Source organism: Ahaetulla prasina, chromosome 1 (genome assembly GCF_028640845.1).
Source record: "Ahaetulla prasina isolate Xishuangbanna chromosome 1, ASM2864084v1, whole genome shotgun sequence".
NCBI lineage: Eukaryota > Metazoa > Chordata > Lepidosauria > Squamata > Colubridae > Ahaetulla > Ahaetulla prasina.
The window spans coordinates 5,336,083-5,478,880 of record NC_080539.1 but is presented as its reverse complement, the minus strand read 5'-3'; the positions used below and the strand labels follow the sequence as shown (position 1 = coordinate 5,478,880).

Here is a 142,798-nt window from a genome sequence, read left to right as displayed (position 1 = left end):
GGCCTACTGCATCACTCTCCGGGCTGAAAATGGCCCGCGCAGAGGCCCCGCGTCAGGGGTGAAATGCTCCCGGTTCGGACCAGATTGCCTGATACCGTAGCGATAGCGGCGGGTAGTTCAGAGAACCGGTAGCAAAAATCCCTGCCCCCCCCACACACACCCAGCTGAGCCGCGCGATCATCAGAGGGGTTTTTTTTAATTATTATTTTTAAAAGCAGTTTTTCTTCGGCTGAAAAAATGCTTTTAAAAGTTAAGGGGAAAAAGCCTCCGATAATCGCCCGGCTCAGCAGAGATTGTCCGAACCCTTTAAAAGCTTTTAAAAGGCTCCTCTGGCGATCCTAGCTGAGTTGCCTGATCGCCAGAACCTTTTAAAAGCATTTTTTTTACATTTTTTTTAAAAAAAATGTTTTTAAAAGGTTCTGGCGATCAGGCAACTCAGCTGGGATCGTCAGAACTCTTTAAAAGCTTTTTTTCCCTCTGGCGATCCCAGCTGAGTTGCCCGATTGTCACAGGCTCTTAAAAGCATTTTTTTACAACCTCTTTAGCCGAAGAGGTTGTAGAAAAAAATGCTTTTAAAAGTTAAAAAAAAAACAGTTGGCCACGCCCACCCAGTCACATTACCCCCACCCCCACCAAGCCACGCCCACAGAACTGGTAGTAACAAATTTTACATTTCACCACTGCCCCGCGTGGCCGGTTTTTGGATGGGAGGATGCTGCAGTAGACCATGGAGGCTGAAAACGGGCTGATGGCGTGGGGGCCATATTTAAGCCCCCAACAGATTGGATTCGGCCCGCGGGTCTTGACTTTGACACCCCTGCGTTAAAGCAGGGGACTCCAACCTTGGCGACTTTTAAGACTCGCGGACTTCAACTCCCAGAATTCCTCAGCCAGCCATGAGCCACCTGGGAGTTGTAGTCCGCCAGTCTTAACGTCCCCTAAGGTCAGAGAGCCTTACACAGCGAATGCAATTCTTTTTTGCTTTTTTAAAATGAAGCAACGTTAAAGCACGGCCAAGTTGCTAAGTGGAAAGCCATAAGTCGAGGAGTTCCCCCCGTGTGGCATCGGTTCCTTCGTCTGGTCTACCTTAAAAGGGCTGACGTCGTCATGCTAACAGGCTTTGGGATCACAGTGTGACTTTGTGCTTATGGGCTAGACTAGAGTGAAAGCAGACAAGAGCATTCATTCATTCATTTGTGCATTTATTCATGCATTTATTTAATTATACATTCATTCATTCATTCATGCATTTATTTATGCATTTAATAACAACAACAACAACAGAGTTGGAAGGGACCTTGGAGGCCTTCTAATCCAACCCCCTGCCCAAGGCAGGAAACCCTACACCATTTCAGACAGATGGTTATCCAACATTTTCTTAAAAATTTCCAGTGTTGGAGCATTCACAACTTCTGCAGGCAAGTTGTTCTACTTATTAATTGTTCTGTCAGGAAACTTCTTAGTTCTAAGTTGCTTCTCTCCTTGATTAGTTTCCACCCATTGCTTCTTGTTCTACCCTCAGGTGCTTTGGAGAATAGCTTGACTCCCTCTTCTTTGGGGCAGCCACTGAGATATTGGAAGACTGCTATCATGTCTCCCCTAGTCCTTCTTTTCATTAAACTAGACATACCCAGTTTCTGCAACCGTTCTTCATATGTTTTAGCCTCCAGTCCCCTAATCATCTTTGTTGCTCTTCTCTGCACTCTTTCTAGAGTCTCAACATCTTTTTTACATCACGGCGACCAAAACTGAATGCAATATTCCAGGTGTGGCCTTACCAAGGCCTTATAAAGTGGTATTAACACTTCACGTGATCTTGAATTCATTTATTTATGCATTTATTTATTCATGCATTTATTTATTTATGCATTTATTAAGATTCAACCAGCAGCTGTGACCACGAGTCACGGATGTCCCAGGATATGCAGCCTTGTGTAGGGAGTTCTGGATTTACAACCATTCCTTTCAGTGACTGTTTGAAGTGTTGAACAGCCTGGAAAAAAAGCGACTTACTGTAGGATGGTTTTTCGTCACTAAACGAACCGTTGAAAGTCACAAATCGCCAGTAGGTGCCAGATTTGAAGGCCAGCCCAATCTCCTGCATATCCTTGGGGCAGTTGTGGGTGTGGCTTGGTGGGTGTGGCAAGGCTTGGTGGGTGTGGCTTGGTGGGCGTGGCAGGGGAAGGATACTATAAAATCCCCATTCCCTCCCCACTCCAAGGGAAGGTTACTGCAAAATCCCCATTTCCTCCTGATCAGCTGGGACTCGGGAGGCAGAGAATAGATGGGGGCGGGGCCAGCAAGAGGCGGTATTTGCCGGTTCTCCGAACTACTCAAAATTTCCGCTACGGGTTCTCCAGAACTGGTCCGAACCTGCTGAATACCACCTCTGCCTTGACGGCATATCCCCTTGTTGGCATAATTTCAAAATTCCCCTGCATTTTCCTCCCAAATCCTAGCCCAGCCCTACTCCCAAGTCTTTAGCAATAGAGGAGGAGCTAAGCCGATTCAGGTAGTCCTCAACTTACAATGGTTCACTTAGTGACCGTTCGAAGTCACAACGGCACGGACAAAAGTGACTTCTGACCGTTTTTCACATGACCATGGCAAGATTCCCAAGGTCATGTGACTTACATTTCGATGGTTGATGACTGACTCACATTTATGACGGTTGCAGTGTCCCGGGGTCACGTGATCCCCCCCCCATTTTGCGACCTTCTGACAAGGAAAGTCAATGAGGTAGCCAGATTTCCTTAACAACCGTGTTACTAATTTAACAACTGCAGTGATTCACTTAACCACTGTGGCGGGAAAGGTCGTAAAATGGGGGGGGGAATCTCCCTTAACACGTTTCTCAGTAAACAACATAAATTTTAGGCTCCATCACGGTCGTAAGTTGAGGTCTACCTACCGTATATAATCACAGGCTGCATCCCAGTCCTTGGTGACATATTTCAAAATTCTTCTGCATTTTCCTCCCCAATCTAATCCTAGAGCTTGGCTGATAATCACAAGCCGCTTTTTAAAAACAGATAAAAAGCGGCTAAGAGTTATGTGATGTAAGTGCCCTTCAGGCTCTTTTTATCTTTTCTGGTAGACAAAGTTTTGTCTATTGGTAGTGTGAGCTACAATTGTGTCAAGGGCAGATTGTGAAGGCACCAAGTGGGAAATACGGAAAAGTCAGTTAAGCCATGCAAATCGGACAACCAAAGGAGGGCAAAAGTATTTTGCTCTGTTTTGTTTTATTGTTTATTTTATTATTTTATTTTATTAAATAATTTTTATTCAACATTTTTCACATTTAAAATCACAGTTACACTTTTACAGCTTTCCGTTATCGGAATTTTTTTCTTAAATTCATCATAACCTTCGGCTTATTGCTTACATATACATTCATATTTCTTAAGTATTTATTTATTTATCTAATATATACAATATATACATAACTACTACACTCTATTAAGTGTTAAATTTGTACCCTATGACTATCATTAAGTGTTGTAAGTGTTGATGAAGATATCTTTTCTTTTATGTACACTGAGAGTATATGCACCAAGACAAATTCCTTGTGTGTCCAATCACACTTGGCCAATAAAAAATTCTATTCTATTCTATTCTATTCTATTCTATTCTATTCTATTCTATTCTATTCTATTCTATTCTATTCTGAACATACCTTTTCTTTTATGTACACTGAGAGCATATGCACCAAGACAAATTCCTTGTGTGCCCAATCACACTTGGCCAATAAAAAATTCTATTCTATTCTATTCTATTCTATTCTATTCTATTCTATTCTATTCTATTCTATTCTGAACATACCTTTTCTTTTATGTACACTGAGAGCATATGCACCAAGACAAATTCCTTGTGTGTCCAATCACACTTGGCCAATAAAAAATTCTATTCTATTCTATTCTATTCTATTCTATTCTATTCTATTCTGAACATACCTTTTCTTTTATGTACACTGAGAGCATATGCACCAAGACAAATTCCTTGTGTGTCAAATCACACTTGGCCAATAAAATATTCTATTCTATTCTATTCTAAATATATATATTTTCCTTCTATTATCTTCTCTTAGCAATCACTATACATTGATTTTAGATTTCTTTTCCAGCCAGTTATACCACCTATTCCATGTCTCATAATATACCGTTTCCTCTCTGCCCTTTAATTCCATTATTAATTTGTTCATTTCTGCACATTCTAGCACTTTTATAATCATAACATAATAACAGAGTGGGAAGGGACCTTGGAGGCCTTCTAGTCCAACCCCTGCCCAGGCAGGAAACCCTACACCATCTCAGACAGATGGTTATCCAACATTTTCTTAAAAATTTCCAGTGCTGGAGCATTCACAACTTCTGCAGGCAAGTTGTTCCACTGATTAATTGTTCTAACTGTCAGGAAATTTCTCCTTAGTTCTAAGTTGCTTTTCTCCTTGATGAGTTTCCACCCATTGCTTCTTGTCCTGCCTTCAGGTACTTTGGAGAATAGCTTGACTCCCTCTTCTTTGGGGCAGCCCCTGAGATATTGGAGCACTGCTATCATGTCTCCCCTAGTCCTTCTTTTCATTAAAATAGACATACTGAGTTCCTGCATCCTTTGTGTTTGATGGAGCGTGTTGTTGTTTCCAATTTTGGGCAAATGATATTCCGGCTGCTATAATTATATGTAGCATAAGGTATGGAATTTCTTTACTCATCTTTCCTTTTATAATACCCAGAAGAAATAACTCTAGTTTCATGTCAATTTTTAATTCAATAATTTCCTCCAACCACTTTTTAATTTTTAACCAATAAATCCTTGGCTTTGGGACAAGTGGTAGTATGTCCCTTGTTCAGTGGTGAAACCCAATTTTTTTTTACTACAGGTTCTGTGGACGTGGCTCGGTGGGCGTGGTGTGGCTCGGTGGGCGTGGCTCAGTGGGTGTGGCAGGGGCAGGATACTGCAAAATCTCCATTCCCACCCCGCTCCAGGGGAAGGATACTGCAAAATCCCCATTCCCACCACACTCTGGGGCCAGCCAGAGGTGGCATTTGCCAACTACTCAAAATTTCCGCTACCGGTTCTCCAAACTGCTCAAAATTTCCGCTCCTGGTTCTTCAGAACTTGTCAGAACCTGCTGGATTTTCACCCCTGTCCTTGTTGATGATTAAATTTCCAACAGTTTGGTGGGTTATTTGGAGACATCTTGGCCAATCTCGCCAGGGGTGGTGGTAAATGCCATCTATAGAACATTTTGTAAATATTTTCTTTGTAGGTGGCCGACATTGTCATTTTATAATTCCCCCCCCACTTAATTTTTCCCAACGTTCCAATTCTATGTTGTACCCAAAATTTTTCACCCAAATTATCATTGTTTCTTTCACAGTTTCCTCCTCCTTTTTGAATTTGAGGAGGCAGTTATAAATGGGAAATATGGAAAAGTCAGTTAAGCCATGCAAATCAAACAACCAGAGGAGGGTAAAAGTATTGTGTTATGTTTTCTTTTATTGTTTATTTCATTTTATTTTATTTTATTTTATTTATTTTTATTTTACTTTATTCTTATTTATTTATTTTTATTTGTTTTACTATATTCTTATTTATTTATTTTTATTTATTTTACTTTATTCTTATTTATGTATTTGTATTTATTTTACTTTATACTTATTTATTTATTTGTATTTATTTTACTTTATTCTTATTTATTTATTTTATTTATTTTACTTTATTCTTTATTTATTTTACTTTATTCTTTAATTTATTTTACTTTATTATTTATTTGTATTTATTTTACTTTATTCTTATTTATTTATTTTTATTTATTTTATTTTTATTTTATTTATTTATTTTTATTTTATTTTTATTTATTTTACTTTATTCTTTATTTACTTTATTCTTATTTAATTATTTTTATTTATTTTACTTTATTCTTATTTATTTATTTTTATTTATTTTACTTTATTCTTTAATTTATTTATTTTACTTTATTCTTATTTATTTATTTTTATTTATTTTGCTTTATTCTTATTTATTTATTTTTATTTATTTTACTTTATTCTTTATTTATTTTTATTTATTTTATTTTTTATTTATTTATTTATTTATTACTTTACAGAAGTTACAACAGCAGTGGAAAAAGTGACTTAGGATCGGTTTTCACACTTACGACCGCCGTAGCATCCCCCGTGGTCATGTGATCAAAATTCAGATGCTTGGCAACTGACTCACATTTATGACGGTCGCAGTGTCCTGGGGGGAGGGGCACGTGATCCCCTTTTGTGACCTTCGGACAAGCAAAGGCGATGTGGAAGCCACTTAATGGCCGTGTGTCTAACTTAAGAACTGTGCTGATTTGCTTAACAACGGTGGCAGGAAAGGCCGTAAAAAGGGGCAAAGCTCACTTATCTCACTTAGCAACAGAAATTTTGGGTTCAGTTGTGGTCATAAGTCAAGGATTACCTGTATTTGTTTTTCATACTTAACCAGCATCTCCTGGTCACATGATCAAAATTTGAAGGCTTGGCAACTGACATGTACTTATGACTGTTGCAGTGCCTTTGGGGGGAGGGGTCACGTGATTCCTTTTTGTGACTTTTTGAGGAGCAAAGTCATGGGGGAAGCTGGATTCATTTAACAACCGTGCGACTAGCTTAACAACTAAAAGGATTCACTTAACAACGGTGGCAAGAAAGGTTATAAAATTGGGGCAAAGCTGACCCTAATGGCAGTCTCGCTTAGTAGCGGAAACATCGGACCCAATTGCGGTCACAAGTCAAGGACTACCTTTACTTATCTTGCCTGGGCCACGTGGCTATTACAAAACATAATTAATGCTTGTGGGATTTTCTTGTCATCTAAAACAGGAGTCTCCAACCTTGGCCACTTTAAGACTTGTGGACTTCAACTCCCAGAATTCCTCAGCCAGCTTTGCTGGCTGAGGGATTCTGGGAGTTGAAATCCACAAGTCTTAAAGTGGCCAAGGTTGAGACCCCTGCTTGCTGGCTGAGGGATTCTGGGAGTTGAAGTCCACAAGTCTTAAAGTGGCCAAGGTTGGAGACCCCTGCTTTGCTGGCTGAGGGATTCTGGGAGTTGAAGTCCACAAGTCTTAAAAGTGGCCAAGGTTGGAGACCCCTGCTTTGCTGGCTGAGGGATTCTGGGAGTTGAAGTCCACAAGTCTTAAAAGTGGCCAAGGTTGGAGACCCCTGCTTTGCTGGCTGAGGGATTCTGGGAGTTGAAGTCCACAAGTCTTAAAGTGGCCAAGGTTGGAGACCCCTGCTTTGCTGGCTGAGGGATTCTGGGAGTTGAAGTCCACAAGTCTTAAAGTGGCCAAGGTTGGAGACCCCTGCTTTGCTGGCTGAGGGATTCTGGGAGTTAAGTCCACAAGTCTTAAAGTGGCCAAGGTTGGAGACCCCTGCTTTGCTGGCTGAGGATTCTGGGAGTTGAAGTCCACAAGTCTTAAAGTGGCCAAGGTTGGAGACCCCTGCTTTGCTGGCTGAGGATTCTGGAGTTGAAGTCCACAAGTCTTAAAGTGGCCAAGGTTGGAGACCCCTGCTTTGCTGGCTGAGGATTCTGGGAGTTGAAGTCCACAAGTCTTAAAGTGGCCAGGTTGGAGACCCCTGCTTTGCTGGCTGAGGATTCTGGGAGTTGAAGTCCACAAGTCTTAAAGTGGCCAAGGTTGGAGACCCCCTGCTTTGCTGGCTGAAGGATTCTGGGAGTTGAAGTCCACAAGTCTTAAAGTGGCCAAGGTTGGAGACCCCTGCTTTGCTGGCTGAGGGATTCTGGGAGTTGAAGTCCACAAGTCTTGAAAGTGACCAAGGTTGGAGACCCCTGCTTTGCTGGCTGAGGATTCTGGGAGTTGAAGTCCACAAGTCTTAAAGTGGCCAAGGTTGGAGACCCTGCTTTGCTGGCTGAGGATTCTGGGAGTTGAAGTCCACAAGTCTTAAAGTGGCCAAGGTTGGAGACCCTGCTTTGCTGGCTGAGGATTCTGGGAGTTGAAGTCCACAAGTCTTAAAGTGGCCAAGGTTGGAGACCCCTGCTTTGCTGGCTGAGGATTCTGGGAGTTGAAGTCCACAAGTCTTAAAGTGGCCAAGGTTGGAGACCCCTGCTTTGCTGGCTGAGGATTCTGGGAGTTGAAGTCCACAAGTCTTAAAGTGGCCAAGGTTGGAGACCCCTGCTTTGCTGGCTGAGGATTCTGGGAGTTGAAGTCCACAAGTCTTCAAAGTGGCCAAGGTTCGAGACCCCTGCTTTGCTGGCTGAGGGATTCTGGGAGTTGAAGTCCACAAGTCTTAAAGTGGCCAAGGTTGGAGACCCCTGCTTTGCTGGCTGAGGGATTCTGGGAGTTGAAGTCCACAAGTCTTAAAGTGGCCAAGGTTGGAGACCCCTGCTTTGCTGGCTGAGGGATTCTGGGAGTTGAAGTCCACAAGTCTTAAAAGTGGCCAAGGTTGGAGACCCCTGCTTTGCTGGCTGAGGGATTCTGGGAGTTGAAGTCCACAAGTCTTAAAGTTGCCAAGGTTGGAGACCCCTGCTTTGCTGGCTGAGGGATTCTGGGAGTTGAAGTCCACAAGTCTTAAAATGGCCAAGGTTGGAGACCCTTGATCTAAAACAGTGATGGCTAACCTTTTTTTCCTCAGGTGCCTTTTTTTCCTTGTGCACATGACCACACCCATAATGCAATGCTCCCCCACCCTCCCCACCCGCCTGCACATGTGCGCATGACCCCCTCTGCACTCCGTTTTGGGGCTAGCAGTCCTCCTTGAAGCCTCAGCTACCATTTTTCTTCCTGCATGTGCCCACACCCATAAAGCAATACGCACCCTACCCCCCTGTGCATGCGCGTGCAACCCCCCTGTGCTCTGCCCCGTGCATGCACATGCAACTTCCTTCCCGCGCCCCTTTTTGGGCTTAGCAGGCAACCCTGAAGTCTCCTGGGACCAAAAATAGTCTGCGGGGGGCGCCCCCACCCTACACATGCATGCGCATCTCCCACATGTGCGGCAGAGACCTGAAAATCAGCTGGCAGACGTGAGGTGTGCACGCATGTGCAGTGGGCCTGACCTGGGTGAGATGTCCGCAGAGGTGGCTCCGCGTGTCACCTGCGTGGCACGCATCCCATAGGTTCACCATCACGGTATCTGTTGTGGTTCGTCAGCAGCCTACGGAGCTGGCAACAGAGTTGGACAGCGATGAGGCTGAAGTGAGGCCAGGGCCATCGGGAAGTGAGGTGCGGACTCCCAGAGCCTTCAGAGACAGATAGTAGTGAGGCAGAGGAACAGGAGGAGCCTGTTCCTAATGCACGCATGAGAAGAGCTGCCAGAAGGCAAGAGCAGCTCAAGCAAAGAGGACAACTCGGGAGTAAGGCCAGGAGATGATTGGTCCCTCCCATAAGGCTTAAAGAAGACCAGCAATGGGGTTTGGGCTTTGCCGGAAAACAACGTTGGTAGCTTCATCTTCTGCTTCATCTTCTGCTTCGTGTAGGTCTTTGTTTTTGTGGCTTCTGGACGTTTGCCAGGAAGGGCCTTTGGCAGTTTGCCTAATTGGACTAAGGTTTGTGAGATAACGGAGGAATTTGCATTTGGGAGGCATTTGTTTCACTTTTGAGTTGAACGATGCTGGGAATGAAGTAATTCCCAGCTGTTCGAATAAAGTTTGTTTTTCCCCGGACTGAGTTTATTACTACCTACTTGGGCCTGGGTCACAACAGTATCTAAAATAAACCGGATACCCGATCAGGCAGCTAGAAAAACAAGGAACAGATGCAGAGAGTGTCTCCCGACCCCGGGGAGACTAGCGCCCCTGGCTCTTTGCGTAAAGCAGGTAGGAGAAAGGAGACGCGAAGAATTTGAACGCAGATGGTTATCAAGAGGCCTGGCGTTTCGCGCTCAGCAGCAGTTCCCCTGGGAGGCTCTGGCAGTGACTTCATAGCTTTGCTGCAATAAGCCTACTCATGTCCTGGGAAATAATTCAGCAGTGGATTGGCCTCTTAGCCCACGGAGACTGAAACAAAAGGGTGATAATTGACTTTAGTCACCAAAGGGTTGCATGTGGGGAGTGATTATAACAATTAGCACAGCTGGAAAACAGGTCTATGGACCCAGGTGACCAATTGTTCATCTATGTTTCTATATACCTGTACCTATAACATCTATATCTATAATGTTTCTATAAGTGGAACAACTTGCCTGCAGAAGTTGTGAATGCTCCAACACTGGAAATTTTTAAGAAAATGTTGGATAGCCATTTGTCTGAAATGGTGTAGAGTTTCCTGCCTGGGCAGGGGGTTGGACTAGAAGGCCTCCAAGGTCCCTTCCAACTCTGTTGTTATATTATATTATATTATATTATATTATATTATATTATATTATATTATATTATATTATATTATATTATATTATATTATATTATATTATATTATATTATATTATATTATATTATATTTCTATATATTCTATCTACCAGTATATTGTATCTATATTGTATCTATCTATCTATCTATCTATCTATCTATCTATCTATCTATCTATCTATCTATCTATCTATTCTACTCTATTCTATATCTATATCTATATCTATATTGTATTTATATTATACATATATCTATATATGATTTGTTGTTGTTGTTAGTTGCGAAGTCGTGTCCGACCCATCGCGACCCCATGGACAACTTTCCTCCAGGCCTTCCTGTCCTCCACCATTCTCTGGAGTCCATTTAAACTCATGCCTACTGCTTCAGTGACTCCATCTAGCCACCTCGTTCTCTGCCGTCCCTTTCTTCTTTTGCCCTCCATCGTTCCCAGCATTCGGCTCTTCTCCAGGGAATCCTTCCTTCTCATTTGGTGGCCAAAGTATTTGAGTTTCCTCTTCAGGATCTGGCCTTCTAAAAAGCAGTCAGGGTTGATCTCCTCTAGGACTGACCGGTTGGATGGCCTTGCAGTCCAAGGGACTTGCAGGAGTCTTCTCCAGCACCAGAGTTCAAAGGCCTCCATTCTTTGGCCCTCAGCCTTCTTTATGGTCCAACTTTCACAGCCATCCATTGCAACTGGGAAAACCAGAGCCTTGACTATACGCACTTTTGTTGGCAGGGTGATGTCTCTGCTTTTTAGTACAGTCTAGATTTGCCATAGCTTTCCTCCCCAGGAGGAAGCGTCTTTTAATTTCTTGGCTGCAGTCCCCATCTGCGGTGATCTTGGAGCCGAGGAAAATAAAATCAGTCACTACCTCCATTTCTTCCCCTTCTATCTGCTAGGAATTGAGAGGGCTGGATGCCATGATCTTAGTTTTCTTAATGTTGAGTTTTAAGCCAACTTTTGCACTCTCCTCCTTCACCCGCATCAGAAAGTTCTTTAGTTCCTCTTCACTTTTTGCCATTAGAGTGGTATCATCTGCATATCTGAGGTTGTTGATATTTCTCCTGGCAATCTTAATTCCAATTTTTAATTCATCCAGCCCCGCCTTTCTCATGATGGCTCTGCATATAAGTTAAATAGGCAGGGCGATAGTATACAGCCTTGCCGGACTCCTTTCCCAATTTTGAACCAATCAGTGGTTCTGTGTCCAGTTCTCACTGTTGCTTCTTGACCCGCATACAGGTTTCTCAAGAGACAGATAAGATGGTCTGGTACGCCCATCTCTTTAAGAACTTGCCACAATTTGTGAACCACACAATCAAAGGCTTTAGCATAGTCAATGAAGCAGAAGTAGATGTTTTTCCGGAACTCCCTAGCTTTCTCCATGATCCAGCGTACGTTGGCAATTTGATCTCTAGTTCCTCTGCCTCTTCGAAATCCTGCCTGTACTTCTGGTAGTTCTCGATCCACATACTGCTGGAGCCTAGCTTGTAGGATTTTAAGCATAACCTTACTAGCATGTGAAATGAGTGCAATGGTGCAATAGCTTGAACATTCTTTGGCATTGCCTTTCTTTGGAATTGGAATGCAAACTGACCTTTTCCAATCCTGTGGCCGCTGCTGAGTTTTCCAGATTTGCTGACAAATTGAGTGTAGCACTTTCACTGCATCGTCTTTTAAGATTTTGAATAGCTCAGCTGGAATACTGTCTCCTCCAATAGCTTTGTTGTTGCTCAGATTTCCTAAGGCCCATTTTACATGCTAGGATGTCTGGCTCAAGGTCAGTGACCACCCCATCGGGGTTATCAGGCACGTTAAGATTGTTCTTGTATAGTTCTTCTGTGTAATTTTGCCACCTCTTCTTAATCTCTTCTGCCTCTGTTAAGTCCCTACCATTTTCCTTTCCTTTTCTGTTCTATTCTTCTTATTCTTATTCTTATTTTATTCTAGACAGACAGACAGGCAGACAGATAAGATACCGGTAGATGGACATATGGATATGGATATAAGGATTATATGTATTATATCAGTGGTGGGATTCAAATAATTTAACAACCGGTTCTCTGCCCTAATGACCAGCTGAGTAGGCGTGGCTCGGTGGTCATGTGATCATGTGGGCATGGCCAACTTAACATTGCTCACGCTGATGAGCGCTTCGTCGTAGCTATTACAATGTACTAAGGGTTAGCCAGAGAGGCAGTTTCTGTAAGCAGGGCAATAAAGATGAGGCTAGAAATACCACCAGAATGTTTCCTTCCGGCCTTCCTTACAGGATTAGCCCTGGAAAGTGGGAAAAAAACAAAATAAGATTTCTTCCAACAAACCGGTTCTCTGAACTGCTTAGAAAGTTAACAACCGGTTCTCCCGAATAGGTGCGAACCGGCTGAATCCCACCACTGTATTATATGTATATAATGTACTTATATGTACCGGGTATATATAATTTTGATGGTACACACATACAAATGCCCCTTGCCCCTTTTTCCATTTACAGGCAGTCCTCGATTGGAGAATTCTGGGAATTGAAGTCCACTCCTCTTAAAGCGGCCAAGTTTGAAAAGCCTGGGTTTCGATCTAGGTCTAAGGCAGAGCTGAGTAAATTTACTCACCGCTTTTTAAAGCGACAATGGAAAACCTTTTGTGTGTGGGGTGACGTGTAGGAGGAACATACTTTTGTCGAGATGTAAACCGGAGATCTGTAATCTCGATCTACACACCTAAACAATTAAAGTGTTTTCAATCATGAGGGTTTCACATGGTAGCCAAAGGTGTCATTTTAATACACATTATGCAACAAGTTGCAATTAAAATAATGACTTGAGTCCTCCTTTTCCTTCTGGTATTTGATTTAACATATGTACCATTCTCTCTTTTATTTGTCCTCACAACCACAACGTGTGATGTTGGCGGGCATGAGAGAGTGATGGGCCCAATTGATTTGGCGAGTTTTCACAAGATCATTTCAACTTGGTTATGAAGATCATCTAGCTGACATTGGTCAATCTGAAAAGTTGGACCTGATTACTATTTGGATAGGAGACCACCCGGAAATCAACAGGCTGCATTTTCTTATACAGGTAGTTCTGGACTTACAACCACAAATGAGCCCACAACAAAACAAAACAAAACACACCACAATTGGGTGACCGAGCCAATCACCAAGGAGGCTGTGAGTTCTAGTCTTGCTAAAGGCATGAAAGACAGCTGGGTGACTTTGGGCCAATCATTCCCTCTCAGCCCAACCTACCTCACAGGGTTGTTGTTGTTGTTGTTGTTGCGGGCGACAATAGGAGGAGGAAGATGTGTTGGATATGTTATTTGCGAAAATAGTAAAGGTGTGATGGCAAATTAGTAAAAATAAAAATAAATAATTAAATGGATGCCACCTTGAGCTATTTATAAGGTAATCAAGGTGGGGTAAAAATCAAGGAAGGAAGGAAGGAAGGAAGGAAGGAAGGAAGGAAGGAAGGAAGGAAGGAAGGAAGGAAGGAAGGAAGGAAGGAAAGAAAGAAAGAAAGAAAGAAGGAAAGAAAGAAAAAAAAAAAGAAAGAGTGGGAGGGAGGGAGGGAGGGAGAGAGAGGAAGTAAGGAAGGAAAGAAGAAGAAGGAAGGAAAGAAAAAAGAGGAAGCAAAGGAAGGAAAGAAGAAGAAGAGGAAGAAAAGGAAGGAAGAATAAGGAAGGAAGGAAGGAAGGAAGGAAGGAAGGAAGGAAGGAAGGAAGGAAAGAAAGAAAGAAGAGAGGAAAGGAAGGAAAGAAGGGGGAGAGACAGTGGTAGGATTCAAGCAATTTAACAACTGGTTCTCTGCCCTAATTCCTTCCAATAACCAGTTCACCAAATTGCTCAGTAAGTTAACCACCGGTTCTCCCAAAGTGGTGCGAACTGGCTGAATCCACCACTGGGGAGGGAGGGAGGGAAGGGGAAGGGAGGAAGGAAGGAAGGAAAAAATTTTCGTCTCAATATACGTCCATACTTAAATCGTCATAACAACAGAACTCCCAACTACAACTTCAAGAAAGCCAATTACGACCTTATAAACAACGATCTTTCATTTCTGAACTGGCAAAATCTGTTTGCAACCTGCATAACCGCTGATGACCTCTATAGAGTCTTCCTACTTGAAATCAATAGAGTCATTAAATTATATGTACCACGAACGACTACCATGTCCAAGAAAAACAAACTACCCATATCAATAAAAAAGCTTCAATCAAAAAAAAAATCCCTCTGGAAAAGAAACAAAAAAGGCTATGTTACAAACTTCAGAAACCGCTACAGAAACATATGCAACCAAATAAAAACTGAATGCACAAATTACCACACCAAGCAAGAAGAGAACCTTCTACGCACAAATTCTAATCGTGCCTTTTATAATTTTGTCAACAATAAACTTAAAGACTCAAGATCCATCCCACCACTAAAAGATTCTAACAACAAAGAATGCAATGGAAACAGTCAAAGCAAACCTCTTCAACATTTTCTTTGGCTCAGTTTTTGTTAACTCCGATAACACATATCCAACATTCCACAAACGAACCAGCAATGACTATGATGATTTAACTCATATAGATTTCACAGAAGACAATGTTGGTAAAGCTCTTCACAACTTAAAACCATCGCTTTCTATTGGACCTGATGGACTATGTGCATATTTCTTAAAAAAACTTTCCATTAATATAGCTGAACCCTAAGTATTATCTTTGATAAAGCTTTCACTACCAGTTCTCTTCCCAAACTTTGGTCACTAGCCACAGTCATCCCCATCTTCAAAAAAGGAGACCCCAGCTTAGTCGAAAACTACAGACCGATCTCCCTTTGCTGCGTCACCTGCAAAGTCATGGAATCTATCATCAACCAATCCATTACCTCACACTTAGAAACTAACAACCTACTCTCCAACAAACAATTTGGTTTCAGGAAACAGTTATCATGTAACTTACAACTTCTCCACTGCAAAAACATATGGACTTCAAATCTAGATCAAGGCAAATCAATAGATGCAATCTACATAGACTTCTGCAAAGCTTTTGACTCAGTAGTACACGATAAACTTCTCCTTAAACTAACATCCTATGGCATCTCAGGACCCCTCCACAAATGGATATCTGCTTTTCTGTCTAACAGACAACAAGTGGTCAAAATTGGCAATGCTTTATCAAATCCTGTTCCTGTCAAGAGTGGCGTTCCTCAAGGCAGCGTCCTTGGACCAACACTCTTTATTCTATACATTAATGATCTTTGTGACCATATCTCAAGTAATTGTGTTCTCTTTGCTGACGATGTCAAACTATTTAACACCACAGATAACACTTCTATAATTCAAAACGACCTTGACCATCTAACTGCTTGGTCTAAAAATTGGCAGCTCAAATTTCAACCAGCAAATGCTCAGTCTTACATATAGGAAAAAGAACCCTAAAACTAAGTACATACTAGATGGACATTACCTTACAGACGACCCCATCCCGTTAAAGACCTTGGAGTTTTCATGTCAAATGATCTAAGTGCCAAAGCCCACTGCAACTACATAGCAAAAAGCTCTAAGAGTTGTAAACCTAACTGCGTAGCTTCTTTTCCAAAACACCACACTACTAACCAGAGCATATAAAACATTTGCTAGACCAATTCTAGAATACAGCTCACCTGTTTGGAACCCTCACCACATCTCTGACATCAATACAATTGAACGTGTCCAGAAATATTTTACAAGAAGAGTTCTCCATTCCTCTGAAAACAACAAAATACCTTATCCCACCAGACTTGAAATCCTAGGCTTAGAAAACTTGGAACTCCGTCGCCTTCGACAAGACCTAAGTTTAACTCACAGAATCATCTATTGTAATGTCCTTCCTGTCAAAGACTACTTCAGCTTTAATTGCAATAATACAAGGGCAACCAATAGATTTAAACTTAATGTAAACCGCTTTAATCTAGATTGCAGAAAATATGACTTCTGCAACAGAATCATCAGTGCTTGGAATACTTTACCTGACTCTGTGGTCTCTTCCCATAATCCTAAAAGCTTTAACCAAAAACTTTCTACTATTGACCTCACCCCATTCCTAAGAGGACCATAAGGGGCGTGCATAAGCGCACAAACGTGCCTACCGTTCCTGTCCTATTGTTTTTCTTTTCTTCTTCCTATATATGTTTATATGTGTATATACTATATAATCTTTTTGTATGATGTTGTGACAAAATAAATAAAATAAAATAAAATAAAAAGAAGAGGAAGGAAGGAAGGAAGGAAGAGAAAAAAAGAAAAAGTGGGAGGAAGGAAGGAAGGAAGGAAGGAAGGAAGGAAGGAAGGAAGGAAGGAAGGAAGGAAGTGGGAGGCAGGCAGGCAGACCTATCTCTCTCCCTTGCACTGTATACAATACATTTTATTAATTAATTAATTAATTAATTTTGTCACACAGTATATATAAGCATAAACATGAAATAACTATACGATATAAGCATATATATAAGCATAAGTATGTAATAACTATATTAATTGGATATAATAGAGGGAAACAATAGGACAGGAACGGTAGGCATGCTTGTGCTCTTATGCACGCCCCTTACAGACCTCTTAGGAATGGGGTGAGGTCGATGGTAGACAGTTTTTGGTTGATGTTTCGGGGATTTTGGGAAGAGACCACAGAGTCAGGTAGTGCATTCCAAGCATTAACAACTCTGTTACTGAAGTCATATTTTACATTATTTTATTTTATTATTTATATTTATTTTATTATTTATTATTTATTTATAATATTATTTATATTATACATTATTTTGCGGCAGTTTATACTGCTTCTCTACGCTGCCTAGACTCATAAATTAGGAGTTGGGTGGTGTTACACGTTCTAGTTTAAACAAATAAACCATTAAAAAATATGGCTTGTTGAATACAGCCAGTAGCGTGATTATTACACCACAAAGCCCGGCTTGTCATTCACAGCATGCACAAGGCACAAAACGCAGGTTGCTTAACTGAGAATTGGCTTGACTAATTGTGATTAATTGGTTGGGTTTGTTTTTTTTTTAAACTGTGCAACATTAAAAGTGGTACCCTAACAAAATGCAGATAGTCCTTGACGTACGACCACAGTTTTTGTTGTTAAATAAAACATTTGGTTAATTGAGTTTTGTCCCATTTTACGACCTTTCGTGCCACCGTTGTTAAGCGAATCACTGCAGTTCAGTTAGTAACCCTGTTGTTAAAGTGAATCGGGCTTCCCCATAGACTTTGCTTGTCCGAAGGCTCGCAAAAGGAGATCGCACGAAACGGTCGTAAGTCTGAATCAGGTGCCAGGCATCTGAATTTTGATCACCTGATCACGGGGATGCTACAAAGGTCATAAGTGTGATAAACGGTCGTATAAGTCACTTTTTCTGGCGCCGTTGTAACTTTGAACAGTCTACGGTCAGAAGTCAAGGACTACCTGTGCAAAACGGGGGGTGGGGTGGGAACTTGATTCATGGCAACTCTTCTTTCATCATTTATACCTGGACATTTATACTTTGGCTGATACTTAAAAACTGAAGATAATTAATATTTGGTGGATGGGAGACCACCAGTTGATTCCAGAATCATAATCACATCAGGTAAAGACCTAACAAGGACATGCTAATACGTGAGCATGTTTTAGCATGTGGTACAATCCAGTTTGGTTAGTTGATAGTTTAATCTATGCAATGAACCCACAAGGGGTTTATTTAGTATCTAGGTTACGCATACTAAATGCCCAATCATAAGCATTTAAAATATTTAATTTGCATTCAATACATTAGCCCGATAGTGTTCCAGTTTCCTTTCAATTCCTGCTTTTACAAGTGCGTAATTTGAGACAGCCTGTAACTAAAGGCAGTTCAATACAGGCAGTCCTCAACCTACGAACACAATGGTTGCTCAGTGAGACCGTCGTTCAGTGAGTTTTGCCCCATTTTATGACCTTCCTCGCCACCGTTGTTAAGCGAACTGCGGCAGTTGTTAAGTGAGGAACACGGTCGTTAAGTGAATCTAGCTTCTCCTTCGACTTTTGTGACAAGGTTACAAAAGGTGATCGCACGATCCCAGGACATTGCAATTTGTCATACTTACACCTCGGTCATTAAGTACCTGAATTTGGATCACGTGACCAATGGGGATGCTGCAACGGTCGTAAGTGTGAAACCCTGGCACGAACCACTTTTTTCAGTGCAGTGGTAACTTTGAAAGGTCACTCAGTGAATGGTTTACTTATCTCGGGTTTCTATTTCTGTAGTGTCCCTGGTATGTCTGAACTTGTTTGCTTGCAATGTTGCATAACCCAACTAGGTAGCATCATCAGTTTCAGGGAGTATGGGGTTTGCTCCCTCTTTTTATACAGCAGCTTGACCTGCCAACATGTGGTTTTCTCCTGATTAGTTCCTTAATTAGGGTATTATTTTTTGCTTGGTTGTTTGTCTGGGGCTACTCCCTGCTTATCTGGGTGTTGGCTATGGAATATGAATAGAATAGAATAGAAAAACTTCATTGTCACTTTGAATGTACACTAATCAGCATACATTAAAGTGAAATTTGTTGCAGACAAACTCTCAAACGGTCACCACCTCCAAATATACACTACACCAGGGGTCTCCAAGCTTGGCAACTTTAAACCTGGCGGACTTCAACTCCCAGAATTCGGGAAATCCTGGGATTAGAAAACCTAGAACTACACCAACTCCGACAAGACCTGAGTTTAAAACACAGAATCATCTGTTGCAATGTCCTTCCTGTTAAAGACTACTTCAGCTTCAATCGCAATAATACAAGAGCAAACAATAGAGTCAAAATTAATGTTAACCGCTTCCATCTTGATTGCAGAAAATATGACTTTTGTAACAGAGTTGTTAATGCTTGGAATACACTACCTGACTCTGTGGTCTCTTCTCAAACTCCCAAAAGCTTTAACCAAAAACTGTCCTACTGACCTCACCCCATTCCTAAGAGGACTATAAGGGGCGTGCATAAGTGCACAAAAAGGTGCCTATCGTTCTGTTCTATTGTTTTTCTATCATTATATGTGCTTGTATATAATGTTGTGACAAAAATAAATTTAAAAAAAGTTGCCAAGTTTGGAGACCTCTGCACTACATATAGTAGTGGCCAAAATTGTGGAAACCTTTTGGGAAAAGTGTATTTTCTAAAACTAGCTAATAACACCAGTTTTTTGGGGGGAATACTACCATAAAATTACATATCAATGGAAAGATAATTGAATCAAGAATGTAATGCAATAACTTTTATGAAGGATTTGCCATTAGAATAGCAGTTACAGTATAAAGAAGAAAAGTGAAACACATAGAAAAAACAAGTTATACAAAAATTATCACCATGTCAGTTAATACTTAGTTGGGTAACCTTTATCATGAATTATGGCCTTACAACGTCTTCCCATGGAGTGAACCAAGCCTTTGAGTTCTGCAGCTGTTCTAATGTGAAACCAAGATTGAATGATTTCTTCTATTAACTGGGTTTTATTGCTGGATCGCTTCTGACTAACAAGTTTCTTTAGTCAGCTCCGTAGATTTTCAATTGAGTGAAGGTCTGGGCTATTCCCAGGCATTCCAGCAGTGGAATAAGATTATCTTGAAAGTCCAAAAAAAAAGTGGTGTTATTAGCCATCAAACCTCAGAAATACATTTTTCCCAAAAGGTTTCCACAATTTTGGCCACTACTGTAAAGATAGATAGATAGATAGATAGATAGATAGATAGATAGATAGATAGATAGATAGATAGATAGATAGATAGATAGATATGCATATACCCACATATATTATATTGGACAGAGAAACAACACAGTCATATCAGGAAAGATATGTTCTGGTCCATTTCTTTCTTAGATTTTTTATTGTCTCTTTTGAAATGTGGTTTCTCCCTATGTATCTATTAGAATAGAATATAATAGAATTTTTTTATTGGCCAAGTGTGATTGGACACACAAGGAATTTGTCTTGGTGCATATGCTCTCAGTGTACATAAAAGAAAAGATACGTTCATCAAGAATCATAAGATACAACACTTAATGATAGTCATAGGGTACAAATAAGCAATCGGGAAGCAAAATGAATATGGATGAATTCCATGGATGAGAATCCTCAAAGGGAAAACAACTCAAGAAGCTTGGGAAATTTTGAAAAGTGAGATTATGAAAGCCCAGTCTAGCACAATGCCAATGAGGGAGAAAAATAATAGATCTCAAAAGAAACCAGCATGGATGCATAAAGAACTATCTGACAAATTGAAAGACAAAAAGGACAAGTATAAAAAGTGGAAAGCGGGGCAAATAACTAAGGCAGAATATCAGCAAATAGCCCGAGCCTGTAAAGATGAAGTGAGGAAAGCTAAGGCTCACAATGAACAAAGGCTAGCGACAAAAGTGAAAAATAACAAAAAAAGCTTCTTCCAACATGTTAAAAACAAGAAAAAAGTCAAGGAAACAATTGGCCCATTACTGGGAGAAAGTGGCAAGAAGGTGACAAGCAACAGGGAGAAAGCAGATCTACTTAACTCATTTTTTGCATCTGTCTTTACACAAAAGGAAAAAACAATCCAACCTATCAAAAACAGCACTGCAAAAAACAGATTAGGAACACAAGTTAAAATAGGGGGAAAAATGGTAAGAGAACATCTGTCTACCCTAGAGGAGTTCAAATCACCAGGACCGGATGGATTACACCCCAAGGTTCTGAAGGAACTGGCAGACGAAATCTCAGAACCACTGAACTATATCTTTCAAAGATCCTGGAGCGCAGGGAAACTGCCAGAGGACTGGAAAAGAGCTGATGTAGTTCCCATCTTCAAAAAAGGGGGAAAAAAACAGATCCAGGAAACTACAGACCTATCAGCCTAACCTCAATACCAGGGAAGATTCTGGAAAAGATAATCAAACAATGAATCACCGAACACCTAGAAGCAAACAAAGTAATAACCAAAAGCCAACATGGGTTTGTCAAAAACAGATCATGCCAGACTAATCTTATTGCATTCTTTGACAAAGTGACAGAATTAGTGGACCAGAGGAATGCTGTTGATATAATTTACTTGGACTTCAGTAAAGCATTTGATAAAGTAGACCATAACCTACTACTAGATAAAGTAGAAAAATGTGGGTTAGACAGCACCACCACCAGATGGATTCGTAACTGGCTGACCAACCGCACTCAACGTGTAGTCCTCAACAAAACTACATCCACATGGAGGGAAGTATGCAGTGGAGTACCCCAAGGCTATGTTTTAGGTCCAGGACTCTTCAACATCTTCATCAATGAGTTGGACGAAGGGATAGATGGGGAACTCATCAAATTTGCAGATGACACTAAGCTGGCAGGAATAGCCAACACTCCAGAAGATAGGCTCAAGATACAGAAATATCTTGACAGACTAGAACATTGGGCGCTATCTAACAAAATGAAATTCAACGGTGAAAAAAGTAAGGTTCTACATTTAGGCCAAAAAAACAAAATGCACAGGTACCGTATATGTGGTATCTTGCTCAATAGTAGTAATTGTGAGAGGGATCTTGGAGTCCTAGTGGACAACCATTTAGATATGAGCCAGCAGTGTGCAGCAGCTGCCAAAAAAGCCAACACAGTTCTGGGCTGCATAAACAGGGATAGAATCAAGATCACGTGAAGTGTTAATACCACTTTATAATGTCTTGGTAAGGCCACACTTGGAATATCGCATTCAGTTTTGGTCGCCACTATGTAAAAAAGATGTTGAGACTCTAGAAAGAGAAGAGCAACAAAGATGATTAGGGGACTGGAGGCTAAAACATGAAGAACAGTTGCAGGAACTGGGTATGCCTAGTTTAATGAAAAGAAGGACTAGGGGAGACATGATAGCAGTCTTCCAGTATCTCAGGGGTTGCCACAAAGAAAAGGGAGTCGGGCTGTTCTCCAAAGCACCTGAGGGTAGAACAAGAAGCAATGGGTGGAAACTAATCAAGGAGAGAAGCAACTTAGAACTAAGGAGAAATTTCCTGACAGTTAGAACAATTAATCAGTGGAACAACTTGCCTGCAGAAGTTGTAAATGCTCCAACACTGGAAATTTTTAAGAAAATGTTGGATAACCATTTATCTGAAATGGTGTAGAGTTTCCTGCCTGGGCAGGGGGTTGGACTAGAAGACCTCCAAGGTCCCTTCCAACTCTGTTATTATTATTATTATAAATCGTAAGGATACAAGCAACAAAGTTACAGTCATAAGTGGGAGGAGATGGGTGATGGGAACGATGAGAAGATTAATAGTAGTGCAGACTTAGTAAATAGTTTGACAGTGTTGAGGGAATTATTTGTTTAGCAGAGTGATGGCGTTCAGGGAAGAAACTGTTCTTGTGTCTCGTTGTTCTGTTGTGCAGTGCTCTATAGCGTCGTTTTGAGGTTAGGAGTTGAAAATTGATATCTGCAAGCAAAGAAGGAAATTCAGAAAGGAGCAAGCTTTTCCCAGTTCAATCCACAGCTGCAAAAATTATCTTACTGAAGTGACATGATCCAGTTCTACAGAGGAATTATTGAGTCTGTCATCTGCCCCTCTGTAACTGTCTGGTTCGGTTCTGCAACCCAGCAAGAAAGACACAGACTTCAAAGGATAATTAGAACTGCAGAAAAAATAATTGCTACCAACCTGCCTTCCATTGAGGACCTGTATACTGCACGAATCAAGAAGAGGGCCGTGAAAATATTTACAGACCCCTCACATCCTGGACATAAACTGTTTCAACTCCTACCCTCAAAACGACGCTACAGAGCACTGCACACTAGACACAAGAACAGTTTTTCCCCCGAACGCCATCACTCTGCTAAACAAATAATTCCCTCAACACTGTCAAACTATTCACTAAGTCTGCATTACTATTACTATTAGTCTTCTCATCGTTCCTATCACCCATCTCCTTCCACTTATGACTGCATGACTGTAACTTTGTTGCTTGTATCCTTACAATTTATATTGATATTGTTTCCTAGTATGATTTGATGGCTTATTTGTACCCTATGACTATCATTAAGTGTTGTATCTTATGATTCTTGACAAATGTGTCTTTTCTTTTATGTACACTGAGAGCATATGCCCCAAAGACAAATTCCTTCTGTGTCCAATCACACTTGGCCAAGAAAGAATTCTATCATCTATCTATCTATCTATCTATCTATCTATCTATCTATCTATCTATCTATCTATCTATCTATCTATCTATCTATCTATCTATCTATCTATCTATCTATCTATCTACCTACCTACCTACCTACCTACCAACCTACCTACCTATCTATCTATCTATCTATCTATGAATGATAAGGTGGCTGCCATTAGGGCAGTCTTCCAATATTTGAGGGGCTGCCACGGAAAAGAGCCCCTCAAGGTAGGACGAGTAGCAACAGATGGAAACTCATCAAAAAGAGAAGCACCTAGAACTAAGGAGAAATTCACTGAAAGAGAAAATGAGACCACCTGACCAACAACGTCGATGGGGAAGCCGAATTCCCTTAACAACCCTTAGTAATTTATCAACTGCAGTGTTTCACTTAACAGCTGTGGCAAGAAAAGTCATAAAATGCGGCAAAGCTCACTTAACGAAAGTCTCACATAACAACAGAGGTTTTGTGACCTCAATTGTGGTCGTAAGTCGAGGATTACCTGATTTATGAAACGCATAGGCCACCTGACCAGCAGAGCCAAAGGTGACTTAGAGGGCGCTGTCTATTCAAAGTTACAGATCGGGAAGGGATACTATTACGACTTGCGGACTTCAATTCCCAGAATTTCTCAGCCTAGACATATTCAGGAATTCTGGGAGTTGAAGTCCACTGGTCATAAAGGGGCCAGACAGGTAGTCCTTGACTTACCACCAGGCGTGGGTTTCACTTACCTGCTCACTTTGTGCACGTGTGCGCTGTCCGAGCACGTGTCCAGCCTTCTGCGCATGTGTCCAGCCTTCCGTGCATGCATTTTGCTCGCTTATCCGCCTTCTGCGCATGGACCCAGCCTTGAAAATGTGCCACTCCTCAGGGTGCCGTCGGCCAGGCAGTGCCGACTGGCGACACCCAGGGGAAGGGCCTTTTCTGTGGGGGCTCCCACCCTCTGGAACGAACTTCCCCCAGGACTTCGCCAACTTCCCGACCTTCGAACCTTCCGCCGCGAGCTTAAGACACATCTATTTATTTGTGCAGGACTGGATTAGAATTTTTAAATTTTGAATTTGGTTTTTAATGGGGTTTTAGTATTTGTATTTCTATTTTAAATATTCGGTCTTATCTAATAAGTTTTTTAATTGTGGTTTTATTCTGTATTTATATGTATTTTTATTTGGCTGTAAACCGCCCTGAGTCCCTTGGGAGATAGGGCGGTATAAAAATGCGAAAAATAAATAAAAATAAAATAAAATAAAATAAATAGCACGACTTGGAGCCATGGCGTTGCAATCGCCGCTACCGGTTCGCCTGAACCGGTACGAACTGCCTGAATACCACATCTGCTTACCAGAGTTCATTTACTGACCGTTTGAGAGTACAGCAGAACTGAAAAAAACTGAACTATGACCGTTAATCACACTTATGACCATTGCTGTGTCCCTATGGTTACACGATCAAAATTCAGACGCTTGGCAACTGACTCGTATTTATGACAGTTGCAGCATCCCGGGGTCAGGAGGGATACCCTTTTGTGACCTTCTGACAAGCAGAACCAATGGGGGGAGCCAGATTCGCATAACAACCACATTACTAACTTAACAACTGCGGTGATTCGCTTAACAAATAGGGCAGAGGAAAGTTTGTAACAGGGGGTTAATCTCACGCAACGAGTGTCTTGCTTAGCAACAGAAATTCGGGGCTGTTATGGCTGTTATGGCAGGGGAAGGATACTGCAAAATCTCCATTCCCACCCCACTCTGGGACCAGCCAGAGGTGGTATTTGCTGGTTCTCCGGAACTACTCAAAATTTCCGCTACCGGTTCTCCAGAACCTGCTGGATTTCACTCCGATCTTAAAGCAAGCGTTCCCTGCTTTTTTCACCTGGAGGGGCCACTTTGAGTGGGGGGGGGCCTTCCGAGCCATGAAGACCCTTGGTGGGGTTGGGGGGGGGAACCCATCTCCCGCAGTCTCGGGGGCTGCGGCTGAATGGCCGGTGACATGGAACGCTCAGGTCTCCGCGTTCGGTTGCATGGAACGTTCGGAGCCCCACCGTTCCACGGGATAGAACGTTCGGAGCTCCCGCGTTCGACCGGATGGAACGCTCAGGGTCTCGGGGTTCGGCTGCATGGAACGTTCAAAATTCTAGCGTTCGACGACCGGATGGAACGTTCAGGATCTCAGCGTTCGGTTTAGAATTCAAGGGTTCTCCAATGCTTGTATGGAACGTCTGGCGTTTCGACCGGCTGGAACGCTCGCCTCTCCAACGTTCCAATATAGAACGTTGACTTTCCATAGTCGCTCCGAAAGAACTTTCACCGCTCGCAGGGCAGACCGCGTTCTAGTCGAACCACGCCCCCGTCCATCACCACCATCCCGCTCCACTCCAGAACCGGGCCGTTGCTTGCAGCGGATCTTGCGTGGAGTGGGGAGAGAGGTGGGGGTGGGGGTGGGGGCTCGGTGAAGGGGAAAGCAAGGAGGCGGAAAGGGAGAGAGAGAGAGAAAGAAAGAAAGAGGGAGGGAGGGAGAGAAAGGAAAGAAAGAAAGAGGGAGGGAGGGAGAGAAAGAAAGGAAAGGAAGAAAGAGGCAGAGAGAGAGAGAAAGAAAGGAAAGGAAGAAAGAGACAGGGAGGGAGAGAGAGAAAGAAAGGAAAGAAAGATGAAAGAGGGAGGGAGAGAGAAAGAAAGGAACGAAAGAAAGAGGGAGGGAGGGAGAGAAAGAACGAAAGAGGGGAGAGAGAGAAAGAAAGGAAAGAAGATGAAAGAAAGAGGGAAGGTGTGGGAGAGAGAGAGAGAGAAAGAAAAAGAAAGAAAAAGGGAGAGAGGGAGGGAGAGAGAGAGAAAGGAAAGAAAGAAAGGGAGGGAGAGTGAGAGAAAAAAGAAAAAGGAAAGAACGAAAGAGGGAGGGAGGGAGGGAGAAAAAGAACGGAAGGAAGAGGGAGGAGAGAAAGGAAGGAAGAAAGAAAGATGAAAGAAAGAGAGAGAGGAGAGAAAAAGAAAGAAAGGAAAGAAAGAAAGAGGGAGGGAGGAGAAAAAGAACGAAAGAGGGGAGAGAGAGAAAGAAAGGAAAGAAAGATGAAAGAAAGAGGGAGGGAGGGAGGGAGAGAGAGAGAAAGGAAAGAAAGAAAGGGAGGGAGAGTGAGAGAAAAAAAGAAAGAAAGGAAAGAACGAAAGAGGGAGGGAGGGAGGGAGAAAAAGAACGAAAGGGGGGAGAGAAAGAAAGGAACGAAAGAAAGATGAAAGAAAGAGAGAGAGAGAGAGAGAAAGGAAGGAAGAGGGAGGGAGAGAGAGAAAGAAAGAAAGAAAGAGGGAGGGAAAAAAAGAACGAAAGAAGGGAGAGAGAGAAAGAAAGGAACGAAAGAACGAAAGGAAGGAAGGAAGAAAGAAAGGAGAGAGGGAGGGAGGGAGGGCTTCTCCTTTGAAACCGGGCCTGCCAAGGAAGCGCCCCGGTCGCCTTCGAGCCCCCCACGCCCGTCCCTTCCACCGGCCATCTCTCTGAGCCGACGGTCGCAGCGGCGGCGGCGGTGGCGGCGGCCGGGGCTCCTCCCTCCCCTCCCCTCCCCTCCGCCCTTCTCCGCCTTCTCCTCGGCCGCCCGGCCTGCTGTTGACAAACAGCCGGCCAGGGCGGGGCGGGGCGGACGTTGGGCTGCGGGGAGCGGCTGGCTCCGGAGGGCGTCCCTGCCTCTTGCCCCGCCGGGGTGGAGGAGAGCCGAGCGAGAGGCTCCGGGAGCTCCTGGAGGCCGGGCGGAGCAGAGCCGAGCCAAGCCGGCGGCCCGTGGGGATGTGGCAGACTCTGGCCCTGGGCTTGGTCTTCTTCCCGGTTCTCTTCGCCGCTTCCATCCGCAGCCTGCGGTGGCTGGCGCCGGCATGGAGCCTCAAAGACCGGATCCTTCTCAGCGGCAGGTACCGGCTGGCACCGGCCCCCGAGGGGAGGGAAGGAGGGAGGAAGGCGGGCAGCATCCCGGAGGAAGGCGGCGGGAGACCCCCCCCCCACCTCCAGCCCACCTCTCCCTCCCCCGAGCCGGATCTGCTCAGGAAACCGGGGAAGGGAGCTGTGCAAAAGGAGCCAGCGGGGGCGGCGGGCGCAGCCGAGAGCGCTTTCGCGGGGATCGAACCTGTTGCTTGCGCAAGAAAAGCTGAGTTGCGGAAGGGTTTGGGGGCAGGGATGAGGGGCTGGGAAGAGCAGAGCCCTCCCGCTCCTTCCAGAGGGAGGGAGGATCTTGGGGAGGGGGCTTTCTTTCCCGCCCCGCCCATGGGGGGTGCCAGGTTGGGGAAGGTACTGCTCACCCCAAGCTCCCGATGTGCCAAAGCACTGCAGGCTTTTGGGGTGGGGTGGCCAAGGTTCTGTCCTTCTGCACGGAGAGAGGGAGGGAGAAAGAGAGGGAGAAAGAGGGAGGGAGGGAGAGAAATAAAGAAAGAAGGGAGGGAGGGTGAGAAAGAGAGAGAAAGAAAGGAGGCAGGGAGAGAGAAAGAGGAAAAGAAAGAAGGAAGGAAGGAAGGAAGGAGAGAGGAAAGAGGAGAGAGAGAGGAAAGAGAGGAGGAGAGAAATAAAGAAAGAAGGGAGGGAGAGTGAGAAAGAGAGAGAAAGAAAGGCAGGGGGAGAGAAAGAGGAAAAGAAAGAAAGAAGGAAGGAAGGAAGGAGAGAGGGAAAGAGGGAGGGAGAGAGAGGGAAGGAAGGAGGGAGAGAAAGAGGGAGGGAGAGAAAGAAAGAAGGGAGGGAGGGTGAGAAAGAGAGAGAAAGAAAGGAGGCAGGGAGAGAGAAAGAGGAAAAGAAAAGGAAGGAAGGAAGGAAGGAGAGAGGGAAAGAGGGAGGGAGAGAGGGAAGGAAGGAGGGAGAGAGAGAGGGAAAGAGAGAGGGAGGGAGAGAAATAAAGAAAGAAGGGAGGGAGAGTGAGAAAGAGAGAGAAAGAAAGGAGGCAGGGAGAGAGAAAGAGGAAAAGAAAAGGAAGGAAGGAAGGAAGGAAGGAGAGAGAGAGGGAAAGAGGGAGGGAGGGAAAGAAAGAGGGAGAGAGAGGGAAGGAGGGAGGGAGAGAGAGGGGGAAAGAAAGAAGGGAGGGAGAGAGAAAGGGGGAAAGAAAGAAAGGGAGGGAGAGAGAGAAAGAAAGAGGGAGATAGAGGAGGAAGGAGGGAAAGAGAAAAAGAAAGGAGGGAGGGAGAGAGAGAGAGAGAAATAAAGAAGGGAGAGAGGCACACAGAGAAAGAGAGGAGGGAGAGAGAAAGAGGGAAAGAAAGAAAGAGAAAGAAAGAGGGAGAGAGAGAGGGAAGGAAGGTGGAAGAGAGAAAAAGAAGAAGGGAGGGAAAGAGAGAAAAAAAGGAGGGAGGGAGAGAGAGAGAAGAAGAAAAAGAGGGAAAGAAAGAAAGAAAGCGAAAGAAAGGAAGGAAGGAAGGGAAAAAAAGAAACCAGGTTGAGTTAAGCAAGGATGGAACCTACTGTGTGAAGAAGATGCCAACTTTGGCATAAAAGTTCTCGACTTATGACTGCAAAGGAGCCCAAAGTTTCCATTGCTGAGTCTGGCCCAGTGTTATGACCTTTCTTTGCCATGGTGGTTAAGTGAGGAATGCAGAGGTTCATTGAATCTGGGCTTCCACATTGACTTTGCTTGTCGGGATATCGCCAGACCCCGGGACACTGCAATCGTCATAAATACGAGTCAGTCACTGAGCGACTGAATTTTGATCACGTGACCAAGGGGATGTTGCAACGGTCGTAAGTGTGAGCAAATGGTCACTGTTTCGGGTGTTTTCAGTGCTGTTGTAATTTCAACGGTCACTAAACGAATGGTTGTAAAATCGAGGACTACCTGTATGGCCCCTTTATGGCCGGTGGACGTCAACTCCCAGAATTCCTGAACGTGGCTGGCTAGGGAATTCTGGGAGTTGAAGTCCGCAAGTCGTAAAGTGTGAAAAATGGTCGCAAGTCGCCTTTTTTCGGTACCATAGTCGTTTGGAACGGTCACTAACCGAATGGTTGTAAATTGAGGATTACCTATAATTCTCTGGGAGCCCCTTATGACATTACAGACTCTTCCACAGTATCCTGTTTTTCCTTCTGACCAGGAAATTGAGGAAGATGCGGTGATCTGGGTTCTAATCCACATCAAAGGAGGAAGCATTAATTCAAAATTTACCTGATGGTTCAGCTAGCAAACTTTATACGTAACAAATACCAGTAGTTAGGGCTCCGTTTTGCGCTGTGATAGAATTAGTGGCTCCATCCTAAAAACGGCACACCCAAGTGACCCTCAATTTACAAAGATTCATTTAGTGACCGTTACCACAACAGTGAAAACGCGACTTGTGGACCGGTCCTTGCACTCAAGACCCACACAACGGTCATGAATTGGGACGCTTAGCAATTGGCATGTAACAGGTATGTCGTCTTATGGCCACCTTGGAGCCCAAGATTTCTGTGGTTGAGCGACGCGTTTGTTAAGTGAGCTTTGCCCCATTTTACGACCTTTCTTGCCACCGTTGTTAAGGGAATCACGGCGGTTGTTAAGTGAGTCACACGGTTGTTACGGGAATCTGGCATCCCCGTTGGGTTTGCTTGTGAGAAGGTCGGCAAAAGAGGGTCGCGCGACCTGGGGACACAGCAACGGTCGTAAGTACGAACCAGTTTGCCAAGCGTCTGAATTTTGATCACGTGACCAAGGGGATGTTGCAACGGTCGTAAGTGTGAGCAAATGGTCACTGTTTCGGGTGTTTTCACTGCTGTTGTAATTTCAACGGTCACTAAACGAATGGTTGTAAAATCGAGGACTACCTGTATGGCCCCTTTATGGCCGGTGGACGTCAACTCCCAGAATTCCTGAACGTGGCTGGCTAGGGAATTCTGGGAGTTGAAGTCCGCAAGTCGTAAAGTGTGAAAAATGGTCGTAAGTCGCCTTTTTTCGGTACCATGGTCGTTTGGAACGGTCACTAACCAAATGGTTGTAAATTGAGGATTACCTATAATTCTCTGGGAGCCCCTTATGACATTACAGACTCTTCCACAGTATCCTGTTTTTCCTTCTGACCAGGAAATTGAGGAAGATGCGGTGATCTGGGTTCTAATCCACATCAAAGGAGGAAGCCTTAATTCAAAATTTACCTGATGGTTCATCTAGCAAACTTTATACGTAACAAATACCAGTAGTTAAGGCTCCGTTTTGCTCTGTGATAGAATTAGTGGCTCCATCCTAAAAACGGCACACCCAAGTGACCCTCAATTTACAAAGATTCATTTAGTGACCGTTACACAACAGTGAAAACGCGACTTGTGACCGGTCCTTGCACTCAAGACCCACACAACGGTCATGAATTGGGACGCTTAGCAACTGGCATGTAACAGGTATGTCGTCTTATGGCCACCTTGGAGCCCAAGATTTCTGTGGTTGAGCGACGCGTTTGTTAAGTGAGCTTTGCCCCATTTTACAACCTTTCTTGCCACCGTTGTTAAGGGAATCACGGCGGTTGTTAAGTGAGTCACACGGTTGTTACGGGAATCTGCCATCCCCGTTGGGTTTGCTTGTGAGAAGGTCGGCAAAAGAGGGTCGCGCGACCTGGGGACACAGCAACGGTCGTAAGTACGAACCAGTTTGCCAAGCGTCTGAATTTTGATCCCGTGACCGTGGGGATGCCGCAAAGGTCGTAACTCTGAAAAATGGTCCTAAGTCACATTTTTCAGTGCCTTTGTAACTTGGAAGAGTCACTAAATGGACTGTCGTAAGTTGAGGACTATTTATGGCAGTTTCAGCATGCAGGATCATGTGATCGCCACAAGCAAGGTCAATGGAGGGGGGGGGGAAGCTGGATCCACTTAACAACCAGGTGATTCACTTAACAACCAGAGGGATTGTGCTCAACAATAGCGGCAAAAAAGGTTGTCACATCACTTAAGAACAATTTTGCTTAGCAACGGGAATGAAAGACCACCTATGATTACATTTTAGGAACAAAACATTAAATATTACTGGCTTTTCCAATTTAATGACCATTCACTTAGTGACCATTCAAAATGACAGCAGCACTTTTCTACACTTAATGACCGTTGCAGCATCCGTGACAAAAATTCGAACCAACTCATACTTACGACGGTTGCAATATCTTGGGATCATTTGATTCCATTTTGTGACCTTCTAACAAGCCAAGTCAGTGGGGAAGACGGATTCACTGAACAACCCTGTTACTCACTTAACAACCGCAACGATTCGCTTAATAACTGGTGGCAAGAAAGGTCGTAAACTGGGGGCAAAGCTCACTTAGCAAATGTTTCACTGAACAACAGAAATTTTGGGCTCAGTTGTGGTTGTAAGTCAAGGGTTACGCTTTGCTCGTTCGCGTGCCTTCTGCGCATGCGCCCGGCCTCAAAAACGTCGGGGTAAGTGGGCGGGGCCAGCTGCGATCTCCGCTACCAGTTCAGCCGAATTGATACAAACTGGCTGAATTCCCACCTCCGGTATGTTTCCCAATCACCCGTTCACATCGTCCCATTTCAGCAAGTTGCTAGATCTCATGAGGTAAGAATTTCCTCTCCTCATTTACTTGGGTGTGATGACAGGCATGGATTGATGGTCGAAAAACTGCCACTGTTGTTGCAAGATTTGTGAATAAGATCCTTGCAAGTGAATAAGATCCTTGCACCTGAAGGAACTTGTCTCAGGTCAGAAGTGAAGCGACCATCGATCGGATTAACACTTACTTGTGTTTGCTTAACGACAAAAGTTCAGTCACATGACTGAGTCAGTTTATGACCGACTTGCCCAGCAGTGAGTTTCCAATATTCTTACCGCTGGTTTGCTGCGCACACCATCTACACATGCGCCCAGCCTCGAAAACGTGGCTAAATAGGACGGCATTATACTACCCTCAGTCGCCCGCAAGCGGTTCAGCTAAACCGGTACGAATCGGCTAATTACCACCTCTGGACTTGCTTTATGGGCGGGCTCCATTCTGATCGTAACACATAGGATATGAGTATTGTGATTTAGGTGTTGGTGTAAAAGCGTGCCACTCGCCCTTGTGCAGTGTCATTAGTCAGTTAGTCCTCAACTTATGACCGCAACGAAGCTCCAAATGCCTGTTGCTAAGCGAGACAGTGTTTTTTTTTTTAAATTTATTTACATTTATATCCCGCCCTTCTCCGAAGACTCAGGGCGGCTTACAGTGTGTAAGGCAATAGTCTCATTCTATTTGTATATTTACAAAGTCAACTTATTGCCCCCCCAACAATCTGGGTCCTCATTTTACCTACCTTATAAAGGATGGAAGGCTGAGTCAACCTCGGGCCGGGCTTGAACCTGCAGTAATTGCAGGCTGCTGTGTTCTAATAACAGGCTTCTTACCAGCCTGAGCTACCACGGCCCCTCACGGTTAAGTGAGTTCTGTCCCATTTTACGAACACCGTTGTTAAGTGAATTTGGCTTCCCCACTGACTTTGCTCGTCGGAAGGTCGCAAAAGGGAGAACACGGCAACTGTCTTAAGTAACATGCCAGTTGCCAAGTGTGCGACTTTTGATCATGTTGCTGCGAGGGTTGCAAGTGTGGGGGGAAAAGGTCGTAGGTCGCTTTTTTCAGCGCTGCCGTAACTTGGAATGGTCGCTAAACGAAAGTTTGTAAGTCAAGGACTACCTGGCCTAGGAATAGAAGACCCGAGTTCAACTCCTCCTCGCTTTTGGGGCGCTTTACTGCCTTGGGAGCCAGCTGTTGTCTTTCAGTGCAACCTCGCAGGAACGTTGTAAGAAATACAACGAGAAGAGTATGCTGGGGGGCCCTGATAGTTGCTCGTGGAAGTAAAGCTTTGGGGCCAAGGAATTTGAAACCCGTGGTTTCTTTTTTGCCCTTGGGGTGAGGTGTGCTCTGGATTAATGCAAGGAAATAAGTTGTGTAGTTGTGCACCCGCAGGGAGGGAGGGGCCCCTTGACAATTAGTGTGACTACATCCATCATTGCTATCTACCAACTCCCCCCCAAAAAATGTGGCAACTTCAGTCCGTGACTAACGACAATCTAATTGAGTAACACCTTGATTGGGACAGACCAAACCACCAAGAAGAAGGGACAACGCCAAGGAATCGCCCCCCTGTTCAGATCTATCACCTTGCCGTTATTGCTCCTCACTGAGATCTAGCTGCTTGACACGTCGGGCTGTTTGGCCGCAAATGAGCCACCCACTTAGAGAGGCTTGGAAGAACATTAGGGATAGAATGATGGCGCACATCGGAAAATCTACACGAGCGGGTAGTGGAAATTGCGTGGGCCCACCCGTCCCACCGGCTCTATGCCGGAAGGCACGAGCACCAGCAAAGCGCTTGCGCGGAAGGCTGAGCACGTATTTGCGGCTGGGCACGTGCGTGGCCGGGGCGCGCTCAGATTTGCGAACCGGTAGGGAAAGTTAAGTAAATACCACCCCTGGCCAAAAGTCGCTTTTTTCAGCGCCGTTGTCACTTCGAGCGGTCGCTAAATGAACAGTTGTAAGTCGCGGACTACCTGCATTCTCAAATATTGGAGGAGGTTCGCGGGAGAACTTTCGTTGTTTTAGAAAACAGAACGAAAAACCTTGTTAAGGGAAGAATTATCTTGCCTTTTGGGGCAAAGGTTTCTGAGACCGCTTTGCAAAAGTCAGTGGCATAAGAGAGTGCGATTGTCGGGTTTTGCCGACGGGAAAAAATACGACACACGAGGTAAAACACACGGGGAGGGAGAAGGAAAAAAGCAGGCTTAACCTTCCCTTCCCAGAAGTGGGATCAGCCGGTTTGGGAAAACCGGTAGTAGTGACCTTTAGGTAGGGATTGGCCCGCCCACCCATCCGGGCACAATCCCGTCCTATATCGCTGTGTTTTTAATGCCGCGTGGATGCGTGGATGGCACGCGGGAGCGAATTGCCGTGTTTTGTGATGCCGCGTGCCTGCGCGGATGGTACACGGGCACATTTCCGGTGCTGGGCGAACCGGTAGGGAAAGTTAAGTAAATACCACCCCTGGCCAAAAGTCGCTTTTTTCAGCGCCGTTGTCACTTCGAACGGTCGCTAAATGAACAGTTGTAAGTCGCGGACTACCTGCATTCTCGAATATTGGAGGAGGTTCGCGGGAGAACTTTCGTTGTTTTAGAAAACAGAACAAAAAACCTGGTTAAGGGAAGAATTATCTTGCCTTTTGGGGCAAAGGTTTCTGAGACCGCTTTGCAAAAGTCAGTGGCATAAGAGAGTGCGATTGTCGGGTTTTGCCGACGGGAAAAAATACGACACACGAGGTAAAACACACGGGGAGGGAGAAGGAAAAAAGCAGGCTTAACCTTCCCTTCCCAGAAGTGGGATCAGCCGGTTTGGGAAAACCGGTAGTAGTGACCTTTAGGTAGGGATTGGCCCGCCCACCCATCCGGGCACAATCCCGTCCTATATCGCTGTGTTTTTAATGCCGCGTGCATGCGTGGATGGCACGCGGGAGCGAATTGCCGTGTTTTGTGATGCCGCGTGCCTGCGCGGATGGTACACGGGCACATTTCCGGTGCTGGGCGAACCGGTAGCTACAGTATGTGAAGCCCCCCCACACCCCTTAGTGAATTTCTGAAAAAGAAAAACCAAGTATTTGAAAAACCAATGCTCTCTACATGGGGCTACCCCTGAAGTGCACTCGGAGGCTTCAGTTAGTCCAGAATGCAGCTGCGCGGGTGATTGAGGGAGCCACACGTTGCTCCTGGGTAACACCGCTCCTGCGCAGTCTGCACTGGCTACCTGTGGTCTTTTGGGTGCGCTTCAAGGTGTTGGTTACCACCTTTAAAGCGCTCCATGGCTTAGGGCCCGGGTACTTACGGGACCGCCTGCTGTTACCTTATGCCTCCCACCGACCCGTACGCTCACACAGAGAGGGTCTTCTCAGGGTGCCGTCCGCCAAACAATGTCAGCTGGCGGCCCCCAGGGGAAGGGCCTTCTCTGTGGGGGCTCCCACACTCTGGAACGAGCTTCCCCCAGGTTTACGCCAATTACCTGACCTTCGGACCTTTTGCCGTGAATTGAAAACATACCTGTTCATCCAAGCGGGACTGGCTTGATTTTTAAATTTTCAAATTTCTGGTTTTTTAATAATTTTAGATTGGGGTATTTTAGTATAGGTCAATTTGACGGTTTTAATTTTCGACCATCTTTGAATATGTATTTTAATTGTTATTTTAATTTTGTATATTATTGTTTTAATCTGGCTGTACACCGCCCTGAGTCCTTCGGGAGAAGGACGGTATAAAAATCTAAATAAACTAAACTAAACTAAACAAGTGGGATTCCCAAATGGAGTTCGGTTTAAAAACAGAGGGGAAATTTAGTAACCGTCCGACCTCAAAAAAAATATTCATAGAATTGCTTCACTTCCTTCCCCCCCCCCCCTGACTTTGGGGTGGATTCTGTTCACCAGGACGTAACAAAACAGCACAAACATATATACACACAAAAAAACCCCCACAACCCAATTAAATTCTACTCCTTATGTGAGGTCTGGAGACAAACGACCTTCCCGTAATCCTTGCTCTGCACTGCCGTCGATATTTGGAGGTAGACTGCTCTTGAGGCTGGAGGCTCTACGGTCCAGCCGACAAGGGTTTTTTCTCTCTCTCTCTCTCTCTCTCTCTCTGCTTGCTGTGAGGAGCAAATACAGGTGAATCCTGGAAACGGCATTTTTAAGACGAAAACAAAACCATTTTTTTTTGTCCCTCTCTGCTTACATTTTGGGGTGTCTTTCTTTGACAACCCACCCACCCGACCGAGAACTCTTGCCGGAAAAGAGAGGAGTAAGCCTGGAGGAAGGAATGTCTCAAAAACGCCGGACGCCCTTGGGGGAATTTGGACCCAGACTGGATTAGGATGAAAGGAAAGCCGAAGTTATTGATTTAAGGATATTTACACAGCAATCCGGACATGGCGACCTTGCCGGATTGCACTGGGAGTTATTTCCTTTGGTGTTTATTCTCCAAGACCTGCCTTCCTTTTTCCAAGTTTAAACAGCTACACCTGAGATACACCTGACTTCATCTCCAAAAATAAAAGCTTTTGGCTTACGAGTGGCTGACAATTTCGATCGCAAGTCGCGGCAGTCATTAAGTGGGTCATCACCATTACGATTATTTTTATTTTTTTTGCGGTGGTTGTCGGGTGAACGGTGCAGTTGTTAAGCGAGCCCATTGTTTGCTATGGGGCCTTATTTTAATAAAGGAGAATATTTCTGTCCTTGGCGCTCTTTAAAGTGGGTGTTTTTTCTTGCAGACGTTTCGCGACCCAACTAGGTAACATCATCAGTGCAAGAAGGGAGGTGGGGATTGCAGAGTGGAAGAGAAGGAGAAAGTGGGAGGAGGAAGAGGAGGAGGGCGGGGTCCTTGATGCTCTCTGAATTTGATTGTTTTCTTGCAGACGTTTCATGACCCAACTAGCGAACATTATCAGTGCCAGAAGTGAGAAGGAGGAAGAGGAGGAGGAGGAGGAGGAGGAGGAGGAGGAGGAGGAGGAGGAAAACGACTATGGGGTCCTTGGTGCTCTCTGAATTTGATTGTTTTCTTGCAGACGTTTCATGACCCAACTAGATATTTATTTATTTATTTATTTATTTATTTATTTTGTCACAACAATATATGCAGGTATCATACAAAAAGATTATATAGTAAATAAACACATATATGAGTAAATATAAGGAGGTATAAGCATATATATAGGAAGAAGAAAAGAAAAACAATAGGACAGGAACGGTAGGCACGTTTGTGCGCTTATGCACAAACAAAAAAGATAATTATGCACAAAATAATTATTAATAATAATTAATAATTATTATAATTATTATATATATATATAATTATAAAATTATGTATATATAATTATAATAATTATAATAATAATTAATAATTATTAATTAATAATAATATTAATAATAATTATGCACACACAAAAGATAACCTCATCCTTGCCAGAATATCCTTAGGATATAGGAAGAAGAAAAGAAAAACAATAGGACAGGAACGGTAGGCACGTTTGTGCGCTTATGCACAAACAAAAAAGATAATTATGCACAAAATAATTATTAATAATAATTAATAATTATTATAATTATTATATATATATAATTATAAAAATTATGTATATATAATTATAATAATTATAATAATAATTATATTAATAATTATTAATTAATAATAATATTAATAATAATTATGCACACACAAAAAGATAACCTCATCCTTGCCAGAATATCCTTAGGATATAGGAAGAAGAAAAGAAAAACAATGGGACAGGAACGGTAGGCACGTTTGTGCGCTTATGCACAAACAAAAAAGATAATTATGCACAAAATAATAATAATTATTAATAATTATTATTATTTATTATTATTTTATTAGATTTATAAACCGCCCTTCTCCCGAAGGACTCAGGGTGGTGTACAGCCAATTATTATTATATTATTATATTAATTAATAATAATATTATTAATAATTATGCACAAAAAAAAGATAACTTCATCAATGCCAGAATATCCTTTGTCGTACTGATGATGTTACCTAGTTGGGTCATGAAACGTCTGCAAGAAAACAACCAACAACACAGGGCCCCTTATTTCCCAGAAACTAAATGTAAACGTTGGTTTCCGGCAAAGAGGTCATAAATTGCAATCAGGTCACGGCACAATGCCACCAACGGCCGTAAATGCTGGTTTAGGTTGGTTCGGGATCGTAGGTAGCTTTTTCGGGGTCCATCATAACTTCCAAACGGTTGTAACTCGAGGCAGACCTGTACTTTTGAGAGTTCTTGTTCGAAACAAACAACAGAAGGACACTGGCCGTTCTTGACTTACAAATATTCGTTTAGCGACCGTTCGAAGTTACAACGGCGCTGAAAAAAAACAGACTTGTGACCATTTTTCGCACTTATAGCAGTCCCGTGGTCCCGTGACCAAAATTCAGTTGCTTGGCGACCGACTCATATTTATGACGGTTGCAGTATCCCGGGGTGGGGGGTGGAGGGCTCATGCGATCCCCTTTTACGACCTTCCTTCCAACAAGCAAAGTCAACCGGGGGTGGGAGCCAGATGTGCTTAAGAATAGTGTGATTCACTTTACAACCACGGTGATTTGTTTAACACCTGTGGCGAGAGAAGGTCGTAAAACAGGACAAGACTCAATAATTGTCTTGCTTAGCCAATGGAAATTCGGGGTGGGGTGGGGGGCTCGGCTGTAGTCGTAAGTCGAGGACTGCCTCTTCCATGTGAATTTTAGACGTGATTTGCAATTTAAAAGCTGTTGTTTTTTTTGTCTTTTTTGTCGTCGTTCTTTTTATATTTGGGGCACGGGAAGGGAAGGAACGGGATTTGGGGATTTAAGGCCTTTGAAACTCAGCGGTGGGAAGTTGAAAGTGGGTCGCCTGACAAAGAGAGGCTGTGTTGGCTTTCCTTGGAGAAAGGGCCCCAGCCAACTGCAGATTGAGGAGGGTGGGGAGTTGGAAGGGTTTCCTTGAGGTCATCTAGCCCATCCCCGCTCCTAGGGAGGACCTGCCTTGTTCCTCTCTGGGTTTTTTAAAAAATTTTTTTCCTCTGTCGCCTTCATTTTTCTATATATAACAACAGAGTTGGAAGGGACCTTGGAGGCCTTCTAGTCCAACCCCCTGCCCAGGCAGGAAACCCTACACCATCTCAGACAGATGGTTATCCAACATTTTCCTAAAAATTTCCAGTGTTGGAGCATTCACAACTTCTGCAGGCAAGTTGTTCCACTGATTAATTGTTCTCACTGTCAGGAAATTTCTCCTTAGTTCTAAGTTGCTTCTCTCCTTGATTAGTTTCCACCCATTGCTTCTTGCTCTACCCCCAGGTGCTTTGGAGAACAGCTTGACTCCCTCTTCTTTGGGGCAACCCCTGAGATATTGGAACACCGCTATCATGTCTCCCCAGTCCTTCTTTTTATTAAACTAGACATACCCAGTTCCTGCAACCGTTCTTCATATGTTTTAACCTCCAGTCCCCTAATTATCTTTGTTGCTCTTCTCTGCACTCTTTCCAGAGTCTCAACATCTTTTTTACATCGTGGCGACCAAAACTGGATACAATATTCCAAGTGTGGCCTTACCAAGGCCTTATAAATTGGTATCAACACTTCACGTGATCTTGATTCTATCCCTCTGTTTATGCAGCCCAGAACTGTGTTGGCTTTTTTAGCAGCTGCTGCACACGGCTGGCTCATATCTAAATGGTTGTCCACTAGGACTCCAAGATCCCTCTCACAGGTACTACTATTGAGCAAGGTGCCACATATACGGTACCGGTGCCTTCATTTTTGCGTTTCTTGTACGGTGGCTTGTTCTGGAAATATGTTTAACCGTTTGTAATTAAATGGCTGGGGGATTCCTCCCCTCTTAAAGCATGCTGGCTGGGGAATTCTGGGAGTGGAAATCCACCCCTCTTAAACCTGCCAAGATTTAGAAAGAGTGTCCTAAAATATTGCAACAGATCTGTATCTATCCCCATCCTCAAATGTGATTTGTGAGAAACAAAGTCCATTTCTTGTCTGGGTCATTGGTTCCCCTGTCAATTTGCCTCAAATTGACCTTGATCTTGTGAATTTGTTTTTCCTCCTAATTTTCCCCCCGAATCTGCCTCAAATATTCCATTGGGACAGAAACCAAATTATACTCAAGCCCAGGAAAACACGATTCTGTCCTTACTGGTTCTTGCAGAAAAATAAATGGAGCTTGTTTTCTGTTTTTTTTCTGGTTATGTTAATTTTGTTTTCTATTTTGTGAATAGAGGGTTTGGTGATTTATTCATTCGTCCATTTGGTAGATTATTTTGTGGTTACCCATCCAGGTGGTGCATAAAGGATGGTGAGCCACGTGCATTCTTTGGTTATATCAATAAAACATGGTAGTGTTTCCTGTTAATTATGGAGAGGTAGAGTGTCCATGCATATGGAAGCTCTGTGGATGTTTTTTCTAACCTTTGCCAGTCACCCAATCGTCTTTCATGCCTGAGGTAGAATTAGATCTCACTACCTCCTTGTGATTAGGACAAAGTCACCCAGCTGGCTTTTACACCTAAGGCGGCACTAGAACTCACAGTCTCCTGGTGATTGGCTCAAAATCACCCAGTTTTCATGCCTAAGGCGGGACTAGAACTCACCGTCTCCTGGTGATTGGCTCAAAATCACCCAGACAGATTTCATGCCTAAAGCAGAACTAGAACTCACCATCTCCTGGTGATTGGCCAGTCACCCAGACAGATTTCCTGCCTAAGACAGAATTAGAATTCATAGTCTCCTGGTCATTGGGCCAAAGTCACCCAGTTTTCATGCCTAAGGCGGGACTAGAACTCACCGTCTCCTGGTGATTGGCTCAAAGTCACCCAGACAGATTTCATGCCTAAAGCAGAACTAGAACTCACCATCTCCTGGTGATTGGCCAGTCACCCAGACAGATTTCCTGCCTAAGACAGAATTAGAATTCATGGTTTCCTGGTCATTGGGCCAAAGTCACCCAGTTTTCATGCCTAAGGCGGGACTAGAACTCACCGTCTCCTGGTGATTGGCTCAAAGTCACCCAGTTTTCATGCCTAAGGCGGGACTAGAACTCACCATCTCCTGGTGATTGCCCAGTCACCCAGACAGATTTCCTGCCTAAGGTAGAACTAGAATTCACGGTCTCCTGGTCATTGGGCCAAAGTCACCCAGTTTTCATGCCTAAGGCGGGACTAGAACTCACCATCTCCTGGTGATTGGCCCAGTCACCCAGACAGATATCCTGCCTAAGGCAGAACTAGAATTCACGGTCTCCTGGTCATTGGGCCAAAGTCATTCAGCCAGCTTTCATGCCTAAGGCGTGAATTCGGGGTGAGTTACCATCTGTACGCTGTACGCTGATGACACTCAGCTGTACTTCTCCACCCCGGACCACCCCAACGAAGCTGTCGAAGTGCTGTCCCGGTGCTTGGAAGCCGTACGGGTCTGGATGGGGAGAAACAGACTCAAGCTCAATCCCTCCAAGATGGAGTGGCTGTGGATGCCGGCACCCCGGTACAGTCAGCTGCAACCGCGGCTGACTGTTGGGGGCGAGTTATTGGCCCCAATGGAAAGGGTGCGCAACTTGGGTGTCCTCCTGGATGGACGGCTGTCGTTCGATGATCATCTGGCGGCCGTCTCCAGGAGGGCCTTTTACCAAGTACGCTTGGTCCGCCAGTTGCGCCCCTTTCTTGACCGGGATGCCTTATGCACGGTCACTCACGCTCTGGTTACATCTCGTTTGGACTATTGCAATGCTCTCTACATGGGGCTGCCCTTGAAGTGCACCCGGAGGCTGCAGCTAGTCCAGAATGCAGCTGCGCGAGTAGTAACGGGAGCCACTCGTTGCTCCCATGTAACACCACTACTACGCAGTCTGCACTGGCTTCCTGTGGTCTTTCGGGTGCGGTTTAAGATTTTGGTTACCACCTTTAAAGCGCTCCATGGCTTAGGGCCCGGGTACTTACGGGACCGCCTGCTGTTACCTCATGCCTCCCACCGACCCGTACGCTCACACAGAGAGGGTCTTCTCAGGGTGCCGTCCGCCAAACAATGTCGGTTTACGGCCCCCAGGGGAAGGGCCTTCTCTGTGGGAGCTCCTACGCTTTGGAACGAACTTCCCCCTGGTTTACACCAAGTGCCTGATCTTCGGACTTTTCGCCGTGAGCTGAAAACGCATTTATTTATCCAAGCGGGACTGGACTAAAAGTTTTACTTAATTTTTACCGGGGTTAATTATTAATTTTTAGATAATGGGGTTTTATCATTTTAACTATAATTTTAATTCTGGCCTATTTAAATAAGTTTTTTAATTAGTTTTTATTGTGTATGATTTCTGTATTTTTATCTGGCTGTGAACCGCCCTGAGTCCTTCGGGAGATAGGGCGGTATAAAAATTTGATTAAATAAATAAATAAATAAATAAATAGAACTCACCATTTCCTGGTCATTGTGCCAAAGTCACCCAACTGGCTTTCATGGCTATGGCAGAACTTGAACTCACTCTCCCACTTTCTAGTCTGATGCCTTAGCCACTAGATCAGACTGGCTCTCTTCAGCAAAATTGAAGGGATCTTAGAGGTCATCTAGATCAACTCCCAGGAAGGATCCACCATGCTATAAAATGCCTGTTTTTATCTGTGCATTGTTGGGTTGTTGTTTTTTTATTATTATTATTGTACATCCCCCAGAGTCCCTTTCTGTGAGGTGGGCTGCTCTATACATTTGAATACGAGCGATCCTTGACTTACGACTGCAATGGAGACCAGCATTTCAGTAGGTTAAGGGAGGCGGTTGTTATGTGAGTCGCCTCGGATTTTACAACCAGTTTTTGATAACGTCGTTGCGGCCGTTTTTATTTTTTTTTATTTTTTACTTTTTGTTTACATTTATATCCCGCCCTTCTCCGAAGACTCAGGGTGGCTTATGATCTCTTTTGCCATGGTTGTTAGGCAAATCATCTGCCGTCATTAAGTGAGTCATGGGGTTGCTAAATCCACATATCTTAAAGTCTGCTGTCAACGTTCCGACTGAACCCAACCAAGGGTTCGAGACGGTCCAATCTCTAATGCAAAACTTTATTGAGTACATCATATCGGCACAGATGTGGGCAAAACCAGGTCTAGCTAATTCCCACGCAGACCAGGGGTGAAATGCTCCCAGTTCGGACTGGATCAGCCGATCCGGTAGCGATGGTGGCGGGTGGTTTGGAGAACCAGTAGCAAAAATCCCTGCCCCCCACGCCCCCATGCCCAGCTGAGCCACGCGATGGTCAGAGCCTTTTTTTTTTAACTTTTAAAAGCATTTTTTGAACAACCTCTTTGGCCAAAGAAGTTGTAAAAAAATGCTTTTGAAGGGTTAAAACAAGGCTCTGATGATCCCGGCTCCTGATCATCAGAGGCTTTTTTTAAAATTATTTTTAAAAGCATTTTTTAAAAGGTAAAAAAGCTGAAGCCTGCTAGGCAAAAAATGGGGGTGGGGGGTTCGTTTGAGAGAGAGAGAGAGAGAGAAAGAGGGAAAGAAAGAAAAAAAAGGAAGGAAGGAAAGAAGGAAGGAAGGAAAGAAGGAAGGAAGGAAGGAAAGAGAGAGAGAGAGGGAAAGAAAGAAAAAAAGGAAGGAAGGAAAGAAGGAAGGAAGGAAGGAAAGAGAGAGAGAGAGAAAGAAAGGAAGGAAGGAAGGAAGGAAGGAAAGAGAAAGAAAGAAAGAAAGAAAGAAAGAAAGAAAGAAAGAGGGAGGGAGGGAGGGAGGGAGGGAGGGAGGAAAAAGGAGAGGAAGGAAGGACTACAAACCTGGCACTAGACACAGCTTCAGAGGATAATCCAGGGTTGGAAGGAACCTGGAGGTCATCTAGTCCAACCCCGCTCCAGCAGGACATTATTAGTGAGTTTCTGTCTTTTGATCCCCCAGTCACCTAGCCACACCCACCCAGTCACATGACCCCGGCCACCAAGCCACGCCCACAGAACAAAGAAATTTAGATTTCACCACTGACGCAGACCCACATAGTTAAAAGTTAAAAATTCAGGTTGTCCTTCCCCCTGTTAGACCAGGTCACATTGTCCAATGGATTCTCTCGGTATTGTTGTGAGAAAGTCTGGTAAAGTCCTGGTAAACCCCTGCTGAAGTGTCCTTGGTCCCCACGGCTGGCGTCTTGATGTCTGGAACCAATTTTCTATCTAACCCTCCCCCTTCCCTCCCCCTCATAGTTCGTTGGTAAGCTGAGAAGTGATAATAGTTGCAACACCAAAAGCATCTTTAGAAGCTTGACATCTGCTGGCTGGGGAATTCTGGGAGTTGAAGTCCTCCTAACTTAAAGGATGCTGGCTGGGGGATTCTGGGAGTTGTAGTTCACACATTCCAACACATGCTGGCTGGGAGATTCTGGGAGTTGGGAGTCCACCCATCTTAAAGCATACTGGCTGGGGGATTTTGGGAGTTGGAGTCCACCCATCTTAAAGCAGGCTGGCTGGGGGATTCTGGGAGTGCAAGTCCACCCCTCTTAAAGCAGGCTGGCTGGGGGATTCTGAGAGTGCAAGTCCACCCCTCTTAAAGCAGGCTGGCTGGGGGATTCTGGGAGTGGAAGTCCACTCATCTTAAAGCAGGCTGGCTGGGGGATTCTGGGAGTGGAAGTCCACCCCTCTTAAAGCAGGCTGGCTGGGGGATTCTGGGAGTGCAAGTCCACTCCTCTTAAAGCAGGCTGGCTGGGGGATTCTGGGAGTGGAAGTCCACTCATCTTAAAGCAGGCTGGCTGGGGGATTCTGGGAGTTGTAGTTCACACATTCCAACGCATGCTGGCTGGGGGATTCTGGGAGTGCAAGTCCACCCCTCTTAAAGCAGGCTGGCTGGGGGATTCTGGGAGTGGAAGTCCACTCATCTTAAAGCAGGGTGGCTGGGGGATTCTGGAAGTTGAAGTCCACCCCTCAGTTGCCAAGTTTGAAAAATACTGCTCCAGATAACTTTAGCCTGCTCTCCTATCTTCTCTTATCTTCCTTTCTTCTGTGAACTAAGCGGACTTAACCCCCGCACCGTTATCTTGATCCTCCTGTGTCCCTTGCAAGCATTTCTTTCCTTTGCCTCCAGAAATAAATTCAGATTTGTGCCTCGTCTGTTTTACCTCTTGTCTCTTAGTTCACGTCCCTTATTCTGACTTTATTTTATTTTTTTTCCTCCTCCAGGCTGGTCTCTTCCATCCAAGCCATCATGGCTACCCTCTCAGGCCTGGTTGTCATTTTCAGCTGCAGAGACGTGGTGCACGACAGGTAATGGAAAAACGGGGCCTTTTCGGAAAGAGACCAAAAACCAAAACCAAAAAACCCAGGCATCTGAAATCCTGCTTGGACTTTGGACAGGATACTCACCTGCCAAGATAGCACATTCCGGAATCGGATGGGATGTCAGGCAGGGTGAGACCAGGTGCGCTCAAGGCCATAAATAGATAATCATTAGCCATTGACGGCTAAAGCTGGAGCCCCAATTTCAAACGATCTTTACTCGCAGGAAGTCCCCGGTTTTCAACCCCGCAGGGTGCGTGTCGCTTAGCGAGACAATCGCCAAGGGACTTTTGCCTCGTTTTACGACCTTTCCCACCACGGTTGTTGGGCGAGTCACTGCAGTTTGTTGATTTGAGCCGCACGGTGGTGAATCCGGCTTCCCCGTTGTGAGAAGGCCGCCAAAGGGGATCACATGACCGTGGGAAACCGCAACCGTCATAAATACGAGTCAGTGGGCAAGCGCCCATGGGAACTCTGCAATGGCCATAAGGGAAAAACGGTCATAGGTTAGGTTTTGCAATACTGTTGTGACTTTGAATGGTCACTAAAGCAGGGGTCTTCAACCTTGGTAACTTTAAGCCTGGAGGACTTCAACTCCCAGAATCCCCCAGCCAGCAAAGCTGGCTAGGGAATTCTGGGAGTTTTAAGTCCTCCAGGCTTAAACTTGCCTAGGTTGGAGATCCCTGCGCTAAAGGAATGATTGTAAATTAAGGACCACCTGTATTTATTTATTTGTTGGTTGGTTGGTTGGTTAATCAAACTTGTAAAGACATTGAATAAATTGCAGAAGAAAACATTGAAACGATAGAGTTATTAAATTTAAAAATTCAGTTCAGTTCAGTTTATTTATTTATTTATTTATTTATTTATTTATTTATTTATTTATTTATTTAGATTTTTATACCGCCCTTCTCCTGAAGCCAAATAAAAACAATTAATACATAAATAAGCTTAAAAACATATTAAAAACTAATTATAAACTGGTCAAATTTAAAATTAACAATAAAATTGTTAAAATGCGCTTGTTACCTCTCGCTTGGATTATTGTAATGCTCTCTACATGGGGCTCCCCTTGAGGTGCACTCGGAGGCTTCAGTTAGTCCAGAATGCAGCTGCGCGGGTGATAGAGGGAGCTTCGCGTAGCTCCCGCGTAACACCGCTCCTGGGCAGACTGCACTGGCTACCTGTGGCCTTTCGGGTCCACTTTAAGGTTTTGGTTACGACCTTTAAAGCGCTCCATGGCTTAGGGCCAGGGTACTTACGGGACCGCCTGCTGTTACCGCATGCCTCCCACCGACCCGTACGCTCTCGCAGAGAGGGACTTCTCAGGGTGCCGTCCGCCAAGCAATGTCGGCTGGCGGCCCCCAGGGGAAGGTCCTTCTCTGTGGGGGCTCCCACACTCTGGAACGAACTTCCCCCGGGTTTACGCCAAATACCTGACCTTCGGACCTTCCGCCGCGAACTGAAGACACATCTTTTTATTCGCGCGGGGCTGGCTTAAATTTTATTGATTTTTAAATTTTCTATTATTAATTTTAAGGGTTTTTAGTTTTTTATATATTTTAAAGTTTTTTAGGCCAATTATAAAATAAGTTTTTTAATTTGTATTTTAAATTGTATATTGTATTGTCTGTTTTTACTTTGGCTGTACACCGCCCTGAGTCCTTCGGGAGAAGGGCGGTATAGAAATCGAATAAATAATAATAATAATAATAAATAAACAATCCTAAAACTTGCCCTTCCTTCCCCTGCCAAAATTCCCCTCAAGCTAGCCCTACACGGTGGAATAGAAAAGTCTTGAGCTCGCCTTTAAAAGACTTTAAGGTCGGGGAGTTGACGCAGCCCCGGAGGCAGCTCGTTCCATAGGGCTGGAGCCCCCACAGAAAAGGCCCTCCCCCTGGGGGCCGCCAGTCGACATTGTTTGACTGACGGCACCCTGAGGAGGCCCTCCCTATGGGAGCGCACAGGTCGATGGGAGGCTATAGGCGGCAGTAGGCGGTCCCGAAGGTAACCCGGTCCTGTGCTATGGAGCGCTTTAAAGGTGATGACCGGTACCTTGAATTGCACCCGGAAAGAGTGCAGAGAAGAGCAACCAGGATGATGAGGGTACCGGAGGCTAAAACACATGAAGAACGGTTGCAGGAACTGGGCCTGGTTAATCTAGTGAAGAGAAGGACCAGGGGAGACATGAGAGCATCTTCCAATATTTGAGGGGCTGCCACAAAGAAGAGGAAGTCAAGCAGGGATATCCAGCGGGTTCTGATAGTTTGAGCAGTTCGGAGAACTGGCAAATACCATTCCCGGCTGGCCCCAGAGTGGGCTGGGAATGGAGATTTTGCAGTATCCTTCCCCTGCCAAGCTCACCAAGCCACACCCACCAAGTCATACCATGCCCACCAAGCCAAGATACAGAAGGATCTTAACAGACTTGAACATTGGGCACTATCTTAACAAAATGAAATTCAACTGTGAAAAAAGTGAGGTTCTACATTTAGGCAAGGAAAACAAAATGCACAGGTACCGGATATGTGGTACCTTGCTCGATAGTTTCAACTCCTACCCTCAAAACGACGCTATAGAGCACTGCACACCAGAACAACTAGACACAAGAACAGTTTTTTCCCGAAGGCCATCACTTTGCTAAACAAATAATTCCATCAACACTGTCAGACTATTTACTGAATCTGCACTACTATTAATCGTCTCATAGTTCCCATCACCAATCTCTTTCCACTTATGACTGTATGACTATAACTTGTTGCTGGCAATCCTTATGATTTATATTGATATACTGACCATCAATTGTGTTGTAAATGTTGTACCTTGATGAACGTATCTTTTCTTTTATGTACACTGAGAACATATGCACCAAGACAAATTCCTTGTGTGTCCAATCACACTTGGCCAATAAAATTCTATTCTATTCTATTCTATTCTATTCTATTCTATTCTATTCTATTCTATTCTATTCTATTCTATTCTATTCTATTCTATTCTATTCTATTCTAGTAGTACCTGTGAGAGGGATCTTGGAGTCCTAGTGGACAACCATTTAGATATGAGCCAGCCGTGTGCAGCAGCTGCCAAAAAAGCCAACACAGTTCTGGGCTGCATAAACAGAGGGATAGAATCAAGATCACGTGAAGTGTTAATACCACTTTATAAGGCCTTGGTAAGGCCACACTTGGAATATTGCATTCAGTTTTGGTCGCCACGATGTAAAAAAGATGTTGAGACTCTAGAAAGAGTGCAGAGAATAGCAACAAAAGATGATTAGGGGACTGGAGGCTAAAACATATGAAGAACAGTTGCAGGAACTGGGTATGTCTAATTTAATGAAAAGAAGGACTGGGGGAGACATGATAGCAGTGTTCCAATATCTCAGGGGCTGCCCCAAAGAAGAGGGAGTCAAGCTATTCTCCAAAGCACCTAAGGGTAGAACAAGAAGCAATGGGTGGAAACTAATCAAGGAGAGAAGCAACTTAGAACTAAGGAGAAATTTCCTGACAGTTAAAACAATCAATCAGTGGAACAACTTGCCTCCAGAAGTTGTGAATGCTCCAACACTGGAAGTTTTTAAGAAGAGGCTGGACAGCCATTTGTCTGAACTGGTATAGGGTTTCCTGCCTGAGCAGGGGGTTGGACTAGAAGACCTCCAAGGTCCCTCCAACTCTGTTATTCTGACCCACATGCAGCTGGCTTTGTTTTGCAAAGAAATGCAAACCTTCCCCTTTTTCATCTCAAGCCAACAATGCCCACCTTTTGTGCATCGCTCACAAAAAAGCAACTGTTGCATGTGCAGAGTTCGCGAGAGGCTTCTGGTAGGGCCATTTGAGGGCAGATGATAGCATCAAGGAAAAAGTGCGCGATGACCACAGGCGAGGCATTTTGCAGCTGAGAGGAGAATTATGCCGGGGTCCAAGCTCACCACAAAAACAAATCGGTCTTTTGGATGCAATTCGGATCACCAGCCCGATCAGTGTTTTTATATATATTTGTGTGACACTGTAACCGTCATAAATATGAACCTATTGTCAAGCACTCACATGTAAATCAGGTGACCATGTGATTTATATGGGTGTGTATGTATGTATATGTATTTATACGTGTGTGTGTGTGTGTGTGTGTATGCAGGTTTTGGTATGTTCAGGTCTTTTCCCGTGTAAGATTGGAAGTATTTAGGCAACGTTTCGATGAGATCTCACTTATGTGAGCAAATGTGAACAAAGCCAAAGCCTGAAGATGATGAGTGAGATTCCTATTTATGACGGTTCCAGGATCCGGAGATCACGTGTTCCCCTTTTTGCGACCTCCTGACAAGCAAAGACAAGGCGGAAAGCCGTTTCACTTAACAATTGTGTGACCAATTTAACGTCTGCGTTGATTCACTTAACAAGCGTGGCGAGACACATCGTGAACCTGGGGTAAAACTCACCTTAAGAAACGTCTCGCTTAGCGATGGAAATTTGGGGCTCCGTTGCGGCCGTAAGGGGAGGACTCCCTGTACTTAAATCTACCTGCAGCCGATGCATGTCAGGACAGTCATGAATTTGGCATGTGAAACGCTTGCCAAGAAAATATCGTTTTGGAACATCGCCCACCGCAGTTATGTAGACACTTCACGTTCCGAAAAAGTATTTTGTGTGCCTGATTAAATATTTCGATTACATTTCCGTCTACCCCACCTTGTTGCTTCTATTAATAGGAGAGATTGCTTAGAAAAGGAAAACCGGTGAAGCGTGTATCCGGCTGGGTCTAATTCAGACAAAAAAACTGGAATATCGAGATATATCCTGATCTGTGGTTTAAAAATTGGGCAGCTCTTAACGCCGAGCATGTTAATAATATTTGCCTTAATGGGAGGTGTAGGAGATCTTAATATATTGGAACCTGATACCGTTTGGATTTTGAATTCGGCTCATTCCTCCTTGACTACAGGTAGTCCTCGACTTATGACGACAATGGAGCCCAACATTTCTGTTGCTAAGTGAGACACTTGTTGCTAAGCGAAACAACTCCTGCCCCATTTTATGACCTTTCAAAGTTACAAGGACGCTGAAAAAAGTGACTTGTTGTGACCTTTTTTTCGCACTTACGACCGTTGCAATATGATCAAAATTCAGAGGCTTGGCAGCCGGCTCATACTTATGACGGTTGCAGTGTCTGGGAGTTCTGGGAGTTGAAGTCCACAAGTCATAAAGAGGCCATTGTTCCCCATGATGCCTCAGGAATTCTGGGAGTCGAAGTCCACAAGTCATAAAGGGGCCTTCGTTCGACATGCTGGCCCAGGAATTCTGGGAGTTGAAGTCCACAATTCATAAAGGGGCCATTGTTCCCCATGATGCCTCAGGAATTCTGGGAGTTGAACTCCACAAGTCATAAAGGGGCCATTGTTTCCCATGATGCCTCAGGAATTCTGGGAGTTGAAGTCCACAAGTCATAAAGAGGCCATCATTCCCCATGCTGGCCCAGGAATTCTGGGAGTTGAAGTCCATATGTCATTAAGGGACCATCGTTCCCCACCCTTCCTCTATGGGTTAATATACATATACATAACATAACATAACAACAGAGTTGGAAGGGACCTTGGAGGTCTTCTAGTCCAACCCCCTGCCCAGGCAGGAAACCCTACACGATTTCAGACAAATGGCTATCCAACATTTTCTTAAAAATTTCCAGTGTTGGAGCATTTACAACTTCTGCAGGCAAATTGTTCCACTGATTAATTGTTCTAACTGTCAGGAAATTTCTCCTTAGTTTTAAGTTGCTTCTCTCCTTGATTAGTTTCCACCCATTGCTTCTTGTTCTACCCTCAGGTGCTTTGGAGAATAGCTTGACTCCCTCTTCTTTGTGGCAACGCCTGAGATATTGGAACACAGCTATCATGTCTCCCTTAGTCCTTTTTGTTAAACTAGACATACACAGTTCCTGCAACCGTTCTTCATATGTTTTAGCCTCCAGTCCCTTCATTATCTTTGTTGCTCTTCTCTGCACTCTTTCTAGAGTCTCAACATCTTTTTTACATCGTGGCGACCAAAACTGGATGCAATATTCCAAGTGTGGCCTTACCAAGGCATTATAAAGTGGTACTAACACTTCACGTGATCTTGATTCTATCCCTCAGTTTATGCAGCCCACAACTGTGTTGGCTTTTTTAACAGCTGCTGCACACTGCTGGCTCATATCTAAATGGTTATCCACTAGGACTCCAAGATCCCTCTCACAGGTACTACTATTGAGCAAGGTACCACATATACGGTACTGGAGCATTTTGTTTTTTTGGCCTAAATGTAGAACCTTACTTTTTTCACTGTTGAATTTCATTTTGTTAGATAGCGCCCAATGTTCAAGTCTGTTAAGATCTCTCTGTAACTTGAGCCTATCTTCTGGAGTGTTGGCTATTCCTGCCAGCTTGGTGTCATCTGCAAATTTGATGAGTTCCCCATCTATCCCCTTGTCCAAGTCATTGATGAAGATGTTGAAGAGTACTGGGCCTAAAACAGAGCCTTGGGGTACTCCACTGCATACTTCCCTCCATGTGGATGTAGTTCCGTTGAGGGCTACACGTTGAGTGCGGTTGGTCAGCCAGTTACGAATCCATCTGGTGGTGGTGCTGTCTAACCCACATTTTTCTACTTTATCTAGTAGTAGATTATGGTCTACTTTATCAAATGCTTTACTGAAGTCCAAGTAAATTATATCGACAGCATTCCTCTGGTCTACTAATTTTGTCATTTTGTCAAAGAATGCGATAAGATCAGTCTGGCATGATCTGTTTTTGACAAACCCATGTTGGCTTTTGGTTATTACTTTGTTTGCTTCTAGGTGTTCGGTGATTCGTTGCTTGATTATCTTTTCCAGAATCTTCCCCGGTATTGAGGTCAGACTGATAGGTCTGTAGTTTCCTGGATCTGTTTTTTTTCCTTTTTTGAAGATGGGAACTACATCAGCTCTTTTCCAGTCCTCTGGCAGCTCCCCTGTGCTCCAAGATCTTTGAAAGATATAGTTCAGTGGTTCTGAGATCACGTCTGCCAGTTCCTTCAGAACCTTGGGGTGTAATCCATCCAGTCCTGGTGATTTGAACTCGTCTAGGGTAGACAGGTGTTCACTTACCATTTTCTTCCCTATTTTAACTTGTGTTTCTAATTTGTTTTTTGTAGAAAGAACATAGAAAGAAGTTAATAATAACAACAATAATAATAACAACAACAACAGCAACAACAATAACAACAACAACAGAGTTGGAAGGGATCTTGGAGGCCTTCTAGTCCAACCCCCTGCCCAGGCAGGAAATCCTACACCATTTCAGACAAATGACTATCCAACATTTTCTTAAAAATTTCCAGTGTTGCAGCATTTAGGCATTGTATGTTACATTACATGTATGAATGACATGAAGGAGTGAGACGTGACCTAATCTAGCCACCCTTAACGTTCTTCTCTCCCGCAACAGACACTGGCTCGCCAGGGAATATATCTGGATCGTGGTGTCATACATGACCTATGATATCTACGTCATGTATCTTTGCCACTGGCACAAGAATCAAGACCCAGGGCCGGCAGAGGGGAAGCCCTTCTGGGATAACCTGCGGAGCTTTCTGCGGAAGGAACGGCTGATGGTCACCCACCACCTCTTCATCCTCCTCGTCTTAACGCCGGTCGCTGTGGTGAGTCCCAAAGGGTGGTCAAGCTATAGGCCAGAAGTGGGTCGGGGCCATTCGTCTTATTCCTAGGGAAGTCGACGGAAAACAACGTGATTCCTAGTTGTTGTTGTTTTTTTTAAAAAAGAATCTAAATACAACTAGTCCTCCACTTACGACCACAACTGAGCCCCAAATTTCTGTTGTTAAGTGAGACATTTGTTCAGGGAGCTTTTGATTATTTTTTTACGATCTTTCTTGCCCTGGCTGTTAAGTGAATCACTGCAGCTGTTAAGTGAGTCACACGGTTGTTAAGTGAATGTGGCTTCCCTATTGACTTTGCTTGTCAGAAGGTCACTAAAGGGGATCGTGTGACCCCCACCTAAGACAGGGGTCTCCAACCTTGGCAACTTTAAGGCTTGTGGACTTCAACTCCCAGAATTCCTCAGCCAGCTTTGCTTTAAATATGTTGCCAAGCATCTAAATTTTGATCACATGACCAAGGGGAGGCTGTAATGGTCGTAAGTGTGAAAAATGGTCATAAGTCACTTTTTTCCGTGCCGCTGTAACTCCAAACGGTCACTAAATGAGCTGTTGTAAGTCGAGGACTACCTGTGGAGTCAGTCCTCGAGTTATGACCGCAATTGCGACTGGGATTTTGGTCGCGAAGTGATGAGGTTGTTAAGCGAGTCATCCCATGATCGGTTTTTTCACCAACGTTTTGCCATGGCCATTGAGCAAACTGCATGGTCGTTAAGCGAATCTGACGTCCCCGTGGACTTGGCTTGTCAGAAGGTCGCAAAAGGGGCTTGTGTGACCCCCCACCCCGGGGACACTGCAACCGTCGTAAATACGAGCCAGTTGCCAAGCGTTGGAATTTTGATCAACTGACCCTGGGGAATGCTGCCACCGTCGTAAAGGTGAACAACGGTCAGACGTCATGTTTTTCTGTGCTGTTGCCTCTTCGACCGGTCACTAAACGAACAGTTGTAAGTCGAGGACTGCCTTCAGTTCTTCGAAATTGTAAAATTCATTCATTAAAACAAATTCATCCTTAAATTCATTAAAAACCCCAAAACCAGATCAATACGAGATCATCTCAAAAAGAGATCAGACCAGGGGTGAAATGCTCCCGGTTCGTACCAGATCGCCTGATCCGGTAGCAATGGCAGGGGGTAGTTCGGAGAACCGGTAGCAAAAATCCCTGCCCGCCCCCCAATGCCCAGCTGAGCCACGTGATCATCAGAGCCTTTTTTTTTTTTACTTTTAAAAGAATATTTTAACAACCTCTTCAGGTGAAGAGAGAGAGAAAGAAAGAAAGAAAAAGAAGGGAGGGAGGGAGGGAAGGAAGGAAGGAAGAGAAAAGAAAAAGAAAAAGAAAGAAGGAAAGAAAAAGAAGGGAGGGAGGGAGGGAAGGAAGGAAGAGAAAAGAAAGAAAGAAAGAAAGAAAGAAAGGAGGGAGGAAGGGAGGGAGGGAGGGAGGGAGGGAAGGAAGGAAGAGAAAAGAAAAAAGAAAGAGAAAGAAAGAAAGAAAGAAAGAAAGAAAGAAAGAGAAAGAGGAGGGAGGGAGGGAGGGAAGAAAGGAAGAGAAAAGAAAAAGAAAGAACGAAAGAAAGAAAGAAAGAGAAAGAGGAGGGAGGGAGGGAAGAAAGGAAGAGAAGAAAAGAAAGAAAGAAAGAAAGAAAGAAAGAAAGAAAGAAAGAAAGAAAGAAAGAAAGAAAGAGGAGGGAGGAGGAAGGAAGAGAAAAGAAAAGAAAGAGCGAAAGAAAGAAAGAAAGAAAGAAAGAGAAAGGAGGAGGAGGGAAGAAAGAAAGAAAGAAAGAAAGAAAGAAAGAAAGAAAGAAAGAAAGAAAGAAAGAAAGAAAGAAAGAAAAAGGGAGGGAGGGAGGGAAGGAAGGAAGGAAGAGAAAAGAAGAAAGAAAGAAAGAAAAAGAGAGAGAAAGAAAGGAAGGAAGGAAGGAAGGAAGGAAGGAAGGAAGGAAGGAAGGAAGGAAGGAAGGAAGGAGAGGGAGGGAGGGAGGAAAAAGGAGAGGAAGGAAGGACTACAAACCTGGCACTAGAGGCAGCTTCAGAGGATAATCCAGGGCTGAAAGGGACTGGGAGATCATCTAGTCCAACCCTGCTCCAGCAGGACATTGTTAGCGAGTTTCTGTCTTTTGATCCCCCAGTCACCTAGCCACGCCCATCCAGTCACATGACTCCTCCCCCCACCAAGCCACGCCCACAGAACCGGTAGGAAAGAAATTTAGATTTCACCCCTGGATCAGGCAACACCTGGATGAACAGATGTTTCCAAAGGTCCCGTTTTAAATGCTCGGGAAATGCGGCCCTGCCACTTGTCCAACGTTGCAGGCGGACATATATACCCATATATGTGTTTATATATTATATAATCTTTTTGTATGATACCTACATATATTATGACAAAATAAATAAACAAACAAACAAACAAACATTCCGCCTGTGAAGTCTGCCTTCTCCCCATGGACATCAAAGGCAAGTCCAGTTTGCCAGTTTGGGGGCTTTTTTGGGGGGGGGGAGAGTGCAGTTGTGTAATCTTTTGCTGGATCAAGGCCAGCCTTCCCTCGCCCGCCCACGTCTCCGGGGGAGGGGGGGGGTCCTACAGAAGACGGATCCTGGGATCTCGGGGCTCCATTCTGTGGGGTTTTTTTCAAGATCCGACCTGTAATCCTGTAGTTTTGCTTTTGAACCCGCAGTCAAGTTTTTCCTTTTGCTTCTCCTGAGCTGCGAATTGAGCCGCCTTCCTTTGGCTGCAAAGGTTGTGGTTTCTAGAAGGCTGCAAAATAGCTGTGCCGCTTGCCTGTGTGTGTGTGTGTTGTGTGTGTGTGTGTGTGTGTGTGTGTGTGTGGGCACACGTGCCCAGGGGGCCAGGGAGCCCAAAGATGGCTCAGAGGCCTTGAAACTGGGAGGGGAGGCTGCAAAACGTTTTGGATCCCATCCGTGGCTCTAAAACATCTTTTCCCTGCCTGGACCCTCCCTCCCTCCCTCCCTCTCTTCCACACTCCCTCTTTCCTCCCTCCCTTCCCCTCTCTTCCTCACTCTCCTGCATTCTTCTTCTCTCCCTCCCTCCCTCTCCCTCCCTCCCCCCTCTCCCATCTCTTCATCTTTCTCTCTCCCCATATCTCTCCCAATCCCTTCCTCCTCTCTCCCTCCCTCCCTCTCTTCCCTCTTTCTCACTCTCCCCATTCTTCCTCTCTCCCTCTTTCCTTTCTCTCACTCACTCCCTTCCTCTCCTCCGTCCCTCCCTCCTCCTCTCCTCCTCTTCCTCTCCCTCCCTCTCTTCCCCTCTCTTTCTCAATCTTCCCATTCTTCCTCTCTCCCTCCCCCTCTCTTCCTCTCTCTCTCCCATCACTTCATCTTTCTCCCTCCCTCTCTCCCCATCTCTCTCCCTCTGTCCTTTCCCACTCCCTACTCCTCTCCGTCCCTCCCTCCCTCTTCCTCTTTCTCCCTCTCCTGTTTTTCCTCCTCTCTCTCCCTCCCTCTTCCTCTTTCTCTCTCTCCCCTCTTCTTCCTCCTTCTCCCTCCTCTTCTTCTGTCCCCTCTACCTCTCTCTTTCTTCCTCTCCCTATCTCCTCCTCTCTTCCTCTCTCTCTCCCTCCCTCCCCTCTTCCTCTTTCTCTCTCTCCCTGTTCCTCTCCCTATCTCCCTCCCTTTCTTCTCCTCTTCCTCTCTCTCTCCCTCGCCTCCCTCCCTCCCTCATCTTCCCTCCCTCCATCTTCCCCTCTCTTTCTCACTCTTCCCCCGTTTTTCTCTCTCCCTCTCCCCCTCTTCTTCCTCTCCCTCCCTCCCTCTCTTTCTCTACAGCATCTGCGAGGTGAACTCGGAGACTTTTTCGTGGGCTGCATCTTCACCGCCGAACTCAGCACCCCGTTTGTATCCCTGGGGAAGATTCTGATGCAGGTGAGCATGTCCGACCTGGAACCTCCATATCTTTCTATTTGCAGATGCGGCTGACTGTTAGGGGCGAGTCGTTGGCCCCGATGGAAAGGGTGCGCAACTTGGGCGTGCTCCTGGATGGGCGGTTGTCCTTTGAAGACCATTTGACGACCGTCTCCTGGAGAGCTTTTTATCAGGTTCGCCTGATCCGCCAGTTGCGCCCCTTCCTGGACCGGGATGCCCTGTGCACGGTCACTCATGCTCTCGTTACTTCTCGCTTGGACTACTGCAATGCTCTCTACATGGGGCTCCCCTTGAAGAGCACCCGGAGACTCCAGCTGGTCCAGAATGCGGCTGCGCAGGTTATTGAGGGAGCAGCTCGAAGCTCCCACGTAACACCTATCCTGCGCAGACTGCACTGGCTACCTGTCGTCTTCTGGGTGCGCTTCAAGGTATTGGTTACTACCTTTAAAGCGCTCCATGGCTTAGGACCGGGATATCTACCAGACCGTCTACTGCCAACGTCTATCTCCCAACGACTGGTGCGTTCTCACAGAGAGGGACTCCTCAGGGTGCCGTCAGCCAAACAATGTCGACTGGCGGCCCCCAGGGGGAGGGCCTTCTCTGTGGGGGCTCCTACCCTGTGGAACGAACTTCCCCCTGGACTTCGACAACTTTCTGACCTTGGGACCTTTCGCCGCGAACTTAAAACTATTCCGTCTTGCTGGACTGGCTTGATTTTTAAAACTTTTAATTTGATTTTATGGGTTTGAAATTTCTGTCAATTTTATAGGGCGTTATTACATTTTAAATTTGGCCATTTGAATAAGTTTTTTAAGGGTTGTTTTTTAGTATTGTATGTATTGTTTCTTTTGTATTTTATTTTGGCTGTTCACCGCCCTGAGTCCTTCGGGAGAAGGGCGGTATACAAATTAAAATATTATTATTATTATTATTATTATTATTATTATTATTATTATTATTATTATTATTATTATTATTATTATTATTATTTACACAAAATGACAGTATACACAGCAAACGAGATACTATGCTAGGATTTTGTATCACAGATCACTAGTCGAACACTTCCCAAGCGTTTAGGACTGCGTGATGTATCGGCGAATTATGCGAGCAGATCCCAGTAAGGTGGCCTTCTGCAGCTGACCAATGGCGATCTGGTCAGCGCCAATTGCTTTTAAGTGCTCGCCTAGGTCTTTAGGCACAGCTCCCAGTGGGCCGAGTACCACTGGAACCACCTGCACTGGTTTATGCCAGCGTCTCTGCAATTCGATTCTCAAATCTTGATAACTGGTGACTTTTTCCAAGTTGTTTCTCTTCGATTCTGCTGTCACCAGGTTTAGCAATGTCGACTATCCACCCTTTTTGTTTGTTTGTTTGTTTGTTTGTTTACATTTATACCCCGCCCTTCTCCGAAGACTCAGGGCGGCTTACAATGTTTTTTCTTTTCCACAATCGTGATATCTGGGGTATTCCAAAACTTTATCAGTCTGTATTCGGAAATCCCACAGTAGTTTTGCATGCTCATTTTCAATCACTTTTTCAGGCTTATGATCCCACCAGTTCTTTGCTACAGGCAAATGATGACGATGATTAACGTTAGATGCCGCCCATCTCACCTCGCAACGCGACTCTGGGCAGCTTTCAATTTATTTATTTATTTATTTATTTATTAGATTTTTATACCGCCCTTCTCCCGAAGGACTCAGGGTGGTGTACAGCCAAGGATAAAACTCAATATATATACAATTAAAACCAGAATTTAAAACAAAGCAAATTACAAAAAGGCTGTAATTAGAATTTAAAAATTTAAAACCCTAAAACAATAAAAACCCAATTTAAAATAGTAAAACTATTATGCCAGTCCCGCTTGAATAAATAAATATGTTTTTAGTTCACGACGAAAGGTCTGAAGATCAGGCACTTGGCGTAAGCCAGGGGGAAGTTCGTTCCAGAGCGTCGGAGCTCCCACAGAGAAGGCCCTGCTCCTGGGGGCCGCCAGCCGACACTGTTTGGCGGACGGCACCCTGAGAAGACCCTTTCTGTGAGAGCGTACGGGTCGGTGGGAGGCATAAGGTAACAGCAGGCGGTCTCGTAAGTACCTGGGTCCTAAACCATGGAGCGCTTTAAAGGTGGTAACTAGAATCTTGAAGCGCACCCGAAAGACCACAGGAAGCCAGTGCAGACTGCGCAGCAGTGATGTTACGTGGGAGCCACGAGTGGCTCCCGTTACTACTCGCGCAGCCGCATTCTGGACTAACTGCAGCCTCCGGGTGCACCTCAAGGGCAGCCCCATGTAGAGAGCATTGCAATAATCCAACCGAGACGTGACCAGAGCGTGAGTGACCGTGCATAAGGCATCCCGGTCAAGGAAGGGACGCAACTGGCAGACCAAGCGGACCTGGTAAAAGGCCCTCTTGGAGACGGCCGCCAGGTGTATTTGAATGCTAAGTCCTGGTAATCCTTGACTTTCGGCCCCAAATTTCCTTTGCTTAAGCAAGGCAGCTGTTAAATGAGCTTCGCTCCGGGTTACTACCTTTTTTTTCCTCCCCATGGTTGTTAAGCGAATCGCTGCGGTTGTTAAGTGAATCATGCAATCATTAAGGGAACCTGGCTCCTACCAGTGTAGGGGTATCAAACTTGATTTCATTGAGGGCCGCATCAGGGTTCTGTTTGACCTCGAAGCGCCGTGTGGGCGTGGCCAGGGTGGGCGTGGTTGGGGTGGGCGTGGTCCCGTTTTCAGAGGGGACGGCCTCTTGCAGCCCTCTGGCAGCAAAAACGGAGCTTCGGACGGCCACGTGTGAGAGCTTGGGAGGGCCATGAGTTCCGTTTTTGCTGGCAGAACAGAGACGGGTTTCCGCAGGTTCTGACCAGTTCGGGAGAACCGGTAGCAGAAATTTTGAGTAGTTCGGAGAACTGGTAGTTAAAATTCTGACTGGCCCCGCTCCCATCTATTCTCTGCCTCCCGAGTCCCAGCTGATCAGGAGGAAATGGGGATTTTGCAGTATCCTTCCCCTGAATTGGGGAGGGAATGGAAATTTTACAATGTCCCTCCTCTGGTGTGGGGAGGGAATGGAGATTTTACAGTATCCTTCCCCTGGAGTGGGGAGGGAATGGGGATTTTCAAGTATCATTCCCCTGAATTGGGGAGGGAATGGAGATTTTACAGTATCCTTCCCCTGAATTGGGGAGGGAATGGAAATTTTAGTGTCCTTCCCCTGGTGAGGGGAGGGAATGGAGATTTTACAGTGTCCTTCCCCTGGAGTGGGGAGGGAATGGGGATTTTACAGTATCCTTCCCCTGGAGTGGGGAGGGAATGGGGATTTTACAGTATCCTTCCCCTGAATTGGGGACGGAATGAAGATTTTATAGTGTCCTTCCCCTGAATTGGGGACAGAATGGAGATTTTACAGTGTCCTTCCCCTGGAGTGGGGAGGGAATGGGGATTTTACAGTATCCTTCCCCTGAATTGGGGACGGAATGAAGATTTTACAGTATCCTTCCCTGGGAGTAGGGAGGGAATGGGGATTTTGCAGTAACCTTCCCCTGCCACGCCCACCAAGCCAGACCCACCAAGCCAGGCCCACATTACCAGTAGTAAAAAAAAATTGAATCTCACCACTGTGACAAAGGGTTGCAGGAGGTCGTCCCGGCTGAAAACAGAAGGCCACGCGAGAGATCTTGGAAGGGTCTTTTGGGACCACGAGCTCTGTTTTATCTGGCAGGGGCACTGCAGGCCGGTCCTTTGCTGTTTCCAGGGTGGCCCCACGGGTCAGATCTCAGAACCCCATGGGCTGGATCCAGCCCGCGGGCCTTGAGTTTGACACCCCTACCGACACTCCTTATCGGAAGCTGGCAGGGAACGTTACACACGGTGGTCACTTTACAACTTACTGTGGCAAGAATGGTCGTAAAATGAGGCGCAACTCACTCAACAACTTCCTCGCTTAGCAATGGAAATTTTGGGCTCGATTATGGTCATAAATCGAGGACTACCTGTGGTAAAATTTTGGAAGCCCGCTGCAGGTAGTCCTTGACTTCCAGCAGTTCATTTAGCAACCGTTCAAACTTACAAAGGCACTAAAAAAGTGACTTACGACTGTTTTTCACGCTTATGACTATTGCAGTATCCCTATGGTTGGTTATATGATCAAAATTCAGACACACCTGACTCATATTTATGACGGTTGCAGTATCTCGGGGTCATGTGATCCCCTTTTGTGACCTTCTGACAAGCAAAGTCCATGGGGAAGCCGAATTCACTTAACAACCAGGTTACTGTTGTGATTAACTTAACAACTGTAGTGATTTACTTAAAAAGAAACATTGTAAAATGGGACAAAATTCACTTAACAACTTGTTGAGTGAAATGTTGGGCCCGATTGGGGTCGTAAGTCGAGGACTTACCTATTCTAAATCTGAAAAGGAAGAAAGTCAGAACACAAATCATACAGAGATGAAGCAGGCACACTCCTGCCCAAAGCGGGAATTAAAAGAGCTGGAATTTTATTTATTTATTTATTTATTTATTAAATGTTTATACCGCCCTTCTCCCGAAGGACTCGGGGCGGTTCGCAGCCAAATAAAACCACAATGAATAAATACAGAATAAAAAATAATTAAAAAACTTATTAAATATGGCCCCAAATTTAAAATGCATTCAGAACAATAAAACCCATTTTAAAATTTAAAACCGAATAATAAAAACTTCTAAAAATTCTATGCCAGTCCTGCGCGAATAAATAAATACGTCTTCAGCTCACGGCGGAAGGTCCGAAGGTCAGGAAGTTGACGAAGTCCTGGGGGAAGTTCGTTCCAGAGGGTGGGAGCCCCCACAGAGAAGGCCCTTCTCCTGGGGGCCGCCAGCCAACATTGCTTGGCTGATGGTACCCTGAGGAGTCCCTCTCTGTGAGAGCGTACGGGTCGGTGGGAAGCAAATTTCTCCCAGTTTTGATGTTTTTATTTGTGGGTCAGCACTTGCCTCTCCTTTAACCTTCTCACCATTTTCTTCTTTTGGGGGGGTATTGACAGCTGAAAATGCAAGATTCCCTCCTGCATAAGATCAACGGGATTCTCATCCTGGTTACCTTCTTCCTTTGCCGGATCCTCCTCTTCCCGTACATGTACTGGGCCTATGGGCGACAGACGAACGTGCCTATCTACAAGGTGCCCTTTCGCATCCCTCTGCATTGCAACGTGGCCAACGCCTTCCTGATCGCGCCGCAGATCTACTGGTTTGGTCTCATCTGCCGCAAAGCGATGAGGCTCTACAGCAGTTCGCCAGCACCGGATCGAACGCGATAGCAAGAAACGCCTAAACATTCCCTTTGGAACCAACCTGCCTCACTTTACCAGATTGGGAGGTTTGGGGGAGGCGCCATTTTGCAACTGGCTGCCGTTCTTCCCAGCCGAGATGGAGAATCGGGAATCACCTCCACAGAGGTGCCTTTGTGGTCGCCAAAAAAAAGAAAACCACTAGCCTTGAGGTTGTACGCTTCCCAAGTCTCCCCGTATCCGTGCCCAGTGACTGCAGTGGTGTTCCAGATGTGTTCCAGATGTTGAAAGTGGAAACTGAGACTTGTAGCTGGCCAGCCCCATAGGCTGTGATAATTCAGCAAATCCTTTTGCCCTGAGATCTTCAGTTGGTGGTTTAGGGCAACGAGGTTAAAGAACACCATACAGACTGATCTACACATCCTTCTTTGACTATCCCTCATCAGAGGGCGCCCTGATCTTTTCACTTCCTCACCTCGAAAAATTGCCTGCTGTCAAAACCAAGGATGTCAAACTGGCGGCCCACGGACCAGATGCGTCACACGCAGACCACGCCCACCCCAGTTCCACGAAGGGAAAAAAACGTTAAACATCACATGACGGCAACGTGACATGGCGAGTTTGACACCCATGTTCTAAACCTTCTTGAACCGCCCTGAGTCCTTCGGGAGATAGGGCGGTATACAAATTTGAATAAATAAATAAATAAAATAAATTCTTCCATATGTTCTCTGTGGTGCCAGTGTGCCGCTGGTGAAATATGGACGTCTTGATGGCTGCCATGATTTTACCAAAAGTGCCGAGGGATTGCTCCTGGAAAATTTTAGCATCCCATTTGTTTGTTTGGTTTTTTTTGTTAAAAATACATCTCAGCGTTTTTGTGCTTCTCATTCATTCCGATAGCCATGCCCAGCAAAATAATGGAAGCTGGAGAGATTTGGGACTGCCCTTGTCTCAAATCGTGGGACTTCGAACAGACAATATTGTACAATGTTGCATTTTTTGCACATTCCAAGTTTCCTTTCGAGGCACAAGATGGAAAACTTGGCTGATGTCAAGGTCATTTTGGAACAGGTGCCAAGTTTTGAGGTGGATAACCGGATCGTGATTCAAGAAGATAAGGTTCAAGAAGAGAATTTTTGGTGCTCCGTGTGTGTGTGACGCACATAAAAATCAATGAGGCTTCAACAATGGCGTTCCCACTGCCATCTTGATTTTTTTCTGACTTTGCAGATATTCAACACAGAAAGGAAGGAAAATTGAGACCGTGATCTGAAGTGAAGATGAATCAGAAGTTGCTGAGGATGGACCGAACCGGCTGTTCAGATCTGGAAAGATTCTCGTAAGATTCTGTTCTGACCTGGTTCCCAAACGTGACAAATCCTCTGTAATTAAATCAACTATTTCTTTATTGGGAGCACCTGACAAAAAGTCTCTCTCACACAGCATGCTATTAATGGCTGACCAGCAGGGAGAAGAATAGTTGTCTGCCGCACCTATTCATCTCCACCCTCGTCAACTGGGTTTAAGCCAGGCCGAACAAGAAAAGTCCACCGGGAAAGAGTTTGCATCTGTCTCCAAGACTGCCACACTTTTGTATAGAGTGAGATCTAGGACAATTCGACGCGGCCAGCTTGCCCCGGCCAACTTATCCTAGCCAATTCGCCGCAGGACAGCAGTTACACTAATATCAAGGAAATGTTGGAATAGAATGATTAAAGGAAGGATGCTAAAGGAGGGACACAATGAAATAAGAATGAGAACAATTCAAACAACATTGAAGAAACCGTGGCGTTGAGTTATCCCATGTTGAATTGACCCTGGATGAATTATCCGGCAGCGAATTGCCTGTGGCAAGTTGTCCTGCACCAAGCTAGCTGTGGCGAATGGGCCATGGCGAATGGACCACGAAAAGTTGGCCACAGCGAGTTGTCCTATGCTATATAGAGCAGGGGGTCTCCAACCTTGGCAACTTTAAGACTTGTGGACTTCAACTCCCAGAGTTCCTCAGCCAGCAAAGCTGATATAGAGAGTCCTTATGTCCATTCAGCTTTGGAAAGATACTGTGTTTTCCCGAAAATATGACCTACTGCAAAAGTAAACCCTAGCTTGATTTTTACATGTGCACCCAATATAAGCCCTACCCTCAAAATAAGCCCTAATTAAGTCCTCTCCCATTCCAGGGTGCACAGTGTCATAAAAATATCTCAATAAAAAAAACAAAAAACAGGAGACAGCAATGGCAGTTAGCTTCCATATATACATCTCAAACCTCTATCCATCTGCTACTTTCCGTTCCCTATTTCTCTCGGTTTCATCCTTCTATGTCCAAATATATTTTTAAAACTACACCCTTTGCAAAGTCAAAGCTCAAGCTAGGGTTACAAATAGCTCTGATATACTTTGCAATCTTTCTAACTAAAAACTTTGGTTCATATCACTTTTTAGGGCCTGCTGCTATATCCTTCTGAGACCTATGGATTCTGGTTGTCCAATAAGCTATTTGTCCATTTCTCACAACAGGTGAAAATTAAGCTTGGTTGGGGATGGCGGGGGGTGGAGCTGAACTACTGCTTATCTTCGGATAGGGGTGAAATGCTCCCAGTTCGGACTGGATCGCCCGATCCGGTAGCGATGGTGGCGGGTGGTTCGGAGAACCGCTAGCAAAAATCCCTGCCCCGCCCCCATGCCCAGCTGAGCCGTGCAATCATCAGAGTTGGTGTTTTGTTTTTTTTTACTTTTAAAAGCATTTTTTTCTTCGGCTGAAAAAATGCTTTTAAAAGTAAAAAAAAAGCCTCTGATGATCGCGTGGCTCAGCTGAGTGTTAGCCAAAAAATGGGAGAGGGGGGTGTCCGTTTTTGCTCCCAGCAGGCTTCCCTGAAGCCTGCTAGCCAAAAAACAGGGTGTGTGGGAGGGAGGAATGAAAGACTACAAACCTGGCACTAAACGCAGCTTCAGGGGATAATCCAGGGCTGGAAGGGACCTGGAGGTCATTTAGTCCAACCCTACTCCAGCAGGACATAGTTAGTGAGTTTCTGTCTTTTGATCCCCCCAGTCACATGGTTACATAGCCACACCCACCCAGTCACATGGATCTCCCTACCAAGCCACGCCCACCAAGCCACACCCACAGAACCAGTAGCAAAAAAAATTAAGATTTCACATTGCCTTCGGATAGTTGCAGCCAGGCGTCGCACCACCTCAGCCCGGATTCAGAGTTCTGTTATCGGCTGCAGAGGCCTTCAGGAACGCTTTGCTGGGGCTGACGCACGCAACTGAGAGGACTCAGTGGATGACACTCCCCCTGAAAATAAGACCTAGTGCATTTTTTTTGTGGCAAAAATAGATATATAAGACAGGGTCTTATTTTTGTTCTGACCTAGGCTTTCCAAGAGCACGAAGTAGATTCCTTGTTCCGATAAAAAACCCTTTTTATTACCTTACTGTGAATTCTTCTCGTTCACCTTCAGCAAAGTCTTTCATGGGAGAATTTACAGTCACAGACCTTATTTGGTTTGGAGAGCTGCCAGGCTGATACCTTCAAAACTTGGCAAGGAGTCTCGGAGAGTCACAAACTAATTAAGCGAACAAATTGCCTCCTGCAAACTCCACTCCCCTTTCGTTCCTCTTTTATTCCCTCTTGGGAGGGGCCATTCATCGTCCACCTATGGCCTTACTCCCGAGTCGACCCTTGTTCTTTAGCTGTTCCCTTTGTTTGGCAGCTCTCCGCATGCGCAGACTGGGAACAGGCTCCAGCTGTTCGTCTGCCTCACTGATGTCTGACTCCGAAGGCAGTTGATACCTGTCCTACGGCCCTGGCTCTCTCTCTGCCTCCGATGCAGAGCCCTCGTCAGTCCCTTCCCCAGACTCCAGGGCTGGCCCAGGTTCCTCCCCAACCTCCTCACTATCCGAATCTGCTGCCAGCTCTGCTGGCTGTTGGTGGGCCACAACAATTTTCAGGGAAAATACGGTAGGGCACTGCTCCCTCAAGGTCGTGTTTTTGGAGCATGGGGAAACAGAGAAATCTTGTCCAAACATTGGCGGTTGATATTTGCTACTACCGGTAATCCTCAACTTAACAACGATTCATTTAGTAACCCTTCAACGTTACAACGGCACGAAAAAAAAGGGACATACGACTGTTTTTCACACTATTGTGGCATCCCCACGGTCACATGATCAAAATTTGAATGCTCGGCAACTGACTCGTATTTATGACTGCCGCAGGGTCCCGGTGGGGGCGGGGAGGGGGAGAGTCACGTGCTCCCCTTTGGCGAACTTCTGACCAGCAAAGTTGACGCAGAAGCCGGATTCATTTAACAACCATGTGGCTAACTTAACAACCGCAGCGATTCACTGAGCAACTGTGGCAAGAAAGGTTCATAAAACGGGGAAAAACTCACTTAGCAACGGTCTCACTTAGCAGCGGGAATTTGGGCCTTAATTGTAGTTGTAAGATGAAGACTTAACCGGTATACCAGGGGTCTTCAACCTTGGCAACTTTAAGACTTGTGGACTTCAACTCCCAGAATCCCTCAGCCAGCAAAGCAGGGGTCTCCAACCTTGGCAACTTTAAGACTTGTGGACTTCAACTCCCAGAATTCCTCAGCCAGCAAAGCTGGCTGGGGAATTCTGGGAGTTGAAGTCCACAAGTCTCAAAGTTTATTTATTTATTTTTTACTTATTTTTATTTTGTCACAACAGTATACACAAGCATCAACATAAAACAACAACATATCATATAAGCATATATATGAGCAAAATGCAATAACTATGCAATAACTATGCAATAACTATATTAATTTGATATAATGAAAGGAGACAATAGGAGAGGAACGGTAGGCACTTTTGTGCTCTTATGCACGCCCCTTATAGTCCTCTTAGGAATGGGGTGAGGTCAATAGTAGACAGTTTTTGGTTGAAGTTTTCGGGATTTTGAGAAGAGCCCACAGAGTCAGGTAGTGTGTTCCAAACGTTAACAACTCTTACAAAATTCATATTTTCTGCAGTCAAGATTGAAGCGGTTAACATTAAGTTTAAATCTATTGTTTGCTCTTGTATTATTGCAATTGAAGCTGAAGTAGTCTTTAAGAGGAAGGACATTACAGTAGATGATTATATGAGTTAAACTTAGGTCTTGTCGGAGTCGGCGGAGTTCTAAGTTTTCTAATCCCAGGATTTCAAGTCTGGTGGTATAAGGTATTTTGTTGTTTTCAGAGGAGCAGAGAACTCTTCTTGTAAAATAATTCTTGTAAAAAAGTTGCCACGGTTGGAGACCCCTGCTGTATACAGTTCCATCTATGCTGCTGGAAATGTTTGAAACAGCCCTATTTTGAGTCAGGAGGATTTGAATATTTACAGTCGGGTCAGAACGGCAATCTCGGGCCTAAAACACAATGTTTTGAGCGTGAAACATATCCGATGGGGAAAATGTTGCCCATAACTTGTCTGTATCACAAGAGACAAACTGTCTTTAAACCAGTGTTTCTGGATCTCAGCAATTTTAAGATGGGTGGACTTCAACTACCAGAATTCCCCGGTCCGTTGGCTGACGGGGAAATTCTGGGAGTTGAAGTCCACCCACTTTAAAGTTGCTGAGATGGAGAAAGGCTGTAGACGTAAGAAAAACAACAACTCCATGGAGGTTTTCTCCCCTAATTCCGTCTCTTGCTGAATTTATTTTGCCCAATCCAGGGAACAAGCTGATGCTGGAACCAGGTTAAATGTGTTAGTTGGTCATCCTGGTTTGAATGAATAAAGGTTTGTTCCTTGGCAGGAGCATTCCCCACCCTCTCTCATGTCAAAGCTGGAAATTTTTAAGAAAATGTTGGATAACCATTTGTCTGAAACGGTGTAGGGTTTCCTGCCTGGGCAGGGGCTTGGACTAGAAGACCTTCAAGGTCCCTTCCAACTCTGTTATTATTATTATTATAAAGCACTCGGTGCTTTTACATCATTGTACAATTTTTGTTATAACCCCCAAAAGTGCAATGAAGAAAATAAGAATATATTCACACATGGATGCATGGTGGAGAACAGAGGAGTTTAAACTCCTACCCTTGTTAAAATTTTGAACATGAGATGAGATGCCAAGTACAAGCTACAGGCACTCTTCATCCTCCTTCCCTTTGTCCTTTCTTTCTTTCTTTCTTTCTTTCTTTCTTTCTTTCTTTCTTTCTTTCTTTCTTTCTTTCTTTCTTTCTTTCCTTCCTTCCTTCCTTCCCTCTCCCTTTCCTTCCTCCATCCCCTCCGCCCTTCTTCCTTCTCCCTTTCTTCCCTACCTCTCCTGCTCCTTCCTTCCCTTCTCCCCTCCCTCCCTTCTTCCTTCTCTCCTTCCTCCCTCCTTCCCTCCCTGTTGCTCTTTCCTTCCTCCTTCCATCCCATCCCCTCCCCTTCCTTTCTGTTTCCATTCTTCCTTCTCCTTTCTTCCTTCTACTCCCCTTCCTTCTCCTTCTCGTGTAGCAATGGAAATTTGGGGTTCAGTTCAGTGATGAAATCCAAATTTTTTTTACTACCAGTTCTGTGGGCGTGGTACCAGTTCTGTGGGCGTTTGTGGGCATGGTGGGCGTGGCAGGGGAAGGATACTGCAAAATCCCCATTCCGTCCCAAATCCCCATTCCCTCCCAAATCCTGGGGGGAAGGATATCTCCATTCCCACCCCACTCCAGGGAAGGATACTGCAAAATCTCTATTCCCATCCTAGTCCAGGGGAAGGATACTGCAAAATCTCCATTCCCATCCCCCACTCTGGGATCAGCCAGAGGTGGTATTTGCTGGTTCTCCGAACTGCTCAAAATTTTCGCTACCGGTTCTCCAGAACCTGCTGGATTTCATTCCTGGTTTAGTTGCAGTCATAAGTCAAGAACTCTTCCGCTGCTATCCCGTGCCCTTTCTTCCCTTCCTTCTTCCTTTCTCTTTTTTCCCTTCCCTTGTCCTTTCCTTTCCTTTCCTTTCCTTTCCTTCTTTCTTTTCTTTCTCTTCCCTTCCCTCTTTTCTTTCCCTTCCCTTCCCTCTCCTTTCTTCTCCTCCTCCCTCCTTCCCTTCTGTCTCTTCCTTCCTTCTGCTTTGAAGACCATCTGCTGGGAGGTCTGTGGGCTTCCTTGGCCAGTTGTTGGACAACAGGATAACAACAACAAAAAAAACAGGATAACAATCAAGCCAGGGGTCTAATTCGACAGAGCACTATTTCTGTTGGTCTTAAAATTGCTGTTTTTGTGATAACGTCCCCAGGCAAAGGCTCCTGTGTCTGCTGTATTTATTTTTTCTTCTTCCTGCGATGGGCATCCAACTCATTGTTGCTGTTGAAAGCAAGCTCCACCCGTTTGTGCTTGCAATGGATCACAAAAGCCCCATTTAAGAGTGCTGTTTAACGGTTTTAAAGTGGTGGGAACAATTTAAAGTGGGGGGGAAAGAAAGACTAAAAGGTAATAACTTAGAAGAATTAATTTCTAATGCCATTAACAGATCTTCACATTCCTGAAGAATATTTGGAAAAATTGAGGAAGGAAAAAAAATGTGCAGTCCTTGGTGTTCTCTTGAGAGTTTGGCTGGTTGTCTTGCAGACGTTTCCTTACCAAACTAGGTAACATCATCAGTGCTAGTAGGAAGGAGTGATGTATTTTTAACCCTTTCGAAAAAATTTTTAAAAAAAGGGACCAATTGATTTGGAAAAACCATCACTCAGGCTGATGTCTGAAATCATGAGAGCAACTCACCAAGGGAAGCAACCAGTTTGCATTTATATTATATTGGCCAGGTGTCCGGTTGCACACAAAAATGTAATTTTTTTAAAAAAAATGATGAAACACACTTGAAAAACAGATCAGTAATTAAGGCTAACCAGACTGGAGAGCAAGAAATTGTGAGTTCAAATTCTGCCTTAGCAATGAAAGCTGGCTGGGTGATTTGGGGGCCAATCCCCAGGAGATGGTGAGTTCCAGTCCTGTCTTAGTCATGCACACCAGCTGGGTGACTTTAAGCCACTTCTTTTCTCTCAGACCAACCTACCTCACAGGGATGTTGTGGGGCAAAAAGGAGGAGGAAGAAAATTATGTACGTTCACCATCTTGAGTTCTGACTTAGCTATGAAAGCCCGCAGGGTGACTTTGGGCCAATCACCAGGAGACGGTGAGTTCTAGTCCCGTTTTAGGCATGAAAACTGGGTGACTGGGCCAATCACCAGGAGACAGTGGGTTCTAGTCCCGCCTTAGGCATGAAATCTGGCTGGGTGACTTTGGGCCAATCACCAGGAGACGGTGAGTTCTAGTCCCGTTTTAGGCATGAAAACTGGTGACTTGGGCCAATCATCAGGAGATAGTGAGTTCTAGTTCTGCCTTAGGTATGAAATCTGACTGGGTGACTTTCGGCCAATCCCCAGGAGACAGTGAGTTATAGTTCTGCCTTAGGTATGAAAACAGTGACTTTCAGCCAATCCCCAGGAAACTGGGAGTTCTAGTCCCGCCTTAGGCATGAAAACTGGGTGACTTTGGGCCAATCACCAGGAGACAGCGAGTTCTAGTCCCGCCTTAGGCATGAAATCTGGCTGGGTGACTTTGGGCCAATCACCAGGAGACGGTGAGTTCTAGTCCCGTTTTAGGCATGAAAACTGGGTGACTTGGGCCAATCACCAGGAGACAGTGAGTTGTAGTTCTGCCTTAGGTATGAAATCTGACTGGGTGACTTTCGGCCAATCCCCAGGAGACAGTGAGTTGTAGTTCTGCCTTAGGTATGAAAACAGTGACTTTCAGCCAATCCCCAGGAAACTCCTTAGTCTCACCTTAGGCATGAAAAGCAGCTGAGTGACTTTGGGCGGGTCCCTGTCTCGGCCCAACCCACCTCGCAGGGTAGTTGTGGGGAAAATAGGAGGATTGATGTGTTGGCTATGTTTACACCGTGAGTTATGTGTAAAAATAATAAAAGGCAGGGTGCAAATAATAAATAACATACGGATTGCCTGGGTTTCCAATTGAACTGGATTGTTTCAACCCTGCACACAACTTGAGCCGTCGAGTTTTGGCCACTAATAAAAAAACAATTTTAGTGAAGAAATTGTGTTTATTTATTTTTTTGCAGACTTCCTTCATTCTCTGATTTTTCTGCTTAACGGACGAGTCCTCTGAAAATCCAGAACAAGTAACGCAGACTTAGGTTGGTGGCTGGTGGGTAAAAAGCATAACAGAAAGTTTTTGTTTTCAAAATAATTCAGGGGGAAATCTTTCCTAGTGTGTTTTGAACTCCCGTTCCAGTGGCAGAGGAGACACTTCTAGAAAGGCAAGACTTCTGGAATGCTTATTCCGGAGGGAAAAATGGAGGGAAGGGTTTCCAGAATTCAATCGCAGTATTCTTTTTCAAACTTGGCAAATTTAAGATGGATTGACTTCCAACTGCCAGATTTCCCCTGCCAGCATCTGACCCGTTTTTTCCTTCCTTAATCAAGAAATACAAATACTATACGTGAACCGAAATTGCTTCACCTTTGTGAACCTTTTTCTTCCTGATTTGCTTCAGAAAAGCACGTGAGTTTGAGCTGCTGCTTTAAGGTAAAGTGGGGGTGGAAAATTTCTGCATTTCTTCCTGATTTGCTTCAGAAAAGCACGTGAGTTTGAGCTGCTGCTTTAAGGTGAATTGGGGGTGGAAAATTTCTGCATTTCTTCCTGATTTGCTTCAGAAAAGCACGTGAGTTTGAGCTGCTGCTTTAAGGTGAATTGGGGGTGGAAAATTTCTGCATTTCTTCCTGATTTGCTTCAGAAAAGCACGTGAGTTTGAGCTGCTGCTTTAAGGTGAATTGGGGGTGGAAAATTTCTGCATTTCTTCCTGATTTGCTTCAGAAAAGCACGTGAGTTTGAGCTGCTGCTTTAAGGTGAATTGGGGGTGGAAAATTTCTGCATTTCTTTCTCATTTTCACAACCACAATCTAATCTAATCACTATAAATAAAAAATAGCAATAATATATTCAGGGTTGGTCCACTTGAGATTGTGATTTTATTCTATTCAAAATGACTGGCTTAGTTCAGTGCAATACTTGTTTTGCAGCTGTCTTTCGCAGTACCTTTTTCAAATTTGGGTACTGTCCTCTTTGTAAACAAATTAGCAGTCTACGTGGACAGATTACATATCTAGAATCTCTAATCTATGCTCTCCAAGCAGAAATTAGGTACCCAATTCAGCCATTCCAGCTGCTGAGCCATCAGCCCCCTCTACCACAAAGATCCTGCAGGAAAAGGGCAGTATGGACAACCGTGGGATCTGGCAGGGTGAGAGCTGTGAACCATAAACACAAAGCTTTTACAGTGTCCCAGTATAACAGATATAGTGCCCTTGCTGACCTAAATAGGAACACTAAAGTGACAGATCAAGGTAGTTGTGATACTGATAACTCAAACAATCAAGGGATTATGGTTCAAGATGAAGAACTTACTTTGGAAAAGTGTGAACCTACTTTGGAAAAGTGTGTATCAAGTATTACAGATCGGTCACACAAGAAGAGCAAGGTATCCAAAAAGAGAAGCCACCTTCTGATTGGTGATTCAATTGTAAGGGATGTAAATTTAGGAAAGGATATGGAGGTTTTGAAAGACGCCAGGTGTCTACCTGGTGCTACTGCCAGCAGAGACAAGAGACGATTCTTAAGATAGTCAAGAATGCCAGTAAGGATTCTGATGTTGATGCTATTATACACCTTGGCACAAATGATCTGTCCCAAAAGGATGTGCTTTCTGTGCAGAATGATTTCCAGAGCTTAGGGTATGAACTTAATAGCATAGGTTGTAGGCTTAACTTTTCAGAGGTTTTACCAGTACATAAGGAACTAAAAGGTAAAGGCCAGCGTGTAGTGGAGTTTAATGTGTGGCTAAAGGAGTGGTGTAAAAGGGAAGGCTTTGGTTTTATTAGTCATGATGTCTGCAACTGGTCCAATGAAAATTGTACAAAGAGATGGATTGCATCCATCAAAGAAAGGGACTGAGTTACTTAGCAATACATTCACAGATTTTCTGGATAAACATTTAAACTGAACAGTGGGGACAGAATTAACTGATATAGAAAATTTCTGTCCCCAGCAATCGAAAACTAAAAGGGTTATCAGTGCATGTAACATAGATGTCTGTATGGGTAAGACTATCAACCATGCTATCAAGCAAAACCAAGCATTTAACAGTGAGTGCCATACCATGTGCACTAAACCAACAGGTGGCATGAAAGTAGGGCAGTCAACACAGGTTATGTAGACAGTAAACACAAGATCAATCCAAATGGACTCAAATGTCTATACACCAATGCACAGAGTATGAGGAATAAACAGGGTGAATTAGAAATCCAAGTAAATGAGGGTAGATATGATAATGTTGCCATTACGGAAACTTGGTGGGATGAAACTCACAAATGGAACATACAGCTAGAGGATATAAATTATTTAAAAGAAATAGACCAAATAAAAGAGGAGGTGGAGTTGCACTATATATAAGAAATAACTACATCTCTACAGAAATAGAGCACAACAATGATGAAAATCATCTTGAATGTATTTGGGTCAATATAAAAGGGTGAAAACGATATTGCCATAGGTCTATACTATAGGCCACCCAACCAAACAGAGGAAGTAGATGAACTTTTTGCTAGTCAGCTAACTAAGGTATGTAGGAAGCACATCACAGTAGTAATGGGGGATTTTAACTACCCTGACATCAACTGGGAAACAAACTCTGCACCAAGTGGAAGATCCAACAGGTTCCTAACAAACCTAGCAGACAACTTTGTTTCCCAAAAAATAGAGAAGGCGACAAGGATCAGCCATATTGGACTTAATTCTCACTAACAGAGATGAAATGATAGAAGGTGTTGAAGCTACAGGAACCTTGGGGCAAGTGACCACGCAATATTGGAATTCAACATTAAGCAAATACAAGTAGTAGAACAAAGTCAAACTAGAGTCTTGGACTTTAAGAGAGCTAATTTCAATAAACTTAGAGAGATCTTGAGAAGGATTCAATGGATGAGAATCCTCAGGGGGAAAACAACTCAAGAAGCTTGGGAAATTTTGAAAAGTGAGATTATAAAAGCACAGTCTAACACAATACCAATGAAGAAGAAAAATAGTAGATCACAAAAGAAACCAGCATGGATGCATAAAGAACTATCTGACAAATTGAAAGACAAAAGGACAAATATAAAAAGTGGAAAGAGGGCAAATAACTAAGGCAGAATATCAGCAAATAGCCCGAGCCTGTAAAGATGAAGTGAGGAAAGCTAAGGCTCACAATGAACAAAGGCTAGCGACAAAAGTAAAAATAATAAAAAGCTTCTTCCAACATGTTAAAAACAAGAAAAAGTCAAGGAAACAATTGGCCCATTGCTGGGAGAAAGTGGCAAGAAGATGACAAGCAACAGGAGAAAGCAGATCTACTTAACTCATATTTTGCATCTGTCTTTACACAAAAGGAAAAACAATCCAACCTATCAAAAACAGCACTACAAAAACAGATTAGAAACACAAGTTAAAATAGGGAAGAAAATGGTAAGTGAACACCTGTCTACCCTAGACGAGTTCAAATCACCAGGACCGGATGGATTACACCCCAAGGTTCTGAAGGAACTGGCAGACGTGATCTCAGAACCACTGAACTATATCTTTCAAAGATCCTGGAGCACAGGGAGCTGCCAGAGGACTGGAAAAGAGCTGATGTAGTTCCCATCTTCAAAAAGGAAAAAACAGATCCAGGAAACTACAGACCTATCAGTCTGACCTCAATACCGGGAAGATTCTGGAAAAGATAATCAAGCAACGAATCACCGAACACCTAGAAGCAAACAAAGTAATAACCAAAAGCCAACATGGGTTTGTCAAAACAGATCATGCCAGACTAATCTTATCGCATTCTTTGACAAAATGACAAAATTAGTAGACCAGAGGAATGCTGTTGATATAATTTACTTGGACTTCAGTAAAGCATTTGATAAAGTAGACCATAACCTACTACTAGATAAAGTAGAAAATGTGGGTTAGACAGCACCACCACCAGATGGATTCGTAACTGGCTGACCAACCGCACTCAACGTGTAGTCCTCAACGGAACTACATCCACATGGAGGAAGTATGCAGTGGAGTACCCCAAGGCTCTGTTTTAGGCCCAGTACTCTTCAACATCTTCATCAATGACTTGGACGAGGGATAGATGGGGAACTCATCAAATTTGCAGATGACACCAAGCTGGCAGGAATAGCCAACACTCCAGAAGATAGGCTCAAGTTACAGAAAGATCTTGACAGACTTGAACATTGGGCGCTATCTAACAAAATGAAATTCAACAGTGAAAAAGTAAGGTTCTACATTTAGGCCAAAAACAAAATGCACCAGTACCGTATATGTGGTACCTTGCTCAATAGTAGCACCTGTGAGAGGGATCTTGGAGTCCTAGTGGATAAGCATCTAGATATGAGCCAGCAGTGTGCAGCAGCTGTTAAAAAGCCAACACAGTTCTGGGCTGCATAAACAGAGGATAGAATCAAGATCACGTGAAGTGCTAGTACCACTTTATAATGCCTTGGTAAGGCCACACTTGGAATATTGCATCCAGTTTTGGTCGCCACGATGTAAAAAGATGTTGAGACTCTAGAAAGAGTGCAGAGAAGAGCAACAAAGATGATTAGGGGACTGGAGGATAAAACATATGAAGAACGGTTGCAGGAACTGGGTATGTCTAGTTTAACAAAAAGAAGGACTAGGGGAGACATGATAGCAGTGTTCCAATATCTCAGGGGCTGCCACAGAGAAGTGGGAGTTGGGCTGTTCTCCAGAGCACCTGAGGGTAGAACAAGAAGCAATGGGTGGAAACTGATCAAGGAAAGAAGCAACTTAGAACTAAGGAGAAATTTCCTGACAGTTAGAACAGTTAATCAGTGGAACGACTTGCCTGCAGGGGTTGTGAGTGCTCCAACACTGGAAATTTTTAAGAAAATGTTGGATAACCATCTGACTGAGATGGTGTAGGGTTTCCTGCCTGGGCAGGGGGTTGGACTAGAAGGCCTCCAAGGTCCCTTCCAACTCTGATGTTATATATGTTATATATGTTAACCTGGTGCCCTGCAATATAATATATATATAACCCTTTGCTCTAGTAGGGAACCCTATACCTGTAATGGCAAAACTATGGCACGCGGAGCCATATCAGTGAGCACGCGAGCGGTGCCCTAGCTCAGCTCTGGCGTGCGTGCGCGCATCGGCCAGCTGATTTTCGGGCCTTCCGGGCACACCAGAAGTTGGCAAACAGGCCATTACCGGCCTCCAGGAGGGTGGGAAAGGCCGTTTTCGTCCTCCCCAGGCTCCTAGAAAGGCTCTGGAGTCGGGGGAGAGCGAAAAACGGGCCTACGAGGCCCACCGTGCCATCATGTGCCAAAAGGCGGGAGGAGCACAGAGGGATCACACGCGCATGTGTGTGTGGGGGGTTGCATTGAATTATGGGTGTGGGCACGCAGAGGCGCGACCCCCCCTGCACTCCCCCCACTTTTGGCACGCAATGGCAAAAAGGTTGCAAAAAGGGAGCACCCACAATTTTTGGAGGCAAGTGGTTCCACTAGTTAATCGTTTTAACTGTCAGGAAATAGTTCCAGGTTGCTTCTCTCCTTGATTAGTTTCCATCCGTTGCTTCTTGTTCTACCCTCAGGTGCTTTGGAGAATAGCTTGGCTCCCTCTTCTTTGTGGCAGCCCCTGAGATATTGGAAGACTGCTATCATGTCTCCCCTAGTCCTTCTTTTCATTAAACTAGACATACCCAGTTCCTGCAACCGTTCTTCATATATTGTAATCTCCAGCCTACCATTTTTGTTGCTCTTCTCTGCACTCTTTCTAGGACTTCAACATCTATTTCAACTCCCAGAATTCCCTGCCCAGTATTTGTTAAAGATCAGTGGGCTTCAATGCTCAGAATTCCCCAACCTGAATGTTTTAAGATGAGTGGATTTAATTGTAGGCTGGGGAATTTTGGAAGTCCACCCATCTTAAAGCAGGCTGGCTGGGGAATTCTGGGAGTGGAAGTCCACCCCTCTTAAAGAATGCTGACTGGGGAATTCTGGGAGTGGAAGTCTACCTATTTTAAAACAGGCTGGCTGGGGAATTCTGGGAGTTGAAGTCCTCCCATCTTAAAGCATGGTGGCTGGGGAATTCTAGGAGTGGAAGTCCACCAATCTTAAAGCATGCCGGCTGGCATCAGTCAGCAAAGCAAAGTATTCTGGGAGTTGAAGTCCACACGTTTTCAAGTTGCTGACACCGGCCTAGATCAGGGGTCTCCAACCTTGGCAAATTTAAGACTTGGGGACTTCAACTCCCAGAATTCCTCAGTCAGCAAAGCAAAGAATTCTGGGAGTTGAAGTTTACACGGTTTCAAGTTGCCAACACCGGCCTAGATCAGGGGTCTCCAACCTTGGCAAATTTAAGACTTGGGGACTTCAACTCCCAGAATTCCTCAGTCAGCAAAGCAAAGAATTCTGGGAGTTGAAGTCCCCAAGTCTTAAAGTGGCCAAGGTTGGAGACCCCTGGCCTAGACTGTTTTCTGCATTTTTGTTCCTACAACATGAGGATGCCCCAAGGTTGGCATATACACCCCAAATACAGAAAGTCCTTGAGTTATGACCGTAACTGAGCTCTAAATTACGGTCCAAGAGTCCTACGGAGTGTGAAGCGGGTGGCCACATATCAACAGCTGATTTTACACCCCCCCTTTTTTTTTTCAGTGGTCATTAAGTGAGCCACCCAGTCGTTAAGAAAATGCTGTGCTTGTTAAACGAGCCCATTGTTTTGCAATGGGCGGATTTTGCAGGAAACCCACAAGTTTCCGGTTTAAAAAAACCAACAAAAACACATTGTAAATTGCAACCAAGGCACAATGCCAACGGTTGTAACGGTTGACGTTCGGTTGCCGAATGTCCCAAATGCGTTCGTGTGGCATTGGGGGGGTAGGGGAGGGAATTCAGGGTGGCAGTTAGTTGGAAGCTTAAAACCGGCTTATAAGTAGCCTTAAGCAGGTCCATCGGAACTTAAGAGCGATTGCTTAGCGACCGGTTGTAATTAAAGGACTACCTGTGCACTGTCTGCCAGTCCCGTTTTCAAATTTCGCCATGTCTGGACTTCAACTCCCAGAATCCCTCAGCCTTGCGATCTAAATTAGGGGTGTCAAACTCAATTTCATTGAGGGCCACATTAGGGCTGTTTGACTTTAGGGGTGGGGGGAGGTGTGGCTGGTGGCAGAAGTGGGATTCAAATAATTTAACAACCGGTTCTCTGCCCTAATGACTGGCTGGGTGGGTGGGGCCATGGTGGGCTTGGCCAGGGCGTGTGACAGGCAGCACTCGGCCTTCTGCAACCCCCCCGGGAGCAAAAACGGGCCACGGAGGGGAAGGGACGCGCTGCCTCTCTGTACCCCATTTTGGGCCTAGTAGGCCTCCTTGCAGCCTCCTAGGAGCAAAAGCAGGCTGCAGGGGGGAGGCTGCGCCACACAACCCATTTGGGGCCTAGTAGGCGTCCCTGCACTTGGCTCCCTGGGAGCCAAAATGAGGCATGTGGGGAGTCCTGGAAGGGGCGGGGCCAGCCAGAATTTAACTACCGGTTTGCCCAAACCGGTTGAATCCCACCACTGGCTGATGGACATGGGCAGGATGGACCAGCTCGACGTCAGTCATCAAGGCTCCGTTTTGGTCGCGACGGCCTCCTGCAGGCCTCTGCCAGCAAAAACGGAGCCTCGGGGAGATTGTGTACCGCCTGCCCAGCCTCCGTTTTGCTGGCAGAGGCACCGTGGGCCAGTTCTTCGCTGTTTCCAGGTTGGGTCTGTGGGCCAAATCTAAGCACTCCACAGGCTGGATGCGGCCCCCGGGCCTTGTGTTTGACACCCCCGATCTAAATGCTATTAGAAAAACACAGTCCTCGACTTACAACTATTCCTTTAGCGACCTTTCGAAGCTACCACAGCACTGAAAAAAGGGACTTAGGTCCAGTTTTCACACTTAACGACTGTTGCGGCATCCCCCTGGTCACGTGATCAAGATTTGGGCAGCTGGCCACTGGCATGTACCTAGGACAATTGCGCTGTCCTGGGATCATGTGATCTTCCCTTTTGTGATCTTCCCAGCCAGATGCTGACAATGCGGGAAGCCCGATTTGCTTAAGGACCACACGATTCACTGAACGACTGCAAGTGATTTGCTTAACGACAGGGGATGGACGAAAAGGCTGTAACATGAGGCAAAACTCACTTCGCAACGGTCTCGCTTAGCAGTGGAAAATGTTTGTGGTCCATTGAGGTTGTAAGTTGAGGACTACCCGGCATCTCCTCAGCCCGCCCAACCCCAGCAAATAAACCTTCTGAAGAAAGAGATAATAAAGGTTTATTAATAGAGCTTGCAAATTTCCCGTTGAGATTTTTCTCTCCTCTGCTGAACGCTGGTTTTTTTGGCTTCTCTCGAACCCCAACCCAGGGCCCTGCTGTCCATGCGCCTCCAACAATCCAAATTTGGATCCTCAGAGCTTATGGAGCTTATGGAGAAGCATGCTGCGCAGCTCCTTGTTGGCGACGTTCTCCACGATGGATTCCAGGAAGTGGGTCTCGTTGGCCTTGCGCAGGGCGCTCCCCAGCGATTCATCGAGATCGTACAGCATTTCGTACTGCGACAGGATCTCCAAGGAGAGGAGCAGGAGAGGTTCCCCGGTCCCTTGGTCGGGCAACATGGCGGCCACGTGAAGCGTGTGGCAGAAGATCTGGATGTAAACGAAGGACAACTCCCGGATGACGTTCTTCTCTTCCGCCGAGTGCCACTGGCCACGGGCGATGGTCTTCACCGAGCCCAGCAGATCGGACAAGCTGAGGCAGTAGAGCCTTCCTATGTGTTTCCAGGCCTCCGCTGGCATCCACGTCGTGCCACTGGAACCGCAGAGGAACTGGAAGGCCCGCAAGAGAAGCACCGACAACTGGAGATGATAGGCAAAAGGCCGGAAGTTCAACAACGGTAAATATTGGACGTACTCCAGCGAGTAAGGTACGTAGAGGATCTCTCGTTCCAAGAGACTTTTGATCACGTGGACAAGTCTTCTCCACTCGCTTTGGCTACACCACGGAAAGACCTGGACCAGGGCCACCAAGAACCCTTTGCTGAAGAGGTTGACTTCTTCAGGGTTGTCCACGTTAATTACGAGGAGAACAAGCATCTGCTCCCGTAGGGCTGTCGAGACACAACACGTTTCCAACCAGGCCAACAACCCACTGCCTGGCCCATAATTTGGGAGCGGACGAGTCGTCCATTCCTCCTCTGGAAGCTTACAGACCTCGAAAAGAGTAGCCGGGACTTCGTTCTTGAAATGTTCTCCAAAGACGTTCTTCAGGCGGAGGCCGATGGTCCAGTCCAAGACGTTGATCTTCTTGTGCAACCAAGCTACCGATTGGGTCCACAGCTGTGGAGACAAGGAGTCCTTCTGGACCAGAAGGATGTCACAAAGCTGTGCTAGGTTGGTGACCACCAAATCTTTGGTCTCCAGGGAACATCTCTCTTGGTCTTGTGGTTGGTGCCAATATTGGCAGAACCCATCCAGGAGTTTGCAGAGAGAAAAGAGGAGTGGAAACGGGTGGCAGGTATGAATCCAACTCTGCTCCAAGGGGACTTTCAAAGCCTTGTCAAGGATTTGCAAGCAGAGCTCAATTCGGGGAGAATCTGACTTCAGGAATGGGAAGATCAAGCTTTGGATAACCTCTGCAGGAGACAGGAGAGGGCTCGTTCCACTCGGTTGCATGAGATGAACTAGGAACTCTAAAAATTGCTCTTTCTCCTTGGGAGAAGAGAGACGGTCCCAAACCGTCTCTTTCAAACACTCTAGGAGAAAGTTGACGGATACGTCCGGTGGATCCCGAGGTTCTTGGAAGTTCAGAGCCGGGAATGAACAGAGGATCTCGGCCAAGTACTGATGGGTCCCCAAGTTGGCAATAGCTAAATTACTGATCTTCTTGAGGGTACCTTCTGGGTTGAGGACCACCAGCCGGGATACTGCAAGGATGCCTTTCTTAAAACTTTCCCCAGAGGCGCTCTTGATGATCTGGTTGAAGGCCACGTTGAGTTCCTCCTGAAACATTTTTGAGAACGCTACCATCAGCTTGGAAAGGCCTTGTCTGCCCCACGTCGACAAAACACCAGCAATGACTTGGTTCTTATCTGGCAAGGAAAGTTCGGTGTAACACTCAAGTATGAGGGTGACTATTTTGGTTTGTTGTTCTTGGTTTCTGGACGAATCCTCCGATGATTCTAGAGATGCGACTGTCTCTAGTAACTTCAAGATCAGCTCTGGATCCTGGAACAGTTCTTTATTCTTAACGAGGCAAGCCACCCAATCCTTACTCGAGGCCCAGCTTTTCTCCTTAGCAAACACAGAGCACACTTCTTTGTGCCGGTCCATTTTCTTGTCGATGATCATCATGGCTACCGAAGCCAGCAGATCGTTGCTGGTGCTCTTCCCCCAAGTCTCAGGATTGACCTTCTTCAGGAGGTCTGCGATGACTCTGCCCAAATCCAACATCACTCGGGCTTGGTCGAGGTCCTCTAGACCACCATCGCTCGACCTCTTCTGCAAAGAGGCCAAGCAATCGAGGAGCCGGTAGCTTTCATAGCAGACCTGCCGAGGGTCATTCAAGAAGACCTGGAGTTCCGAAGACCACTCCTTCAACAAGGAGAGGAGGAAGCTTAAGTTGCAGAGCACCGTTTGCTTGGACAACTTGCCCATGTCCAGCAAACTCATGCTTCTCTCGGCTTCCTTCACCTTGACGTCCAAATCCTTCTTGCTGTATCGGTTTTCACCATCGCAGCTCCATAGAGTGACCACTGAGGAGATCTTCTCCAAGTAAGCCTGAGGAGACAACACCTTCGCTTTGGGCTCGGTGGCCACCAAGGCAGACAAGACATCCACTAAGTTAGCAAGGGCGTAACACTTCATCCTGCTCGATCCGAGGTTGTCTTTGATCATTTTGAGCCCTTCGGTTAAGATCGGGAGGACGAGAGCGACGGTGGAGTTCTCCGGCATGGACGAAGGGCCGCTCTTGAACCTCTTTGGCGGCTGGCCCAGTTCTTCGGACTCCAAAACGTGTTGGTGGGTCACGCTTTGGAAGAGCAGCACCAAGCGGTCTTCTTCGCCTCCTTTGTGCTTCATAATCTCCCACCAAACGTCCAGGAAGAATGCTACGTCAGCCGGAGACGTATCCTTGGCGACGTACTCTACGAACAGCCGAAGTTCTCTTTGGCAGAGGGGATCCGGCAACGCCAGAAGCAGCTGGGTGAAAAGCCGGGGCGCGTTGATCGCCTTGAACAGCTCGAAAAGGACGGTACGGTTGATCTCGGGGATCGCGTTGCTGACGGAGAAGAAAGCATCGCTCTTCCACCTTTCGTCGGACGGGACGCCCGAAAGGATGATTTTGGACCAGAGGACCACGGCGGCCTTTTTCTTCCAGAGATTGGGCTGGGGTGGATAACTGGAATAGGAGGTGCAGATCTCCTGCAGTGCTTCTAAGATGGGTTTGCCCACCACCGACCAGTCGGATTTGGCCAGTTCGGATAAAGGTTTCGGGTGACACAGCCTGGACGCCAGCAGAAATCCTCCGTGCAAGATGGTCACTTCGCCGCAGATGGTGACGGGACCTGTTGCAAAGAATGAACGACACGGTGAAGAGCGAGCAGGGTGAGCTCAAGATTTGCTACGGGCAGCCCTCGACTTTTGACCACAATGGAGCCCAAAATGTTACATCGCTAAGTGAGAAACGCGTTAAAATGAGCTTGACCTCGTTTTACGACTTTCCTCGCCAGATTTGTTAAGTGAATCGCTGCGGTTCTTAAATTCGTCACACGGTTGTTAAAGTGAGTCTGAATGTCTATGGAGAGTCTCAGCCATCCAGCTCACGGTTGCCCAAAAGGCGCATTTTTCAAGAGGGAACTGGACTTCCTTGTTTTTTTCCTTTGGAAGACGTTTCCCTTCTCATCCAAGAAGCTTCTTCAGCTCTGACTGGATGGATCCTTCCATTCCTCACTATCCAAGTCAGAGCTGAAGAAGCTTCTCGGGTGAGAAGCGAAATGTCTTCAAAAGAAAAAAAAAAAACAAGGAAGTCCAGTTGCCTCTTGAAAAATACACCTTTGAGTTAAGTGACTCTGCTTTTTTTATTAAATTTGCTTGTCAGAAGGTCGCAAAAAGGGATCACGTGACCCCGGGACACAGCAACCATCATAAATGCGAGTCAATTGACAAGCTTCTGAATGTAAATCACGTGACCATGAGGATGCAACGGTCAAGTGTGAAAAATGGTTGCAAGTCACTTTTTTCGGGGCTGTTGTAACTTCAAACGGTCACTAAACGAACTGTTGTTAAGTGAAGGACTACCTGTATTCTACTGGCCTGGAGAACTCAGGAACTGTAATGGTACAGGTAGTCCTCGACTTATGACCACCACTGGACCCAAAATTTCTCTTGCTAAGGGAGAAATTTGTCAAGTGAGTTTTACCCCGTTACGACCTTTTTTTTGGCCACAGTTGTTAAGTGAATCACTACAGCTTTAAGGTAGACACACGGTCGGAAAATGATTCTGGCTTGATTTTAAAAATTTTAATTTGTTTTTATGGGTTTTTTTGTATTTTAAATTATTGGCCAATTGAATAAGTTTTTTAAGGGGTTGTTCTTAATATTATATGTACTGTTCTTTTTGTATTTTGTTCTGGCTGTGCACCGCCCTGAGTCCTTTGGGAGAAGGGCGGTATACAAATTAAAATATTATTATTATAATTATAATTATAATAATTATAATAATAATAATTATTATTATTATTATTATTCTGGCTTCCCAATGGACTTTCCTGGTCAGAAGTTCGCAAAAGGGGATCAAGTGACCCCCCTCCCCCCGGGACATGGCAACCGTCATAAATACGAGCAATGGTCGTAATTGTGAAAAACCAGCCATAGGTCACTTTTTTTCACTGCAGTCAGTAAACGGGCATTAAACAAATTGTTGTTAAGTTGAAGACTACCTGCATTTGAGGCATCAGTCTAGAAAGTGGGAGGCGGCGATTTCTAGTCCCGCCGTAGGCACAAAAAATTTTCTTTTAATCCTGGGTTGTTGGATAAGACACAAAGGCGATTTCACTGCCTTAATGCAGGAGTCTCCAACCTTGGCAACTTTAAGACTTGTGGACTTCAACTCCCAGAGTCCCTCAGCCAGCAAAACTGGCTGAGGACCTCTGGGAGTTGAAGTCCACAAGTTTTAAAGTTGCCAAGGTTGGAGACTCCTGCCTTAATGCATACCCTGCAGTCTGCAAACCACGGGCAACCCCATGCCCAGATGAACTAACCAGATGGCGGCTGAACATGCTGTGTGGACCACAATAGCTATGTTCGCACGGCTCTACAGTAGTGGTCAAAATTGCAGAAACGTTTTGGGAAAAGTATATTTTCTAAAACTATACTATACTATACTAAACTAAAAAATAACACTTTTTTGGGGGGGGGAGTAGTACCATGAAATTATATATCAATGGAAAGATCATTTAATCGAGAATGTAACGCAATCACTTTTATGAAGGATTTGCTATTAGAAAAGCAGTTACAGTATAAAGACAAAAGTGAAAATCGAAAAAACGATATACAAACATTACCACCATAGAAAAAAATGGGATATACAAAAATTAACACCATGTCAGTTAATTCTTAGTTGGGTCACCTTTAGCATGAATGACGGCCTTACAACGTCTTCCCATGGAGTGAACCAAGAATTTTAGGTCTGCAGCTGTTAACATGTGAAACCAAGATTGAATGATGGCTTCTATTAACTGGGTTTTATTGCTGGGTCGCTTCTGACTAACAAGTTTCTTAAATCGGCTCTATAGATTTTCCATTGGGTGAAGGTCTGGGCTATTCCCAGGCCATTCCAGCAGTGGAATAGGATTCTCTTGAAACTCCAAAAAAGAGTGGTGTTATTAGCCATCAAACCTCAAAAATACACTTTTCCCAAAAGGTTTCCACAATTTTGGCCACGGCTTTATTTGAGACAAAGCTGTGTGGATTCCCACCCAACCGATCATGGTTAGATGAACCCAGGAAACTAGGCTAAAGGAACTGAGAACAACATTTGGCGCCACTGTCCATTCAGCCCTTAAGCGAACCAAGCCCAGCGCCAAAATCAGGCAAGATAGCAAGAAGGAGGAAGAGGAGGTAGAGAAGGCTCTGTCCTCAACTTTACCGTGTCCTACCTTGCAGGGTTGTTGGGAGGACAAACATGGCGGACAGCGCCATGCGCTCCTGAGAAGGGGAGGGGAAGGTGGGCGGGGAAGGAAGGAAGGAGAAATGAGAGGCAGAGGGAAAGAGAGGTAAAGAGGGAAGGAGAGGGGGAAGATAAAGAGGGAAGAAGGGAGGGAAAGTGGATTAGGGGAATGGAGAAAAGAGGAAGGCAGGTTAGGGGAATGGAGAAATATGGGTTAGAGGAAAGAAAGAAAGTTAGAAGGATGAAGAGGGAGGGAGGGAGGGAAGAAAGAAAGGAAAGGGAGGAAGATGGAAGGGAGCAAGGGGGGAGGAGGGAGAAAACAATGGTGACTAGAAAGGAAGGGAGAGGGACAAAGAGGGAGGAAAGAAGGAAGAAAGGAGAGCTCAGACGAAGGATGGATAGAGAATGGGGAGGGAGGAAGGAAAAAGGAGGAAAGAAGAAATGATAGGACAGATGGAGGAAGAATGGCTAGAGAAGGGAAGGAAGGAAGGAGGGATCAGACAAAATGAAGAGATGGAAGGAAGGAAGGAAGGAAGGAAGGAAGGAAGGAAGGAAGGAAGGAAGGAAGGGAAGGGAGGAGAGATCAGACAAATGGAAGAGATGAAGGAAGGAAAGAGGGAGGGAGGGAGGGAAAGACAGAGGGATCAGACAAATGATGAAGAGATGAAGGAAGGAAGAACGGAGGGAGGGAGGGATCATACGAATGATGAGATAAAGAAAAAAAGGAAGGAAGGAAGGAGAGATCAAACGAATTATGAAGAGATAAAGGATGGGAGGAAGGAAAGAAGGAAGGAAGGAGGGAAGGAAGGAGGGAAGGAAGGAAGGAAGGAAGGAATAGAATAGAATAGAATAGAATAGAATAGAATAGAATAGAATAGAATAGAATTTTATTTTATTGGCCAAGTGTGATTGGAAACACAAGGAATTTGTTTTGGTGCATATGTCTCAGTGTACATAAAAGAAAAAGAAAAAAAACCTTCATCAAAGGAAGGTATCAAAGGAAGGAGAGATCAGACTAATGATGAAGAGATAAAGGAAGAAAGGATGGGAGGAAGGAAGGAAGGCAGGAGAGATCAGACGAATGATGATGAAGAGATGAAGGAAAGAAGGGAGGGAGGGAGGGAACGGAGGAAGGAGATCAGACAAATGAAGGAAGGAAGGAGGGAAGGAAGGAGAGATCAGACGAACGATGCAGAGATGAAGGATGGAAGGAAGGAAAGAAGGAAGGAAGGAAGGAGGGAGGAATCAGACGAATGATGAAGAGATGAAAGAAGGAAGGGAGGGAGGGAATGTAGGAAGGAGATAGGGCGAATGAAGAGATAAAGGAAGAAAGGAGGGAAGGAAGGAGAGATCAGACGAACGATGCACAGATGAAGGATGGAAGGAAGGAAAGAAGGAAGGAAGGAGGGATCAGACGAACGATGAAGAGTTAAAGGAAGAAAGGATGGGAGGAAGGAAAGAAGGAAGGAGGAGGAGGAAGGAAGGAGGGAAGGAGGGAGGGATCAGACGAATGATGAAGAGATAAAGGAAGAAAGGATGGAAGGAAGGAAGGCAAGAAGGAAGGAAGGAAGGCAGGAGAGATCAGACGAATGATGATGAAGAGATGAAGGAAAGAAGGGAGGGAGGGAGGGAACGGAGGAAGGAGATCGGACGAATGAAGAGATAAAGGAAGAAAGGAGGGAAGGAAGGAGACATCAGACGAACGATGCAGAGATGAAGGAAGGAAGGATGGGAGGGAAGGAAGGAAGGAGGGAGGGATCAGACGAACGATGAAGAGATAAAGGAAGAAAGGATGGGAGGAAGGAAAGAAGGAAGGAAGGAGAGATCAGACGAACGATGAAGAGATGAAAGAAGGGAGGGAGGGAGGGAGGGAGGGAACGTAGGAAGGAGATCGGACGAATGAAGAGATAAAGGAAGAAAGGAGGGAAGGAAGGAGACATCAGACGAACGATGCAGAGATGAAGGAAGGAAGGATGGGAGGAAGGAAAGAAGGAAGGAAGGAGGGAGGGAAGGAAGGAGGGAAGGAAGGAGAGATCAGACGAACGATGCAGAGATGAAGGAAGGAAGGAGGGAAGGAAGGAAGGAAGGAGGGAGGGAGAGATCAGGCGAACGATGAAGAGATAAAGGAAGGAAGGAAGTCAGCCAGCGAGACGGGGCTGCGCAAAGCCAAGCACCGGCGGAAGAGCTACCTCTGCCGGCTCCTGCGCAACACCGCACGCCGCGCCCGAGCCCGCCCGCTGCCCGCCTACACTTGCTGGTAACCGGATCGCGCTGCGCGGCTCGGCACAGGATCGCGCTGCGCGGCGCCGCATAGGATCGCGCTGCGCGCGGGCGCGGGGGTCGGTGGGACACAGGGGCGAGAGCCCGGCATCCTCTGCGCCGCGGTTTCTGGGATGTTGGTTCCTTTGGAGAGAGAGAGAGACGCTTTCCGAATCAGAACAGAGCTGGCCTGGAAGGGACCTTGGAGGTCACCTAGTCCAGTCCCCCCCCCCCGCCCTTGTTTAAGTAGGAGGCCAGAGAGTCTTGGGCCATTTCAATCAATCAATCAATCAATCAGAACAGAGCTGGAAGGGACCTTGGAGGTCTTCTAGTCCAGCCCCCTGCTCAAGCAGGAGACCCTAGACCCATTTCAATCAATCAATCAATCAGAACAGAGCTGGAAGGGACCTTGGAGGTCTTCTAGTCCAGCCCCCTGCTCAAGCAGGAGACCCTAGACCCATTTCAATCAATCAATCAATCAATCAATCAGAATAGAGCTGGAAGGGACCTTGGAGGTCTTCTAGTCCAGCCCCCTGCTCAAGCAGGACCCTAGACCATTTTAATCAATCAATCAATCAATCAATCAGAACAGAGCTGGGAAGGGACCTTAGAGGTCTTCTAGTCCAGCCCCCTGCTCAAGCAGGAGACCCTAGACCCATTTCAATCAATCAATCAATCAATCAATCAGAATAGAGCTGGGAATAGACCAGGGGTGTCAACCTCGTGTCACATTGTTGTCTCATGACGTATCACAACTCTATCCCCCACCCCCCTTCGCTAAACCAGAAAGAGGAAGACTGTGGGGTCCTTGGTGGTCTCTTGAGTGCGGTGGGGTTTTCTTGTAGACCTTTCATTACCCAACTAGATAACATCATCAGTGCTAGAACGGAGTAAGGTATGTGGAGTGAAGGAGAAGGGGAGGACAAGGAGAAGAAAGAGGAAAAGGAGGGGGAGGACAACTGTGGGGTCCTAGATGTTCTCTGAGCTTGGTTGTTTTCTTGCAGACATTTCATGACCCAACTAGGTAATATCATCAGTGCTAGAAGGGAGGGGAGGTTGTGGAGAGGAAGAGGAGGAGGAGGAGGAGGACGACGACTGTGAGGTCCTTGATGCTCTCTGAGCTTGGCTGTTTTCTTGCTGACATTTCATGACCCAACTAGGTAACATTATCAGTGCTAGAAGGGAGTGGGGTTTGTGGAGAGAAAGAGGAGGAGGCAGCGACAAGGTCAAACCATTTCTGAAATCTCTCCAGAAAAACAGCGGGGGACTTAAGACTTATCCAGGCAGTTGCTAGGATTCACAACAGACTCAAAAATGGGCGGGTGGGTGGGTGGGGAGAAATGAAAATAAAAGCACACAGCATCAATTTCAAAGTTTTCAGTCACCTCTAATGCGTCTCCTTTTTCTTTCCCTTAAAGGGACAGCGCTTATCAATCGGACACTCGCTTGATCAGTCGCCGGTCGCTCTGCACCGGCCAGAAGGAAGGGGCGCTCATGACCACCTGCTATCGTTTGAATTTGAAGAAACCGCTGCAGTGGTCCAACAAGTAAGGGCAGACTCCTCCGGCCGGGCTGGCGGGGGGGTGTGGGGAAATAATCTGATTTTAGCCTTTAAAATCGGTGACCGCTGGCGGCTGGGGACCAGCCGTTTCTGGGGAGAATGGCCTGGCCGGAAGAATGGAAACCTGGAGGATGTCTAAGCAAGGAACCTTGAAGGACCATCTTGGCAGGAATGATGGACAATGATGCCCCAAGCTCTGACAGGAGGCATCTAACGCTTAACCTGGGTGCAAGTCGCTTCCTTTCCTTGTAATCTTGGCATCCCTTCCCTGCTGTGTGAACGTTAATAAATGGTAGATGAAGTTAGCTAACCGGCCTCTTTGTGCCTCCAGATTCTTGGCTGACTTGTTAAAAGGCTTAGTTAACTAGCTTGCTAGGACGGGATGGTGCGACGTCAAGACCTATTCGGCGAAGCACCGGAGGCCGGGACGAGAAATACAGGTGGTCCTGGACGTACGACCACAATGGAACCCCGATGTTTCTATTGCTAAGCAAGACAGTTGCAAAATAGGTGGCTGACACCCATAAGCCACTTAGCGAGGACTGTAAAGCGCTCTCTAAATGCTACGGCCTTTGCTGTTCAAATGGTCAATAAATGAATGGTTGTAGGGCAGTGGTGGGATTCAGCCGGTTCAGGGCGGTTCAAGCGAACTGGTTGTTAAATTGCTGGCTGCAATTTAAATTAACTTGCCCGCCTCACCCCTTCCAGGAGTCCCTCCTGCGGCCCATTTTTGCTCCCAGGAGGCTGCAGGGAGGCCTACTAGGCCCAAAACAGGGTCCGGGAGCCACATGCCCCCCCCGGCCCGTTTTTGCTCCCAGCGGGGTGCAGGAGACCAAGTGCTGCCTGTCATACCCCCTGGCCACGCCCACCATGGCCACGCCCACCCAACCGGTCATTAGGGTAGAGAACCGGTTGTTAAATTATTTGGATCCCAGCACTGGTTGTAGGTCAAGGATTACTTGCACACAAGAACCTAGTCTGCTAACAGTCAGCAACAAATGGGTGCTAGATAAGAGTCAAACAAGTTGAAGAGGGACCATTTGTGGGATCGTAACAGCTCCAGACTGATTCCTCTCTTTTTTTTTTTTTTTTTTTTTTTATTCAAAAAGTTTTACAAAATTTTTCCCCTTTCCCCCTCCTCCCCTCCCTTCGCAACCCCTCCCCGACTTCCCGGAACGAGCACAAGGTATAGTTAAAAGTAAAACAAACATATGCTAAAAGTTTTCGTCCCAACTTAATTATACCCTACAATCATCAATTCCTAACTTCCCCAAAAGCAATCAAAATAATACATCATAATCATTCAAAACAGTCTGATAACTCTTAGTCTGATATCTACGTTGAATATAGTCAATCCATTTTTCCATTCCTTTAAGTATCTTTCTTGCGTATTGTCTTTCAAAAGGCTGATATCTTCGCCATCTCAGCCAAATTGGCAACTTTCAATATCCATTCTTGTATTGTTGGTACTTCTTTTTTTTCCAATATTGTCCTATTAGTAATCTTGCTGCAGTTATTAGATTTAAAATCAATTTAGTCTCAATTACTGTACAATCCGTAATAATTCCCAACAAGAAAAATTGCGGCAGGAACTTTATCTTCTTTTTCAGAACATTTTGTAAAATCCACCAAATTTTTATCCAAAAGGCCTTTATGTCCTTACAAGTCCACCAAATGTGAAAATATGTAGCGTCATCACAATTACATCTCCAACATTTTGCTTGCATTTCTGGATACATACACGATAATTTTTTAGGATCTAGATGCCATCTATAAAACATTTTATAAAAATTTTCCCTCAGATTCTGTGCCTGCGTGAATTTAACATTTCTAACCCAAATTCTTTCCCACGTTTCCAATAATATTGGCTCCTGAAAATTTTGTGCCCACTTTATCATACAGTCCTTTACCAAGTCCCTTTCAGAATCTATTTCAAGTAACACATTATACAATCTCTTTATATGCTCCTGAGTCTGATTTCTAATTTGCTTTACCAAATTTCCCTCGTTCTGTTCTATACCAATTTTTTGATCTCCCTTCCATCTAGCATGTAATTGCTCATATTGAAACCAAGTATAATTTTTCCCTTCCTCTCTTAATACTTGCAGAGATTTTAACTGCAAATTACCTCTTTCAGTATACAAAAGATCTTTATATGTAATCATTTCCTGCTTCTGTTCTATGTTTATATGTTCTATGTTTATATTTTCTACTGTATGTCTAGGACATGCCCATGACTGATTCCTCTCTTGACTCCGCCCTCCCACCAGGCACTGCCTGTCCTTCTACATCAGGGATGTCAAACTCAATTTCATTGAGGGCTGTGGTTGACCTTGGAGGGGCTGACTGGGCGTGGCCAACTGGGTGGGCGTGGCTAGCTTGAAGCCACTCCCGAAATGGCTGGCATGTTTCCTCTTTGCATTAGATAGACCAGGTGTCGTGTCCCACTCCTCCGCTGATGGCCGGGTCGGGGGAGTCCGTATCAGGCGTGCCTCTGCAGCTCTGCCAAAGTCCTAGCAAAGTTCTCAAGGCAGGCAGGAGACCAGGAAGTGACTTCAGCAATCCAAGGTAGACTTGACTCAGCACTTATCCAGGCCTGCCCCTCCCTTCCTTTTGCTGACGCCTCCTCTCCATTCTCCAGAAGCGAGGATCTCTCCAGGCTCCAGCTGTTGGCAATTCACATTCCTCAGGCTCGCATGCTGTGGGGGAGGGGGAGGGGTCTAGTTGCTCCGTTTGCCTGGGCATGGAGCCAGGGCTGGGGGCTGGAGGCACGTCAGGCCCTTCGTCTTGCCCGGCCTGTCTGGGCATGGTGCCAGGGCTGGGGCCTGGAGGCATGCCAGGACATTCCTCAGCGTTTGGCAGGAGATAAGAGGGACCCAGCTGCGGGGAAAGCGAGCGAGACACAACACCAGGCCGAAGTGAAGCAGGTAAACCGGGAGGACCTTGCGGGCTGGATCCGGCCACATCGTCGGCCTGATCCGGTCTGCAGGCCTTGAGTTTGACATCCCTGATCTACATGAAGTGATAGTTCCAGTACTGTGGAGCCCTGGTGGTTAGAAGGCAGCACTGCAGGCTAACTCTGTTGACGGCCAGGAAGTTCGATCCTGACCAGCTCAAGGTTGACTCAGCCTTCCATCCTTCCGAGGTGGGTCAAAGGAGGACCCAGATTGTTGGGGGCAAGAGGCTGACTCTGTAAACTGCTTAGAGAGGGGCTGTAAAAGCACTGTGAAGCGGTATATAAGTGCTATTCCTTCCGAGAAGAGAGGGAGAAATGGAGGGAAGGAGAACAGAGGAAGGAAGGAAGGAAGGAAGGAAGGAAGGAAGGAAGGAAGGAAGGAAGGAAGTCAGGATGGCACAGTGCTTAGAATGCAACATTGCAGGCTAACTCTGCCCACAGTCAGGAGTTCGATCCTGATCAAACTCAAAGCCGACTCAGCTTTCCATCCTTCGGAGGCTGGTAAAATGAGGACCCAGATTGTCGGGGGCAAGAAGCTGACTCTGTAAACCACTTAAGAGAGGGCTGTAAAGCACTGTGAAGCGGTATATAAGTCTAAATGCTATTGGAAGGGAAGGGAAGGGAAGGAAGGAAGGCATTGTGGCACAGTTGCTATAAGGCAGTGTTGCAAGCTAACTCTGCTCATAGTCAGGAGTTCGATTCTGACCGGCTCAAGGTTCATTCAGCCTTCCATGCTTCCAAGTTTGGTAAAATGAGGACCTAGATTGTTGCGGGCAATATGCTGACTCTGTAAACCACTTAGAGAGGGCTGTAAAAGCACTGTGAAGTAGTATATAAGTCTATTGCTTGTGAAGGGAGGAAGGAAGGAAGGAAGGAAGGAAGGAAGGAAGGAAGGAAGGAAGGAAGGAAGGAAGGAAACTGAGGAGGAAGTGAAACAAGGAGATGGAAGCCATGGTGGCACAGTGATTAGAATGCAATATTGTAGACTGATTCTGCCCACAGTCAGGAGTTCGATCCTGACCGTCTTAAGGTCAACTCAGTCTTCCAAGAGGCTGACTCTGTAAAATGCTTAGAGAGGGCTGGAAAGCACTGTGAAGCAGTATATAAGTCTAAATGCTATTGGAAGGGAAGGGAAGGGAAGGAAGGCATTGTGGCACAGTTGTTATAAGGCAGTGTTGCAAGCTAACTCTGCTCATAGTCAGGAGTAGAAGTAGGTATATAAGTCTAAATGCTATTGCTAGGGAAGGGAAGGGAGGGAAAGAAGGAAGGAAGGAAGGAAGGATGGGTGGCAGGCAGGCATTGTGACACACTTGTTATAATGCAATATTGCAAGCTAACTCTGCTCACAGCCAGGAGTTCGATCCTGACCGGCTCAGGTTTGACTCAGCCTTCCGTCCTTCCGAGGTGGGTAAAATGAGAACCCAGATTTTTAGGTATAATATGCTGACTCTGTAAAACTGCTTAGAAAGGGCTGTAAAAGCACTGTGAAGCGGTATATCAGTCTAAATCAGCGGTTCTCAACCTGTGGGTCGGGACCCCTTTGGGGGTCGAATGACAATTTGCCAGGGGTCGCCTAAGACCATCGGAAATATGGGAAGTATACTTGCGAGTCGAAGAATCGCGCTCCAATGGTTGACTCCACAAGCCAGCTGCAGGCTCTTCAAATCGCTAGCCGAATTCGGCTTCAGGCGCGATGAATTAAAAAAGAGAGAAAACTTTGCTCTGATGTCTCCCTCTCAAGCCAGCTGCAATCACTCCCAATCGCTAGCCTAATCTGGCTTCAGCACGATAAACTTAACAGGGGAGGAGTCTCCGTTTTAATGCCTCCGTCCTCAAGGCAATCGCAAGCAGTTCAGATCGCTAGCCAATACGGCTTCAGGCGCAATAAATTCAAAACGAAAATAATTTTACGGTTGGGGGTCGTCACATCGTGGGGAATTGTATTAAAGGGGTCGCAGCACTATAAAGGTTGAGAACCACTGGTCTAAATGCTATTGCTATTGACAAGCAACTTGTGGTTTTTATCACCACTGCCTGCAAGAAAGAAACAGACATATACAAACATTTTTTATACGTTTTCTTTTAAATTCCACAGAGCTCACGTTCGAGATTTTGCAGGTCAGTGTAATTCTCAACCTCCGTTTTATTTTTTCTCTCTCTCCGCAATTGGCCTGTAAACCAGGTTTCGCGTTTGTGAAATCTCGGAGCTGCCTCTACGGTTCATAAATCTTGAGTTATGCGCTAATGCTCGGGGTGGAGGGGAAGAGAAAAATGCCCAAAGGGGCAAGCAAGGTTGTGTCAAAAAATGGCAGTTGCAATCAAAACTATCTTGCCCGGCTGAAAGTACAGCACACTGAATCTCTGCGCCAAAATCTGGCACTACACATCCGCTCAAAATTTGAGCCACGTTAAACGGAGCGGAATGCCAATTTGCTAGAATTAAATCGAAGGTTTGGGGGGGGGGGGGAAAGACATTTCAATTTTAGCCAGCAGGCCTGGACAGGTCGAGATCTTCCTTGCAATCCATCCCGAGTAATTTCCCAGCCAAAGTTCAACTGATGCATTTTTCTTTCATTGGAATGAGAAAAGTAATTGTGCAAAAAACCACAAGACACGTCGGCCACAACTGGGTCTGGCGGGAAGCTCAGGTTGCGTTGGCTGGAACACACAATGACATCTCACCGCGAAACCCTGCAGGAGCCAGAAGAGGCAGGGAAAAGAAACTTAAAAAGAAAAAGAAAAATCTGGCAATACCGTAGAGGTGGAATTTAAGCTTCCTGTTTGCCAGGTTCAGGAGGAATTGTAGGTGTGTTACGCTGAAGGCTTCGGGCGGTTATGTTTGGCAAACCACTCGTGGCTCTTATCGGCCGCCATTGCCTGCAAGGAAGAAAAATTAAATAAATATTGTTCCCGACTTACAATAATTCATATGGAATAGAATAGAATAGAATAGAAAAGAATAGAATAGAATTTTTTATTGGCCAAGTGTGATTGGACACACAAAGAATTTGTCTTGGTGCATACGCTCTCAGTGTACATAAAAGAAAAGAAAAAGGAAAGGAAAAAAAATACCTTCAACATTTACAATACAAATGATGGTCATAGGTTGCAGTTTAACCCTTAATGATAGCAACAAAAAGTTACAGTCATACAGTCATAAGTGGAAAGAGATTGGTGATGAAAACGATGAGAAGATTAATAGTAGTGCAGATTTAGTAAATAGTCTGACATTGTTGAGGGAATTATTTGTTTAGCAGAGTGATGGCCTTCGGGAAAAAACTGTTCTTGTGTCTAGTTGTTCTGGTGTGCAGTGCTCTATAGCGTCGTTTTGAGGGTAGGAGTTGAAACAGTTTATGTCCAGGATGTGAGGGATCTGTAAATATTTTCACGGCCCCCTTCTTGATTCGTGCAGTATACAGGTCCTCAGTGGAAGGCAGGTTGGTAGCAATTATTTTTTCTGCAGTTTTAATTATCCTCTGAAGTCTGTGTCTGTCTTGTTGGGTTGCAGAACCAAACCAGACAGTTATAGAGGTGCAAATGACAGACTCAATAATTCCTCTATAGAACTGGATCAGTAGCTCCTTGGGCAGAATAGAATAGAATAGAATAGAATAGAATAGAATAGAATAGAATAGAATAGAATAGAATAGAATAGAATAGAATAGAATAGAATAGAATAGAATAGAATAGAATAGAATAGAATAGAATAGAATAGAATAGAAAAGAAAAGAAATTAGGAATAGAATGGAATGGAATGGAATGGAATGGAATAGAATAGAATAGAATTTTTTATTGGCCAAGTGTGATTGGACACACAAGGAATTTGTCTTCGGTGCATATGCTCTCAGTGTACACAAAAGCTTTAAGTGATAAACCATGATCTTAGCCATCATAAAAATAAATTCATCATAAATCACAAGATACAACACTTTAGGGAGAGAATCAACATAAATCATACCAGGAAACTAAATAAAACAATATAAATCATAAAGATTCAAGCAACAAAGTTATAGTCATAAGTAGAAAAGGAGATAGAGAATAGGTTTTTTTTTTGTTTTTTGTTTAGAAAAAAAAATTTAGTGACCCAAGTTACGAGGACCCTGAAAAAAGAGAGACTCATAACCGTTTTCTCATTCTTAAAAGACTTTGCAGCATTCCTCCAGGGTCATGTGATCAAAATTTTGTCTCTTCTAGGAAGTTCTGAGCTTTAAGCTAAAGAGGACTAGGACAAGAAAATCCTGATGATGTTACGTAGTCTGGTAATGAAATGTTCAGAAGCTAAATCGAAACAAGCTTGGGAGAGCAAACCGTTGTTAAAATATAAAACCCGTGCTACTGAGTATTTTCTATAATTTCAAAGTTTTGACCAGCTGGAGTCTGTTCCCAGTGTGCGCATGCGCAGAGTTGCCAAACGAAGGGAACAGCGAGAGAACAAGGGTCGACTCTGGAGTAAGGCCACAGGTGGACGATGAATGGCCCCTCCCACAAGGAATAAAAGGGGAGCGAAAGGGGAGTGGAGTTTGCAGGAGTTCGCCTAATTGGTTCGTGACTCTCCGAGGCTCCTTGCCAAGTTTTGAAGATATCGGCCTGGCAGCTCTCCAAGTCAGATACGGTCTGTGACTGTAAATTCTCCCTTGAAAGACTTTGCTGGAGGTGACTGAGAGGAATTCACTGTTTGTTTAATAAAAGGGGTTTAAACAGTAACAGAGTTGGAAGGGACCTTGGAGGTCATCTAGCCCAACCCCCTGCTCACGCAGGAGTTTCGTCGGGACCAGGATTCTACTTTGCACTTTTTGGGGGAAGCCTAGGTCAGAACATTATCTGTCTTGCCTACTCCTTCTGACCCCTCCCTTTCTCAAACAGCAGAAGACAATTCAAAGTGGGAGGATCCTCGCTTCCGGAGATCTGAGAGGCGACGCCAGCAGAAGGAAGGGAGGGGCAGGCCTGGATAAATGCTGAGTCATGGAGCCACACCCCACAGCCTATATAAAGGACCTGCTTTTGGCATTCCAACTTTGAGTCAAGCAAAGTCTCATCTAGTTTGCTGAAGTCACAACTTGGATTCCTGCCTGCTTGAGAAATCTGGAAGGAATTTGGCAAAGCTGCAGAGGCTTCGTTGCCACGCTTGATACGGACTTCCTAGACCCGGTCGTCGGAGGGGGAGTGGGACACGGCACAGAGGCTGCTTGAGGTGTGTATGTGCGCATGTCATCACTCGGTTCTGGGACTTGCCAGAAACGTCGGAGCGTTTGGGGGGGAATTTGGAGCAATAAAAGGGGCGATTTGAACTGCCAGCTGCCTGTGTTGCCTCTGTGCCGTGTCCCCCAGGTCATCACATGATCAGGGAACTGGAAGAGAAGACCCCCCCAACTCACCTCGTCCAAGAGCTTCTCGCCGTTCGGGTCCACCTTGGAGAGCTCCCTGAAGGCCTCGTCGCCCACGAAGCAAATTTCGTGGCCATCCTACGAGAAATCGAAGAGGGAGACTCACCACAACACGAGTGAGACAACATCATTGGGGTGCTGCCCAAGTGGAGATGGTGATCAGCACAAATCTATTTTGGGTCTTCGAGACTATATAGGTATTTCTCGGCTTGCAACCGGTCACTTAAGAGACCGGTTCAGATGGGTCTACCTGGGATATGCAGGTAGTCCTTATGACTTACGACAACTGAGCCCGACGTTTCTGTTGCTGAGTGAGACATTTGTGAGTTTTGCTCCGTTGTACGACCAATCTTGCCGCAGTTGTTAAGTGAGTCACTCCAGCTGTAACTTCGAACGGTCACTAAATGAACTGTTGTTAAGTCGAGGACTACCTGTAGTCTAGTGGCCTGGAGAACACAGGAATTGTCATGGTAACAGGTACTCCTCGACTTCAGAACCAGATTCACTTAACAACCGTGTTACTCACTTAACAAATGACTCACTCAACAGCTGTGGCCACGAAAGTCGTAAAAAGTGGCATAGCTCCCTTAACAAATTGGGCGCTATCTAACAAAATGAAATTCAACAGTGAAAAAAGTTAAGGTTCTACATTTAGGTCAAAAAAACAAAATGCACCAGTACCGTATATGTGGTACCTTGCTCAATAGTAGTACCTGTGAGAGGGATCTTGGAGTCCTAGTGGACAACCATTTAGATATGAGCCAGCCGTGTGCAGCAGCTGCCAAAAAAGCCAACACAGTTCTGGGCTGCATCAACAGAGGGATAGAATCAAGATCACGTGAAGTGTTAGTGCCACTTTATAAAGCCTTGGTAAGGCCACACTTGGAATATTGCATCCAGTTTTGGTCACCACGATGTAAAAAAGATGTTGAGACTCTAGAAAGAGTGCAGAGAAGAGCAACAAAGATGATTAGGAGGCTAAAACATATGAAGAACGGTTGCAGGAACTGGGTATGTCTAGTTTAACAAAAAGAAGGACTAGGGGAGACATGATAGCTGTGTTCCAATATCTCAGGGGTTGCCACAAAGAAGAGGGAGTCGGGCTTTTCTCCAAAGCACCTGAGGGTAGAACAAGAAGCAATGGGTGGAAACTGATCAAGGAAAGAAGCAACTTAGAACTAAGGAGAAATTTCCTGACAGTTAGAACAATTAATAAGCGGAACGACTTGCCTTCAGAAGTTGTGAATGCTCCAACACTGGAAATTTTTAAGAAAATGTTGAATAACCATCTGACTGAGATGGTGTAAGGTTTCCTGCCTGGGCAGTGGGTTGGACTAGAAGGCCTCCAAGGTCCCTTCCAACTCTGTTGTTATGTTATGTTATGTTATGTTATGTTATGTTATGTTATGTTATGTTATGTTATGTTATGTTATGTTATGTTATGTTATGTTATGTTATGTTATGTTATGTTATGTTATGTTATGTTATGTTAAATGCTTCGCTTAGCAACATAAATTTTGGGCTCAACTGTGGTCCTAACTCAAGGACTATCTGTTATCACCAGCCACTCTGGGTCTTTGCCATAATTTTTTTTTTTCGTGGAGCCTTCACGTTCAGGAGCAATCTATCTCTGAAAGGCAGGGACTGGAAATAAACATAGCTCTGCTCACAATCCAGTCATATATTTATTTTAAGAGCACTTACAGGATCAGCCAAAATGACGACTTGCACCGTTGCTTTCCCAGGTGTGTCCAGGCTCACAAGAGGCGTCAAAATTTTTTGGTTCTCCTTTTTCATTAAGGCTTCAATAACCGGCAACTTGGCAAAACAGGATCCAAGGATGAAGGTATTTGGAGAGGGGGGAAGAGAGGAGACCAAATATAAGAGAGGCACAGTCAGTTTGCTGCAAACAATAGCCCTCTGCCTCCAGAAAGCATTTTCAAAACAGGAAAAGAAAGTATATTTATAAAACATGAAAAGAAAGCAATTTTGAAATGTAAAAGGAACGTATTTTCACAACATAAAAAGATTTTCAGAAAATGAAAAGAAAGCATTTTCAAACCGTAAACAAAGTATTTTCAGAAGGTTAAAAACAAGTACTTTGAAAATGTAAAAAGGGTTTTCCGAAACGTAAAAAGGAGTTTTTAAAACATAAAAAGATTTTCAAAACATAGAAAGAATTTTCCTAACATAAAATGATTTTCAGAACATGAAAAGAAAGCGTTTTTGAAACGTAAACGAAGTGTTTTCAAAACGTAAACAAGTCTTTTGAAAATGTCAAAAGGTTTTTTGGAAACGTAAAAAGGGGTTTTTAAAACGTTAAAAGATTTTCAAAACGTAAAAAGGAAGTATTTTCCTAACATAAAAAGATTTTCAAAACATGAAAAGAAAGCAAGTTCAAAGCGCAAACAAAAGTATTTCAAAATGTAAAAAGAATTTTGAAAATGTAAAAATGTTTTTCGAAATCTAAGTGTTTTCAAAACGTTAAAAAGGTTTTCAAAACATAGAATTTTCAAAACAGAAAAACCTTTTCAAGACATAAAAAGAAAGTATTTTCAAAACAATTTTTTTTTCCAAACATGAAATTATTTTTGAAACATTGCTCAAAACCCTTCCTCACTCCTGACACTATACTTTGTGCTATAAACACCCATTGGTTTACTGATCGTTTGAAGTTATAACGGCACCAAAAAACCCGACTTATGACCAGCGGTGAAATGTAAAATTTGTTATTACCGGTTCTGTGGGCGTGGCTTGGTGGGTGGGTGGGTAATGTGACTGGGTGGGCGTGGCCAACTTTTTTTTTTTTACTTTTAAAAGCATTTTTTTTACAGCTTCTTCGGTAGAAGAGCTTGTACAAAAAATGCTTTGAAAGGGTTCTGACAATCCCAGCTGAGTTGCCTCATCGCCAGAACCCTTTCAAAGCATTTTTTTTACAGCCTCTTTAGCCAAAGAGCTAGTAGAAAAAATGTTTCGAAAGGGTTCTGACGATCCCAGCTGAGCCGCGCGATCATCAGAGGTGTTGTGACCCAGGTTCCTGGACTCGGATTCCTGGACTCGGATGATTCAGAAAGTGAGGGAGAAGACCTGGCAAGGCCAGCTTCTCCTGGGCCCTCTCCCTCCCTGGCACCTACCCAAAGGGAGGAGGAGGGGCCGGCAAGGCCTGATTCTCCCGGACCTTCTTCTGATTTGGCAACGCCCCAAGAACAGTTTTGGCGTGATGCAAGACTGCGCAGACGTGACCGGCGCACGCAGCAGAGGAAGCGTTGGGACAAAGCCAAAGAATGATGAGTCATGCAGTGACATCTACAGAGGCTATAAAAGGAAGCGGAACTTCCTGGCTTTTTGTCTTGGACAAAGCAGTGAATTTGCGCGGGCAAACTGTATCAATGGAGGGAAGAATATATTCGTGAGTAATTCTGGCCTTATCTATAATTTCCTCATTATCTCCAGAGACTTGGCAGGCCCGGTAGAAAAACAAACTTTTAAACGTAAAACAACCTCTGACGATTGTGGGCATGCTGGGGCGGGGGAGAGAGGGATTTTTGCTACCGGTTCTCCAAACCACCCGCCACTATCACTACTGGTTCGGGTAGTGCTCCCGGTTCGGGCGATCCAGTCAGAACCGGGAGCATTTCATTCCTGCTTATAACCATTTTTCACACTTACAATTGCTATGGCATCCCTGTGGCCATGAGATCAAAATTGGGGTGACTACCGACTGGCTTGTACTTACGACAGTTGCAGCACCCTGGGGTTATGTGATCCCCATTTGTGACCTTCTGTAGCTCGTTTCCGACAAGCCAAGTCAATGGGGGGAAACTGGATTCACTTAACGACTGCATGATTCTTTTAACAACTGTGGCAAAAAATGGTCACAAAACGGGACAAAGCTCACTTGGCAACTTGGCTTGCTTAGCAACGGAAATACTTGGGGCTCAACTGTGGTCGTAAAATGAGAACCACTTGTAAATTTTTAAATTTATAGGGGTTTTAATTGGTTTTAATATTTATACTATTTTTAATAATTTGGCTTTTAGAATAAGTTTTTTAATGGTTTTCTTAATTTGTACATATATGTTTTTACTTGCCTGTGAACCGCCCTGAGTCCTTCGGGAGATAGGGCGGTATACAAATACGAATAAATAAATAAATAAATAATAAGGACATAATAAACCCTTGTGCCTGTTGCACTGCGATCTCACCTCTTCCTTCGGGCAAGAGAAGGCGATTCGTCCAAAGGCTGTGCCGTGATCCACATCCTGGCCGATGCTTTGCAACTCGAGTTTACACTAGAATCCAAAAATAAATAAAAATAAGAACATTTGGCTTTACAAAAAGAAAACCACACAAAATGACACCGGCCAGTTTTCACGCAGCTACCTATCTGGTTCGAGTTGCAAAAACTTCTGAATTGTACATTGTCATGGACGGTTTTGTTGTAGTTTGTCCATCTTGGGAGAGTGGTTCTCTACTTATTTTCTGCTTGAGCGTTTGTCTGGTGTTAATCCCTGCTTATCTGGGTGCAGACAGCTGGAGAGGACGTGTTCTGGTCTTTCTGTTTCCCTTCTTGGTTTTTCCTCGTCTTTTTAGAATGGTGTGTAAATATGGTGCGATTTCTATCTGCCTATTGATGTTTGGATCTGTTGTGCCTCGCTCGCCCCCCTCTCCGCAGCCGGGCCCCTCTCATCTCCTGCCGGACGCTGATAGTGCAGAAGAATGTCCTGGCATGCCTCCAGCCCCCAGTCCTGGCACCATGCCCGGACAGATCGAGCAAGACGAATGGCCTGACATGCCTCCAGCCCCCAGTCCTGGCACCATGCCCGGACAAATGGAGCAGCTGGGCCCCTCCCCCACAGCATGTGAGCCTGGGGAGTGTGCAGCCAGTCACGAACTGGAATTACCGGCAGCTGGAGGCTGGAGGGACCCACGCTTCTGGAGAGTGGAGAGGCGATGTCAGCAAAAGGAAGGGAGGGGCAGGCCTGGATAAGTGCTGAGTCATGGAGCCACACCCCATGGCCTATATAAAGGATCTGCTTTTTGGCATTCCTTGAGTCAGGCAAAGTCTAACTTGGATTGCTGAAGTCACATCCTGGTCTCCTGCCCGCCTTGAGAACTCTGACAGAACTTTGGCAAAGCTGCAGAGGCACGCTTGATACAGACTTCCCCGACCCGGCCGTCAGAGGAGGAGTGGGACACGACAGGATCTGTCTGAACACCAAGCTTTTAGGAATTCCCTACTGTTTTTGGATAAGACAGTGATGGCCAACCTTTTCGGCACTGAGTGCCCAAACTGGAACACATGTGTATGTGTGCCCGCTGAAGCGCCGGAAACCAAAAACGGCCCAGAAAACAGCCCAAAACAACAGCCGGAAAACAGCCCAGAAATGGCTTGTTTTTTGGCCATTTTTTGGCACTCCAGCGCCCGCGAAGACCAGCTGGCCGGCACGCACATGCCCACTAGAAATCAGAAGAGCAGCTGGCGATGGCATGTACCCACAGAGGGGGCTCTGCGTGCCACCAATTCTCTCTTGGCCTTACTCCTGAGTCGTCCTCTTTGCTTGAGCTGCTCTTGCCTTCTAGCAGCTCTTCTCACGCGTGCATTAGGAACAGGCTCCTCCTGTTCCTCTGCCTCACTACTGTCAGCCTCTGGAGGCTCTGGAGTCCGCACCTCACTTCCCGATGGCCCTGGCCCCAGCTCTGCCTCCGACACAGAGCCCTCATCTGGGCCTTCCCCAGCCTCCAGGACTGGCCCACGCTCTTCCTCAGCCTCATCGCTGTCCGACTCCGCTGTTGCTAGCTCCGCAGGCTGCTGGCGGGCCACAACACATGGACCCGGGGCCAGATCTAAATACCCTGCGGGCCACATCCGTCCCCCAGGCCTTGAGTTTGACACCCCTGCTCTATGTTGGAGAACTAAGTTTTCATTCTATTTTCTGACTGCTATTTGTTGTTCATGGATGTGCTCCGCTAGTCTTCTGCTTATCTGCCCCACATAGTGACTGTTACACTTTACAGGTAAGCCCTCAATCTACAACTGTCCATTTAGTGACCATTCAAAGTTACAATGGCAATGAAAAAAGTGACTTATGAATATTTTTCCCACTTATGACCGTAGCAATATCCTCATGGTCACGTGATCAAAATTCAGGCGCTTGGCAACTGACACGTATTTTCCGACGGTTGCAGTGTCCCGGGGTCATGGGATCCCCTTTTGCGACCTTCTGACGAGCCAAGTCAATGGGGAAGCCCGATTCACTTAACAACCCATTCCTAACTCAGGTGTCCATTCTTGAGTGAGGACTAGAGGCTTGAGAATTAAGTTTTGCTAGAGTGTAAGAGCTTCGTTCAACATGATGCCCTTCAAATCCATTATACTTCTCTTCCCATAATCCTAACCCTTGGCTGAGCGTTATGGGCTGATAGAACTGTCCAACTATTCTGAAGGGTGCTTTGGATGGAATGAATAGAGAACAGTGTTTCTTGACAACTTTAAGAGTGGTGGACTTCCATTCCCAGGATTCCCCAGCCTGTGTGCTTTAGGATATGGTGGCTGAGGAATTCTGGGAATGGAAGTCCAGACATCTCAAAGCATGCAGGCTAAGGAATGCTGGGAATGGAAGTCCAAATATCTTAAAGCACGCAGGGCTGAGGAATGCTGGGAATTGAAGTCCAGACATTTTAAAGCATGCAGGCTGAGGAATTCTGGGAATTGAAATCCAGACATCTTAAAGCATGCAAGCTGAGGAATTCTGGGAATTGAAGTCCAGCTATCTTAAAGCACGCAGGCTGAGGAATGCTGGAAATTGAAGTCCAGACATCTGAAAGCACACAGGCTCAGGAATTTTGGGAATTGAAATCCAGATATCTTAAAGCATGCAAGCTGAGGAATTCTGGGAACTGAAGTCCAGACATCTGAAAGCACACAGGCTCAGGAATTCTGGGAAATGAAGTCCAGCTATCTTAAAGCACGCAGGCTGAGGAATACTGGGAGTTGAAGTCCACCCGCCTTCAAGTCTCTAAGGTGGAGAAACACCGCCCTAAGAACGTCAACCTCACCTGGTTATCGGCATAACCGAGCAAAACTTTCTTCTTGCCTTCGTCCTTCTCATACACTTTCATGCCCAGCAATTTGGACCAGTAATCCACCGATTTCGACAGGTTGGATACAGCCAGAGTCACCTTCACCACCAGATCTGGAGGATAACAACAACACAGATGGGCTCAAGCCCAGACTTTGTGGCAGGATAAGGTGAGCTGGGGGCCACCTGGCCGCTCAAAAACATCTCCCCCTGGGTCAGACACACCCTGTGACATTCGGATCCTCGTGTGGGAATTTCCCCACTTAAATTTTGTTGTATTTTAAATTTATATTTTATATTTCTAAATTTTATATGAATTTTAATGGGTTTTTAGAATTTTAAGTGTTTTAAAGTTTTTCGGACAAATTGTATAATAAGTTTTTTAATTTTGTTTTAATTGTATATTGTATTGTTTTGGGTTTTATTCTGGCTGTACACCGCCCTGAGTCCTTTGGGAGAAGGGCGGTATAGAAATCGAATAAATAATAATAATAATAATAATAACCAGCGGCCTTCACCAGTAAATCCCAACTAGCAGCGAGTCCCACCGTTTCCCAATCCCTTCTGAAAGATAGCTGAGTGCTTAGACTCGAATAGAGCTGGAAGGGACCTTGAAGGTCTTCTAGTCTAACCCCCTGCTCAAACAAGAGACCCTATTTTGCCATCGCGTGCCAGGAGCGGGGGAGGGGAGGTTTGCGTGCATCCGTGCCCACACCGATAATTCTACATGCACTGCCCCCACGCATGTGCGTGCGACCACCCCCACCCCCACGGTCCCTATGCTCCTGGCACGGTAGGCCCGTTTTTTGCTCTCCACAGCCTCCAGAGCCTTTCTAGGAGTCTGGGGAGGGTGAAAACTGCCTTCCCCAACCTCTCGGAGGCCCTCCGGAGGCCAGAAATGGCCCGTTTGTCAACTTTCGGTGGGACCTGATCTGAGCTCGCGTGCCCCCACCGATAAGGCTCGCGGTGGCACGCGTGCCATAGATTCGCCATCACGGCCCTATACCATTTCCGACAAATGGTCGTCTAACCTCTTCTTAAAAACCTCCAGTGATGAAGCGCCCACGATTTCTGGTTCCACCGGTTAATGGTCCTCACTGTTAGGAAGTTTCTCCTTAATTCCAGGTTGCTTCTCTCCTGGATTCGTTTCCAACCGTTGTTTCTTGTCCTGCCTTCTGGCGCTTTGGAGAAGAATTTGACTCCCTTTTCTTTGGGGCAGCCCCTCAAATACTGGAATACTGCTATCATGTCCCCTCCAAGTCCTTCTTTTCTCTAGATTGGCCAAATATCGGCCATATTCTTCATGTGCTTTAGTCCAGGGGCCTGCAAACTTGGCTCTTTGAAGACTTGTGGACTTCAACTCCCAGAGTTTCTCAGCCAGCTTTGCTGGCTGTCATAACATAACATAACATAACATAACAACAGAGTTGGAAGGGACCTTGGAGGCCTTCTAGTCCAACCCCCTGCCCAGGCAGGAAACCCTACACCATCTCAGTCAGATGGTTATCCAACATTTTCTTGAAAATTTCCAGTGTTGGAGCATTCACAACTTCTGCAGGCAAGTCGTTCCACTGATTAATTGTTCTAACTGTCAGGAAATTTCTCCTTAGTTCTAAGTTGCTTCTCTCCTTGATCAGTTTCCACCCATTGCTTCTTGTTCTACCCTCAGGTGCTTTGGAGAACAGCCCGACTCCCTCTTCTTTGTGGCAGCCCCTGAGATATTGGAACACTGCTATCATGTCTCCCCTAGTCCTTCTTTTTATTAAACTAGACATACCCAGTTCCTGCAACCGTTCTTCATATGTTTTAGCCTCCAGTCCCCTAATCCTCTTTGTTGCTCTTCTCTGCACTCTTTCTAGAGTCTCAACATCCTTTTTACATCGTGGCGACCAAAACTGGATGCAATATTCCAAGTGTGGCCTTACCAAGGCATTATAAAGTGGCACTAACACTTCACGTGATCTTGATTCTATCCCTCTGTTTATGCAGCCCAGAACTGTGTTGGCTTTTTTAACAGCTGCTGCACACTTGCTGGCTCATATCTAAATGGTTGTCCACTAGGACTCCAAGATCCCTCTGAATCTTAGTTGCTCGTCTCCACTTTTTCCAAAGTCTCCACATCTTTCTTGTAATGTGGGGACCATAACTGGATGCCGTACGGGTCTCAGCTTATGTCCACAATTTGAGCCCAAATTTCTGTGGCTAAGTGAGACATTTCTGAAGTGAATTTTGCTCCATTTTATCACTTTTCTTGCCACCGTGGTTAAGTGAAACCTGGGTTGTTTCTCCCATGGACTTTGCTTGTCAGAAGTTCGCAGAAGGGGATCACATGACCCCGGGACAATGCAACCGTCCTAAATATGTATCTATTGACAAATGTCTTAATTTTGATCACATGACCATGGGGGATGTTGCAAGGGTCATAAGTGTGAAAAACAGCCGTAAGTCTTTTTTTTTTTTTTTTAGTGATGTAAGTTTGAATTGTTTGTGAACTTTTGTAAATCGAGGACTACCTGTATTCCAGGTGTGGTCTTAACTAACGATTCGTAACATGGGTCCTCAAACTACGCCCACAGGCCACATGCCACCTGCCGAAGCCATTAATCTGGCCCGCGCAGGACCACGAGGCTTCCCCGCCCACATCGCCCTGCCCACCCTTCGGCCGAGCACAGGACTTACCTTCGCAAGCCCGGTGGGCTGGAACTGAAAGGTAAGGCCAACAATTTTGGCCTGCAGAGATGTTCTGGAGGCGGGGAAGGTGAAAAACGGGGTGCACAGATGCCCCAGGAGGCCAAAAAACGGGCGAAAACAGCCTGTTTTTTATCTCCATGCCTCCAGAAGTTAAATAGAGAAAGAGAGAGCGAGAGACAGAAAGAGCAAGAGACAGAGAGAGAGAAAGAGAGAGAGAGAGAGCGAGAAAGAGAGAGAGAGAGAAAGAGAAAGAGAAGGAGAGATAGAAAGACAGAGAGAGACAGGAAGAGAGAGAGAGAGAAAGAGAAAGAGAGGGAGGGAGAGAGAGACAGACAGAAAGAGAAAGAGAGGGAGAGAGAGAGAGAGAAAGAGAAGGAGAGAGAGAGACAGAAAGAGAAAAAAGAGAGAGAGAGGGAGAGAGAGGGAGAGAGAGAGACAGAGAGAGAGAGAGAGAAAGAGAAAGAGAGGGAGAGAGAGAGAAAGAGAAAGAGAGGGAGAGACAGGAAGAGAGAGAGAGGGAGGGAGAGAGAGAGAGAGAAAGAGCGGGGGAGAGACAGAAAGAGAAAAAGAGAAAGAGGGAGAGGGAGGGAGAAGGAGATGGGAAGAGGGGGAGAGAGACAGAAAGAGAGGGAGAGACAGAAAGGGAGAGAGACAGGAAGAGAGAGAGAGAGAAAGAGAAAGAGAGGGAGAGAGAAAGACAGAGAGAGAGAGAGAGAGAGAAAGAGAAAGAGAGGGAGAGGGAGGGAGAGACAGAAAGAGAGAGAGACAGGAAGAGAGAGAGAGAGAGAGAGAAAGAGAGGGAGAGAGAAAGAGAAAGACAGAGAAAGAGGAGAGAGAGAGAGAGAGAAAAAAAAAGAGAAAGAGGGAGAGGGAGGGAGGGAGAGACAGAAAGAGAGAGAAAGAGAAACAGAGGGAGAGAGAGAGAGAAAGATAAAAAAAGAGGGAGGGAGAGAGAGACAGAAAGAGAGAGAAAGGGGGGGGGGAGAGAGAGAGATTTCTCAAACTCCTTGGGGCTGGGAAGAATTGTTGCAAAACTGAGTTTCCTGAAGTGGACCACTAGACTCCTGAACAACTGAAAAAAACGATTTAGTAAAATAGAAAAGGCAACCAAAAGAGCAACATGCAAAAAAAAAAAGGGCAAATAAACTACCCCCCAGGAGCAAAACCAATGAAAGTTTAATTTGTGTGCATTGTTTAATGGACTGTTAAATTGGCCACGCCCACCTAGTCACATGACTTAGCCAGGCCCACCCAGCAGGTCTGACCCCCCCCCCAACAGTCTGAGGGACCGTGGCTTCCCCCCCCCCATTTAAAAAGTTTAAAGACCCCCCGATTTATAAAATGGTGCTCTTTATTCATCCTCCTTCAAAGCTCTTGAGGATGTTCTATCATCTTCCCTGAATTTGGGCTTCACAGCATCATCGGATGTGCAAACAGAGTGGCCGCAGCCTCATTTCGCCGTGAGCTGAAAACACACTTATTTATTCAAGCGGGACTGGCTTAAAAGTTTTATTAAATTTTAATTGGGGTTATTTATGAATTTTAGGGTTTTAAATTGTTTTAAATTTCGGCCATTTATGGAATATGCTTGGTTTTAAGTTTCTGTTTTAATGTGTATATTGTGGGGTTTTTATTATTTGGCTGTACACCGCCCTGAGTCCTTCGGGAGAAGGGCGATATAAAAATCTAATAAAATAAATAATAAAATAAATGGTTGCGTTCTGCTCCTTACCTCCTTGAGATCGTTCTTTGTCTTCCAGAAAGAACTTATATCCTCCTGGGGCTTCTGATTCATAAACGCCTGCTGAGGTCTCCTTCAGCGGCCACTGTAACTTCCTGGCATTTTTCACAGCCTGGCTCGAGGCGACGGTCATCCCCTGTGTAACAATGGGGAAAAATAATTTTAAAAAAAGATGTCGAGACTCTGGAAAGAGTGCAGAGAAGAGCAACAAAGATGATGAGGGGACTGGAGGCTAAAACATATGAACTGGGACTGGGTAGGTCTAGTTTAGAGAAAAGAAGGACTAGGGGAGACATGATAGCAGTCTTCCAGTATCTCAGGGGCTGCCACAAAGAACAAAAGGGAGTCAATTTATTTTCCAAAATACCAGAAGGCAGGATAATATACAACAGATGGAAACTAATCAAGGAGAGAAGCAACCTGGAAATAAGGAGAAATGTCCTAAAAATGAGGACAAGTAACCAGTGGAACAGCTTGCCACCAGAAGTTGTGGATGCTCCAACCCTGGAGGCTTTTAAGAAGAGATTGGACAAACATAACTGCTAATTTACTGGCAAAACCATGATAAAGCATGTGATCGCGGAGCACTGCAAATGCCATAAATTTGTCTGAAATGGTATTATAGGGTTTAACTGCTTCAGCAGGGGGTTGGACTAGAAGACCTCCGAGGTCCCTTCCAACTCTGTTATTCCGCTATCACAAGAACCAACCGATGTGCCCCTTGGCTGCAAAGTTGTTTTCAGTGCCGTCAAAATGTCGAACGGTTAGCCTGTGGGAGTCTGTCGGTAAAGCGACATCTACACTAACCGTTTTCATCCTGCGATGGGTTTGCGCAGGCACAAATAGCGTCTACTGATCAGCAGACTAATTAAAAAATTAATTTTAATGAATTGATTGATTGATTAATAAATTAATATGTTTAATTCATTAGTGAATATTAATGAATTCATATTCATTTATTCGTTCGTTCGTTCATTTTGTGAATCTGCCCAACTCAACCAAGTGCCTCTGAGCACTTTATAATTCTAAAATGAGAAAATAACAGGAAAAAACACACACCTTAAAACACTAAAAACATGTTCACAGCACTTTGGAAGTTGGGGGGAGGAAAAGTACGGAATATCTTCATCCAGATCAGGGGTCTCCAACCTTGGCCCCTTTAAGACTTGTGGACTTCAACTCCCAGAATTCCTTAGCTTTGCTGGCTGAGGGATTCTGGGAGTTGAAGTCCACAAGTTTTAAAAGGGACCAAGGTTGGAGACCCCTGCTTTGCTGGCTGAGGGATTCTGGGAGTTGAAGTCCACAAGTCTTAAAGTTGCCAAGCTTGGAGACCCCTGATCCAGATAGTCCTCAGCTTATGACCACAAGGGAACCCTCAAATTTCTTTCCTTAAGCAAGACCGTTCTTGAATTTTGCCCCAAAGTTTACTTTTCTTGCCACCGTTCTTAAGGGAAGCGCGGCGGTTTTTAAGTGAGTCACATGCTTGTGAATCTGGCTTCCCCCGTTGACTTTGCTCGCCAGAAGGTCGCAAAACGGGATTGCGTGACCCTGCGACCGTCGTAAATACGAGTCAGTTTGACAAGCGTCTGAATTTTGATCACGTGGCCACGGGGATGCTGCAACGGTCGTTAAGTGTGAAAAAGGCTGTCCTACGTCGTTTTTTTCAGTGCCGTCGTAATGTCGAACGGTCACTAAGCAAACAGTTGTAAATCGAGGACAATCTGTAATACCCTTTCCTCCTTTTTATGCAAATTCAAGATTGCATAATGATCACAAAGGCATACTGGGAATGACGCTTACCAGAAAATCGTTGCCAAGGTGGTAATTCCCAACACCGTAGTTGTAAGTCAGCTCTGCGACAAAGTGGCCGTCCTCCGGTCCGTAGCCCACCATAGTTTTACTCCATTTGCCATCATAGGGACTAGAAACATATCCAGATTCAGTTGTTTACAGGAACAAGTAAAACATCACTGATCCTTCCCTCAGAACAGTCTGGAGTTTACAGGTAAACCTTTCCTTATGACCAGAGTTGGGACCAAGAATTTCCACTGCTAAACGACGAGGTTGTTAAACGAGGTGTGCCCAATTTTACGACCATTTTTTTTTTTTTGCCACAATCCTTAAGCAAATCACTTCAGCTGATTTGTGAATCACACGGTCATTAAGCTGCAATGATCGTTAGTGTTGTGACCCAGGCCCAAATAGGTAATAATAAACTTAGTCCGTGGGAAAACAAACTTTATTCGAACAGCTGGGAATTATTTCCTTCCCAGCGTCGTTTAACTCAAAGTAAAACAAATGCCTCCCAACACAAATTCCTCTGTTATCTCACAAACCTTAGTCCAATTAGGCCTAAAGGCCCTTCTTGGCAAATATCCAGAAGCCACAAAAACAAGACGTATACGAAGCAGAAGATACGTTGTTTTCCGACAAAGCTAAAATGCCGTTGTTGGTCTTTTAAGCCTTATGGGAGGGGCCAATCATCTCCTGGCCTTACTCCCGAGTTGTCCTCTCTGCTTGAGCTGCTCTTGCCTTCTGGCAGCTCTTCTCCTGTGTGCATTAGGAACAGGCTCCTCCTGTTCCTCTGCCTCACTACTATCTGTCTCTGAAAGCTCTGGGAGTCCGCACCTCACTTCCCGATGGCTCTGGCCCCACCTCAGCCTCATCACTGTCCGACTCTGTTGCCAGCTTCGGAGGCTGCTGACGGACCACAACAGTTAGTGAGACAAACAGTCAGAAGTGACTGTTTTCCAATGCTGTTGTTGTTGTTGTGGGCCGCCAGCCCAGACTCGGACAATGGGGAGGAACTTGGGCCAGTCCTGGAGTCTGGGGAAGGCTCGGATGGATGCTCTGTGTCGGACGCAGAGATAGAGCCAGGGCCGTTCGACATTTCCGAGTCGGAGATTAAGTGGGGAAGAAGAACAGCTGGGGCCTGTTCCAGATGCACCTATGCGCAGAGCAGTTAGGAGAGGAGAACAATGATGGACAAGGAGTCGACTCGGGAAGCAAAGCACACGTGGACGCTCAATGGCCCCTCTCTGGCTGGAGAATAAATAGAAGCTAAAGGAAAGTGGTGTCGTGGGAAACAACCGTTGGGATTTATTTAGGAAGATTTGCTCGTCGCGATTCGTGTCTCAGAGACTGCTTGAGAGAGTTTAATTTGCACCTTTGTGCAGTGGTGGGATTCAAATAATTTAACAACCGGTTCTACCAGCTAGGTGGGTGTGGCTATGGTGGGTGTGGCCATGGTGGGCGTGGCCATGGGTGTGTGACAGGCAGCACTTCGCCTCCTGCACCCTCCTGGGAGCAAAAACAGGCCATGGGGAAGGGGAGGGTGTTCGTTTCCATGCTCCGTTTTGGGTCTAGTAGACTCGTCTGCAGCCTCCTAGGAGCCAAAATCGGGCATGTGGGGACTCCTGGAAGGGACGGGGCAAGAAGGGGGGCAGGGCCAGCCAGCAATTTAATTACTGGTTCATCTGAATTTGGCCCAAACCGGTTGAATCCCACCACTGGCTTTGTGGCTAGAAGCTTCCGGCCGGGCAATTATCCAAGAACTGATAAGGTCTGCACTTCAGTTAACCCTTGGAAAGATTATTGCCTGGATTTTTGTATGTGGGAATGCCGTGAATTCCCAGTAGCTAAATAAAGAGGGTTTTTTTTTGGGACAAGGGGTTTCGGTCACTTGGTTCTGCTAAGGCTGGGTCAGAACTGCTGTAACTTCACATGGTCACTGAACAAACTGTCGTAAGTCAGGGTTTGCCACAAAGAAGAGGGAGTCAAGCTATTCTCCAAAGCACCTGAGGGTAGAACAAGAAGCAATGGGTGGAAACTAATCAAGGAGAGAAGCAACTTAGAACTACGGAGAAATTTCCTGACAGAACAATTAATCAGTGGAACAACTTGCCTGCAGAAGTTGTAAACGCTCCAACATTGGAATTTTTTAAGAAGAGATTAAATAACCATTTGTCTGAAATGGTGTAGGGTTTCCTGCCTGAGCAGGGGGTTGGAATAGAAGACCTCCAAGGTCCCTTCCAACTCTGTTATTATAAAAGTCGAGGATTCCCTGCACAGCAGCTAAGACAACCCAAAGCTAACGCAAAATCAAAGTCAAAATCTCTACAGAAGAAAGACGGACAGCAGAGAAGTTCTGCCTAGTTCCCTCCACATTCCTTGTTGGTGAGACAGCAGAGCCTGTATAAACCCTCCAAATCCAGTCAGTTTCTCTGATCAAGAGTAGCCAGGATAAAACCTACATACCCGTTGCAGGTGGCCTTGCAACCTTCTTCAAATTCTTCATGCCTCAGGACCTGTTGGTTCAAGCCCACATCAAACGGGATCAGTAAACAGAGGGATATAGAATCAAGATCATGTGAAGTATTAGTATCGCTTTATAAAGTAAGTAAGGCTACACCTGGAATATTCTGCATCCCCACATTACAAAAAAGTTGTTGAGACTTTGGAAAAAGTGCAAAAAAGAGCAACTAAGATGATTAAAGGCCTGGAGACAATTATGAAGACTGATTGCAGGATTTGGATTTGGCCAGTCTAGAGAAAAGAAGGACAAGAAGGGGACATGATAGCAGTCTTCCAATATCTCAGGGGTTGCCAAAAAGAAGAGGGAGTCAAGCTATTCTCCAAAGCACCTGAGGGTAGAAAAAGAAGCAATGGGTGGAAACTAATCAAGGAGAGAAGCAACCTAGAACTAAGGAGAAACTTCCTGACAGTGAGAACAATTTATTATTTATTTATTTTATTAATCAAATTTCTAGACCGCCCTTCTCCCGAAGGACTCAGGGCGGTGTACAGCCATATTAAAATACATAGATAGACAACGAATTTAAAATAATTTTAAAATGAAATATTTAACCGGCCAATTGAACTAAAAATAACAAAACCAATTAAAATCAGTATAAAATTTAAAATTTAAAATTTAGAAGCTAAAAAATCTAATCCAGCCCTGCGCACCTGAATAGGTGTGTTTTAAGTTCACGACGGAAGGTTCTAAGGTCCGAGAGTTGGCGAAGTCCTGGGGAGCTCGTTCCAGAGGCGGGAGCCCCAGAGAAGGCCCTTCCTGGGTGTCGCCAGGCGACACTGCCTAGCTGGCGGCACCCTGAGAGTCCCTCTCTGTGAGAGCGCACGGGTCGGTGAGAGGTATTCGGTAGCAGAAGGCGGTCCGTAAATAGCCCGGCCCTATGCCATGGGCGCTTTAAAGGTGATCACCAACACCTTGAAGCGCACCCGAAGGCCACAGGTAGCCAGTGCAGTCTGCGCAGGATAGGTGTCACCGGGAGCCACGAGGGCTCCTTCTATCACCCGCAGCCGCATTCTGGACTAACTGCAGTCTCGGATGCCCTTCAAGGGAGCCCCATGTAGAGAGCATTGCAGTAATCTAGGCGAGATGTCACGAGGCGTGGTGACCGTGCATAGGGCATCCCGGTCTAGAAAGGCGCAACTGGCGCACCAGGCGAACCTGGTAAAAGCTCTCCTGGAGACGGCCGCCAAATGATCTTCAAAGGACAGCCGCTCATCCAGGAGGACGCCCAAGTTGCGCACCCTCTCCATTGGGGCCAATGACTCGCCCCAACAGTCAGCAGCGGCTGCAGCTGACTGTACCGGGATGCCGCATCCACAGCCACTCTGTCTTGGAGGGATTGAGCCTGAGCCTGTTTCTCCCCATCCAGACCCGTCGGCTTCCAGACACCGGGACAGCACTTGATAGCTTCATTGGGGTGGCCCGTGGAAAAGTACAGCTGGGTGTCATCAGCGACAGCTGGTACCTCACACGAAGCCACTGATGATCTCACCCAGCGGCTTCATATAGATGTTGAACAAGAGGCGAGAGAATCGACCCCGCGGCACCCACAAGTGAGGTGCCTCGAGCCGACCTCTGCCCCCGTCAACACTGCTCATGCATCGATCGGAGAGATAGGAGGAGAACCACCGATAAACGGTGCCTCCCACTCCCAATCCTCCAACCGGCGCAGCAGGATACCATGGTCGATGGTATCAAAAGCCGCTGAGAGGTCTAATAGGACCAGGGCAGAGGAACAACCTCATCCCTGGCCCTCCAGAGATCATCCACCAACGCGACCAAAGCCGCCTCAGTGTTGTAACCGGCCGGAAACCGGACTGGAACGGGTCTAGATAGACAGTTTCATCCAGGTGTAAGGAAACTGATATGCCACCATATTTTCTACAACCTTCGCCGTAGCGAAGGTTGGAGACCGGACGATAATTGCTTAAAACAGCCGGGTCCAAGGCAGGCTTCTTGAGGAGGGTCTCACCACCGCCTCTTTCAAGGCGGCCGGAAGACTCCTCCACCAAGGAAGCACTGTGAATTGCCTGGAGCCAGCCTCGTGTCACCTCCTGGGTGGCCAGCACCAACCAGGAGGGGCACGGGTCCAGTAAACATGTGGTGGCATTCAACCTACCCAACAACCTGTCCATGTCCTCGGGAGCCACAGGGTCAAACTCATCCCATAAAATATCACCAAGACCACCCTCGGACGCCTCCCCTGAGTCACTGCAATTTTGGTCCAGACCGTCCCGAAGCTGAACGATTTTATCGTATAGATAACCGTTAAACTCCTCAGCACGTCCCTGCAACGGGTCATCCCGCTCCCCCTGGTGAAGGAGGGAACGAGTCACCCGAAACAGGGCGGCTGGGCGGTTATCTGCCGACGCAATTAACCAGTGGAACAGCTTGCCACCAGTAGTTGTGGGTGTTCCATCACTGGAGGTTTTTAAGAAGAGACTGGATAGCCGCTTGTCTTAAGGGCAAAGCCAGCTGGGTGACTTTGAGCCAGCCCTTTTCTCCCAGCCCTAGGAAGGAGCCAATGTCAAACCATTGTGAGGGGGGAGGCAAAAACCTCTCTAAGCAAGCTGCAATCCACTAATTCTGGGGTTTCCAACTTTGGCCACTTTAAGACTTGTGGACTTCAACTCCCAGAATTCCTCAGCCAGCTTTGCTGAGTAATTCTGCGAGTTGAAGTCCACAAGTCTTAAAGCGGCCAAGGTTGGAGATCCCTGCACTAATTCACTTTCTCTTATTTGTACCTTATGACTATCATTAAGTATTTTAAGTGTTGTACCTTGATGAAGGTATCTTTTCTTTTATGTACACTGAGAGCTTATGCACTAAGACAAATTCTTTGTGTGTCCAATCACACTTGGCCAATAAAAATTCTATTCTATTATCTATCTATCTATCTATCTATCTATCTATCTATCTATCTATCTATCTATCTATCTATCTACTTACTTACTCCTTCCACTTATGACTGCATGATTGTAACTTTGTTGCTTGTATCCTTACAATTTATATTGATATTGTTTCCTGATTACTTATTTGTACCCTATGACTATCATTAAGTGTTGTACCTTAGAATTCTTGATGATCTTTTCTTTTATGTACACTGAGAGCATATGCACCAAGACAAATTCCTTGTGTGTCCAATCACACTTGGCCAATAAAAAATTCTATTCTATTCTATTCTATTCTATTCTATTCTATTCTATTCTATTCTATTCCATTCTCTGAAATGGTCTACAATCTCCTGCTTGAGCCGGGTGTGTGTGTGTGTTGGACTAGAAGACCTCCAAGGCCCCTTCCAGCTCTACTGAGATTGAGATTCAAGTCACTTTTACGCAGACAGCGCCACACAGTCAAGAGTCTCTTGAAACCGATTTATTTACAAAACATATTTCTATGCAGTAAGTTCTTGACTTACGACCCCCAAATTTCTGTTGCTAGGCAAAACAGTTGTTAGATGAGTTTTTTTGCCCCATTTTCCGACCTTCCTTGCCACCCTCGTTAAGCGAAGGACTCCCGTAGGTATAAACCTGGTTGTTAAGTGAACTGGGCTTCCCCATTGGCTTTGCTTGTCAGACGGTCGCAAAAGGGGATCACGTGACCCGGGGACACTACGACTGTCATAAATATGAGTCAGTTTGCCATGTGTCTGAATTTTGATCAGGCAACCCTGGGGATGCTGCAACGGTCGTAAGTGTGAAACAGGTCCATAAGTCAGTTTTTTTGAGTGCCGTTAACTTTGAATGGTCACTAAATGAACTGTTGTAGGTCGAGGACTCCCTGTACATGGACAAGTGATTACGGTCTTACTTAGTGCAGAGAAAACAATTTAAATGTAAAACTTGAAAGTTAAAGGTTATGATTGGCGAAGGCAAACGACGTTAGCCAAGGAAGCTTGGATGCAACCGGTTGCCGTAGCTTAGTTGGCCGTTCTAGGGAATTCTCTAGTGGACTTCCGCCTCAGGGTGCACATAGCGATGACGTCATCCCTTCGGTTTAAAGCCCTCCGCATTTTCTCGGGTCTCTGGTCGCCTCTTCCCCCCCCCTACTTACGCGCATGCCCAGTAGCTCTCGGTAAAAACGGATGGTCTGAGTTCGATCGCCGACTTTGAAGACAAAGTGTAACGCGCGTCTTGCCTTCATTTTGTTCTCTCAAAAGATCGCGGAGGCAACACGGGTTTTGGGATTGTCGGATATTTTATTTTTGTCGCGGCGTGTCGCCGACTGATAACGTCACAGACTCAACATGGCCGGAGACACGCCTCCACGCGGACTCAAGTCTTCCGCTACAGAAAATCCCCTCCCCCCCATTGAAAACCACAGCCAATAGGAGCTGTCATTTCTAACCGGAAGTTCCCGTTCTTTCTAGGCGCTCCATATCATTTCTTCTATGGCTGAACTGAACCGTTGTTTTGATTCGAGAAGCTATCCTTGACATCGAAATCTCGCGAGACTAGCGGTAAGTCTCGCATCTTGGACTATTTCCGCCCGTGAACAAGATGGCATCCTTGTTCAGGCATGCGTGGGCTCCTGTGCTCTTAACGCCGTGTTGGATTAGCGTTGTGAGCCGCCGTGGCATTCGCGGCCTAAGGAGGAAACCTGTTCGCGTGCTTCCCTCGGTCGCGGAGGCGCAGGAGAAGCAACGGATCGTCCCGAGCAAAGTTAAGGCCACTCGCATCCCAAAAGCGCCCCCAAAGGAGCGCCGACCGGAACCGGAACCCGAAGAGGCGGAGCTGCGTTACGAGCGGGCCGGACCCACTGAGAAAAGACTGCGGTAAGTCTATACGCGCAAAGCATCCTGGGTGCTGTAGTGCGAGCTGCTTTGGAAAGTAAACGAAGATGGAAGGAAGGAACCACAATTCCCAGCGTCCTTCGGGAGAAAGATGAGAGACGCGGATGACGATCCTCCTGCAACCCTTTCTGGGAATTGTAGTTTTTAGGGGAAATCCAGGCGAAAAAAGCTATATATTTTCTTTCTGCGCTGGAAAATCTGCCGGGAATATTCGTTTTCCTCCCATTTTTTTATTATTTATTTATTTATTTGTCACAACAGTATATATAAGCTTAAGCATGAAATAACTATACGATATATAGAATAGAATAGAATTTTATTGGCCAAGTGTGATTGGACACACAAGGAATTTGTCTTGGTGCATACGCTCTCAGTGCACATAAAAGAAAAGATACGTTCATCAAGATACAACACTTAGAACACTTAATGATAGTCATAGGGTACAAATTTAACACTTAATGACACAACACTTAATGATAGTCATAGGCTACAAATAAGCAATCAGGAAACAATCAATATCAATATAAATCATAAGGATTGCCAGCAACAAGTTACAGTCATACAGTCATAAATGGAAAGAGATTGGTGATGGGAACGATGAGAAGATTAATAGTAGTGCAGATTCAGTAAATAGTCTGACAGTGTTGATGGAATTATTTGTTTAGCAGAGTGATGGCCTTCGGGGAAAAAACTGTTCTTGTGTCTAGTTGTTCTGGTGTGCAGTGCTCTATAGCGTCGTTTTGAGGGTAGGAGTTGAAACAGTTTATGTCCAGGATGCGAGGGGTCTGTAAATATTTTCACGGCCCTCTTTTTGATTCGTGCAGTATACAGGTCCTCAATGGAAGGCAGGTTGGTAGCAATTATTTTTAATAATTATTTATTATAATATTTATTATAAAATATAATTATTTTATAATTAATAATTAAATATAATTATTTATTATAATACTTAATTATAAGCATAAATATAATCATAAGTATGTAATAACTATCTTTTCCCTCCTCCTGCTGTCGTAGCTGACAGTATTGGACTCCAGCTCCTGGTTTCCATCAATGCCCATCACTCCCCACAGGGAGCAACAGCACCAGGGATGTTGGAGTACATTCTTGCTGGCCTGTAACAGGGGGAGTTGTAGTCCGTCTGATCTAAATCAGGGGTCTCCAACCTTGGCAACTTTAAGCCTGGCGGACTTCAACTCCCCAAATTCTGGGAGTTGAAGTCCTCCAGGCTTAAAGTTGCCAAGGTTGGAGACCCCTGATTTAAAGTAATCTGTCTCAGAAAAGCCACCTCCCCCACTTTTTTTCTTTCTTTCTTCGCTTATATGTGAAATATTTTTATGCTTAGGTGTGCAATTGGTGCGCCATGATTTAAACGCATGACCAAAACCACTCCATCCCTAAATAAATCAGGCCAAAACCAGAAAAGATGCTTAAAACTCTGGCTCTGCAGTGGAAATTTTAAACCAGGGGTCTCCAACCTTGGCAACTTGAAGCCTGGCCGACTTCAACTCCCAGAATTCCCCAGCCAGCAAAGTTGAAGTCCACCAGGCTTAAAAGTTGCCAAGGTTGGAGACCCCTGTTTTAGACTCAGTTGGGGTAGTAAGGAGGATTACCTACCTCTACGATAAATAGATGTAGGTAGATAGAGACAGACAGACACACGGTAGAGATGGATAGGTATGGATGGATATGATAGATGATACACGGAGATGATAGATAGCTAGACAGACAGATGATAGATCAATTATGATAGACAGCTATAGATAGATCAATTGTGATAGATATTGACGGATGAATGATAGAAATAGCTAGAGAGCTAGATAGATCATATATGACATAGTGTACATGCATATAGATTAGATAAAAGATTGATAGGTACCCGTATTTTTTGGAGTATAGGATGCACCTTTCTCCTCCACCTCCCCCAGAAGGGAGTGAAAATTTGGATGCGTCTTATACACCGAATGTAGTCCCCCTCATCCACTGGCCCCCACCCTGTGGCCTCTGCCTCCCAGCAATTTACCTCCTTGCAGCAAGCAGCAAGAAGAAACAGCCCATTCCAGCTTCAGCACAGCCTGATTAGCACAAGCAGCTGATTTCCCCCCTCCCAATCATCAGCTGTTTCAGGCTGCAGGGATTGCCGTTGTGTCGTGTCCCCCTCCCCCTCCAACAGCCGGGTCTGGGAAGTCTGGCCACGAAGCCGCTGCAGCTTTGCCAAATTCCTGTCAGAGTTCTCAGGGCAGGCAGGAATCCAAGGTGTGACTTCAGCAAACCAGATGAGACTTTGCTTGATTCAAATTGCTTGACTCAAGCTGGTCTTTTATATAGGCCATGGGGTGTGGCTCCATGACTCAGCACTTATCCAGGCCTGCCCCTCCCTTCCTTTTGCTGACGTCGCCTCTCCATTCTCCGGAAGCGGGGATCCGTCCACTGTGACTTTCCGTCCTCCTGATCTGCTGCCGGCAATTCTCGCACGTGGCTGGCTTCGTGCTCACACGCTGTAAAAGGGAGGTTTGTTTGCTCATTCCTGACATTCTGTCCGGGCATGGTGCTAGGGCTGGGGGCTGGAGGCATGCCAGGCTGTTCCTCTTCATTATCAGACTCTGACTCAGATAGCAGGAGATGGGAGGGGCCCGGCTGAGGAGAGAAGGGTGGGCGAGGCACAACACGTGGCCTATTGCTGCGCAGGCCTCTGCTGCTTGCTGTAAGGAGGTAAATTGCTGGGAGCAGATTTTTTTTTTCTTGTGGTAATCAACCTATGCTGAAAACAAATATGAAAGTAAAGCTGTTTGCTGTTTGCTGCAACGAGGCAAAATTGCTGGGAGGCAGAGCCAGATTTCTTTTTCTTGTTTTCTTCACCAAAAAAGGTAGGTGCGTTTTATAGTCTGGTGTGTCTTATACTCCAAAAAGTATAAGATGGAAAGTAGGTAGGTTGATAGATAGATGGATGGATAGACAGATAGATAGATGACACATGATAGAGATGGATAGATATGGATAGAAAGATATGGATGGATAAATATGATATGATACTGATGTTATAGGTAGATGATAGATATGATAGATGGATATTGATAGAAATAGCTAGAGAGCTAGATAGATGACATACCGTATATATATATACATATAGCTTAGATATAGATAGATGATACATAGGTATATATAAATAGAGATAAGATAGATGATGTAAGGTAGATAGGTAGGTAGATAGATAGAGATCTGATAGATAAATAGGCCTCTGGTGGCTCAGACTGCTAAGACAGTCTGTTATTAACACAGCTGCTTGCAATTACTGCAGGTTCAAGTCCCACCAGGCCCAAGGTTGACTCAGCCTTCCATCCTTTATAAGGTAGGTAAAATGAGGACCCAGATTGTTGGGGGCAATAAGTTGACTTTGTATATAATATACAGATGGATGAAGACTATTGCTTAACGTAGTGTAAGCCGCCCTGAGTCTTCGGAGAAGGGCGGGATATAAATGCAAATAAATAAATAAAAAAGAGATGGATCGAAAGATAGATATGGATGGATCAATATGATAGATGATACAGATATAGGTAGATGATAGATAGATAGATAGATAGATAGATAGATAGATAGATAGATATTGATGGATGGATGATAGAAATAGCTAGAGAGCTAGGTAGATGATAGATGACATACTGTATATATACATATAGATTAGATAAAGATGATAGCTAGATGATACATAAGGTAAATATAAATAGAAGATAGATGATGGTAGGTAGGTAGGTAGGTAGGTAGGTAGATAGATAGATAGATAGATAGATAGATAGATAGATAGATAGATAGATAGATAGATAGATAGATAGATAGTGCACGGTCACTCATGCTCTCGTGACATCTCGGCTGGACTACTGCAATGCTCTCTACATGGGGCTCCCCTTGAGGAGCACCCGGAGACTCCAGGTAGTTCAGAATGCAGCTGCGCGGGTGATAGAGGGAGCCCCTCGTGGCTCCCACATAACACCTCTCCTGCGCAGACTGCACTGGCTACCTGTGGTTTTCCGGGTGCGCTTCAAGGTTTTGGTAATGATCTTCAAAGCGCTCCATGGCATAGGGCCGGGTTACTTACGGGACCGTCTGCTGCCACCGAATGCCTCCCACCGACCCGTGCGCTCTCACAGAGAGGGACTCCTCAGGGTGCCGTCGGCCAGGCAGTGCCGACTGGCGACGCCCAGGGGAAGGGCCTTTTCTGTGGGGGCTCCCACCCTCTGGAACGAGCTTCCCCCAGGACTTCGTCAACTTCCTGACCTTCGGACCTTCCGCCGCGAGCTTAAGACACATCTATTCATTTGCGCAGGACTGGACTAGGGTTTTAAATTTTTAATGACTAAATTTTAGCTTTGGTTTTAAATTGGGTTTTACTATTTATATCTTGATTTTAAATATTTGGCCTTTATAATAAGTTTTTTAGTTGAATGTTTTATTTTGTATATTTCTATGTTTTTATATGGCTGAGTCCTTAGGGAGATAGGGCGGTATAAAAATTCGAATAAATAAATAAATAAATAAATAAAATAGATAGATAGATATTGATGGATGAATGAATGATAGAAATAATTAGAGAGATAGAAAAAAAAGATAGATAGACAGACAGAATTATATAAAATGGGAGAGGTAGATGGATGCATACAAGAAAGAGAGACAGAGGCAGAGATTAGATAGATCGAGGGAGTCAATCCACTTCTGGGTGCGGTTTCTTTCTTTTGCTCTTTTGTTTTCCAGCCTTCCTCTCCAGGGAGACTTTTCACAACTCCCCCACCCACCCACCCACTTTTTCCCCAACAGGAATTTGGTGACCCTTGCTAAGTCCAGGGCGTTTCGCGAGAAGCACGGGAGAATTCTGCTGGAAGGGCGGAGGCTCATTTCGGACGCTCTGGAGGCTGGAGCTGTTCCACAGACGGTCTTCTTTAGCCTAATGGAGAACCTGAAGCGGCTACCGGCGTCCAAACTCAAACGGGCCACCCTCGTCAAAGTGAAATACAACGAGATCAAGACGTGGTCGGATGTCATCACGCCACAGGGCTTGATCGGTAAGTTCCGCTAGGAATCGGAGGGCTTCAGGTTTAGTTGTTACGTGTTGAGGAGATTTTTATCCCGCCTTTATGACTTCGTAAGTAACTTGAAGCAGGGAACCTATCTAATGCTCCTTCCTCCTCCTGTTTTCCTCACCACAACAACCCTGCAAGGTGGGTTGGGGTGAGACAGGAGCTGGCTCAAAGTCACCCAGCTTGCTTTTATGCCTAAGGCAGGACTAGAACTCACCGTCTCCTGATGATTGGCCCAAAGTCACCCAGCCAGCTTTCATGCCTAAGGCAGGACTAAAAGCCACTGTCTCCTGGTTATCGGCCCAGAATTATCCAGCAGGCTTTCATGCCTAAGGCAGGACTAGAACTCACAATCTCCTGGTGATTGGCCCAAAGTCACCCAGCCTGCTTTCATGTTTAAGGCAGGACTAGAACTCACAGTTTCCTGGTTATTGGCCCAGAATTATCCAGCAGGCTTTCATGCCTAAGGCAGGACTAGAACTCACAGTCTCCTGGTGATTGGCCGAAAGTCACCCAGCCAGCTTTCATGCCTAAGGCAGGACTGGAACTTACCATCTCACAGTGATTGGCCCAAAGTCACCCAGTTACCTTTCATGCATCAGGCAGGACTAGAACTCACAGTCTCCTAGTGATTGACTCAAAGCCACCAACTGGCTTTCGTGCCTGAGGCGGGACTAGAATTCAGTCTACCAATGATTGGCTCGTAGTCACCCAGCCAGCTTTCGCGCCTAAAATGACACTAGAATTCACAAGTCTCCTAGTGATTGATCCAAAGTCACCCAACCGAATTTCGTGCCTAAGGCGGGACTAGAACACACTGTAACCGGGCGATTGGTCCAAAGTCACCCAACCAGCTTTCGTACCTAAGGCAGGACTAGAACTCATCTTCTCCTGGTTTCAAAGCCAGCTCCTTTAACCACTCCACCAAACTAACGCAGAGAGTAGTTGGTCCCGGCCTTAGCATCCGGGCTGAGTAGGATCTCACGGGAACCACCTCTGAGAAAAGCTTTTGGTCCTTTTCTTGGTGTTTTCCTTTGTTGAGCAATCTCTCTGCTTTTTTTGAAAGCAGTGCATATAAATCACTCCACAGCTGGCTGCTTTCCAGCAGTTAAAACTTTGGAACAAACGCTTGGGAAAAAAATCTCATAAAAAAAAATTATTGCAGATGCTTCTCACCTTCTCACGTCTCTCCGTTGTGCGTTGGCGTCCAAGGAGGTTATCCACGGGGCCCCTGGCAAAGCGCCGGTCAAAATCTGTTTTTGGGATTTTCCTAACCGTGAGATTTTGTTTGCAGGATGACAAAAGCTCAGCTTGGGAGGGCGGGATCCCGTACCTGACGCCGAAAAAGCGGTTTGTGGTTTTTCGAGAAGGGACCTGCCCTTGTTTTAGCTCTTGCTTTGGGAGGTTGCGAAAAAAGACATTTCTGAACGGTTGCGAGTGAGAGAGAGAAAGGAAAAGAACTTAAGCCGTTTTTGATCCGTCCTTTCGCCTTTGCCAGCTGAGGCCGTGGGTGGAAAAGACGCAGCAGCCTCTGCGTTGGGCTCAGGGTTCAAGCCATGAATGTTGAAATCCCTCCCCCAGCGACAACTTTGAAATGTTGCCTGGGTGACAACCGATTTGTGAGTTGGTTGGCTGAAATAAATGTCGTGGTAGCTCAGGCTGTAAGAAGCCTGTTATTAAAACACAGCAGCCTGCAATTATTGCAGGTTCAAGCCCGGCCCAAGGTTGACTCAGCCTTCCATCCTTTATAAGGTAGGTAAAATGAGGACCCAGATTGTTGGGGGGGCAATAAGTTGACTTTGTAAATATATAAATAGAATGAGACTATTGCCTTATACACTGTAAGCCGCCCTGAGTCTTCGGAGAAGGGCGGGATATAAATGTAAATAAAAAAAAATGTGTTTCATTTACTTAAAATGGCACAGAAAAAAAAGTGACTTAGGACCGTTTTTTTTTAAATATATATTTTTTAATTTTTAAAATATACATTTAATATCCAATCACACTTGGCCAATAAAAAATTCTATTCTATTCTATTCTATTCTATTCTATTCTATTCTATTCTATTCTATTCTATTCTATTCTATTCTACATCAATGAACAGTGAGGCATCTGGGTATAATTTCTTTGAATACAAGTAGCAGTGATAGTATTAATATTATTTGTTATTTAAATCATACTTATATCACTGTAATGTTATTATACATATTTATGTTAAAATGTAAGGGGAAGGGAAAGGTTCCCCTCGCACAAACGTGCTAGTCGTTCCCAACTCTAGGGGGCGATGCTCATCTCCGTTTCAAAGCCGAAGAGCCAGCGCTGTCCGAAGACGTCTCCGTGGTCATGTGGCCGACGTGACTCAACGCCAAAGGCGCACGGAACGCTGTTACCTTCCCACCAAAGATGGTCCCTATTTTTCTACTTGCATTTTTTACCTGCTTTCGAACTGCTAGGTTGGCAGAAGCTGGGACAAGTAATGGGAGCTCACCCCGTTACGCGGCACTAGGGATTCGAACCACTGAACTGCCGACCTTTTGATTGACAAGCTCAGCTTAGCTGACAAGCTTAGCCACTGAACTACCACCTCCCTGTATGTTAAAATATAGGCCTTCATTATTTAATTGTTCAACATTTTAATCCCCCATTCTAATAACAATAGCAATATCATTAAGACATACATAGTGTCACCATCTTTCACCATCTAATGTTTATATTTGGCTATTGCTTTGAATATATAAAAATATATACAATTTTTCACGCTTATGGTTGTCTGATCAAAATTGAGATGCTTGGCAAGTGGCACGTACAGGCAGTCCTCGACTTACGACCACAACTGAGCCCAAAATTCCCATTGTTTAATTGAGGCATTTGTTAAGTGAGTTTCGCCCTGTTTTACGACCTTTCTTGCCACAGTTGTTAAGCGAATCACTGCACTTGATAAGTGAGGAACCCGGCTGCTAAGGAGCTCTGACTTCCCCACTGACCCATTTTACGACCTTTCTTGCCACCGTTGTTAAGTGAATCACTGCAGTTGTAAAGTGAGGAACAGGGTTGTTAAAGTATCAGAAGGTCACAAAAAAAGGTGGTCACGTGACTCTGGGACACAGCGACGGTCATAAGCGCCAAGCGTCTTGAATTTTGATCCCATAATCACAGAGATGCTGGAGAAGTTGAAAAACGGTCGTCGGTCCCATTTTTCAGTGCCGTTGTAACTTTGAACAACGGTCACTAAACGAACTGTTGCGAGGCGAGCGCTACCTATATTTAAGATGGTTGCAGCCTCCCGGCGTCATGTAATCTCCATTTGTGACCTTTTGAAACGAAAGCATGGTTTGTTTAATAACTGCAGTGATTCGCTTAACAACCATGGCAAAAAAAATATAAATAAATAGGGAATAAACTGGGGCAAAAGCTCGCCTAACAGCTGCTATGCTGCTTAACAACAGAAATTTTGGCCTTAATTATGGCTGTAAATGTGGGGGGAACCACCTGTGTTTTATTCTGTTCATTTGTATCAGCCGTGTGCAGCAGCTGCCAAAAAAGCCAACACAGTTCTGGGCTGCATAAACAGAGGGATAGAATCAAGATCACGTGAAGTGTTAATACCACTTTATAATGCCTTGGTAAGGCCACACTTGGAATATTGCATCCAGTTTTGGTTGCCACGACGTAAAAAAGATGCTGAGACTCTAGAAAGAGTGCAGAGAAGAGCAGCAAAGATGATTAGGGGACTGGAGGCTAAAACATATGAAGAACGGTTGCAGGAACTGGGTATATCTAGTTTAATGAAAAGAAGGACTAAGGGAGACATGATAGCTGTGTTCCAATATCTCAGGGGTTGCCACAAAGAAGAGGGAGTCAAACTATTCTCCAAAGCACCTGAGGGTAGAACAAGAAGCAATGGGTGGAAACTGATCAAGGAGAGAAGCAACTTAGAACTAAGGAGAAATTTCCTTACAGTCAGAACTTCGTCAACTTCCTGACCTCCGGACCTTCCGCCGCGAGCTGAAGACGTATTTATTCTTCCGCGCAGGACTGGCATAGAATTAGTATTAGTATTTGTAATTTTAAATGGGGTTTTATGGTTTTATGTATTTTAATTTAGGGGCCAAATTTAACAAGTTTTTTAGCATCGTTTTTATTTGTTTTGTACCCATTGATTGTTGATTTTATCTGGCTGTGCACTGCCCTGAGTCCTTCGGGAGAAGGGCGGTATAAAAATTAAATAATAATAATAATAATTATTATTATTATTATTATTATTATTATTATTATTATTATTATTATTATTAATAATAATAATAATAATAATAATAATAATAATAATAATAATAATAAGTGGAACAACTTGCCTGCAGAAGTTGTAAATGCTCCAACACTGGAAATTTTTAAGAAAACGTTGGATAACCATTTGTCTGAAATGGTGTAGGGTTTCCTGCCTGGGCAGGGGGTTGGACTAGAAGACCTCCAAGGTCCCTTCCAACTCTGTTATTATGTTATGTTATATATCCCGCCTTTAGGTCAAGGCAGCGAGCGTATCTAAGATACCTTCCCTCCTCCTATTTTCCTCACAACAACAGTCCTGTCAGGTGGGAAGATCTATGGCAGTGATGGCGAAGCTGTTTTTCCTCGGGTGCCAAAAGGACGTGCGACACCCATAATGCAATGCCCTCCCCCCGCAGGCCCCGCCCCTGTGCATGCGCGCATGACCCCCGTTTTGGCGCGGGATCGGCGTTACACTAATGTAATCCTCGCCTTAACGGCCACAAGCGAGCCCAAAATTTCTGTCACCAAGTAAGACATCTTTATTAAGTCAGCTTTGCCCCTTTTTATGACCCAGAGCTGCCCCTTCCTTGCCACGGTCGTTAAGCGAATCACTGGTCGAATGAGTAACCCGGTGGTTAAGTGGCTTTGACTTTGCTTGTCGCAAAAGGGGATCGCGTGATCCCCCCCCCCAGGCCGCTGCAACCGTCATAAAGAGGAACCAGGTGCCTAATTTGGATCCCGTGGCCGCGGGGGTGCCGAAACGGTCGTAAGTGTGAAAAACGGTCCTAAGTCATTTTTTCCAGCGTCTTTGTCACTTGGGACGATCACTAAATGAACTGTTGTAAGTCAAGGGCTACCTGTATCGCTATACATAGACTTCCCTACTTCTTTTTTTCTCCCATAACAACAGCCTTGCAAGGTAAGCTGGGCTGAGAGAGGGTCATTGAGCATCTGCAACTGGGGGTAGACCAAGGCCTGTTTCTCTCCCCCCACCCCGGTGTTCTGTCCCCCTCGCCTCACTTCGAGCGATGACTTAATTAGCCAGCAACTATCAGCTCTGGCAACAAACTAGCAAGCGTCTGCCAAGTGTCTCTGTTATCTCCCTCGACGCGGATGAGTCACCCAGGAACAAACTTCAGCTCTTAGTTAATCAGTTAATTTGCCTGCTGCGAAGAGGCACAGCGGCTCTTGCTGCTTTTATATCATGTGGGGTGTGGCTCGATGATTCAGCACTTCCTAGGCCTGCCCCACCCTTGCTTCTGTTGTTCCCTCCTCTCCTGCCTACGAAACCTAGGGTCCAGCCAGGCCTGATTGCCATCAGCTGGCTCTGGAGGCGTGGCCTGGGGGGAAAGAGTTAGGGGATGGAGGCCTCATTATCTCCTCCACCTGGCCTGCCTCTGGCTCCTGGAGCTGAGCCAGGGAAGTCGGTGCTCCCGAGGTAAGTCCTGACGGCCCTTCCCCCTCACTTTCCGAGTCACTTTCTGGCAGGAGGCCCGGCTCAGGGGGCGCAGACACAACACCCAGATTTTCTCTTCCCCTCCCAGCCAATCACCTCCTGCCTCTCTTGGTTTCTCGCAGGCATTTTCGCCATGCCCCATCACGCCAAAATGACCTACCCCGCAATCCCGCAGGAACACGCTCTGCCCCTCACCCTGATCTGCGACAACATTCGGGACCCTGGAAATCTGGGCACCATCCTGAGGTCGGCGGCGGGAGCCGGCTGCTGCAGCGTGTTGCTCGTAAAAGGTGAGGAGGGGGCCTCCGGGCATTGGGTGGGGAAGAGGTGGGCTGGATTCGATCTCGGTTCTTCCTCTACGGGATGGGAAGGGAGAAATGGGCAGAATCGGTGGTGGGAGGGGGTGTTGGATGACTTCTGGCAGAAGTCAGGACCCTGCTTGGTAATTTTCAGGGGAGGGGGCTCCAGCTGTTTCCCCAGCAAAGGAGGGTTTTGTGAGCTGAGCCCGAGTGCGTATATCCTGGGTTGTAAGGCTTTCATATAGTCTCAGTTTGAGACGGGTCGAAAGGAAGGTTTACTTCCGTACCCCAGCATACATGCTTTAAGATGGGTGGACTGCAACTCCCAGAATCCCCCAGCTGGGATGCCTTTAAGATGGGTGGGCTTCAACTCCCAGAATCCCCCAGCCAGCCTGCTTTAAGATGGGTGGACTTCCACTCCCAGAATCCCCCAGCCAGCATGCTTTAAGATGGGTGGACTTCCACTCCCAGAATTCCCCAGCCAGCATTCTTTAAGATGGGTGGACTTCCACTCCCAGAATTCCCCAGCCAGCATTCTTTAAGATGGGTGGACTTCCACTCCCAGAATTCCCCAGCCAGCATTCTTTAAGATGGGTGGACTTTCACTCCCAGAATTCCCCAGCCAGCTTGCTTTAAGAGGGGAGGTCTTCCACTCCCAGAATTCCCCAGCCAGCATGCTTTAAGATGGGTGGACTTCCACTCCCAGAATTCCCCAGCCAGCATGCTTTAAGAGGGGTGGACTTCCACTCCCAGAATTCCCCAGCCAGCTTGCTTTAAGAGGGGAGGTCTTCCACTCCCAGAATTCCCCAGCCAGCTTGCTTTAAGAGGGGAGGTCTTCCACTCCCAGAATTCCCCAGCCAGCATGCTTTAAGAGGGGAGGGCTTCCACTCTCAGAATCCCTCAGCTGGGATGCCTTTAAGATGGGTGGGCTTCAACTCCCAGAATCCCCCAGCCAGCATTCTTTAAGATGGGTGGACTGCAACTCCCAGAATCCCCCAGCTGGGATGCCTTTAAGATGGGTGGACTGCAACTCCCAGAATCCCCCAGCCAGAATGCTTTAAGAGGGTTGTGGAATTCTGGGAGTTGAAGTCTTACCGTTGCCCAGATGGAGAAGCCTTGCTGCCAGCCCAGCCTTCCTCTCCTCCTTTCCGCAGGCTGCGTCGATGCCTGGGAGCCCAAAGTCCTCCGGGCAGGGATGGGAGCCCATTTCCGGATCCCCATCGTTTCCAACCTGGAGTGGGACCTTGTGCCCAATTACCTGCCCACCGAAAGCTGCGTCCACGTGGCCGAGAGCTGCCACGAGAGACCCCCAGAAGAGGCCGAAGGGGCTTCGCCAACACAGGCTGGTCACCGGAGCCCCAAATCCTCGAACCGGACGTCCCGCCAGACCCCCTCAAAGGGAAGCCAGGAGATGGAGGAGGAGGAGGAAAAACCAACCTGGCTGGAAGTCCAGCCTTATTACAATCCGTGGATGGATGCCTCTGTGGCGGTCGTGGTGGGCGGGGAGACCCACGGGGTGAGCCCCGAAGCCAGGCGGCTGGCGCAGAGGAGCGGCGGGAAGCAGCTGACCATCCCCGTGGTGCCCGGCGTGGAGAGTTTGAATTCTGCCATGGCTGCCAGTGTCCTTCTGTTCGAGGCCAAGAGACAGTTGTTGGTCAAGGAAGGCGGCGCTCCCAGACTCCTGTTAAAACAATGAGGACTAGAATCCTCGAATCTACACACACACACACACACACACACACACACACACGTCTCCTTCCCCTCTGACTAAACAGGACAATTTTTGGGCAGCCCTGCGAAGGGAGAGTTGGTGGAGGAGGTTGCAAAAGGGACTGTGCCGTTGTGGGTCAGGATTTGCACACTTTCTTGCCAAATTCAAGAAGAGATCGGGCGAGGTTTCCTCATGCAGCTAGCCCTCAACGACCGTCGTTGGCTCGCAATTTTCGTTCTAAGTCACCGCGGGCGTTATGCATCCATTGAAACGTGCTGCAGCTTCACGGAAGCTTCGAATTTTCAATAAAATGTTTTGAATCGGGTTCTTCCTATTTTTTGGGGGGCCATCGACCAACGCCCCTGGCCTCCGACAATGTAATAAAACACTTGTGGTGCCCTGCCCTCTGGATTGATTTCTTTCTGTGATTAAAAGGCGTGCAGAAATTTAGCACGTTGGGAGAAATTCGAATCTCCTTGAGGAGTTCACGGTACTCATTTCAGAATAACCGAGTTAGAAGGGATCTTGGAGGTCTTCTAGTCCAACCCCCTGCTCAGGCAGGAGACCCTATCCCTGAGATGGCGAAACTATGGCACGCGTGCCCGAAGCGGCATGCGGAGCCATGTTGCCTAGCATGCCAGTCATCGCCCCAGTCCAGCTCCACTGCGTATGTGTGCGTGTATTGTGACTCCAGCCCCCGAACCTGGCCCCATGCCCGAAAGTGACTTGGAGAGTGAGGAGGAAGGGCCGGTAAGGCTTACCTCGGGAGCACCGATTCCTTTGGCCCGGCTCCAGGAGCCAGAACCAGACCAGTCGGAGGACGTAATGAGGCCAACATCCCCTGATTCCTCCCTTCCCCAGGCTACGCCTTCAAACCCAGCTGATAATAATAATAATCAAGCTTGGCTTGACCCGCACTTCAGAAGATTAGAGAGACGGCATCATCAAAAGGAAGGGTGGGGCAGGAGCCCCACCCCACAGGATATATAAGGAGTTTTGGGACGGCTCTCACTCCACGGGAAGCCAAAGTTTAGCTGAACCGTTTCAAAAAGAGCTGAAAGTCTTGCTACGTGAGTCATTTGTTTGAACTTTGGCAGGCAGCTGCGATTTCTCTGCCAGGACTGATAAGAGCCGTGAATCCACTGGCTGAAGGCCAGCTCGTGGGTCCGAAGTGGGGAAGGAGACAGAACAGCGTGCGTCCTGCCAGCCAGCTGGTCTTCAGCTCTCTGCCGTGCCTGTGCAGGGGGGAGAGCATGCGGGTTGTGTTTTTTTGCATTTGGGGGTTTGCGCACATGTGACACAACCCACCCCCCATGCTCCGTTTTGGGCCTGGAAGGCCTGCGCCAATCTGGAAGCCAAAACAGTGCACAAATGGACATGTACAAATGCACAGGGAATGCGTGCAAATGCGTGGGGGCGGGGTGCATGCGCAGTGGGGGTGTGCTTGCATTACATTTTGGGGAGTCCGTGCACATACATTTGCATGCACATGTGCCAACTTTGGGCGCTTGGCACCAAAAAGCTTAACCATCGCTGCCTTATCCCATTCCATGCAAATGGTTGTCCAATCTCTTCTTGAAAACCTCCAGCGCACCCACGACTTCTGGAGGCAAGTCGTTCCCTGGATGCTTCAACTTAGGACCACAATCGAGCCCAGCATTTCTGTTGCTAAGTGAGACATGAAGTGAAATTTTGCCCCCGTTTTACGACCGTTCTGGCCACAATTCTTAAGGGAATCACTGCGGTGAAGTTACGAACGCGGTTGGCTAAGTGAATCTGTCTTCCCCGTTAGCTTTGCTTGTCAGAAGGTCGCAAAAGGGGATCAAATGACCCGGGCACATAAACATGAATCGGTTGCTGAGGGTCCTGACTTTTGATCACGTGAACCTGGGATGCTGCAATGGTCGTAAGTGTGAAAAACGGTCATAAGTCACTTTTTTTCAGTGCTGTTATAACTAAATGGTCACTGAATAAACTGTTGTAAGTCAAGAACTACCTGCAATTGTCCTCACTGTCAGGAAATTTCTCCTTAGTTCTAAGTTGCTTCTCTCCTTGATTGGTTTCCATCCATTGCTTCTTGTCCTGCCTTCAGGTGCTTTGGCGAATAGCTTGACTCCCTCTTCTTTGGGGCAGCCCCTGAGATATTGGAACACTGCTATCATGTCTCCCCTAGTCCTTCTTTCCATTAAACTAGACATACCCAATTCCTGCAACCGTTCTTCATATGTTTTATCCTCCAGTCCCCTAATCATCTTTGTTGCTCTTCTCTGCACTCTTTCTAGAGTCTCAGCATCTTTTCTTATCAGAATGACAAGAGCTGGAAGGGACTCTGGAGGTCAACTAGTCCAACCCCCTCCTCGAGCAGGAGACCCTATACCCATGATAGAATAGAATAGAATAGAATAGAATAGAATAGAATAGAATACAATTTTATTGGCCAAGTGTGATTCGACACACAAGGAGTTTGTCTTGGTGCAGATGCTCTCAGTGTACATAAAAGAAAAGGTATGTTCAGAATAGAATAGAATAGAATAGTGTAGAATAGAATAGAATAGAATAGAATAGAATAGAATAGAATAGAATAGAATAGAATAGAATAGAATTTTATTGGCCAAGTGAGATTGGACACACAAGGAATTTGTCTTGGTGCATATGCTCTCAGTGTACATAAAAGAAAAGATACCTTCATCAAGGTACAACATTTACAACACAATTGATGGTCAGTATATCAATATAAATCATCAGGATTGCCAGCAACAAGTTATAGTCATACAGTCATAAGTGGAAAGAGATGGGTAATGGGAACTATGAGACGATTAATAGTAGTGCAGATTTAGTAGTTTGACAGTGTTGAGAGAATTATTTGTTTAGCAGAGTGATGGCTTTCAGGGAAAAACTGTCCTTGTGTCTAGTTGTTCTGGTGTGCAGTGCTCTATAGCGTCGTTTTGAGGATAGGAGTTGAAACAATTTATGTCCAGGATGCGAGGGGTCTGTAAATATTTTCACGGCCCTCTTCTTGATTCGTGCAGTATACAGGTCCTCAATGGAAGGCAGGTTGGTAGCAATTATTTTTTCTGCACTTCTAATTATCCTCTGAAGTCTGTGTTTTTCTTGTTGGGTCCAACCATCTAACCCCCTCCTCGAGCAGGAGACCCTATACCCATGATGGCGAACCTATGGCATGTGTGCTAGAAGTAGCACGCACAACCATTTTTCTGGGCACGCAAGCCATCACCAAACTCACCTGAAGCTGTGCATGCGCCCAGGCTTGTATTCAGGCCTCTGGTGCGCATGTGCGCAATTCAGCTGGTTTTTGGAGCTCTCCTGCGCCTGTGCACATGTTTGTGCGTGCACACGAGATGACTGGTGCGCAGCGCATGCATGCGCAGACAGCATTCGTGCGAGTGCATTGCAATGCACGAAAACCATGCGCATGTGCAGATGTTGAGATTGCACACACTGGGGCATATGCGCGAAAACTGCCCATGTGCAGGTTGTGTGGTTGCATGCACAATGTATGGTGGGGGCAAGCACAAAAGCTGTGTGCACGCAATGATGGTGCGTTTGTGCGCACAGATCATGGGGAGAAGCCGCGCATTTGCGCACGGAACCCACAGCGCACGAAGCGCCTTCCTGTTTGGCACTCGGTAAGTAAAAGATTCGCCACCACTGTCCTATACCTTTTCAGACAAAATCAGATTGGCTGTCCAATCTCTTGTTAAAACCTTCCAGTATTGGAGCATTTACAACTTCTGGTGGCAAGCGGTTCCACTGGTTAGTTGTCCTCACCGTCAGGAATTTTTTCCTTAATTCCAGGTTGCTTCTCTTCCTTGACGTGTTTCCATCCATCGCTTCTTGTCCTACCTTCAGGTGCTTTGGAAAATAGTTTGACTCCCTCTTCTTTGGGGCAGCCCCAAAGCCTCAAATATTGGAACACTATTGTGTCACTCCTGCGTCCTTCTTTTCATTAAACTAAATTTCAGAAGTTGGCAGCTGAGGAATGTTTTTTTCTTTCTCACCGGTTCGTATTTTTCCCAGATTCCTTTTTTTTTCCTTTTCCTTTTTTCCTTTTTTCCAAAATTTTATTTTTATTACACTTTTTTTTCATAACAATTGTATATATTCGACAGAGCTGTGACATTATTGTATATTTCGGATCTACCTTCCATATAATTTCACCTTTCCATATACATTTTTTTTTTTACATTTATATCCCGCCCTTCTCCGAAGACTCAGGGCGACTTACGTTGTGTAAGGCAATAGTCTCATCCTATTTGTATATTTATATACAAAGTCAACTTATTGCCCCCCCAACAATCTGGGTCCTCATTGTCATTTTACCAGTATATTCAGACCTACCTAGTGGCGATCAGGGCGGCGAAACATAACTATTTCTCCGCACTCATCGCATCGGCAGATAATCGCCCAGCCACCCTGTTTAGGGTGACCCGCTCCCTGCTCACGCAGGAGGCTCGGGAGGACCCCTTACAGGGACGCGCTGAGAATTTTGTTCAGTATCTGTCTGATAAAATCGCTCAGATTCGGGACGGCTTGGACACTGGATAGATTCAGGTGGGATGGCGGAGACAAGTCTTGAGAATGTTATCTGGGCTGAGTTCGATCCTGTGACTCCTGAGGACATGGACAGGTTGTTGGGTAGGTTGAACTCCACCACATGTTTATTGGACCCGTGTCCCTCCTGGATGGTGCTGGCCACTCGGGAGGTTACACGAGGCTGGCTCCAGGAAGTTACCAACGCTTCTTTGTTGGAGGTGTCTTCCCGCCGCTTTGAAAGAGGCGGTGGTGAGGCCCTCCTCAAGAAGCCCTCCCTTGACCCAGCTGTATTAGTGAACTATCGTCCAGTCTCCAACCTTCGCTTTCTGGCGAAGGTTGTTGAGAGTGTGGTGGCATATCAGCTTCCTCAATACCTGGAGGAAACTGTCTATCTGGACCTGTTCCAGTCCGGTTTTAGACCCGGATACAGCACTGAGATGGCTTTAGTCGCGTTGGTGGATGACCTCTGGAGGGCTCGGGACAGGGGTTGTTCCTCTGTCCTGGTTCTGTTAGATGTCTCGGCGGCTTTTGATACCATCGACCATGGTATCCTGCTGCGGCAGTTGGAGGAATTGGGGGTGGGAGGCACCGTTTATCGGTGGTTCTCCTCCTATCTCTCTGACCGTTTGCAGACGGTGTTGGCAGGAGGGCAGAGGTCGACTCCAAGGCGCCTCACTTGTGGGGTGCCTCAGGGGTCTGTTCTTTCGCCTCTCCTGTTCAACATCTATATGAAGCCGCTGGGTGAGGTTATCCTTGGTTTCGGGGTGGATTATCATCTGTACGCTGATGATACTCAGCTGTACATTTCCACCCCGAACCACCCCAACGAAGCCGTTGAGGTGATGGGCCGGTGTCTTGAGGCCATGCGGGTCTGGATGGGGAGGAACAGGCTCCGACTCAACCCTTCCAAGACAGAGTGGCTGTGGGTTCCAGCGTCCCGGTACAGTCAGCTCACACCATCGCTGACTGTGGGGAGGAAGTACTGACCCCAGGAGGAGTGCGCAACTTAGGCGTTCTCCTGGACGATCGGCTGTCCTTAGAGGATCATTTGACAGCCGTCGCCAGGGGAGCTTTTTATCAGGTCCATCTGATCCGCCAGTTGCGCCCCTTCCTTGACCGGGACGCCTTACGCACGGTCACTCACGCCCTCGTCACTTCCTGCCTGGACTATTGCAATGCTCTCTACATGGGGCTCCCCTTGAAGAGCACCCGGAGGCTCCAGTTAGTCCAGAACGCGGCCGCGTGGGTGATAGAGTAAGCACCGCGCTGCTCCCATATAACACCTATCCTGCGTGGCCTACACTGGCTGCCGGTAGTCTTCCGGGTGCAATTCAAGGTTTTGGTTACCACCTTTAAAGCGCTCCATGGCTTAGGACCGGGATACCTTCGAGACCGCCTTCTGCCGCCTATTGCCTCCCAACGACCTGTGCGCTCCCACAGAGTGGGCCTCCTCAGGATGGCCAAACAATGTAGGTTGGCGACCCCCAGGGGGAGGGCCTTCTCTGTGGCGGCACCAGCCCTGTGGAACGAGCTCCCTCCAGGATTACGACAACTCCCCGACCTCCGGACCTTCAGACGTGAACTGAAGACTCTATTATTTCAGCGTGCGGGACTAGCCTAAGAATAAAATGTTTTAGCTAAATTTTAATGGGGGTTTTACCGGTTTTATTGTTTTAGTGATCAGGCCATGATAATATTTAGTTTTAACTGGGTTTTAATGCTTATTTATTATATTGTTTTAATATGCCTGTGAACCGCCCTGAGTCCTACGGGAGATGGTGCGGTATATAAGTTTGATAAATAAATAAATAAATAAATACCTACCTTATAACGGATGGAAGGCTGAGTCAACCTTGGGCCTGGTGGGACTCGAGCCTGCAGTAATTGCAAGCAGCTGTGTTTAATAACAGGCTTCTTACAGCCTGAGCCACACTGTATACACCACCACTGTATACCTTTCCTTTCCTACCTTTCCATATACATTATATACATCTAGTCATCAATAGCTTTATATATATTTTGTTTTCTATTTCTATTGTTTGTCCATGTGTACCGATTTTCCCAGACCGCATAGTTTTGATCCCTGGCTTTTTGTTTGGAACAGCAGCGCAAGTCGATTCAGACCGCCGAGAGCTGGCGAAAACAAACCTTTGCCGATGTGCACAAAAGAATCCGGATCCTTCTGTGGGTTTGGTTTTTTTTTTCTTCCTCTCTCCGAAAAAGTTTACATTGTGTGGCATAAAATCCACTTGTGGGTTGTGAAAACCCGCAGGGTGACATCACTTCTTCCCTTTGATCCTTGGCCAAAAAAGCTGGACAGGCTCGCTTACTCCCAAATTTGGCTGTGTTTGTTCAGGAAGGGCTTGGCTCCCTTTGGAATTTTTTTTTTTTTTAAAAAATATTTTTTCCCCCTTTGTATTGAACTGCCCTTCCTTTGCAGGGCTCCTGAGGTCTTTCTGTCGTACGTTGTGGAAAGAAAACCTTTTGTTCCAACTCAAACTTTATTTTCTTTTTGGTGTGATCCCCGTGCATTAGAGTTTAACGGATTAACGGAATCGGAAGGGACCTTGTAGGTCATCTAGTCCAACCCCCCACCCAAGCAGGAGACCCTACACCATTTCTGACAGGTGTCAGTCCAGTCTCTTCTTGAAAGCTTCCAGGGATGAAGCTCCCACAACTTCCGAAGGCAACTTCTGTTCCATGGGTTGATTGTTTCTCAGTGTCAAAAAAATTCTCCTTATTTCCAGGTTGAATCTCTCCTTGGTCAGTTTCCATCCATTGTTCCTTCTCTGGCCTTCTGGTGCCTTGGAAAATAGCTTGACCTCCTTCCTCCTCTCTGGGGGAGCCCCTCAAATATTGGAAAATGCTATCCTGTCTCCCCTGGTCCTTTTCTTCACTAGACTAGCCATGCCCAATTCCTGCAAACGGTTCATCGTATGTTTTAGCTTCCAGTCTCCTAATCATCTTGGTTGCTCTTCTTTGCACTTTTTCTAGAGTCTCCACATCTTTTTTTACAGTGTGGTAACCAGTATTGCAGTATTCCAAGTGTGGCCTTACTAAGGCTTTATAGAGTGGCATTAGTACCTCATTTGATCTTGATTGTAATCCTTCTGTTAATGCAGGATTGCGCTGGCTTTTTTTGGGCTGCCGCTGCACACAGCTGACTCATATTAAGCATATCTAGCCTATTAAAATCTCTTTTGAAATCTTTTCCGCTGAAAACCAATTAAAGGGAATTAGTTCGCTTTTGTTGAGACAGAGATAGATCTAAATAACTTCTGGTTTCGTCTTAAGTTATTTGCAAGGCTCTTTATGTACCGCTAGTCCTTGACTTACGACTGCAATCAAGACAGGTGTGAAATGAAATGTGCCCTATTTTACGTTTCTCGCCACCTTCGTTAAGGAAATCGCTGCAGTTGTTCAGTGAGTCACGCGGTGCTTAAGTGAACCGGCTTCCCCATTGACTTCGCTCGGCAGAAGGTCGCAAAACGGGAATCACCTGGGGCACTGCGACCGTCGTAAATATGAGTCAGATTGCCAAGCATCCGAATTTGAATCCCTTCATCGTTAAGGCTCAAAAGGTTTTAAGAAAAAATAAAATAAAAATAAGAACTCCGAAGCCAACCCAGCTGGTCGAGATCGAAGTCCCAACAACAAACCAAAGATTTCCGCCAAGCCATCTTTCACGCTCATCTTGGGCTTAAAAATAAAGGCGCTGGGAAACCGCAAGAGACATTTTCCAGCCTGGTTTCTCCCCAGTTAATGAAAGTGGAGCGTCTCTTGAATCTTCCGAAACGCTTCACTTCCCAGGTTTCTCTCCGCACCTGGGCTGAGCTGCCATTTGCAAGAGGAGCGACGGACAGGAATCCCTTTCTTCTCCCTTGAGGGTGTTTATGTCGTATCTGTTTTCCCTTCCTGGATTCCGAATCATTTTTCTCAAATACTTTCCTTTTTGGGTTTTTTTTTTTTTTTTTTTGGAAATGAGGCCGGAGAGCTACTCCTGGCCAGCAGGTGGCGATGTCTTCACTGTATAGCTAAATGAGACAACCCACCACTCAGCTCCCTGGTTTCTGTCTGTCTGTCTTATCTATCATCTATATCTATCAATCTACTAATCATCTATTTATTTATCCATATCTATCAATCATCCATCCACTATCATTAATCTATCCATACTACTTATCTATCAATATCTATCAATCTACCTATCATCCATTCATCCCTCTATCATCTTATCTATCTATCAATCAATCTATCTATCTATCTATCTATCTATCTATCTATCTATCTATCTATCTATCTATCTATCTATCTATCTATCTATCTATCTATCATCATCTAACTATTCTACATCTATCCATACTACTTATCTATCCATATCTATCAATCTATCATTCATCCATCCACTCCCTATCATCTGTCTTCTAATCTATTATCTATTTATCTATCTACAACTATCCATTAATACTACTATTAATCGTTTCATAGTTCCCATCACCAATCTCTTTCCACTTATGACTGTATGTTTATAACTTGTTGCTGGCAATCCTTATGATTTATATTGATATATTGACCATCAATTGTGTTGTAAATGTTGTACCTTGATGAAGGTATCTTTTCTTTTATGTACACTGAGAGCATCTGCACCAAGACAAATTCCTTGTGTGTCCAATCACACTTGGCCAATAAAAATTCTATTCATACTAATCTATCAATATCTACCTATCATCCGTCCCTATCTATCATCTATCCATACTACATATATACTTATCTACCATTTATTGATATATCTATCTACATCTATCCATACTAATCTCTCTCTCTCTCTCTCTCTCTCTATCTATCTATCGTCTGTTATTTAACTAACTCATCTCTATCTATCTATCTATCTATCTATCTATCTATCTATCTATCTATCTATCTATCTATCTATCTATCTATCTATCTATCATCTATCTATCTATCATCTTCTATCCATAGTAATTTATTTATCTATCCATATCTACCTATTATCTATCTTATCCAGTGGTGGGTTTCAAATGTTTTTACTACCGATTCTGTGGGTGTGGCAGGGGAAGGATACTGTAAAATCTCCATTCCCACCCCACTCCACGGGAAGGTTACTGCAAAATCCCCATTTTCTCCCGATTAGCTGGGACTTGGGAGGCAGAGAATAGATGGAGGCGGGGCCAGTCAGAATTTTTACTACTGGTTCTCCGAACTACTCAAACTTTCCGCTACAGGTTCTCCAGAGCTGATCAGAACCTGTTGAAACCCACCTCTGATCTTATCTATCTCTATGTATCTAATCTTGTCATCTATCTTTCCCGAAAATAAGACAGGGTCTTATTTTCTTTTGACCCCCCCCCCACCAAAATAAGCACTTGGCCTTATTTTCGGGGAGGTGGTCACCTAATGACCTCCACCACGCGACGAGCGTGGTCACCTAATGGCTGCTGCTGACACAGCTGCTTGTCAGCTGTTTGCCCCCGAGGCCGTGCAGGCATTTCTAGCCATGCTTCCTAGGACTCCGCACCATGCCGTCGGCCCGGCCACACCGCTGCAACCGGATGTCCCATTGCCGCTGTCGCCCCCCTGTTCTTCGCTAATGGCTTTTGCGGTGGCCAATTAACATGACAGAAAGGGCGTGGTGGCTAGGGTTGCGTGAGCGGCCGTTAGTAAGGGGGCATTTTGGGTGCGTTGGGCATGTTTTCTCTCCTTTCCCCCCCTCCGGCCTCTCTCCACACCTTGTGTTGTTTGCGCGGCAAGCAACCAGAGGAAATGGCGGGGACCGGCTGCGCACACAGTTAAATATTTTCAGGGAGGGCTTATTTTAGCACATGCGCTCAAAAGCCTGATTGGGCTTATTATCCGGTGAGGTCTTATTTTTGAGGAAACAGGGCAGGGGTGAAATGTAAAATTTGTTACTACCGGTTCTGTGGGTGCGACTTGGGGGTGGGGGGGAGTAATGTGACGGGATGGGAGTGGCCAATTTTTTTTTAACTTTTAAAAGCATTTTTTCTACAACCTCTTTGTCCGAAGAGGTTATAAAAAAATGCTTTTAAAAGGCTCTGACGATCCCAGCTGAATTGCCTGATCGTCAGAGGCTTTTTTCTTTTCTTTTAAAAGCATTTTTTATGCCTTTAAAAGAAAAAAGGCTCTGACGATCAGGTAACTCAGCTGGGATCGTCAGAGGCTTTTAAAAGCATTTTTTTCTACAACCTCTTTGGCTGAAGGTTGTAGAAAAAAATGCTTTTAAAGAGTTCTGACGATCCCAGCTGAGTTGCGCGATCATCAAAGGCTTTTTTTTTTACTTTTAAAAAGCATTTTTTCTGCCCCAAAAAATGCTTTTAAAAGTAAAAAAAAAAAATCCTCTGATGATCGAGCGGCTCAGCTGGGCATGAGGGGGGGATTTTTGCTACCAGTTCTCTGAACCACCCACCGCCATCGCTAGCGGATCGGGCGATCCGGTCCGAACCAGGAGCATTTTACCCCTGAATTATCATTGTCTATCTTATCATCTATCGATCTCTAATCTGTCATCTATCCATCTATATATTTATTATCTCTATCTCTTGTCTTTCTGTCTATCGTCTGTCTGTCTAATCTGGCCAGTGTGAGAAATGGTCATAAGTCACTTTTTTTCAGCGCCATTTTAACTTTGAGCAGTCACTAAACAAATGGCGGTCAAGGGCTCCCTGTGTTAACACAGTTCAGACATTGTTGGTAGAAATGCTTGCATTCTTCCCGTCAGGCGCACACAAACGGACCCAGCCAAGGAGACAAATCGGGTTTTCCGCTGGACATTTTGTTCAGCGAGTTTTGCCCCGTTTTACGACCTTTCTTGCTACAGTTAATAAAACGGATTGCCACGCCGTTGTTAAGTGAATCTGACTTCCTCGTCAATTTTGCTTGACAGGTGGTCGCATAAAGGGGATCGCGTGACCCCTGGGCACTGGGACTGTCGTAAGTACATGCCAGTTGCCGAGTGTCAGAACCCAGTTAAAGGTTACACACAGCAGCGGTGGCATTCAGCCGGTTTGGGCGAACCGATAATGGCAACCCTATGCCGTCCTATTTAGCCACGTTTTCTAATCCGTGCGCACACATTCAAGCCGTGCGTGCAAGCAAAGTGCATGGACAGAAGGCTGGGTGCCAGCGCAGAAGGTGTGCGCTCTCTCACATTTTCGATGCGCGGCGAGCCTGTGGTAAAATTATGTGAAATCCACCTCCGACACACAGATAAACAAGACTTTGTAGTGTTACAGAACAGGGATCTCCAACCTTGGCAACTTTAAGACTTGTGGCCTTCAACTCCCAGAATCCCTCGGCCA

The 142,798-nt window shown here is 45.6% G+C and overlaps 4 protein-coding genes across 5 annotated transcripts; 2 read left to right on the top strand and 2 right to left on the bottom strand.

The window, feature by feature from the left end:
- Positions 1 to 26,949: 26,949 nt before the first annotated feature.
- On the top strand, positions 26,950 to 89,584 carry TLCD3A (TLC domain containing 3A). 2 transcript variants are annotated; one of them, XM_058164056.1, is made up of 5 exons: positions 27,028 to 27,380; positions 45,142 to 45,225; positions 52,691 to 52,904; positions 56,703 to 56,798; positions 61,827 to 64,301. In XM_058164056.1, the coding sequence occupies exons 1-5, from the start codon at positions 27,259 to 27,261 to the stop codon at positions 62,097 to 62,099; spliced, it is 789 nt and encodes a 262-aa protein (XP_058020039.1). In that variant the 5' UTR covers positions 27,028 to 27,258; the 3' UTR covers positions 62,100 to 64,301. The 2 variants fall into 2 exon arrangements, with proteins under 2 accessions (XP_058020040.1, XP_058020039.1); XM_058164057.1 differs by lacking the exons at positions 45,142 to 45,225; positions 61,827 to 64,301 and adding an exon at positions 89,006 to 89,584 and having other exon boundaries at positions 26,950 to 27,380.
- GEMIN4 (gem nuclear organelle associated protein 4) lies at positions 77,602 to 85,527 on the bottom strand. The gene is made up of 2 exons (XM_058164052.1): positions 85,318 to 85,527; positions 77,602 to 82,725 (listed from the first exon to the last, which is right to left on the bottom strand). Exons 1-2 carry the CDS (start codon positions 85,358 to 85,360, stop codon positions 79,574 to 79,576), a joined length of 3,195 nt encoding a protein of 1,064 aa, XP_058020035.1. The 5' UTR covers positions 85,361 to 85,527; the 3' UTR covers positions 77,602 to 79,573.
- A 4,574-nt stretch (positions 89,585 to 94,158) lies between the features above and the next one.
- Positions 94,159 to 117,525, bottom strand: GLOD4 (glyoxalase domain containing 4). The gene is made up of 9 exons (XM_058164055.1): positions 117,368 to 117,525; positions 113,260 to 113,309; positions 110,803 to 110,923; positions 108,994 to 109,138; positions 104,548 to 104,684; positions 101,694 to 101,780; positions 99,193 to 99,306; positions 97,480 to 97,566; positions 94,159 to 94,981 (listed from the first exon to the last, which is right to left on the bottom strand). Exons 1-9 carry the CDS (start codon positions 117,455 to 117,457, stop codon positions 94,916 to 94,918), a joined length of 897 nt encoding a protein of 298 aa, XP_058020038.1. The 5' UTR covers positions 117,458 to 117,525; the 3' UTR covers positions 94,159 to 94,915.
- A 134-nt stretch (positions 117,526 to 117,659) lies between these two features.
- MRM3 (mitochondrial rRNA methyltransferase 3) lies at positions 117,660 to 131,325 on the top strand. Its single transcript, XM_058164053.1, has 4 exons — positions 117,660 to 118,088; positions 122,919 to 123,163; positions 129,023 to 129,190; positions 130,354 to 131,325. The coding sequence occupies exons 1-4, from the start codon at positions 117,814 to 117,816 to the stop codon at positions 130,893 to 130,895; spliced, it is 1,230 nt and encodes a 409-aa protein (XP_058020036.1). The 5' UTR covers positions 117,660 to 117,813; the 3' UTR covers positions 130,896 to 131,325.
- Positions 131,326 to 142,798: the final 11,473 nt, after the last annotated feature.

Coding starts and splice junctions, on each gene's coding strand:
- TLCD3A (XM_058164056.1), top strand. CDS start 27,259: ATGTGGCAGACTCTGGCCCTGGGCTTGGTCTTCTTCCCGGTTCTCTTC. Junction 45,226..52,690: donor AGAGACGTGGTGCACGACAG/GTAATGGAAAAA, acceptor CTCCCGCAACAG/ACACTGGCTCGCCAGGGAAT. Junction 52,905..56,702: donor TCTTAACGCCGGTCGCTGTG/GTGAGTCCCAAA, acceptor CTTTCTCTACAG/CATCTGCGAGGTGAACTCGG.
- GEMIN4 (XM_058164052.1), bottom strand. CDS start 85,360: ATGGCGCTGTCCGCCATGTTTGTCCTCCCAACAACCCTGCAAG. Junction 82,726..85,317: donor CCTCCCAACAACCCTGCAAG/GTAGGACACGGT, acceptor TCTTTGCAACAG/GTCCCGTCACCATCTGCGGC.
- GLOD4 (XM_058164055.1), bottom strand. CDS start 117,457: ATGAAGGCAAGACGCGCGTTACACTTTGTCTTCAAAGTCGGCGATCGA. Junction 109,139..110,802: donor ACCTTGGCAACGATTTTCTG/GTAAGCGTCATT, acceptor ATTGTTACACAG/GGGATGACCGTCGCCTCGAG. Junction 94,982..97,479: donor GCGAGAAGCTCTTGGACGAG/GTGAGTTGGGGG, acceptor TCTTCCTTGCAG/GCAATGGCGGCCGATAAGAG.
- MRM3 (XM_058164053.1), top strand. CDS start 117,814: ATGGCATCCTTGTTCAGGCATGCGTGGGCTCCTGTGCTCTTAACGCCG. Junction 123,164..129,022: donor CACGCCACAGGGCTTGATCG/GTAAGTTCCGCT, acceptor GGTTTCTCGCAG/GCATTTTCGCCATGCCCCAT. Junction 129,191..130,353: donor CAGCGTGTTGCTCGTAAAAG/GTGAGGAGGGGG, acceptor TCCTTTCCGCAG/GCTGCGTCGATGCCTGGGAG.